General features: G+C 32.0%; 8 protein-coding genes across 13 annotated transcripts in view; 4 read left to right on the plus strand and 4 right to left on the minus strand.

Annotated features, from left to right (window-relative positions):
- The first annotated feature begins 11,926 nt into the window (after nt 1–11,926).
- Nucleotides 11,927–18,691, plus strand: LOC139517348 (protein FAM161A-like). Its single transcript, XM_071308290.1, has 5 exons — nt 11,927–13,644; nt 14,732–14,807; nt 15,424–15,579; nt 16,146–16,245; nt 16,580–18,691. The coding sequence occupies exons 1-5, from the start codon at nt 11,958–11,960 to the stop codon at nt 16,760–16,762; spliced, it is 2,202 nt and encodes a 733-aa protein (XP_071164391.1). The 5' UTR covers nt 11,927–11,957; the 3' UTR covers nt 16,763–18,691.
- A 4,860-nt stretch (nt 18,692–23,551) lies between these two features.
- LOC139517376 (zinc finger protein 143-like) lies at nt 23,552–42,821 on the minus strand. The gene is made up of 8 exons (XM_071308358.1): nt 42,673–42,821; nt 37,962–38,370; nt 37,169–37,340; nt 34,766–34,941; nt 31,468–31,557; nt 30,322–30,489; nt 25,430–25,528; nt 23,552–24,062 (listed from the first exon to the last, which is right to left on the minus strand). The coding sequence occupies exons 2-8, from the start codon at nt 38,323–38,325 to the stop codon at nt 23,836–23,838; spliced, it is 1,296 nt and encodes a 431-aa protein (XP_071164459.1). The 5' UTR covers nt 38,326–38,370; nt 42,673–42,821; the 3' UTR covers nt 23,552–23,835.
- A 119-nt stretch (nt 42,822–42,940) lies between these two features.
- Nucleotides 42,941–52,054, plus strand: LOC139517387 (small ribosomal subunit protein uS10m-like). Its single transcript, XM_071308372.1, has 7 exons — nt 42,941–43,078; nt 44,948–45,015; nt 46,011–46,065; nt 47,829–47,959; nt 48,944–49,046; nt 50,436–50,525; nt 51,863–52,054. The coding sequence occupies exons 1-7, from the start codon at nt 43,061–43,063 to the stop codon at nt 51,977–51,979; spliced, it is 582 nt and encodes a 193-aa protein (XP_071164473.1). The 5' UTR covers nt 42,941–43,060; the 3' UTR covers nt 51,980–52,054.
- Nucleotides 52,055–54,409: 2,355 nt separating this feature from the next.
- On the minus strand, nt 54,410–59,071 carry LOC139517388 (male-enhanced antigen 1-like). Its single transcript, XM_071308373.1, has 4 exons — nt 58,949–59,071; nt 56,355–56,651; nt 55,728–55,809; nt 54,410–54,662 (listed from the first exon to the last, which is right to left on the minus strand). Exons 2-4 carry the CDS (start codon nt 56,646–56,648, stop codon nt 54,529–54,531), a joined length of 510 nt encoding a protein of 169 aa, XP_071164474.1. The 5' UTR covers nt 56,649–56,651; nt 58,949–59,071; the 3' UTR covers nt 54,410–54,528.
- A 1-nt stretch (nt 59,072) lies between these two features.
- Nucleotides 59,073–81,819, plus strand: LOC139517364 (uncharacterized). The gene is made up of 13 exons (XM_071308328.1): nt 59,073–59,147; nt 61,770–61,929; nt 62,678–62,852; nt 63,730–63,847; nt 64,841–65,014; nt 65,609–65,799; nt 67,740–67,913; nt 68,637–68,881; nt 70,862–70,998; nt 73,312–73,497; nt 76,271–76,902; nt 77,385–77,484; nt 78,180–81,819. Exons 2-13 carry the CDS (start codon nt 61,800–61,802, stop codon nt 78,600–78,602), a joined length of 2,685 nt encoding a protein of 894 aa, XP_071164429.1. The 5' UTR covers nt 59,073–59,147; nt 61,770–61,799; the 3' UTR covers nt 78,603–81,819.
- A 9,729-nt stretch (nt 81,820–91,548) lies between these two features.
- LOC139517372 (transmembrane protease serine 6-like) lies at nt 91,549–103,301 on the plus strand. The gene is made up of 12 exons (XM_071308355.1): nt 91,549–92,110; nt 92,361–92,462; nt 93,137–93,193; nt 94,639–94,932; nt 95,705–95,827; nt 96,394–96,525; nt 97,196–97,397; nt 97,941–98,108; nt 99,491–99,582; nt 100,042–100,187; nt 102,016–102,100; nt 103,116–103,301. The coding sequence occupies exons 1-12, from the start codon at nt 92,041–92,043 to the stop codon at nt 103,202–103,204; spliced, it is 1,560 nt and encodes a 519-aa protein (XP_071164456.1). The 5' UTR covers nt 91,549–92,040; the 3' UTR covers nt 103,205–103,301.
- A 3,988-nt stretch (nt 103,302–107,289) lies between these two features.
- LOC139517368 (rhamnose-binding lectin-like) lies at nt 107,290–120,623 on the minus strand. Of its 6 annotated transcripts, XM_071308336.1 has the most exons (10): nt 120,428–120,623; nt 117,739–118,023; nt 116,372–116,653; nt 115,535–115,822; nt 113,519–113,635; nt 111,717–111,830; nt 110,990–111,106; nt 109,702–109,815; nt 108,470–108,583; nt 107,290–107,931 (listed from the first exon to the last, which is right to left on the minus strand). In XM_071308336.1, exons 1-10 carry the CDS (start codon nt 120,486–120,488, stop codon nt 107,561–107,563), a joined length of 1,863 nt encoding a protein of 620 aa, XP_071164437.1. In that variant the 5' UTR covers nt 120,489–120,623; the 3' UTR covers nt 107,290–107,560. The 6 variants fall into 6 exon arrangements, with proteins under 6 accessions (XP_071164437.1, XP_071164439.1, XP_071164442.1 ...); XM_071308338.1 differs by lacking the exon at nt 113,519–113,635 and having other exon boundaries at nt 120,428–120,599; XM_071308341.1 differs by lacking the exon at nt 115,535–115,822 and having other exon boundaries at nt 120,428–120,555.
- Nucleotides 120,624–128,418: 7,795 nt separating this feature from the next.
- The window catches only part of LOC139517375 (uncharacterized), a gene marked incomplete in the record, with an annotated part of 6,100 nt that continues 4,694 nt past the window's right edge, over nt 128,419–129,824 (minus strand). The window contains 1 exon segment of the mRNA XM_071308357.1: nt 128,419–128,906. Coding sequence (XP_071164458.1) covers nt 128,620–128,906 — 287 coding nt within the window.

The raw sequence follows: 129,824 nt of genomic DNA on the forward strand, positions 1-129,824 counted from the left end.
AAGTACTCACCCATATTCAGTTCATTTGGTTTGTAATATTTTTCAAATTACATAAAATTTGCCCTTATAGTCATATACAGGTACATGATAGGTTTTTTTTTCTAAAGGAGAGTTAAAAGTTTAAGTGTTTATATGAGTAACAGCAGAGACATATAATACAATTGTATTATATGTCTCTGGTAACAGTAACAAACGTTTTTAAATATAAAATTTAGATTTTTAATTATTATTCTTACATTTTAATTCCAGTGAGATATAATTTAATCAGAGCCGGCTAAATAGCAAATTTGCTATTTTGCCGGTGCCGGTCAAATAGCAAATTTGCTATTTTGCCGGTGCCGGTCAAATAGCAAATTTGCTATTTTGCCGGTGCTGGTCAAATAGCCACTGCTTTTTTTTTTTTTTTTTTTAGCTCTTCCCCTTTTTAAAAATCCGTTATTTTCTGATTTTCTATTAATTTCAGCTTTTTTTGCGTTTGCTGTTCATTTGAAAAAATAGACAAATATACACAGTGTATGTGTCTCTGTTTGGACATACATTGTACATAATATACTTGATATAACTCGTATTTGCTATTCGCTATCAATACCAAGTTTACCATGTTTACTATCAACACGGCAGTCACTGATAATTATATTAAATTTGCAGTATGCTTTTTGATTTTGTGTTTGAAAAGGATTCTGTTATTTGTATGAGTTCTGCTTCGTATGAGGCGAAAGGAATTCGTCTAGTCAGGACAATTAAGGTTTTGCCCAAAGGAATTTACTTTAAGCAGAGAAATATATAATACAATTGCTAATCTCTCGTATCATATGTCTCTGCTTTAAGTAAATCAACTGAAAACGCTATTAACTGTCCTTTCCTAGATTTAGATATTTCCACACTAAATACGACAAAAGGGACGTTTTTTTCGTTCCCTACTTTTAATTTTCCTTTTTTGGATGATTTTGTTCCTTTTGTACCATATCTTACGGTGTTTATATTTCACAACTCCGATCTCGTTCGGTATATGCCCGTGTCTGTTGTGACCAAGGATTTGTATAGTGACATATACAAATCCTTGTTGTGACATTTAAGGTTTTAAACGGAACGTTTAATCAATACATCACTGGTAAATTACTAAGTCAGGGATTTCGTTACATCTTTTTAGTTCTTCCATAGATATAAATATTTGGTTTTGAAGTTTTGATGGTTGTGTCTTTCCCAAGGCAAGAGCCTGTTATTCAGTGGTTGTCGTTTGTTAATGTGTTTCATATTTGTTTTCCGTTCATTTTATTGTAATAAGGCCGTTAGTTTTTTCGTTTGAATTGTTTTACATTTGTGCTTTCACGGTCTTTTATAGCCGTGACTATGCCGCGTATTGGCTCTGCTCATTGATGAAGGTACTACGATGACCTATATATCTGATAATTTCTGTGTAATTTGGTCTCTTTTGGAGAGTTGTCTTATTGGAAAATTCAAATCATACTTCATCTTCTCTTTATAAAATCATCGTATAAAAGAAGATTTGGTATGATTGCCAATGCGACTACTTTCTGCAAGAGATCAAATTTTGTAATTATTTAGATGTTTGTATTACAAATAACATTGAAATCGACATGGTGTTTTATTATAAATTGGATTTCAATATAATCCAGATCATCCTTCTATTATAAATTGAAATTCCAATACCTATTATATGGTATTCTCATTATAAAATTGTGAATATAACTTTTGAGACATAATTGAAAATGACTGAAATGTTATATGTCATATTTTTGTTCCAATTTGCATCCAACGTAGGTAAAGATAATATTTTCTTGTTTGCTTCGTTGCAAGGAGGTTATATTAGAAGGAGCTCTCTCCTTCTAATATAACCTCCTTGCTTCGTTGGTAGTATGGTTTTGTATCAATATCTTTCCATTGTCTAATCCATATGCCAAACACTATACAATGATGTTGTCTTTTCTTGTTGGTGTCCACTGAGACTTCTATAACAGTAGTCTCAGGTGTCCACGATGAGTTTGAGTGAGTTGATTGGATTCAGTTATATAATCACCAATGTTCATAAGTTTAGCTTGAATCTCCAAGACACTTACTTGCGTTGTTTAATACTGACATATTATATTAGGAATACTTTGCTGGAATTAGCGGTTATGTCGTTATTACTACCAATACTCTTTTTCTTGACACTTTGTTAAGTCAGGAATTTGTTCCACTAACATTTTATATCAGACAGGTTCTGTGAAATTTGTTGCTCATTCTAATTTTAAAGTCTTGTTTTACCATTCTATTTAACAACATGTCCATTTTCGTTTTAGTTGAATATATTTTTATTCCCTCTGTATCCTTCTTTAATAGACATACCAAAAGCTCATAGTTAATCCAGTGTATACTAGGTGTCAAACTGCTAATATAAAAACCCTAGCTATCTCTTCAACCAAATTTTGCAATTTTCACAGCTTTCAAAATAGTTTAAGTGGAACTTCATAGAAACCAGGTATATCCTGAATCATACATATATCACCGTTCTACATATCAATTTTTAACCTAACTTTAAAGTCTTATAAGAAAAAATTGATCTGGGAAACACTGGTACTTCCAAATTAACGGTAAACCCCTGGTTTTCTGGAACTCTGGAATTAGTATACTACGGATCGCATTAACCCTGGTTTTTAATGCAAACTCATATACAAGTAAATTTGGGCCAAAATGCTCTATCCCCCAAATGACGTCATTTGAAAGTTGTCCGATGGGGGATAGAAAATGGTCAGAACTACAATAAATATCATTCAGATAGAAAAAATAAAAAGAAATTAAACCAAACCCCTGAAATTAGTTTGAAGGATTAACAAGCAAAATGAGTACCGTAACACACCAAAAGTTTCATTTTTGTTGGTTATTTTAAGTAAACAATGACATCTAAAGCACTATTTTGTGTCAGAGTAGGGCTACTTTTACTAATTTGGAGGGAGTAATGGGTCATTTTCAAAAAATGTGGAATTTTGAAATTGAAAAAATTATTAAAAGTTACCTCTACAAAAGCAAATCAAAACAAACAGTACTTTAAGAAAAACATATTAAAAGATGCATTTTTTGATCGGTGGAACAATATTTTGTCTATCCTGTTACCATTTTCAAAAGAAATTTTGGGGTATTAAGAAAAGGGTTAGATAAAATGTTAAGCTTGTTTTACGTAGCCAATTAGATGGTTTTCAAGAGAATAAACTTCTATATATATATTCATTCTGTAAAATAATAGATTGTTTTCCAATTTTCCAGGTTGTACTTATATTGTTCGGCATTTTTTCACCCTTTCAAATAAACCCAACATCAAGTAAATCCATCATAAGTTAGTTTACTTTTCTCTTTATTTCATTGGTAACAGGAACGTACGTTTCTGATATATCACTATATAAAAGTCTATCCTGTTACCCTTTTGTCTATCCTGTTACCGATATCAGTATTGCACCTGCAAATGCTTAATTGGCAAGATTAAGACGTTATAACCTTAAGATGAGTTCAAACAATGAAACATTTCACTCGTTTTGCACCTATATGTTAAGATAAAAAATTTAACGACGTTTTTGTCTACGATTGTCTATCATGTTACTGTAACCATAGCAACCATAGTAACAGGATAGACATAACAGGATAGACAAATTTCTTCGTTTTTGATTGCTGTTATGAAATAACTACTCCCTTTGGTGAAATGATTATGGTTTTCTATTGTGAATTTGGTTTCCAACACGTTATTGCAGTTTTTACAAGCATACTGTTGGTGTAATTAATCAAAATTGTTAGTAACAGCATAGACATGAAAAAAGTACACTCTATTTTTTTCGCTAAATGTCTTGAAATTTCTTTTCTCTACACTGTCGTTCAAGAAACGAGGCGTTTTAAATGTAAATATTACTTTGTACTTTATGAACCTCCCGTACGCTGATTGAATTTAGTTTGTAGATAATATGTTACATAGAATGATATAGAAGCTACGATTTTTCTTTAGAGTAATAATAAACGTTCTTAAAAAGTCTTTTTTGCAGATATCAAGGCGATCAGAAAATCGGAAAAAAACATTTGAATTGTGTTTTTCTGACACTGTACGCACACAAATACCCCCAAATCGGCCTTAAATGCAGTTTAATCTTATCAAAATAGATGTTAGGTGTGTTTATTATTAATGTTCTGAATCCCAAATCCGACAAGCTTTCATTTAAACCATTACAACTGAAATTTCCATCAGAAATAAAATCAAAGAGCTGAAAGCTCTGGAAAAAAATGACACCCTGCCTCTAATATTGGGATATTTTTTATGCAAGTCTTGATTTTCACATACCGTAATAAGTTTTACATTGCAACATGTCTCATAAGCATATAATTGATAATCGTATATGTGTATGTGTGTGCGAGAAGTGAAGTGAAGATAACAACTGACTGTTTAGTACAAATTAATAGGTCAAGAGTCAAGACTACCTGAATGATCTACAGTATCCAATGACTTCTGGCTGGTTTGTTTGTGTGCAAATAAATAGGTCAAGACTACTGGAATGATCTTCAATATCCAATGACTACTAGCTGTTCTTTTGTACTAATAAATAGGTCAAGAGTATTTAAATGATTTACAATATCCAATGACTACTGGCTGTTCTTTTGTACATACTAAATGAAGACTACCTGAATGATCTAAAGTATTCCAAGTAATGTGTATTTTTTTTCTTGCAATTACATTTTTCTAAATCAAGAATACAGACTTCTACATGTAGCTAGTATCATTTTCAAACCAAATGATTATGAAGAGCCTGTTGTAACAAGCTCTTATATCCCACTAGTCCTTTAACATATGACTTCGCATTCTTATTCAATTTTTAACTTTTTATACTGATATTTTCATTTCTTTAAAAAAAAAATAATGCGAAGTGTGGCACATGTTAGTAATTTTTTTTTATCAGAACAGTAAATAGAAATAGTCAATAATGCTCCCGAGGTCATATGCTATAGGACTTATTATCCACATACTCATTAAATAAGTTACTAGTGACATAGTTATTTCTGTTACTTGATGCAAATTCTACTTCTGTAGATTTACACAATAGCATAATATTGTTAATATACTAGTTTTATTTCACCTTGAAGATTAGACAAATAGGGATACTCCTTTGATTTTTGATTTCATGTCAGTCGGGTCGCTTTATGTGAAACTTGAAACCACTTCTCTGCCATATTGATATTTTATAACAACTTTGCCCTTGACCCATATAATTGATATTCATTCTTTAACCATGTATCATAGTAAGCTAGTTTTTTTTTTATTTTGCACTAACCCACTATCTTCCATGTCAAATTTCTGTCTCCATTTAAGTTTATGCCAGCGGCGGATCTAGAAATTTTCATTAGTGGGGGCCCGCTGGCTGCCTAAGAGGGGGCCCGCTCCCGTCACGCTTCAGTGATTCCCTATATAATCAACTAAATTTTTTTCTAAATCTGCCTCTGTATGCCATTGAACCATCATGGTATTAAACACAATTCCAAGTAATTATGCTGTTATAGAGGGTCACCATATATTCAACTTGGGTGGCATTCCAGTTATTGAAATTTGTGTCAGATTAGAACAATGAACTAGAGCTTTAGGAATGGATCTTATAATTTAATATGGAGCCATAGAACGCGACCCCTGGCCGGTAACAAAAATAAACAAGCTTGAAAGGATACATGTCAAGCGGCAAAATTTATTACCAGAGATAACAAGCCAAGAGAGGATGGATACGTCTCCAAAATGCTTGCCAGATGGGAACTACAAGATCTCCAGACAAGGATGAATAAGGCGTTGAAGCCAAAGTAAGTATTAATGTAAAAAGTAGTTGAGGGGCTGATCAGGCTATTGAACGTCCCTTGAACCAGACGAATTCCTCAAAAAAGCATGTCCGAAGAGAACTGCAGAGAAATTCAAAGGATACCACGTAACAATCATTGAGGCCCCTCATGGGGGGTCCTAGTAATCACATAATCACCATTTTTTTGCCAATATAATCACATAATCATTAAATATTTGCTTATCTTTAGTAATCAAATAATCATAAACTAAAAATACAGTCCTAGGTAATCAAATAATCATGAAATATTTGGCTTAATAATCAAATAATCATTAAAAAAACGGCCAAGTAATCACATAATCAAAAACCCCATGAGGGCCCTCATTATTGTGGATTTAAGCAAGTGAAGAATAACTCTAACTGTGAGTGTATTGACATTCCACCAAGTAAAACACCGTACAATATTTAAACTCATTCTTTGAAAGACAGTGATCGCGTCGAATCAGCTAGACGACAGTCACATCGTTAACAGTTGTGCACGCATCACTGAAACGTAGAGAGCTTCAAAGCCAGCATCGATATCGTCATTTTATTCACATGTCATACAGATACAGTTTGTTACAGACTCTGTTGCTGTAACTTTGTAAACAAACCTCGAGTCGGGCCGCAGTCTGCCCCGGGACTAGTATTAAATTTTCAGCTCGGACTAATAAATTTTAATTATCGCTAGCCCGACCGGACTATAGTCAGAAATATAACGCCCTTCCTATGATTTTGAACATATTTGAAGTTTAGATTGACAAGTAATGCAGAAAAGATCGTCAAATTAATGTGTACGAACGTAACCGAGATCGATAAATACATTTATCCTGAGAAAGAGAAAGTGGACCAGTCGCAATATTTCTGGTTCTTCGATCTGTATTATAACCAGTAGAAAGTGGACCAATACGAACACATTATATTTTTGTAAAACGAAACGACTATCAAGTTTCCCCCCGATCAATATATATTTAATGTTCTTACAATGTTTTTGTTTTACTTCACATAATCAATATATAACTAATTTCCGATAATTCAAAACTTCGTAAATCTAAATAAAAACCAGTATTTATCCAATGGGTGTCAAGATGATTCCGATTAATACCGATTAATACTTTTTAAATGGTTGTTAAGTTGAAATGGTAAGAAAGGCTGACATTATTTAGGAGAACTATTTTGTCTAACGATAGCTGATCATTGGTGTGTGAAAAGTCCAGAACCATGTCAAAACGGACCTGTTTGTTTATTACGTAGATAAAAGCAAAAGCTTTGATAAATATGAAAAATATAACAAAGGGTACGCTCAAAATACCATTTAATAACCTATGAATATGTCAAAAATGTTTTATTCTGTAAATAATTAAAGTATGTAAACTGTACGCTCAAAATACCATTTAATAACATTTAAGAATTGAATGCTTCTTTTTGTAAATTCATTGGGGTGTAAAAGCGTTGACCGAAGTACATTTTGTATGAAGCGCGGAAGCGCTTCATTCTAAAAATGTGCGCACGGTCAACGCTTTTACAACCCTATGAAGTTACAAAAAGAAGCATTCAATACTTATAATTACATTTTTTAGCTATGATCATGATAACACGAATTTCATATTTTTTTAATTTTATTCACCTGTGCACTTTATTGTGGGACCACGTGTTATCATGAATGAAAAGTTTTATTGAGTGATGCAATTGCTTACGGAATAACACGTGATGTGCAGTTAGCCAATCAGAATAAAGTATTATAATGAAACATACATCTCATGTAATTATATGAATATGTCAAAATGTTTTATTCTGTAAATAAAGTATGTAAACTGGTTCCCGGTTGATTACTACACAATAATGATAATACAAGGAGATTTCAGTTTGTATGTAAAATAGTAAAATACCAAACAAAGCGCGGTAGGCGGAGAAATGTAATGGAAGATAAATACGAACCAAGCGCGGAAGGCAGAGAAATGTAATGGAAGTTCAGGTCAATAGTATCGGAAACATGCCGCTGAAAGCGTCATTTTCCAAAAATTAGCATGGGTGTACTGAAAATTTGACATTTTTTGAAAATGACCCAATTGGTGGTCTGACACCACTGTAATCTGTAATCTGTAATATATATTCTGCCAATGTAGGCACATCTCTTCCGAGTATTCGAGTTCACAAATTAACATGAATAAAAATATCTTCCACCAATATTACTATACACTATTTACATTGTACATCATATTCTTGACGATAAAATTGGGCTTAATGTCAATATACGCAGCATCAACTCATTAAATACTTTAATGACTATAAGAGGGAAGTAGGACAAATCGCCCAACACCAAATCGCCCCACTTTTAAAGAATTGCCCCAAACTGGTTTACCAACTCGCCCCACTTGTAAAAAGGGTTAAATCCCGTTAATTTTTCTCCTACCAACTCGCCCCACTTAATGAAATAATATAAACCCAGATGAATATATAATTTCAGGTCTGCCAACTCGCCCCACATAACTAAAAAAAATTATACACAGAATACAAAAAAAACCCGAAAATTTACAAAATCATTATTATTGATATTGAGTTGGCATGACTCAATTTAATTCATCAGGTATTTTCTATTTTTCATTAGTGGGTCGACATTGGCGTTGCTCAATTCATCAGGATTTTTCTATTTTTCACTGGTTGGGCTAGTTGGCAAAAAAAAAAAAAAAAACAAAAAAAACCCTTGTTGCGTCATCCGATGCTTAGTTAGCATGTGGTTTTAGCAAAGAGCATGTTCCAGCCACATTTTATTATGTATTTGATTAATTTTTTGTATTTGATGACAATGCGATGGAAAATAAGAGAACTAGGAAACCTCCAGCTTATCTAAAGGATTTCACTTTACCTTCTTTTGATATGCAGAACGAGTTTGCATCAGTTTACGAAGTTGGAGATTTAACCTCTGAACACGTGGTTCAACATGAGACTTTTGCACCAAAATCAGATAAAGCAAGTGTTAGCGTTCATCCAAAAATTCTTACGTCTACAAACACGGTGAATGAACTGGATAAAACAATTGAAGAATTAACAATTCAGAACAAAATATTAGAACGGGATCTGTTGTTGGCTGAACAAAACGCACACCTTGTGGCTAAGAAAACTTTCGGTGTCGATAAAAAGACTTCATGTGATAAATCAGATAATGATAGGAATAATTGCCAAGCGAAAATTAAAGGTAAAGATTTTCCATATCTATTGTTCAAAGACAAACAAAAACGTAAAGCAGTTTCGGGTGAAGCAAGGGCCGCTATATAAGGATCGGGTAAAATACGATGTGCCATGGCCACATGAACATGCCCAAACCAAATCATTGAGTTATTCTGATGAAGACTTCGGATTCGTACAGTTAGTTAGAGGTGAACTATTTATTATGCACAACATATTTCAATGCTAAGACAAAAGCATTTAATTAATCTGTTATATCTTGCCGAAAAATATCCTTTTACCGAGATTAAGGATTTTCATGCCGAAGTTTTGCGTTCGGTGGAAAGGGGTCACAAACATTGGTCTCATACGTTTTCAGAAGAACAAGGCCGCACTCTCGTCTCCGCCCTTAAAATGGACCTTAGAGGAAGAACTGAACGATAATAATCGCAATCCAATTTGCTGCTCCTTCCAAGCAGCAACTAGCCATTCTGTGGATCAATTTGGAGACTATTGAGATGACAAATTATTGCATATATCGCTAATATTACAATTTTTTAAAATTTTTATAATACATATTAATGATGATATTGTGAAACCTCCTGCTATGTCAGGTGTGATTGCTTCCCCTGTTGTTGTTTTTTTCAGGTGTGTACTATATTTATGAGTAACAACTCAAATATTTTGATATTATTTTTAAACCCCCTGCAGTGTCAGGTGTAATTGCTTCCACTGTTTTTTTTCCCAGGTGTGTACTATAATTATGAGTAACAACTCGAAATATTATGATATTATTTTTAACCCCCTGCAGTGTCAGGTGTGATTACTTCCCCTGAATATTCAGGTGTGTTCTATATTTTAAGAGAGAGATCATATTCCCTTGCTAATGCGGTCGTGTCTTTGTGTGATAACTCCGAATATCATAATTTTACAAAACTCTTGCAGTGACAGGTGTGATTGCTTCCCCTGTTTTTCAGGTGTGTACTATATGATAAAAGAGATAATATTCCCCTGCAGATGCGGGCGTGTTACTGTGTATGATTATCCCCAAGTTCGTTTAGAATATCTTTGAGGCAGATATGTTTAGTAATATTATTATTTTTTTGTTTTGTTCCTTGCATTATAAGAGAGTTATAAGTTCACCTAGACATAGTAGTGTTTAATAGTGTGATCACTAGTGCCATGATTGTGTAGTGTAGAAGTCCCCCTTTCCCTCCGCTGTATTTACAAGGGTGTCTATTTAGACTGAAATTATCCATATTTTTTTTAATGCCTTTATTATGCATGATGTAGCACTGATTTTGACACTGTTGTCAAAGATAATAATTACATGAATTACACATGAATTACAATGTTGTTGATGACATTTTAGGCAGCAACCATTTGATTTTCTGGGGGGGGGGGGGGGGGGCTATGGTTTTTTTTGGAAAAAAAAGTTTGTTTCCAGTTTTTGGAGAAAAAAATAATTTGTTTTTGATTCTTAGAAAAAAAATTTGTTTGTTTCACCCTCAGCTGCCACTATATGTAATGCTAAAATTGAAAGAAAAAAAATTGTTTTCGACTTGTCGCGAAAAAAATAGATTGTTTTTCGCCGCAGGCAAAAAAAAAAATTTGTCCAGAAAAAAAAACCATAGCCCCCCCCCAGAAAATCAAATGGTTGCTGCCTTAGTTTTACATATTTGTCATTTGCTTGATTAACAAAATTATTATCATGTACAATGTCAAGCTGTATGAAGGGTATCCTTCTTCTATTGAATTGTCAGACTAAACAGGATCATGATTACACACATGTTTTTTTTTTTTCTTTTCTTTTCTTTAGTTGTCAATTGCGTACAATGGGAGGCAACTCTCCTTGTACCTAATTGATAACGCCGTGTACTAGATTTGCCTCCCCTTGTTGCGTCATCCGATGCTTAGTTAGCATGTGGTTTTAGCAAAGAGCATGTTCCAGCCACATTTTATTATGTATTTGATTAATTTTTTTTTTCCTTCCTTATAATTTATATTTAATCTTACCCAGATTGGGTTAAGGTGCTTCATATTGACACTTGTTCATTGTTGCTTATTGATACCATGTTTGGTATAATTGTATATTATTGCATTATTATAATAAAGCACCTTTCGCCAAACACTATTAGTTGTCAATTTGTAAAAGAAAAACCATTATGTATAGGTCAAAGTCCTGTCTTCAACATGGAGCCTAGCTTGGCTCACATCGAACAGCAAGCTATAAAGGGCCCCACAAATGACTAGTGTAAAACCATTAAAACGGGGGGGGGGGGGGGGGGGGGGGGGGGGGGGGGGGGGGAAATGTGTATTGATTTTATTTATAAGTGGGACAGCAACATACATGACATAGATATACAACGGAATTGCATCTTTTTTCATAAGTGGGGCGAGTTGGCATTACTAAATTCATCAGGATTTATCTATTTTTTAGAAGTGGGGCGAGTTGGCAGACCATATATCAGAGGGATGTTTTCCCTTTTCATAAATGAAGCAATATATCCAACCTATTTTCAATGGGATTTTATCCTTTTCATAAGTGGGGCGAGTTGGTAAACAAAAGTGGGGCGATTTTAAAGCCAATGGGGCGAGTTGGTGAAAAAGTGGGGCGAGTATGTGTGGGGCGATTTTCCAGTGGGGCAATTTGTCATGGATTCCGGTCTCTTACTAAGAGACCGTTGTGTTAGTTATGTTTTAAACATTTGTGTTGGGTTTTAGTTGTATTTTTAATGGTTTGACTGGGACCAATCTGAATAGATCCTTTGCTTCTCGACTTAAGGAATCAATAACAAACGAAAAACAAAAATAAAATAGTGATTGACTTTAATTTTTACACTATTTGTTTATTCTGATTATATAGACAAATTTTTATTTTATTTATATTTTTTTTTTATCAAATATAACAAAACATTAAACATTCTGTGCGGACTATTCTGCATAGTTTCGGGTTCCAACATGGCAACAATGGCAACAAGTCACAATTTGTCAGTAATGACAAATTCTTGCATAAAACCTCCGGTAGATCCCCAAACTGGATTATCGTCAACAATGCATGAAAGACCTAAGCCGTCAATGAGCTACTTGTTCGATGAAATGAGTAACGGGTATGTTTATGAACACGACCGACAGCAGTTTTATGAAAACGGTTCGCCCGATCTTGTCGCACCGGAACCCGCCTTGAAAACCATTGCACGCGACTTAAGCAATTGTACTGACGAAGAATTCTATGAAAAACTCACACAGATAAAAAACGAACACAAGAAAACATTGGTACTATGTGAAAAGCTATATAAAGAGAAAGTCAACCACCAAAATCAGACAGAAATTTCTGGCATTGGGCCAAGACCAGTTACAATTACATCAACCTTAAATGGACTTGATTCATCAGCAGTTCATAATTTAGATGTGACTTCAAGAGATTATATTAAAGGTCAAGAAACTATATTAGACAGGTATGCAAGTTCCAAACCTCCACTTCCACTTTCTAAAACTCAACGAATTTCCCGTTCACCATCAGATATACCTGTCTGCAGACCTAGCTCTGCACCTGTTTACAGACGTGGATCACTTACTAAGAGTTTGGAAGATGAAGTGTGGAAGTCAATTTCAGAAAGGAGAGAAAAACAAACAATCGATAATTATGAGGATGAACAACATTTACAAAATAGAAGTTATGGGGAAAATGAAAATCCAGAATTGTCTGGTGCTTTATCACATATTGAAGATATGTGGGAAGAATTTTCAATTGATGAATATTATCCAAGATCCAGACAAAGACCTTCCTCAGCCACAGTAACAAGGGGAGAAAAAGAAGAAAAGGAATGGAGACATAGGATAACAATTCCAAAACCATTTAAAATGACAATAAGAGAAGAAAACAAAGAAAAAACAGTCTCAAAGGCTCAAATTGAATTAGAAGAACAAAGGAAACAACAAGAAGCCGAAGAACGAATTGAATGTTCAAAAAAATTTAAAGCTGCACCTGTACCAGCTCATGTGTATTTACCACTCTTTGATGAAATAATGGAACAGCAAGAGACAAAACGAAGATTCCTTCAGCAGAATTCTCAAGAGTTACTGAAATCTCAGGAAAAACCGTTTAAATTTCATTACAGAGAAAGAAGTAAAGAAAGACAAACAAGAATTCAATCAGCTCCTACTCGAAGAGAAACAAAGTCAAAACACATGTTCAAAGCTAATCCAGTTCCAGATTACTTATATGATAATTCTGTTTATGACAGAATCCTAGAAGAGGAAGAATATAGAAAAATAAGAATGAAAATGCATTCAGAAGAATTACTTAAAAGTTCATCATTGCCTTCTAACATGGAAGCATTGCAAAAAGCCAAGGAACTTAAAGCAAAAGAAAAAGCTATAAAAAGAAAAAAGAAACATTACTCAAAAACTAAAGTAAATCATGAGGTGCCAGATTATGATGAACTTTACTTGCATTTTCAGAAAGAGTTATCGAGACGCAAAAATGAAAGGGATGGTACAGTTGTCAAACCATTCCATCTTCATACAGAAAATATGAGATCAAGTCGCGAAAAAATTATATCTGACATTGCAAACGATGAGAGAACATTGAAAGAGAACAGATGGCCATATAAAAATCCAAGAACTACTCCACGAAGAAGTTTAGGTAATATATTTTTGCTCTACAAATGTACAATTTATTGAATGTAAAGTTGTACAATGCATCTACAATGTAATGGTCCTTCTGCAAATGTTCTAGGATTACATGTATCATGATGTATAGATAAAATTTGTATCTAGATAAGGAATTAAGAAATGTTTGGGTCCAACCCCACTTTTTTCCATGCTCCTGTTTTCAAACTCTTTGCCTAGTGTTGAAAGACAAATGACTATTTTTTTTAATGTCTTGTCCTTAATGCTTAAACACACAGAAAAAAAGTTTGTTTCTGAAAAGGTTAACATACATGTATATATTACAGATGCATTCAAATTCAATCTTAATTGACTACTACTACTAGGATTGTCAGCTCCTTCACCAAATAAAAGTTAAACTCGGACCTCATTGATAAAGTGTTGAAACTGATGTTCAAAAAGATGAGCTGTACTTGACACATACGTAACATGTATGATCTCATTATCGGGTGGAAGTTGGTCAGAAACATTTGTTTTATGATATATATATCATATAGAATCAATCAACTACCAGCACTTACCCTCCTGAAAACTCAAACATATTATAAAAACCAAGAAAAACAAAAATGAAAAATACATGGTCAAAATAGGTTCTGACTAAATACAAGTGCAACATGTGCATGGAGTAATTAGATCATTTTCTTGTGCACACAAGCCTTCTTCTTTGTCTATTTTAAACAACAAAAGGAAAACCTCAGTGAATCTGCCAACAGCATATAATCTCAAATTAAACTTCAACAGGGAAATTAATAACAGAACATACTTTGGCAAGCAGGGTCAGTATGTGCTAGCTAGTACAGGTAAAATGTAGTTAGGTAAAGTACTTACATGTATTTATCTGCTGGTTGGATACATTGTATATGTGCTGATCAAAAAACAAAAAATCAAGAAAATTGTATTATTTCAATCCACAAAGCTAGAGTCAAAACACTTCTTGTAATTTTAATATGAAAACTATTTTCAATGATTTGTAAACAATACTTTAATATAGAAACTCCAGCTGGTGCACGCAAACTCTTTGTGCAATTAATGTCTACATATATATATTTTTATATTTCCAGGCCATCTATCCACTTCTTTGGATTCTATACCAGCAAAGATGACAAATGCTGCAGCACTCAGATCTAGTCAGTCCAAGTATGTATGACATATGTATTTAGACAAATATTAATTATATAATATAAAGCAGAATAGGATACCATAAAATGTTTGTTTACAATCCTTTGAGTCTGAACAACTCATTTATGAATATTTTATTGCCAGATCATATGTGACAAAGAAAACTGAAATCTAATGAGTTATTATGAAGCATTAACCTCATATATTTTTAAATCACCTGTCTAAAAGTCGTGCTCATAGCCTTCTGGTAATTTTTCAAAAATTTCTTCTACCTTTTGCTTATAATTAAACTTTACTGGAATAGTGATTGGAGACCCCTTTATGAATATTATCCTTTTCCAATGATTACATGGTATTGAATCATCTTTGCTTCTGCATAACATTTGGGTAAGCATTAACTACATTTATGTTGTGGCACATTTGTGAGTAAAATGCAAAAGTTTTCTAGACTTCAATGCTATGAGTGAAACATTTACATAACATTCTAGTCCTAGTAACAGGTAAGGGATTTGATCCACTAAATTCAAAATTGATATAAGATAAATGATCAGGTGTCATTTGTAATGGATCCATTTCTTTTTTCAATATGTGAAAAAAATGTAAAAATCTATTGATTTTTATATTATTTTTACAGAAAAAAACTGTCAACAATGACTGAGAAGGAAAGAAGAGAGGTTGATGAAGAGAGACGAAAACGAAACAAAGAGATGAAATATCGAAGATTAATAAATGAAAGAGCATCGACTGAAAATTTATCTGAAACTAATGAACAGAGGTTACGAAGATACAGGTAATTAAAAAAAGCCTTGGCACAAGTCCTTAACAGATATTTTGTTATTTCAAATTGTAATCAAATTTTGTATAACATATAAATACAGTGCTGTGAAAAATATTCAGTCTGTTTAACAAGTTAGTCATGCCCTTAAACAAATTAGAATTAGAGCAAACTAGTAGGTACTACAAATTATATACTTATAGATAAAAACATATAATTTCACTAATAATTTCTTAAATGTGTATATCGCAGTGTTCTCTTCAGAAATTTCTTATATCATCCTGGTAAACAGGAAATTATGAAATACTGTCTTGCTTCTAGAAATTGTAGCATCACATCCATAACACAATCTACAAGAAAATCATTTCAGATAGCATCACATTACTGTGATACTAAAAGGCCCTGGAGAGAACACTGATATTTAATGAATTTATTAACACTGAATCCTTTATAAAAATGTAAAACTAAACATTGTAAACATTTCTGCCATATGATCTAGCACCAAGATTCAATCTCCCATGATATGGTTGCAGAAAATTGTATGTTTTTCACTAAATATTCTTATGTTGTGTAATTTGTAGAGAGGCTGAGAGAGAAAGAATGGAACAATATGAGAAAGAATTACAAAATATGAAGGACAGAATTGACCAAAGACCATTATTGTTTGAACAAGAATCACAGGTAAACAACTTTAAACTAATTATTGTGACTTAATTGTTAGTGTTACTCTCCACCTGTTGCAACTTATTCAAAATTCTGACCAAATTGCAATTTGTTTTTATAAATCCAAACTGATCAACTGGTCAGAAATTTGAACAAACTACTGTAGAATACCACAGCTAAGTAATGAAAGTGCAAGGTGATATATATAAAAATTACAGCTTAGATATATTGTATTGATTCATGGAAATTACAACAATGAAAACATATATAATAAAGTATCATTGCTATGTAAAATATTAATGAATTCTTTATGATCTCCAGCATCATGTAAACATCAATTTGCACTTTTTAGGTCAACGCCAAAAAAACAGCTGAGAAGAAGTTTACTGCCAAACTACAAAGTCATGGACTTAATGAAGACGCCCTGCAGACTAGAAGTTCACGTACGGTTAGTGTCCACGATAGTTATGACAGTTATGATGATGATTTTGATGACACCTATATAAAAACAAAAGAAGTTGAAGTGGAGTCATAGGACAAAGATGCAACAGACTTGACAAAAATTCAAGGACTACATTCAGATGTAACATGCAGTTATATTCAGAGTGAAAAGAACAAGATAAGAGCTGCTGCAATAGATGTAACAGATGTTATTTATTTACATGTAGAGTTAAGCAGTGACAAGACATCTTTTGTTAGTTAGATACTTTAGTAACTTAGATAAGGAACATGTTATATTGAACTGAGTTCAAGTTATAACAGATCGGAAAAAGAGAAAAATAACGAATTTTTTTTAAACTAATGTTTAGTATGGTCATGATGGTAAATAAATGTTGGAGAAATTAAGAATTCCATTCTAATCATGTGCCAACAGCAATATTTCACTTGTAAATGGCAAATGATCATTGTTTCAATTTATCAGATATTGTGAATATAATTTTAAGACTCTTGGTTTAAATTGTTTTTTTGATAAGGTTATTAGTGCAAATAAAATTATGTCTTAATCTCTTGTTTGTTTTTAGAATTGTTTCTAATGAATGGTATTGATTGTGATAGCTAACAGTTGAAATTTTTTTGTAAATGCATTTTCCAAATATAAAAAAAACAGTACTGTAAATGAAAACTGGAATTTATAGGTACATTGTAAATGTTAGTAGGTCATTTCAAATGTTTTATCAGAGATAATGTATAAAGGCTGTTAATCAAAGTCTAAGACAGAAGGAAAGAAGGCATTGTTTTGGCATTATTTTTTTTCATAAGAAAGACTAGTGACAAAATTCAATAGAAATTAGTGATATATAGGACATTATTAATAAATAGATGATTATAGTAGTAGAAATTTGTACCAAAGCTTTTTATATATGTATTTCTACTATAACCAAGTTTCACATTCCATTAGAAAGTAGATCTTGCTACTGTGCAAGAGGTTAATAAAACAGTTTTTGCATTTGGTAAATAACATAGATTCAGGTTTTTGACACATTATTCATTTAAAAAACAATAGAAAAGCACCTGATGTATTTTTTCATTGTAATTTGTTTGTTATGTACATGTCTTGTAAGACAGATGACTCAAATGTTTATTTTCCAGTAAGACAGTTGTAACTAAACTTGGCTTAATACATTGTATCAAAAGTTAATTTTGTATTTGTAAATGTATGCTTGAACATATATTTTTTTATTTAGTCAGAAGCTGATACTCTACTTTTGTCACTTCTTATTTATGATAGCAGTAGTGTACTATGATTTTCTGTTACCTGCATCCGTCCATCTTGTCTTCATTCCAATATTGAGTTCACTATTTAGTTGTGGTCCCTTCTACTTGAAACATAGTACAGTTATTAAAAATATGTTTGATTACAATTTTAATCCAAAATTTGTGGTTTAATACATATTGAAAAGGAATAATGTTTTAAGGGCATGATATCTCTTGGCATATATTCTTGTTTAAAAGATGCTTTTGTTTTGTCTCATACTCTAGGTATGAGAATGGCCAGTATAGATATTCAGGTTTTATGTACACGTGTAAGTACTGTAAAATATCCTTACTATGTCTCAATATGACGAAGAAGATCAGGAACCAAACCACAAATGTTCATATTGTGCTTAACAATTGATAATTGCACATCTGTACGCTAAAACAGATTTTTTTTACACCTCCCACATATTAAACCAGGCAGTATTTAGAGATGATTGGGGAGTCAGTTGTTCTTCTGTGCAACAAGATTTTTCAATGACTGACTAAAACATTTGTTCTACATATATGTCAGATAGAAGTTATTCATTATCCTATAGCAAATACAGTCATTTTCCTTTTGTATCTTCTAGTTTCATTTATTTTCATGTACATTACAATACTTTGTTATTGATAGTAAATCAGTCCTAAGCTAAGGTTATACTGCAATGAATTTGGTTGAAAAGGAAATTTGAGGACTTTGTGAAGAATCTTTCAGAAAAAAAAGAAATCATAATTTATTCCAGCTTTTCAATGATTAAATGATTAAAATTTTGTAGAAACAAAAACAAGTAACAAAATTTGAATTGGAAGACTAATGCTTACTTAAACAAGAGGCTGTCACAACGACAGCAAACCGGATTTATTAATATTTATTTGTGTCCTGGCAATATCACAAGAACCATTACTGATGAATGGTGAAAGTGAAAATCGTCAATATCAAATTTGACCTCCATTTTGTCATCAGTATCAACATCTTAAAATTTGAAAAGCTTAGATTGAATGGTTCATGAGTAAATGCAACAACGTGAATGGAAACGCCATTTCACAATCTTTCAAGAACCATAACTCCTGAACAGTAAAAGTCAAAATCGTCATAATTGAACTTGACTTTTAATTTGCCATCAGTAACAACATATAAAAATTTCAAAAGCTTTGGTTGAATGGTTCATGAGAAAATGCATGGACACGACTGGAAACACCATTTTTCAATCTTTCAAGAACCATAACTCCTGAACGGTAAAAGTCAAAATCGTCATTATTGAACTTGACCTCCATTTTGTCATCAGTAACAACATATTAAAATTTGGGAAGCTTAGGTAGAACAGTTCATGCGTAAATGCACGGACACGACTGGAAACTCCATTTTTCAATCTATCAAGAACCATAACTCCTGAACGGTAAAAGTCAAAATCGCCATTATTGAATTTGACCTCCATTTTGTCATCAGTAACAACATATTAAAATTTGGGAAGCTTAGGTAGAACAGTTCATGCGTAAATGCACGGACACGACTGTAAACTCCATTTTTCAATCTTTCAAGAACCATAACTCCTGAACGGTAAAAGTCAAAATCGCCATTATTTAACTTGACCTTCATTTAGTTGTCAGTAACAACATATTAAAATTTTAAAAGCTTTGGTTGAACGGTTCATGAGTTAATGCACGGACAACATTTGATTCCCGACCGACCGACCGCCCGACCGCCGTACATCCCCAAATCAATAACCGACATTTTTGTCACAAAAATCTGGTTAAAAACTATTTTATGTGCATGTTATTGTTAAGTCCCCCTTCCCCTTTTTTAAAAATTTGAATTTTGTTGATCTTGGAATATTTTATTATTGATATTAAAATTTATTATGTTTATAAATAAGAGTACAGATCAAATGTTGTAACGTAACAACAGTTTTTAATGAAAAAAAAAAGAATTTATGTATTATTTACTTTATCAAACTTTGCATATGGAAGATCATGATTTGAAAAATGTAAGTTGTATGTGTTATTTCTCTTTTTTTAATGTTTTAATTTTCAAACACAGATTCTAACTGTTACTGTCAGTTGTGTTATATGGTATAGGGAACTTTTGTCATCAATGTTATTGTTTTATGTGATACTGTGATATTTCTTGTTAAATCTTGACATTTTAATGTATTCACTCACATTTTATACATTTCAGTAGGCTATCAGTAATATATTTATTAAATAAAATGTAATATTAAAAGAATGTATTGTTAACTTTGTAATTAGCAAGAAACTGTTGACCTGTTTCAGACTCTGTCTTACTCAAATATTTCCACAGCAACCGGATACAAGATTAAACTAAATTTTGTATAGTAAAAAATTTTGTGGTGTATGAGACATATAAATTGCTATTTTCTGATTTTCCAAGCAGATCAGACAATTTTTCCTTCTTTTGTATTGATCCCTCATCATGAACATGATATTATTGTCAAGTCTGTCACTATTGTTGCAGAAAGCTTGACATAATGTTACTGATCTGACAGTGTTAACTAATTTCTTAAAAGCTTTATGATTTAGAAGGTAGAAGATCTGGATGCTTCATACTTTGTATATAGATGCTTTAGGTTACTAAGTTTCAGTCTGTCCCATTTCCATGGTTCAGTGACTACTTGAAAGAAAGTTAAGATTTTTTGTAATTTTAATTTCTGTATTATTATGAGTAATAGGATATCTATATTTGGTATGTGTGTACCTTGCTAGGTCAAATGCCTATTAGAAACTATAAGCAAAAGGTCTACTATATTTGGTGTATGTAATGATTGTAAGGTGTATTTGTCCAACTGGCAGGTTTCATCTGACCTGGACCTCATTTTCATGTTTTAGTGGTCTAAGTTAAGTTTTTTAGATTTGGTCTATTTTTCTAATACTATATGCAATAGGTCCAGGGGCCGATCCAGCCATTTTAAAAAGGGGGGGTTCCTAACCCAGGACAAAGAGGGGGTTCCAATTACACGTCCCCATTCAAATGCATTGATCGTCAAAAAAAAAGGGGTTTTCAACCCCCGGAACCCCCCCTCTGGATCCGCGCCTGAGGTCAACTTAATTTTGTGTATGGAAATATTTCATAATGTACATGTCAGAATCCCAGGTTTTATTTGACCATGACCTCATATTAAGGTTCATTGCTCAGTGATAAGTTTTTGTGTTTTGGTCTTTTTTGCTTAAACAATAAGCATTAGGTCAACCATATTTGTTGTATGGAAGGATCATAAGCATTTAGTATCCGTCTGGCATGGTTCATTTGACCTTGACCTAATTTTCATGGTTCATTGGTCAATGTTTAGTTTTCTTGGTTAAGAGTGTTTCTCGGAAACTATAAGCAATAGGTCAACTATATTTTTTATATTGAATAATTGCAAAGAGTACATGTATCTCTCCTTTGGTTTATCTAACCTTGACCTTATTTTCTTGGATCCTATTAAGTTTTTGTGATAGTTTTAGTAAAGCTTTATATTAAGGACCATCAACATAATATCAAGGGTTAGCAAAGAAGGCGAGACTTTTCTGCGTGTGCACTCTTGTATATCTTTTTAAATATTTTTCTCTGCCACTGCTTTGCTGTAAGAATTTCATAATCTTGCTAGATATGGAATTCAAATTTTTGTTGTGTTGAATAGCCACTTAGTCAAGATAATTGTTATATAATAATTGGTTCTAAGAATTGTGTGAAAATATAATTTGGATGAGGAAAATTAAGTTAAAATGCAGAAATGAAAATTGGATGGACAGAAAGATGGTAAATGATACCACTTAATGCCTTCATTGCCTTTGTAACAGCCTATTAACCTTTAAACTTACTGCAGGTAAAAAAGAATTTCTGAAGAAGACAACTGCAATTGTATCTGACATATGGAATTAGGGTGATGCATTCATGTGGCCTCTATCAAAAACTAATGACAGGGACAAGAAAAAGTCCCAAAAGAATTATTATTTTGATCTTGACATCAAAAGTCAAGGATACATGGCAGCCACATGTCAGACATGATCTCTTGGCAACACATCTTCCTGCAAAGGGCAAGATTGTATGTATACTAAAATAGAATGAACCACAAGAACAAATAAGAGTGCACACACTGAGATGTCTCACCATCTTTAGGTACCATTGATATTATGTTGATACAGTATTATAAAAACCGACTAAAACACAAAAACTTAATTTTTACCACTGAAACATTAAAATGAGGTCTAGGTCAGATAACACCTGGCAGTTGGACATGTACACCTTACAATCATTCCATACACCAAATATAGTAGACCTATTGCATACAGTATCTGATATATGGACTTTACCATGAAAACATAACCATGTTCACTGATCCATGAATAGAAGTTAAAGTCAAGTGCAATTTGTATGATGGCATGAGGACCTTGAAATGTACATACATACCAAATATAATTTTCCTATTACTCATAATAGAGGAATCAGTTTACATGTAGTTGCCCTTTTGCATATCTAACTTTACAAGGAAAACTTAACATTTGTCAATGAACCATGAAAAACAGGTCAAGGTCAGATGAATCCAGCCAGACAGACTGGTCAGGTTGTTGTCTCTTTGACACATTCCTCATTTTCATTCTCAATTTTATGTATAATTTAAATCATTCCACAAACCAAAAATAGTTTACCTATTGGTAAAAGTATTAGAAAAATAGACCAAAAAAACAAAAAACTGAACACTGAGCAATGAACCATAAACACGTCAAGGTCAAATAAAACATGTATGATTGACATGTACATCATGAATAATTGTCATACATCAAATATAGTTGATCTATATCATACAGTATAAGAAAAAGAGAAAACTAACTTAAACCACTGGACCATAAAAATGAGGTCAAGGTCACATAACACGTTCCAGTTGGACATGTACACATTACAATCATTTCATACACCAAATATAGACCTATAACATACAGTATAAGACAAGAGTGCACACGCTGAAATGTCTCGCCTTCTTTACTAATTCATTCATGTTTATGTTGATAGTCCTAAATATAAAGCTTTATTACAACTGTCACATAAACTTAACATTAACCAAGAAAACTGAACATTGACTAATGAACCATAAAAATGATGTCATGGTCAGATGAACCATGCCAGGCAGGCATGTACAGCTAACAATTCTTCCATACAACAAATAAGTACTTAATCACACTTCCCTAATGGTATCAGTGCTGAATATCAATTATAAGAATTTAATTTGCCAAATAATTCTTGCATTGAATATAGCATTATAATTTTTTCACCAACTTGCTCAACAAGGATACAAAAGTGATGACGCCACTAAATGCATGAATGATGCTCATTGAAACCAAAGTTTTTGATGGAAATACAAAGAACTTGAAAGTTGTATTTCGAGACTAAGCCCTGTCAGAGGTGTGTCAAACTGACCTACATATGATGATTTGCCTGTTAGTTTACACTTGGATTATAAGTGAGCCATCTTGAGAATCTTCTGGTACATGAAAAGCGTAAATCCTGAATTCATTTAAATAGGAATGATGTTACATATACTGCGGACCACTAAAAATGTAACTCAACTTTGTTACCACATAAAAGTATAACTTCAGAAAAATACATAACGGTTTTATTTAAAAACAAAATAAATTACATACCATATATACACAACTTCTATGGATAAAATACATGTATTTGCATTCATTTAGATTTCTTTCAATTTGTGTAAATTATTCAGAAAAAAATTACCTCAAAAACTATCATGAGTAAACAAATTATGACTACAATCAGTTAAGATAAAATAGTTTGCACCTTCAAAAGTAACATTTTCAAAATCTTAACTATTTCAGTTAGAAAATCTATTCCATAAGATACAAAAGTAGAATCCTGATTTATGAGTTGCTAATTGTCTTTTGTTCATTTAACATTATATCACAGGTAATTCCTCCATGGCTAAAATCTGAATGTAAAAAATCTGTGTCATATACAGTCTCTTCTGGTGTGTTTGTATGTTGGTAACTGGTTGTCATAGTAACTGGTATTTGTGGAAGGGGAACAACTAAAACATTAGCAGCACATGATGTTTCCTGATGTACTCTTGTCTCCTTGGTAACTAAATCTGGAAAAAAGTATAGTCACTTTATTCAAAGAGCAGGACAACTGTATATATAAAACTGCATAGATTAGTATGTTCTTTGCATTACATAAAGCAATTATTCACCTTTATATGAATCATTATGTCAAAGCATATCAATTATTTATGTCTGTTTGTTTTGTTCAAACATTGTTGTCAATATAATGGAATTTGATGCGACTGTAGTACAAGTGACAGGTTTAGCGCTATAAAACCAGGTTCAATCCACCATTTTCTACATATAAGAAAATGCCTGTATCAAGTCAGGAAAATGATAGTTGTTATCCATTCGTTTGATGTGTTTGAGCTTTTGATTTTACCATTTGATTAGGGACTTTCTGTTTTGAAATTTCCTCGGAGTTTAGTATTTTTTTTATTTTACTTTTTATACATTAATATCAGCTATGGTAACTACATGTATTTGCAAAGAGGGCTGAAAAGCAGAATTGCTCATGAAATTTTCTACTTCAAAAAGTCTTAATTAGTTCAAAAGTTTCCAAACTGGAACAAACATCCGATGTAACCTATAACTAATCATAAAGAACTTCTAGTTTGTATTCAATAACGTATCAATATTTAAATGAATATTTTTTCATTAGACATTCATATCCTAAAACCTTATCACAAAAAATAACAGAAATCTACATAATCACAAATCCTTTAAAAATGCATCTGTTCAAAAACAAGAATACATTGTATATGTCCATAGGACGCCATGCCCTGTTGATATTATCACATTTTAATGTTCAGTGATATAACAATCTGGGTAAACCTTAATTTGGTATATATTTTTAAAAGTTCACATTATAATGAGCATGTTTATTAAATTTTAAGTTGATGTGAGCACACCTACACGGTCAACTAATTCAAATTGAAAATTTAACCTGATGCTGACATAAAACAGAGAAAGAGTGACTAATAGAGGTAGACACAGACAAGAAAACACAATCCCAACTTACTTCCCCTTATATCCTTGACTGGGGATACAAATACTAAACAATAACAAAGATCTGCCATGAAAAGTTGACACAACTTTTATCTCAAAGATTATCAAATTTGCAGCCTTCTGACTGACAGACGAATTTATATAACTTTAATTATACTTATTACGCTGTTGGGGTTTTGCTCAGTGTTCAAGGCCATTAGGTGACCTATAGTTGTATTTTGCTAAAATTTTAGTTCTTTAAAAGTGTTTAAAAATATACATTTAGCTATTTCTCTTCAATTTTTAAATTCTTTTTTATACTATATTATCTTTATGAAGAAGAGGTAAAAAGAAAACAGAAAAAAAATTCCTTTGTACCAAAAAATTATTAAATATTTCATTAAGAGTCAAATGATTTCTTTCTTACCTTCAACAACTAACATTTCATTAGATATATTAGTTGTTTGTTCTGTGGTAACGGTTATCACTTGGTCTGTAATACTGTCTGGAAAGACTACCTGATAATCTGTAACACAAATACAATTAGTCAGTCAAGAAGTTTGTTTCAATGTCAAGAAATATAAATAGCATCAAATGTGAACTCATATCTGTACTGAACACCTTTTCAGATTTATATAATGGTAGTCAAATACAAGTTTTAAACTGATTGTCTGTTTTATTAAAATGTGATAGATATATTTTAAACAAGAATAGGTCCATAGTTAAGGGATGCCACCTTGCACTATCCTTTTCTATGTTCAGTGGTCCATGAAATAGGGGTCAAAACTCTTAATTTGGCATTAAATTAAAGATCATTTCATAGGGATAATGTGTACTAAGTATCAAGTTTATTGGACTTCAACTTCAGCAAAAACTATAACCTGAAGAGGGACAGAGAGATGGAGGAACTAAGGGATGTATTGACCAAACATTATAATGCCCCTAGGTGGAACAAAAAAGTTACAAACTATTGAAAATCATAAAAATAAAAGTAAAGACAAAAATGCACTTTAATCATAATGAATAAAACCAACAAAATCACATATCATAAATCTTGTCATTAGTTCCATAAGAACTCTGTTTATGATTAAATCTGGGACACTTTTACTATGAAGTTATGTAAAAAAAAATATATCATAGAATGGAAAATTGATTAGCACTACAATTATTTTCAAAGGTTATGACATAGGGCTGTGCAGCATATTTTCAACATTTATATGCCACCAGCTCTTAAGGTTTTAAACTTATACTCTAATTGAGTGGGTCTTCCTCTTCATTCAATTTCACTGCTATCCATGTGTTTATACTGGTATCATTCACAAGTTATGTCTCTATGAAATGAAACATAGAGATAATATCTGGGAATTAATACGCAAACTAAAATATCTATGAATATTCTTTTCCCCCCAAAAGATGTACGGTTTGTGTAAAAGCTGTATTTACAAATTGCAACCTTTAGGAACCAACAGCAGTAATACATTTTTGTACATCCAACACCATAACAGTCATCTGGCATAGCATTTTCAACCATAGTCTCATTAATGTACATTATTATTAATCTCCAAAACTCTTAAACATTAAGTCACTGAAGAGTGTATGTCAGTTATATTGATAAAGTTCTGCTTTAGAACAGATGTGTGTTTTTCTGTTTTTTAATAATCTGGTATTGAGGACAAATATTTGAAGTTACTTCTTAATTTGTTGCTTGATATATTAAAAGACACTTTTTAAATGCATCTTGACATGTTTTACTCGTTAAGTCCACGAGGGTATCACCAGCCCAGTAGTCAGCACTTCGGTGTTGACATGAATATCAATTATATGGTCATTTTTATAAATTTCCTGTTTACAAAATTACAAATTTTTCGAAATACTGGGGATTTTCTTATCCGAAACATAAATTACCTGAGCTGTATTTGACAAAACTTTTTGAAATTTTTGGTCCTCAATGCTCTTCAACTTTGTACTTTTATTCTTAGTGTCACTGATGAGTCTTATATAAATTTTTTTAGATGAAACGCATGTTATATTACCCTTTAAGCCTGGTTCCTTTGATAACTATTTACTATAGTAGGGTTGCTGTGTCAGTGATTTCTTTCCTTCTTATATATATAAAATATGTTGATTGTTTTGTTGTGAAGATGTGGTGTTGTTGTTGTAGGCCAGTGCTTAAATTTAAGGAATCTTATCAACATTTAACTCCTTTAATTTTTGTATTATGTTAAGTGGTAGTTTCCATTAAGAAGACAAAACAGTTTTACTTATAAATAAATTTATTTATTCAAATGTCACATTAATATATATATAATTACCAAATTCACAACAATCACATCATTAGATCAAGCACTTAAGTTTAAAAAATCAAAAAGATAAAATGGAAATCAAGCACTAAATTTACAACTATGAAAAGTCTATCTGTGGTAAAAACTAAGAAATTCTTCATGAGCTGATTCCATCAAAAGTGGTAGTCTCTTTGGTATAAGTTGTCGTAGATCTTTGGGAACCTTCTGATTCAACTTGATGCGAAGGTCTTTTGGTCTAGTCTGTTTCTTCTTGTTCAAGAATGTACGCAAATCTTGTACAGATTTGGAACTGTGTCTAGTTGATCTCTTCTTGATGTTTCTTCTGCATGATCTACTGGATCTAGATGAGTAGTTGTCTTGTTGTTGTAGTTGTTCTGCTTGTCTTTGACCCAGTCTAGAGAACACGCTGTCACCACTCTGGGTAGCTGGTGTAAGGGTTGATGTTCCAATCTCTTCCTTGATGTTTGTCTCCTGTTTGATGTTTTGTAGTATTGGCTTTACATCCATGGGTTCTTCTTTAACTGTTACTTGGTTTAAAGTAGTAGTATTGCTAACTGGTTCCTGTTTGATGTTTGTTGTATAGTCCATTGGCTCCTCTTTTGTTGCTTGTGAAGTAGGATCATTACCAAAGTGTAAGATAAGGAATTGACCAGTAGGTGCTGTTCTAGTATGGTAGGTGTGTTTTAGTCCCTCTGGTAGTGAGGTCAGGTAGTCCTGGACAGAAGCTTGTACTGACTGGTAGTGTGACATCTTGATAGGAGCGCTGTTAGAAACTGTTTGATGCTTTTCCAGAAGAACATGGAGTTTTTATCATCAAGTGTTGTAAAAACGCTCAATATGATTGGATAATAAAATGAACATTGTTCATTTTAATTCATTAACATTAATGTTAAAAAACCTTGATTGTCTTACAAATAAACACTGTTGACATTCAGAAACTTAATAAGCTTGGATTCTCTATAAAAATTATTTATTGATTACACAGATCATAAGCTGTGATTATTTCAAAACACACTAATTACTGGTAATTAATTTTATCATTTTATAGTCATTACCAAAATGACTTTCAATGTGCTTAAATAAAATCATAAACATATTGAGCTTATTATGAATTAAATAATTTGAAATTTATATTAAGGAGGCTCGAGGGTATAAAAATTTCAGAAAAAAAATAAACTTTTCTTTTTTCATTACAAATTTAATTTATCACTTTATTAGTTGTTACTTTATCATATGGTTTCGAAAATCATTCAGAAAAATCATTCATTTTGGCCCCAGATGACTTTTAAAATCTATATATCATTGAAAAAGCTCCAAATTATCTCCCTTTGGTGCAAAAATTACATATTTTGGCAATAAAATTGAAATATCTTTTTTAACTCACTTTCATTTTCTATGTTCAGTGGACTGTGAAAATAGGGGGGGGGGATAGATATATTTTAAACAAGAATAGGTCCATAGTTAAGGGATGCCACATTGCACTATCCTTTCTATGTTCAGTGGTCCATGAAATAGGGGTCAAAACTCTAATTTGGCATTAAAATTAATGATTATATCATAGGAAACATGTGTACTAAGTTTCAAGTTGATTGGACTTCAACTTCATCAAAAACTACCTTGACCAAAAACTTTAACATGAAGCAGGACAAACGTACCGACGAATGAACAAACAGACGCACAGACCAGAAAACATAATGCCCATAAATGGGGCATAAAAATTGTTTATACCTGCAAGCCCCCTTAAGTGGAATTTTTTTTTATTGGTATTTTAAAAAGAACAAATTTTCAAAATCAACCATTAAAACTATATTTATCAGTCTAAACTACAGGCATTCTTATGTTTGTAGCAATACAGATAGTGTTTTATCATGTTTATGAACACACATGTCCTGTGTTTGGATAAGAAATACCAAAAGTCAAAATTTTGAACCATGACAATTTTTTTGATTTATGATTTTGAAACACATAATTTTGTTAAACGATTCTTGCAGTTATGAACTAAAATGAATAAATCTTAGGAATTGCAACTGATTTTGTAAGTTTTCAATATTAGTTTTGTAAGGATGTAACTTTTGCATTTCTCTGTTTTTAAGCATCATCCTTATATTGTTGATATATCAAGTCAATACACTATTATTGTCTGTGACCATGATGAACACAAATGTTAATTTGTAAAGTAAATCATCTTTACAAATCTTTTTTTTTTAATCAAAACATTTACATGTAAGGTACATTTTTTTTTATAACTTTGCCCCAAAAACTTTGACTTAGAGTATCAAGTTCTTATGGTTGTAGGATATTACCCCCACCCCTCCCCAGCAGATAAAACACTTGCAGAATTAAGTTACGAAGTAGATAATTAACATCACTAACTACTATCTCTGCAACTGATGCAAATTTTAACAATTATTGTCTCTTTAGTGATGCTCTAGAGCAAACTATTAGTATTATTACAAATATTTAATTCCTCAAGAAACAATGATTTCAACTACACAAAAGTAAAAAAAAAATAATTGTATCACTTGTGCTTTATGAACTATATTATTTCATATAATTGTAAGTTTCTTTATTTGGCATGAGTATGGATAAAACTGAATTGATGTCTGGATTACTTGTCAAAAAATACAATTTATAATTATTTGGTATCATCCTTCAATCTATGAACCTTCTGACAATCTATGCAATTTAACAATGCTGCCAAATTTTATTTTATTTTTTTAACACAGTTACTATTTTGATCTCTGGTAATTGTGGTTACAAAATGCTTAATAGGCTAACAAATTGAGACTTCTGACATCTTTAAGTAGACATGTTTTGGTGTAAGAAATTGCCAGAATAATTTGAGCCATGTAAAATTCATAGCTGTTTCTGCAAAAAAAGGTAAAAAGACAGGTATTGCTGGAAGTTAAAATAGACATGATTGGGCAATAAGTGAGTTTAAGGACATGTTTGAGCAAAGGGAACATGTTTGAAGAGATGGACACATTTGAGAGTGTTACATATATACCCAACAAACCTAAACTATTTTCGGCAAGATCTTCTTCCATCATCACAACATTAAAATCAGTTTCTTTATTTACACCAGAATCATTGATGTTGGATGAATGTTTCTTCATATGTACTCTCATACTTCCACTTTGTGTAAAACTCCTATTGCAAAATTTGCACCTGAAAGGTTTTTCACCTGCAAAGAAAATATTTTGTATTTCAAACCTTAAATCTTAAAACAAAATAAAAAAACACAACTAAACAAATAAACTAAACATCAAATTTATTTCCGTCACTGTGGTATTTTTTCTTTAACATGCATAATAGTCAACTGTAAATATACCAGACCCTGAATATGCTGAATCTAAAATAAGAAGAAAAAAAAAATTATTTCTAGGAAAATCATACTTGGGTGTTCTTGAAGCAAGGAACCCCTAAGATGACAGTGATAAATTGTTCAAGTAATTTCAGGGTACATCTTTCTTTAAAGTTTACAGACTAACAAGTAAGAATGACTTGTTGAAGATGTTAAGACACCTAATTCTGATAGCATAACTTACATTAGCCAAACAGGTCACATGACTGTCATGAGTTTCTAAAACAATGACTGTTAATCTATTCTAATGTTTTTCTCATATATATGTTGTGTACAAGATGTAAGTTTGTACAAATTATAATTTGTACAGGGTTTTTGTACAAGTTATAAGTTTTTTGACACATTCCTTCTTGCAACAGGTGATACAGGTGTATCTTATAAAATGTACCAGTGGAATGTTTTAAATTCAAAATATTATACTTCAACCTAACATTTAGTGCTATTCTCCTTGTCTTCAAACTGGAAATGAGGATACCTGAATGGTTTAAATTCTAATTTTATTTTTTTCCTTATACCATATTCATCTCCATACACAATCTCTGTGTGGTCTTATAATGTTTTTGTATCAATGCTCAGTATTAGACTGTATCATGAAGTTGTGAAAATATGACAGAAATATGTGAAGCAAAAGGCTGTGTGCTTGCATCATCCATTTGTGTTCAGCAGGTCATAAAACACTGATAACTTGTACAAAAAATCTGTACAAATTATAATTTGTACATCATTACAACTTGTACACAACATATATAAGAGCATATTTCTTTAAAAAAAAACACCTGTTGCATTTCATAAAACTACCTGTATGTACTAATGAATGCTTCTTAAGACTTGAATATTCTGCAAACCTCAGGTCACACTTTGGATCTGGACATCCATATGGTTTATCTCCTAAAATGAAAACAATTTTAATCTCTATTTTATTTCAGGGAAAAAATTAAATCTTTGAAAGGAATGTCAAATAAATTTACTACTGAATCAATGTTTATTTTGGCTTTTTGGAGACAAAAATGGTTATGAGGATTTTTAAACCTAAGGGTTGCAGATTTTGTTAAAACAAGAATGTGTCCATAGTACATGGATGCCTCACTCACACTTTCTTTACAGTGGACTCTGCAATTGGGGTAAAAACTCTAATGTAGCATTAAAATTAGAAAGATCATATCATAGGGAACATGTGTACTAAGTATCAAGTTGATTGGACTTCAACTTCACCAAAAACTATCTTGGCTAAAAACTTTAACCTGAAGCAGGACAGACAGATGAAGAGACGGACGAACGGACGAACGCATAAACCGAAAATCATAATGTCCCTAACAAATCTTAAGATAAAGATAATCTGGAGAGAGATTTAACTCTCACAAAAACAGTGCATGCAATGAAAAAGGGGTTTATTTGAAAGAGGTTAAAACAAGAATGTGTCCATAGTACACGAATGCCCCACTCGCACTATCATTTTCTATGTTCAGTGGACCGTGAAATTAGGGTTAAAACTTTAATTTGGAACTAAAATTAGAAAGATCATATCATAGGGAAAAATATAAAACAACACGTTTAATAATTTATTGCGTCCGAAGCGCTTTTCTGGATTTACCTTCATCAGGAACGCTCAAAGCCAAACATTTGAAATCCGAAGATGTATAAGTACCGAAAATCGTTGAAGAGCTATATGTTAAAAATACCTAAAATAAATAGCCAAATTCATCTAAAGCCAACTTTGCCTGAGGGAGTTGAAACCTTAGTTTCATAATAATTTCAAAATTTATAAACGGACAATTTTAGTAAAGTTTGTTTAATCATGTCAGTACCGAAGCACTGACTACTGAGCTGATGATACCCTCGGGGACTGATAGTCCACCAGCAGAGGTATCGACCCAGTGATGTAAAAATATAAAACAACACGTTTAATAATTTATTGCGTCCGAAGCGCTTTTCTGGATTTACCTTCATCAGGTACGCTCAAAGCCAAACATTTGAAATCCGAAGATGTATAAGTACCGAAAATCGTTGAAGAGCTATATGTTAAAAATACCTAAAATAAATAGCCAAATTCATCTAAAGCCAACTTTGCCAGAGGGAGTTGAAACCTTAGTTTCATAATAATTTCAAAATTTATAAACGGACAATTTTAGTAAAGTTTGTTTAATCATGTCAGTACCGAAGCACTGACTACTGAGCTGATGATACCCTCGGGGACTGATAGTCCACCAGCAGAGGTATCGACCCAGTGATGTAAAAATATAAAACAACACGTTTAATAATTTATTGCATCCAAAGCGCTTTTCTGGATTTACCTTCATCAGGAACGCTCAAAGCCAAACATTTGAAATCCGAAGATGTATAAGTACTGAAAATCGTTGAAGAGCTATATGTTAAAAATATCTAAAATAAATAGCCAAATTCATCTAAAGCCAACTTTGCCTGAGGGAGTTGAAACCTTAGTTTCATAATAATTTCAAAATTTATAAACGGACAATTTTAGTAAAGTTTGTTTAATCATGTCAGTACCGAAGCACTGACTACTGAGCTGATGATACCCTCGGGGACTGATAGTCCACCAGCAGAGGTATCGACCCAGTGATGTAAAAATATAAAACAACACGTTTAATAATTTATTGCGTCCGAAGCGCTTTTCTGGATTTACCTTCGAACATGTGTACTAAGTTTCAAGTTGATGTAACTTTAACTTCATCAAAAACTACCTTGACCAAAAATTTTAACATGAACTTCGCACTATCATTTTCCATGTTCAGTGGACCATGAAATTGGAATCAAAACTATAATTTGGCATTAAAATTAGAAAGATCATATCATGGGGAACAAGTGTACTAAGTTTCAAGTTGATTGGACTTCAACTTCTTCAAAAACTACCTTGACCAAAAACTTTAACCTGAAGCGGACGTACCAACGGAGGCACAGACGGACAGACGGATGAACGGAGGCACAGACCAGAAAACATAATGCCCCTCTACTATCGTAGGTGGGGCATAAAAAATCCTACAACAGAGAGACAAGAATTGATTATGTTTTCTAGGCCTGACAGTCAGGCTTATTTGTTCAAATTTACAAAACTGTCAAATTCAATCCTGAAGTCACACTAAAAACAAACTTGTGTAAAAGGTTTTACTGCAAGTGATATATTGAATTTATTACTGATACATGTTTTAGCAAAAGCGTTTCATACTTTGTGGTTTAAACAACAGTTTAAAAATGTGAAATAAGTTTGTGTTTTATAATTTCAATCTTATAACCCAAAAGGCATGGCAATCAGAATTCAGTTACTGATAACCAAAGATTGCAATAATTTCTGACAAAAAAGCATAGAAAATGTCCGATCTTAATAAAATTCAATATATATCTAATTTGCCCAAAGTTTAGAAATTCATTTCAATCATTTGTGTTTTGAATGAGTCAAAATCGAAAAACATGGTGTATCAATATAAAATGAAAGCAAAATGTGTCCATGTGCTACAGATGCTGTAACACCAAAACCATGAATGTGACACCTTCTTAATTCAAAAATGATCTCTTTTTGATGGTAATAAGCATTGCATATAAGTTTCATAATATTTGGTTGAGGCAAAGTAAAATTAAGAGTGAAAATGTCTAATTTGCAAATTTCTTATATTTAGAAAGGGACATAACTAGAGAACTGTAAAAGTGACACCACCCAAATTCAATCATGATTTGTTTTTTGGTAATAAGGATTGTGTATAGGTTTCAGAACATTTGGTTATGGCAAAGTAAGGTACAAAAAACAGCAATTTAAGAGATTTTTCCATAGTTAAAGGGACATAACTCAAGAAAGATGAAAGTTACACCACCCAAAAAATAGGTGGTAATAAGCATTGTGTATAAGTTTGTGTAAATAATTTACAACTCCAATTAATTTAGAAACATCCTTAGACAGATGGATGGAAAATCCTATATCATTATATCATTATACATTCTATAAATGGTAAAAAAAAATAATAATAGAAAGTTATTACTGAAAGTTTGTTTTATCTCTATATTTCCATACATGCAATTTGAATTTCACAGCCTTAGCATAAATGATTTTTTTTTTCTAGATTAAAATTCAATTTGAAAAGTTAGTTACCTGTGTGTGTACGTATATGATTTCTTAGATTCCCTGCAGTAGTAAATGCTTTCCTGCAATGGTCACATTGAAAAGGTTTTTCACCTGTATGTGTACGAGAATGCACTTTTAGTTGCTGAGCTGTAACAAAGGATTTATCACAACCATCTCTTGGGCACTTAAAGTTTCTGGTTTTTCTGAAAATTAAAATTGATATATTCAAATGTGTCTGCAAGATAAAATGTTACAATGAAAACAGACAATTAGTGTTTTATTTCTTACAATCATGAATCCAAGTAAAAAAGTGGGAAAGTGAAAAATTTATAAAAATATAATCATTGATAACTGATGTCTTGTGAAACCTGCAATACAATGAAAGACATGAACATATAAACTAGAGGCTCTAAAGAGCCTGTGTCGCTCACCTTGGTCTATGTGAATATTAAACCAAGGACGCAGATGGATTCATGACAAAATTGTGTTTTGGTGATGGTGATGTGTTTGTACATCTTACTTTACTGAACATTCTTGCTGCTTACAATTATCTCTATCTATAATGAACTTGGCCCAGTAGTTTCCGAGGAGAAAATTTTTGTAAAAGATTACTAAGATTTACGAAAAATGGTTAAAAATTGACTATAAAGAGCAATAACTCCTAAAGGGGTCAACTGACCATTTTGGTCATGTTGACTTATTTGTAGATATTACTTTGCCGACATTTATTGCTTTTTACAGTTTATCTCTATCTATAACAATATTCAAGATAATAACAAAAAACAGCAAAATTTCCTTAAAATTACCAATTCAGGGGCAGCAACCTAACAACGGGTTGTCGGATTCATCTGAAAATTTCAGCGCAGATAGATCTTGACCTGATAAACAATTTTACTTCATGTCAGATTTACTTTAAATGCTTTGGTTTTTGAGTTTTAAGCAAAAAACTGCATTTTACCTATGTGTTCTATTTTTAGCCAAGGCGGCCATCTTGGTTGGTTGGCCGGGTCACGCCACACATTTTGTAAACAAGATACCCCAATGATGATTGTGGCCAAGTTTGGTTTAATTTGGCCCAGTAGTTTCAGAAAAGAAGATTTTTGTAAAAGATTACTAAGATTTACGAAAAATGGTTAAAAATTGACTATAAAGGGCAATAACTCCTAACGGGGTCAACTGACCATTTCGGTCATGTTGACTTATTTGTAAATCTTACTTTGCTGAACATTATTGCTGTTTACAGTTTATCTCTATCTATAATCATATTCAAGATAATAACCAAAAACAGCAAAATTTCCTTAAAATTACCAATTTAGGGGCAGCAACCCAACAACCGGTTGTCCGATTCATCTGAAAATTTCAGGGCAGATAAATCTTGACCTGATCAACAATTTTACCCCCTGTCAGATTTGCTCTAAATGCTTTGGTTTTTGAGTTATAAGCCAAAAATTGCATTTTACCCCTATGTTCTATTTTTAGCCATGGCGGCCATCTTGGTTGGTTAGCCGGGTCACCGGACACATTTTTTAAACTAGATACCCCAATGATGATTGTGGCCAAGTTTGGTAAAATTTGGCCCAGTAGTTTCAGAGGAGAAGATTTTGTAAAAGTTAACGACGACAGACGCAGGACGATGACAGACGCAGGACGACGACAGACGCAGGACGACGACAGACGCAGGACGACTACGGACGACGGACGCCAAGTGATGAGAAAAGCTCACTTGGCCCTTTGGGCCAGGTGAGCTTAAAAGCTGCTTTTCAATTCAGAGTACAAAATGTACCATTTACATTCAGTATTTCAAACAAAAAAGGCTAACCTTATGCAAAAAGGAAATGGTTACTGCATTAGAAAGATTACAGTTTAGGTGAAACTTGATTGTGATGCTTTAATTATTTATTACTCAAAGACATTTTATGTATTTGCTTTAATAACTTTTGGCCTTGAGTGTATTTATGTAGATGATGAAGTTATACAAGAAATGTGCCTTGTGTGCACCAATATGTGTTTTATTTAGTGCTTGGTAATGATAATAAAAACTTGTTTCTGCAGTCTACTTAAGACTTTATTCATTTTAACTTTCAATTCTTTTTATACAAATTTTTATCCACTGAACAATATTTCTCATGGCATAAGATTAAACAAGTATTGACTTTTAACAACAGTATGCAGTAAATTCTATTTTTTTTTACCATCAGAAAGAATTTAGAGGACATCTCATGAATTAGAACATTCCTATTTCCAATTGCATTATTAGTATGCTGCATTTTAAAAATTGAATCAATCTACCTTGTATTCTGTCATTTTATCAACAATTGTTTTAGGTTAATTAATGTGTACAATAATTTTTGAATTTCAGTTTCTAACTTTCAGTGAACTAACAGGTTGCTTATAAAACACAAATCTAGGAATCAAGCATTGGAAACTTACTGATGGGTTAATAAATGGTATTTTAGATGAGCTGGCCACGAAAATATCCTTCCACACCCTTCAAAGTGGCATTCTAATTCTTTCTCCTTCTCATGGATTAACTGATGGTTTTTTAAATAACCTGACGAAGCAAATGATCTACCACAACCCTTAATATCACATATGTGCTGACCTGGAAAATAGTTGAACTAAAATTAACCAAATAACATAAAAATTGTCATGAATCTAATCAGAAAATACAGTATCTGAACAAATTAAATATCAAACATTACTATATTTTTTGTAGTTCATATTTACGCAGTCTCTTTTGTAAGTATTTAACCTGTGTCAACTTTGAATCTTAAAATAATACAAGCATGGTTTGATTTTAAGTTGTATATGCTGAAGATTGTTTAAGATAAATAATAATGGATTGATATGATTCATTTTACCTCATCATTATCATACTGATAAAAGATGTCTGCCATCAGATTATTTATTGATACTATATTATGAATGATAATATTCTAAATGCTTAAGATTTGATAAAAGTTTGTTTTTTTATCATTTTCAGAGTGTTCTATATTGCATGTTGATTTCATTGCTGTTAAATTATATATCTTGATGAATATCCTTAAATTCAAGATTTTTTTTATTCTTGAAGAAATGTTTTTTAACTTTCATTTGAGGATATTTTTGTTTTTGTTTCTAACAGTGCATCTTTAATTTTGTAACAGTTTTGATTAATAATATATGAAAGGCTGAATTTAAAACTAAGCAATCAAATATCATATACTATTTATTCATATCTTACGCTCATCAATTAGTTTAACATTCACAAAATCTTTCCTTCCATTGATGATGGGTTCAAGTTTCGCAGCTGGTCGCTGATCAGAAACATCTACAGAAAACATTCTCATTATATCATGTTGTGTTTGCTGAACCAGATTTGCTTGAGCAAGGGCATAGATATTTGATAAGCTGTTTGGCTCACAATGAAACATAAGCTTGTTTGTATCAAGTTTCTGCTTCCCATTTTGAAATATCAGTACAGGCGACTTCAGAGACAATGATGTAGAATACTCCTTCATGTCCTCTGAGGACTTTCTTTCAAATGTTTGCTTGGTTATAGTTGAACCTTCACTGGGTGTGATGTCTGATAAATCTGGACAACTCATTTTCTATACATGGTTATAAAGCTTAATTAATCACATCCTTTCAGCCTAAAAAAGAGGAGAAACTAATATTAACAAGAAGGTGTAAAGGTTTATAATTCAAGGATTCAACATTCAAATTGTTGAAATTATTGTAAATAAAAAAGTTCCAAAGAACATTGATAGAGATCAAGGTGTTAAAAAAAACAATGCATAAATCTCAGACAATCAGTTCATTTCAAATGAATGGTTCCTTCAGAACAGATGGATAATGTTACGGAAAACTAGCGGAAACATGAGGCATTTATTTTATATAAACCATTGTTTTATGCATTAATAATATGTCAACTCATAGTTGTATACATGTACATGATGAAGAAATATGTTCTACTATGTATATTAGTATATTAGAGGATGTTAAGTACCTTTGGATGTATTTATTTTGTTGGTGGGTTTATCATGTTATTAGAGGATGTTTTGTACCTTTGAATGTATTTATTTTGTTGGTGGGTTTATCATGTAATTAGAGGATGTTTTGTACCTTTGGATGTATTTATTTTGTTGGTGGGTTTATCATGTTATTAGAGGATGTTTTGTACCTTTGGATGTATTATTTTGTTGGTGGGTTTATCATGTTATTAGAGGATGTTTTGTACCTTTGGATGTATTTATTTTGTTGGTGGGTTTATCATGTTTATAATATTGTGTCATTGAGGTGTACCCTCATGTCTCCTTTACTCATCATGAACATATGCATGCATGATCAAAATTGCATTCAGGTAAAGAAATTGTTTAATTGGTCTCTTGATTGAAGAATATAATTGTGATTCATTTTTCTAATGTTAACCTTTCTCAACATGCTCAATGCTTTGATTATTTGAAGCCTTAGCTTTTGCACCAAAAAAGAATAACATATTAAAGTTCTATCTGATCCTGTCAGCCTTCATATTTGAAAATATTACTAGTATATTATTATGTTTTGATATGGTTTATACAGTTGTGCAATAATATTTCATTATTTAATTAAAATGTGGGTGTTTTATTTTAAGACTTTTGTCTTAGAAAAATTGATATCATGGACTTTTATAATGTACATGATAACAAAATGTTCCTTTCTTGATTTTAATATTGGCTTATATTAAAGAATGTCTTCATAAATACAATTTTAAAAGGGTTTCTCATGAGAATACAAATATATAAACCTTTCCTAGCAGAGGAAAATAAGTGCCAAACATTTACTAGCAATGGACTTATTTTCCTAGGAAAATTTATCCAGGGAATTACATTCCAAGTAAAATTGTGGTCACAGACTTGATACCTAGGAAGAAAAGTCTGGCAGACAAACATTTATAACTGGACTGAATTTACGGTTACAAAACCAATACATATGTCTTGCATTCAGTAACTTTTGTCACAAGCAAGGATTTGTATAGTAAGTCTTTCTATACTATCATCCCTGGTCTTGCTATACAAATCCTTGTCACAGTCAAGAAGATACCCAGGGGAGGATCCAGGTTTTTAGGTTAGGGGGGGTGCAAATTTAAAATATTGCCGAGCGGAATGAGGCGAAAAATTTTGGGAGGTGCAATGTAGATATCTTGCCAAAGCGTGACAAGAAGTATTTTGTGGTTAAATTACAATGAATTAGCGAAAAATAATAGTTTCAAGCTATAACTGCCTCAATCATCCCCTGACAATCTACAATCACCAGAATTAACAATAAAGTTTTGAGCTTCTATTCATTGAGAATACTTCTATATATATATTTACTAGAAAACAGGACTGAACACAAGTAAAATAGAGATAATCCTGAGCAAACAAGCTGACCCTCTATATAAAATAAAATCAAGCGAATTTTATGTCAATGGTTGCTGGATTACTGGTGTTGCATTACTATTAGTCAATCAAATATATTCGGGGGGTTGGGGTCTTGACCGTTTAGTTTAAACAGGTTTATTTAAAGTGGATTGGGAAACAAGTTATTACAACTTATATCAATATTAATTCCTTTCCACTTTGCGGGTGCGAGTGTTGTCTTGCAGTGGCATACTAGCCTGCTCTTTTTTGAAATCTACTGTAAGGGTTTTACGTGCAAGAGATAGTGCTCTCTCTTAATACAGGTCAGCCATTTATCGTCCCCTTCCGACGGACTATCATCGTTTCGCAAAATCATACTTGCAAATGGAGTGACTGTCAAGGGAGAGCCAAAAATTCCATCACTGAAATTTTCTACCCAGAACTGTTATCGATGCACCAACCTCATGCCTTGGCAAAATTTATAGGTTACAAGTGAGAAACATACACTCAGGGGTACTACTTGTACAAGTTATTTTTAATTACTTGAAGAATTAATATTAATATACTTATATAAGCAAATTTGTAGGATACTTATACAAGCGAATTTTATTTACTTGTATAGGTAGAAAAAAATATTGGCTGAGTTATCTCCCTCAGACATTCAGATTTTTTTACTTGTAGAAGTAAAAAAGTCATCCTATCTTCTTTTATTGAATTCTTATGATTTCTTGGCTCTAATAGAATTTTAAATTATCTGCCCTTTGCAGATGTCTTTACTAATCATTTAAGTGTAATTTCATGGACAATGAAAATCCCATTTGTCTGTTATCTTCAGAACACTGCTCATTTACAAGCCCCCAAGGAGCAATTTTTGAAGGCCTTGCGCAAATACTTAAGATCTTTGCACAGTCAGTTTCTTAGTTGAATTAATGAGATGAAACATTGAACATGTTGAACTCTAATAAAAAAAAATGAGCAAACCTGGGAAAAATCATTAAAGGCATGTAAATTTACATCTCAAAACTTGAGGACTTTTGTGGGATTGTAAGAAAAATTTACTTATACAATTCAATTTTTGAGAAAATTAAGGGGAGATTATTCAAACATTATTTATTTACTTATATGTGACGTGTACATTTTTGTTTACTTCTTCAAGTAAATAAAAATAACTTAAAATTGAGAATGGAAATGGGGAATGTGTCAAAGAGACAACAACCCGACCAAATAAAAAACAACAGCAGAGGGTCACCAACAGGTCTTCAATGTAGCGAGAAATTCCCGCACCTGGAGGCGTCCTTCAGCTGGCCCCTAAACAAATATATACTAGTCCAGTGATAATGAACGCCATACTAATTTCCAAATTGTACACAAGAAACTAAAATTAAAATAATACAAGACTAACAAAGGCCAGAGGCTCCTGACTTGGGACAGGCGCAAAAATGCGGCGGGGTTAAACATGTTTGTGAGATCTCAACCTATACCTTGTACAAGTTGTATCCCTGACTGACATATATTGAATAATGATACAAATTAATAAACTAAGCTTTCGCTTGAACCAGTATTTCTATCTTTCATTGAGAAAAAAATATAACCAAGACTGTTTTCTTGGCAGTGCCATGATGAAATAACAAACTCAAACGCGAGCTTTCACCTACTTCGTGGGAAACACAACTACAATGTAACAATTGTTTTACATGACTGCTAAAATCCTATGATATTTGTCATCAAACGCTGCTGTACCGCGTTTTACACCTCCTTTGAAGTATATTATATTTAAAGAACTTAAACAAACCATAGGTTTGGTGATTAGTAATCACCTTGATTATGTTAAACTTACTGTTTTATATACTTCTTAAACTTTAAATATTAAAACGGATGGATTGCGACAACATTAATTTTCGTCATCTCAACAAATACTTTTTTATGCTGAGGACAACCCATGCTTTGCAAATTGTAAGAGGCGCACGCCCGCCACGTCCCCACCTTAATCCGCCCCTGATACCAATAATATTGCTTGTAAAAGTGTGCCATGATAAATGGTCTGTAATTAATAAAAAAAAATCTGATACAATCATCATTGATTTGCTTGAAACAATAAAACTATATGTGCTATACTCATGATACTAGTACATTTGTAGATGTAATGATGTATAGCATGTATAGTAGTCTCACTGACTCTCAGATCAGATCATAATGAGTAACTGTCACAGGCACTTGTTTCTATCCATAGGAAGGTCGACTATCCATATAAATAGAACTTTTGGACATGGTTTAGTGAATTGAGAGTAGATTACCGTGAAGAGGAACACTGTGGGGATTATGAAATTAGTTTAGTGTTAAAGGAAAATATTCACTGAATAGATTCATATAAGGTAGGGATTTTTAGCATTAAGTTGAAGGGTAGAAAAAGCGTCCCAAGCGGAGACTGTCGTGACCTAAAAAAAATTTCGTTAGCCACCTTCTTCTATTTATATGGATAGTCGACCTTCGTATGGATAGAAACAAGTGCCTGTGGTAACTGTGCATGTAAAAAAACATAAAAAAAACATGAGAAAGAAAGAAGCAAATTGATACATGTTATGTCCTACTGTTGGAGTGTGTCTATAAGATTCTGTACTGTTAATTAAAATGTTGGATTTCCTATTGTTATCATGTTCAAAAGACAAAAAAATCAGTCTTCACACACAGTTACACGGAACAAGTGTCAGGTCCGGTTTCGACTTGCATATTACTTTTTGCTAATTGTTTTCGCATTTTATTTTTGCTCGTATTACTGTTTATGCATTTTAATAACAAAATATAAGATACGGTTAAATCTTCTTTATATCAAACTGATATCAGTTTGAACCATAGACGACGTTTTCGTAATGTTCGTTTTTTCAAGAGTTGTCTTTCCTGACACAGAAACGATAGTGCTTTTGTTGACATTCAGAATTCAGAATACAATATCTTGGCAAGAACAATGAGTGTTCTTGCAAGAGTAAGTTTCAAAACTATCGATCTGTATTAAATTTTAAGTTCAAAAGAATATCCATCGCAGGTGTCCAACCCTCCCCAAACCTGACTGAGAGTGAGACTCTCAGTGTCAGTGCTCTGCCAGTGGCAGTGGTGTAACACTAACAACACAACAGTCAACATTTCAAATTTCAAATATTTTATTGGACAAAGCACATATGATACAATGCGTATTCCAAGATACAAACACATTAAACGTGACAATTTATGCAAATACAACATAACAAAACAATAATTTAAACTATAAAAGTCAGTTGAAAAGGCCTTATGCCTAACTCCTCAGATCCATTCAGATCAATGTCTGCAAAATATTACATTCGATTTCAGAAATTAATGCTTCTTTTTGTAAATTCATTTGGGTGTAAAAGCTTTGACGGAAGTACATTTTGTATGTAGGGCGGAAGCGCTTTATTCTTAAAATGTGTGCATAGTCAATGCTTTTACAACGTTACAACAAATTACAAAAAGAAGCATGCAATTCTCTTATAATTACATTTTTTCGCTATGAACATGAAAACACAATTTATAGTGAGAAATGGAAATTTGATAGAACAAATTTTAGTTACGTGTTTTTCACAATGTAAAAGAAAATTCTTTTGATTTTCAATTTGACCAGAGTTACATATAAAGCAGTATCTCTCATTTCTGGGAATGTTTAGATGTCTACCTCTTTCAATGATCAGTATATGAGCATTTATACAGATCTTACATATTGCAGCTCTGTCACTTCTGTTCTTAAAGATATCAGCATAGGGTGGTCTTTTACCCATTATGTAGACGCTATTGAAAAAGTCTTAACTTCTTTGAATCAACTATGTTTGTATTTTGAACTTCTAGACATGAAGTTAAATATTAGCCAAATTTGAAGATAAACAGAATCTGACCATATGACCAAGCGATTCTTATCTTCACTCAGTTGATGTTCTATCTACAATGATAATCTGCAGGTATATCAACAGCAATAACGACCCATTGAAAGTGAAAAAGTCATGCTGCCATTTCCCCTGTGCCTTCGTGTGTTTTGAGGGTCTATGCATGAGTTGAAAAGTTAAAATAATAAAACTTTTCATAGTGTAAAAATCAAAAATCATAACATAATTTCTAATGCTTTAATCATGTTAATAGTTTATTTCAAACAAAAAGCAACACAGCTTATACTTTCTAGGTTTTCAGAAAATCATGTACTGTACATAAAAATTATAACAGAGCATTTTAAATACACACAGAGGAAGACTGCTAGATTGACAAAAATGATTAACATAAAAGTTCTATAAATAGTTCAGAAGATCCTCCAAAAAATCTGAGACATATTTTCAATAATTTCTTAATTAAAGACAACATGTTTTGCATTCTATGTTCACAATAACTCAGACTTATTATTAAAACTGATCAGTAGGGTTGACTTGGGAATAGGATTAATAATGGTCACATGGAAAGTAACACACATGTTGAATGGTTGTTTGCCTGTCTATTCTGAATGTAGGAATACACCGCCTTAAATGGAATAGGATGTTTTAAAAAATCTTAATGCCTCAAGGCTTGTGCCTATTCATGTTGTTGAATATAACTGCCACACACTATGCACATAAAAAAGCCTGGGATTACAGAGCATGTCATTTTCATAGCTTAAATGTAGTGACTTCAAATCAAATATTTTTCATTCTACAGAACATGCAGAAGGATTAAAGAAAGTTCATATAACTTCACTGGTTTCCGCCAGTCACTGTTCAATGCAGTGACTAATTGTACTAATATACTATTGGTAACTTACTCAATAAAAGGATGAAGATCAGTTTGTATGATTTATTTATTTGTTTTGTCCTGTTTATTGCAGGTGTTTTCCATTTTACAGAAAACATCAAGGCACACTGTTTGTCCAAAGTGTTCCAAATTTTTACAAAGGTTTGTTGTTCTAAGTATATTGTTTAAGATTAACATATTTTACATGTATTGCATAACCTATATAGGATAAAGCTATTTTTGACATTTGATAATTATTGGTTAATATCAACACATGGTAGAGTGAAACACACACTACATTGCATTACTAGCTTGAAATAGGTATCCATATATTATTGTAAATTCAGAAATAATTGTGTGCGTTTATTATTGTGATTATTTCATTTAAGGCTAAAATGCGATATTGAGAAAAATCCTGTTTAATTCATATAAAAATTCACTATGTGAGTTTGAATTATTGGATCATAACGTTAACCCTGTCACATTTTTCACAATAATAAAAACATGGCAATAATTTGTGAATTTACAGTAGTTGGACTGCAGGAACAATTCTGTGTATTTATTTTTTTGTAGATGAAGGAATCTGTAAATACCAAATGTAGCTTTTATGTTAGAATGATGCATTGCAATATATAGCAAATCCAATAGTTTGAAATGTTTGTGTTTAAATCCTTTTGTTAAAAAAGTATTCACTATAAAAAAGAGTGCTAAATGTTAAACATTTCACAAGACGAACTGCATAAGGCATTTGTGACACATAAGTATAGAACTATCGTGACTATTTATAGTAGTTTTTATTGATACAAATGTAATATTACACTTCAGTTATGACAACTAATACTTTCACCATGATCTCACCCATGGTCAATAGTCAATAGATACATGTTTTTTTTATACTAATTGACTCCCTAAGTGGAACATTGAAAATGTTTTAAAAAAAACATATATGTTTGAACTGTGTCAAAAACAGGCATAGAGACCACATAAACAGTACAAGTTCCTTTCAGTATACAGTTTCAATACAGTTATATTTGTTTGCAATTTATTTCTTTGTATTCCATGTCAAATATTAGAATATATAACAAAAATAGTATTGACTTACTTATTATAATGTTACATAATTGTCCATATATTTGTATACTTTCCCTCCTTTTTAGATGTAACTACAGAGTCACATCCTTATCCTCAGGGAAATGGGAACCAGATGGTTTAGTATGTATACTATTATCTTTTTATCTTTACTTGTTTTTTCTCTGTAGATTTTACATAGTTGATCAATTATTTATATAATTTATTCTATGATACTTTAGTGCTTTTAACTGGTCTGGTTGTTTCTGTATTATCAAGAATTCCTAACTAATACAGGCATGACAGGAGCAGTCAGTTTACAACACTTATATATAAAATAATTCTAAATCTTCATGTGATCTAATTAAAGATACTAACTGTTGTCGTTGCACAAGATAGTATGTTAATTTCTCTTTTCTTACAATGCATATTTGGTCACTTGAGGATATTTCTGATTTCTCTACTAAATACTATAAACTTCAATTTATAAAAAAAAAGATGTGGTATGATTGCCAATGAGACAACTCTTCACAAGAGACCAAATGACACAGAAATTAACAACTATAGGTCACCATATGGCCTACAACAATGAGCAAAGCCCATATTGCATAGTCAGCTATAAAAGACCCTGTAATGACAATGTAAAACAATTCAAACAAGAAAACTAACAGCCTAATTTATATACCAAAAAAGAACGAAAAACAAATTGGGACAGGCACATACATATCAAATGTGGCAGAGTTAAACATGCTAGCAGGATCCCAACCCTCCCCTAGCCTGGGACAGTGGTGTAACAGTACAACATAAGAACGAACTATAAAAATCAGTTGAAAAAGGCTTAACTCATCAGATGTATACAAATACAAATACTACACAAAGTGGACGTGGCTGAGTACTTGTATATTCCAACAACAAAAAGACACTAAGTACAGATCTGAGAGTACCTGCAGTTACTGACATCTAGTTCAAAGCCACTAACAACTAATAAAAAAATCATGCATCTAAGACAAAATTTAGACAACCATTATTCATTTAGTTAGTATCAAAGGTTTCGCAATGGTTATTGTCAACTTCTGCATTCTCAAAGTTTTCTATATGTTTTATGAAGAAAAAAACGCAATAATGAAAATATCAATAAGAGAAGCTGTTTTTTTTCAAATCTCAACAAAACCAGTTCTAAGTTTAAAATTCTTCATGAAAAAGATATGATATATACATGTAGGAAAAAATGTGTATTTTAATATCAGAAGTTAATTGCTGCATTTATTATTTGAACAAAAAGGCAAGTTTGATTATTGTGATTTTAGAAAAAAAAAGCCTCATGTAGATATATTTATTAATAGCCTCATGTAGATATATTTATTTGATTTCTTATTATTGCAATATGTACTCAAGTAGTCACATTAATAAAACCTTGCAATAATTTCTGAATTTACATTTTAAAAGTCAGTAAAGGTATATTGTACATTATTCTTTGAAGCTTTCTATAAAATATAAAAGAAAGGCAGGTGCTGTAACCATGGTTCAGTAAAAATACATTAAGAAAATAAACTACACAAAATTATAAAGCTTTGTATTAATTAAGTTCAGAAATGTCTCTGTGTCAATAGATTATTTAAGGTGGTACCAAACACCTTGACTAAAATTAATTCGGCTTGTTTAATTTTCATAAAATTACTTTGACCCTTTGACAAAAATATCAAAATTTCAAAAAACTTTAGCCAGACGCTTTATCAGAAAAAAAATGGTTGGATATATATAGCAATTTGACAAACACTAATTTTGATCATTGAGAAGCTTCATATTTTCTTAACAATAGAACTTGATTAAAATGTTCAGCTGATTTTACAGAGTTATCTCCCTGTACTGTTATGTACCACCTTAATTTAATTTTGATTATTTTGTAGAATCAACCACCAGAAATACCAGAATATGATGAACTAAATATACAAATTAAAGGATATGATTTTCCTGTTTTAGAAAGCTATACCACATATGTTAATAAATTAGCAAACACATTAGGTATAGAAACTAACAGGTAAGTAGGTAATAGTTATGAAGGGGGACGATTCATTCAAGACACATTAGGTATAGAAACTAACAGGTAAGTAGGTAATAGTTATGAAGGGGGACAATTCATTCAAGACACATTAGGTATAGAAACTAACAGGTAAGTAGGTAATAGTTATGAAGGGGGACGATTCATTCAAGACACATTAGGTATAGAAACTAACAGGTAAGTAGGTAATAGTTATGAAGGGGGACGATTCATTCAAGACACATTAGGTATAGAAACTAACAGGTAAGTAGGTAATAGTTATGAAGGGGGACGATTCATTCAAGACACATTAGGTATAGAAACTAACAGGTAAGTAGGTAATAGTTATGAAGGGGGACGTTCATTCAAGACACATTAGGTATAGAAACTAACAGGTAAGTAGGTAATAGTTATGAAGGGGGACGATTCATTCAAGACACATTAGGTATAGAAACTAACAGGTAAGTAGGTAATAGTTATGAAGGGGGACGATTCATTCAAGACACAAAACATGCTTACTATGCTTACAGGCACTTGACATAACCTGAAGAAATGAATCAACCTTTTTATTGCCATTCTTCATCTCCAAGTCACAGTGAGGCCTAGGTTTGACCACCATTTTTAATTTAAATACTTGATATGAATTTGCTAAACCTTTACTTATATCCATGTACATGATGTACATATGTATTTTTCATGCAAGTTGAGAGATATTTTTCAGTATATATTCAAAATATTGGTAGTCACAAAAGCAGAAAACATTGGAAGAATTTTTTTCCCTATTAATTTGGTTTGATGTCCATAAAATTGAACTTATTAGAGAGGCTTGTATTTCCTTTTCACTGGGAAAATTCTAGATATAAGGTATAGTTATTTACCCAGTAGAATGAGTATTATTTGAAATTTAAATAAATAATCTTTAAAATGTCAATTAATTGTCTATAAAGGTCATCATCATTAACTATAAGCCATTCTTTTTTGTAGCTATCCAGTACCAGGAAAGGCATCAAAAGTAGAATTGTTTTATCCTGAGTCCGAAAAAGTAGAACACACTTATAATTTAACTAAATATGAACGAGTCATACAAGTAAGCATAAATTATTATAAGAAGTCATTTGCATATAGACCTTAACTAAATATATAATTGTGACTTGGATGGAGAGTTGTCTCATTGGCACTCATACATACCTGCAAACTTTCACGATTTAGGCGTGTACTACACAATTTTGACCCTCTGTCCCGATTACACGATCGTGATCGTGAAAATAGCCAAAAAGCACGATTTTAGTAAAATTTGCACGAAAAATATTTTTGTTCCCGATTTTGAACTTTTGAAAGTTTTCCCAAGGGAGACAAATCGTGTCTGACAAATTTCATCCAATCAAAATTTAGTGATCATGCATTCACCAGTTGATTAATGTCGGCATAGTAAACAATCAAAGAATCGAAATTTTGAGTTGGTTTTTTTTAGCTTGGGTGCTAAATTTATAAAAATTGGAATCATGATGGGCGAGTTATCACTTGCAAAATAGTTCTGTCACCGCCTAAGAAAAAAATGCGTGTTGCTTCGTGCAAATACTTAGAGAAATGGGAGAATGATGTCAAGTACAGGGGCTGGTTGTCTAAATCAACGTTAGGATTGTCACATGCCTTTTGTAAAGTTTGCAACAGAGACTTTAAAGTTGACCACGGTGGCCTTAATGATGTCTCCAAACATTCTAGTACTGCTTGTGATATTGATCTATATAAAATATGAGGGTTTGGATGGGGTTAAATGATTAAAGAATATAATGCCCTTAAAAAATGAAGATAAGGGAATAACGGGCAAAATAAAAATGAAAATTGGAGAAATGCGTGGTCAAATTTTTTGAAGATTAGAGAAAAAAGGGGTGAAAATTAAATGTTTACAGAACAACAGACCCCCCCCCCCCCCCCCCCCCCATTCCAGACCCTCATATATTGTTTTTTGTTTTGTTATTAAATTATTAAAATTATTACTTTTTTTTTTTATTTCTTGACAATGTATCAGACAAACATGAAGTCATCTTACTGGTGTTTATCTCAACAAAAAGAATACAACAATCAAACAATTTAAAAAAAGATAGGTTATAATAGCATCTTCAACTATCACCCCCCAAAAAAGAAGTATGTCAGATACTTTTAGGAGCCAAATCATCACACGAAAAAATGCCGCAAAAAATTCTACCCTCAAAAATGGTGCCGCGCACAAAAACCCCCATGGCCATTTTCAAAAGTTGGCAGGTATGCTCATACCACATCTTCCTATACTTTTATAATTGTGACTTGGATAGAGAGTTGTCTCATTGGCACTCATACCACATCTTCCTATATCTACATACATACAGAATAAAGTTTGCATTTTTAGGTTGAGAAGATTTATTTAGCCATTATAAAATCATTTAGCTGTCAACATCACAATAAAACAGTTTTAAGACTGTCTTTAAATTTATTTCAGATAGAAAATGTACCTTCAACATTATTACCAATATTTATAGATGCCATGAAATTAAATGCAGCACCTGGCATAGAAGTTACTATTAAAAAGGTAAGTTTCATCATTTGTGTTATAGTATGTGTGTTGGAATATAAAACCGCCAATTACCAAGATTAAGTCCTTTTGATATTTGGGTCTACATGTTTTCCCTACATAGATGGTAGAGTGACAAGTAACTTATCTTTTTTTGTGCTTCCTGTTCAATGAGGATGTGAACATTATAGAATAAGTAATATGAGATTCAATTTATACCTGATACATAAATAGCTTCTAAAATAATTTAAAAAATGTTACTATTTTTATGTAAGTTAAAAATTAATATCATACAAACTTTAGCTAAAACCTCTTATATAATAGAACACTTGTCAGTTTTGGCCACTATGACTTATATTGAAAGCCAGAATGTTTTTTGATTAGTGTTGCAGTGAGGTTTAGACATAAGACATCCTTGTTGATAAATCTAACCTGACAGGTGATCAAATTTGTATTAGTCAAAACAATAAATTTTTTAATTTACTACTCATTTTTATGGAACTTAAATTGAACGATAACAAAGAGAATAGATTTCTCAAAGTCGAAGTATGCCAGCTTTTTCTTGCTTAAATTTCAAGTTAGGAGTTAAAACAATATTTGATTGAAATATTTTGGATTTTTTTTTAGCTCAGCTGGCCCAAAATTTGTCAGATTATCCCAGTTGTCAACCAATGTACCAAGGCCACCAAGGTTTAAATTTATAGAAATGTTCAAAATGTCAAAAACTTCTTTCATCCTATTTTAACCAAAGTTATGAGATGACGCCTTACAGGAGTTAATATCCTTAAGAATTGTTTGTGATTTTGGCTATTATCTTAAAAAGTATAACAAATGAAGCTAAATTATGAGGAAAGATAGTAGTTTAATGTCCAGTGGCAAATTAATGATTATAATATAGTTCTTATAGCAAAAACAGTTACACAAACCATTATTTTCCATAAAGGGCAATTACTCCTATAATATGTCAACCATCAATGTCAACTCCATATAGGAGTTATTGCCCATTTATGGAAAACATTTTGTTTCCTTGTTTGTGTTTTTTCAGAAATCTTTGTAGATACAGGGAAACTGTTAATTACAGACAAGACCTACAAAGAGGTTAATATGGCCCACAAAGTACACATATGAAGCAGGCCCCACTCTACAAATTACACTCTACTAATTATTGGAAGACTTTGTAGAAAGGGTTTTTGAGTAAAACAAGTAATGGAAAATGACCCTACTTTTTTTAATTTTTATACCTGTTACTTCACAACGGTTGGATGATTGCAGGATAAAATACAAAACAAACATTTTATAAAAAGTGAGATTTTTACATTTGTATAACTAGCTTTAATTTTGGTCATTATTTTCAGCCTGATCTTGTTGAAGAGGATGATCTTTACATACCAGATGAAGAAATGTTGGCAATGAGAGCCAGAGTGGTAGAGCTTGAAGAGAGAAGACAAGATTTAAAGAAAGGAAAAATATAAATTACATTGTATGTTTCTATTTGAAATATGTTTGTACCTCTGTATCAAAATTTTGTGGAATAAATATTAATATTATTGTATTTTTTATCTAATCATTTTTAAAGGTCTAGTCTGTATCACAGATACTTTAAGCAGTAGTTCAGCTATATTTGGCATATGCAATGATTGTAAAATGTACATAAAATTGAGAATGGAAATGGGGAATGTGTAACAACCCAACCAAAGAGCAGAAAACAGATGAAGGCCACCAATTGGTTTTCAACACATTGAGAAAATCTTGCACCAAGAGACAGGCTTCAGTTGGCCTCTAAATAAAATTGTATACTAGTTCAGTGAAATATATGTCATACTAAACTCTAAAACAGATAATTGAACTAAAATTAAAAATCATACAAGACTTACAAAGGCTGGATGCTCTCGACTTGGGACCTTTGCTAAAATGTGCCGGGTTGAACATGATTGTTTGGCAGTTTATATGACCTTGACCTCATTTTCATGGTTCATTGTTCGAGGTTCAGTTTTGTGTTAAGTCTGTTTCTCAGATAAGTTAAGCAATATGTGAACTATATTTGGTGTTTGGAATAATTGCATGGTGTACATGTTTGTTTGGCAGATTTCAGAGTCAGTGTCACAGACTATAGGTAAACTATGTTAATTAGTTGAAATGATGGTATGTATGTGTCTGTCTGACCTTAATCTAATTTTCATTGTTCATTGGTCAAAATTATGTTTTTGTTTTGTCAAAGCTGAACTCTGTGCACTTACATGTTACAAGTCATCAGTGCCTAGAAGCTGACCAAATATCGAATCATTCTGTACAATCATTCCTAAGTAGTGGGTTTTATTCAAGATATTTAAGAGTTCAAAGTATGGAAACAAAAAGAAGGAAAACTGCTCGTGCTAAATATGAAAGAAGTCATTCTGTTAATTGGTTCCGGAGAAAAGAGTGATGCAAATATTTTATTGACAATCAGACAGATGGATATTTTTATACGTCTAGTAAGGTTCACCTGACTTTAACCCATTTTCATGGTTTATTGGTCACCATTTTGTTTTAAGGCTTTGTTCTTTTTCTAAGGTACTGGAATATTTCAACTACATTCTGTGCATTGAAAATTTTAAGGGTGTATGTCTGACCTCCAACCTTGGCGCCTTTTTCTTGTTTTATGGTCAACCATCAGTTTTTGTGGTTGGTAGATATAGGAAGATGTGGTATGAATGCCAATGAGACAACTCTCTATCCAAGTCACAATTTATAAAAGAAAACCATTATAGTTCAAGGTAGGGTCTTCAACATGGAGCATAAGCTCATACCCAACAGCAAGCTATAAAGGGCCTCAAAAATTACTAGTGTAAAACCATTCAAACAAGAAAACCAAAGGTCTTATCTATAAAAAAATGAGAAACACTTTTGAACCACACAAATAAATGACAACCACTGAACATCAGATTCCTGGGTATGTTTCTCAGATACTACACTTTTGTGTAAGCAATAGTTCAATTTTTTGTTGTATTGATTGTTAAGTTTACATTTTTGTCTGGTAAATTTTATGTTTATGTAATTCATGCAGTGGAAAACCTAGTGTAAGTAAATGGAAAATGTGTCCCCATGGTCACCGATGATGCCCCCGCTTGCATACAACATTATAAGGGACATAACTTAAGAACGATAAAAGTGATGCCACCCAAATTTGTACTAGATCTGAGTTTTGTGATAAAATTAGTATTTTGTATAGGTTTCATAATGTTTGGTTGGGCTAACTGAAGTTAAAGATTGGAAACTTAAAATTTGCAATATTTCAATTTATAAAGGGGCATAACTCGATAATGATTAAAGTGACACCACCAAAATTCAACTTAATCTGTGTTTTGTGGTAATAAGCATTGTGAATAAAATTCATAACATTTGGTTGAGGAAACTTAAGTTATAGAGAACAGAAACAAAAAAATTTGCATTTTTTCCTGTTTATAAAGGGGCATAACTCTAGAATTGTTGAAGTGAAGTCACCAAAATTTAAAACTGTGTTTTGTGGTAATAAGCATTGTGTATCAGTTTCATAACATTTGGTTGAGGCAAACTCAAGTTGGGAAAAACTTAATGCCCCCTCCACTACGGTGGGGGCATAAAAACATTACCTTCCCTGTAAACACTGAAAACTCAATCTTGTCAATGCTAGATCTGTTTGAGCAAGGACACTATTAATTATCAGAGTTATTTTTGTAAAAATTTTATTTTTGAATTACCATGTGATAGCTACAGCATATGAGGCTGGCTAATTTAAGTCGATAATTCTCTTCAGGACAGAAAAGAGACATAAAATAAAACAACTAGTAGCAGAATAATGGATGGTACAAATTGGTTATAAGAGATACAATGTAGCATGGTTCTTACAGACAAGATGAGGCTAAGAACAAGAAAAATACAATCAATAAAATCTAGCATATTTAATACCAAGATCACATTCACACATAACATTCATTGCACATACACCATTATACAACACACAAGTATTGCATAAAATACACAAAATAAATATAAAAATATAATGCTATGATTTTTTGTCTTGCATTTTTGCTATTTTGTCTTTCCATTGGTCATCAGGTATATCTTTGGCCCAGTCAGGAATGTTACACAAAGGGAGTTGTATTTTCTTCATTACAGTTTTGATCTTTTCTGCATTTTCTGAAATAAAGTAAATTGTTGTAAATGAAATAAAGAAGTGTTTTTATCTAAAAAATAAAGATTTTTGTGGAATTTGACTGATGTTGTCACTTTTTCCCACTGCTTTTTGACGATATGGAGTGTGCCATCAAAAGCATAACATGTAAGTACATGACCAAGATATTGCTGCATTGTGTAGTACTATAAGAGAGAAGTATTGGAGAAAAATATTGATATTTCACCAGTAGTTGAATAGTTAAACATGGGCATAAACACAAAAATATTCTAGATAGAAGTGGTATGAGTGCCAATGAGACAACTCTCCTGGACTCCATCCAAGTCACAATTTATAAAAGTAAACCATTATAGGTCAAGGAGAAACATGTATGCAATGAGCTAAGTTTACAAATTTAAAACTCCATTCTACCCAATCAAAAAAAAATTAAATATCATGTTTCCCCTGATATCAAGCCTCATGCAATGATTGATGAAAAAGGCTTTTCTAGAAATGTGTGTTACGTGAGTATAAATCACATCATAGTGCAAAAAAACATGCAATGCATGTTGTGAAAAATTGAGAACTGCTAATTCTGATTTATAATGAGCATGGCTTAATACTTCCAACAGAAAATACTGTTAAACTGGAACTGTTCAGTTTGATTGGGTAAATGATTTTCAATTTTGAGTTATGATAGTATTTTTGTTGGATAAGGATACCTCAAAAAAAGATCACTTCACCAGTATTCTGCTCAATAGCATTGAAAACTTCAATTAATGATTTTATATAAATGTGTTATCCCTTTTTCTATAAAATTGGATCATCACTATTTTTTTCATTTAATACCATATAGCGGGTGTAAATTTTCGCTTATTTTCACGGATAGAACAATATCGCCAAAATAAATTCCGCCAGTATAAAAGTGTACATGCAAAGGTATTGATGAAAGTTTTAAATCCGTCAAAATAATAACTGCCAAAATATTTCATATACCTTATTCAAAGTAAATTGCGAAATTTTACACCCGTGAAAATACCAGCTAAACGGTAATTAATATGTGATATATAATGAACATCAGAGAAAATTACCTTCATCAAAGTGAATTCTGTCTTCTTCCCCTTTCTGATTCCAAAGTAAAGTCTGTGGGTCTGATTTAGGAAGTTCAGGCACCTTAAAAGAAAGATAATAAAATTTTGTAATATGCTTTTGTATCAGGCTTTGTGAATTAGCTCACACATTTGCATTGTGTCATTCTCAAACAAAACAATAAAATCAACCAAAAGGATAACAAATAATCATAAACCAAGTATTGTATTCATTGATTGTAGAAATCTGTGTGTAAAACAAAACCAAGAGTTTAAACTTCTCTATTCTAGCTGATTTTGTAAATTACCTGTGTTTTTATCAATTGAACAAACTGGACACATGTATAATAATTGGTTCTTCAGGAAAACATCAGAAGCCTTTACTAGATAGAAGAGTTAAATTTGCTCTTTTTGAAAACATCTTTAATCATAAAAAGGCAACCAAGCTATGATAAATAAACAATGATAACGCTTAGTTTAGACTGAAAGTCAGTTCTGAATAAAATTTAATGTATTTTGTGCTGGCTTCTCAACACTTAAATTGGTGATTAACCTTTACTCATGAACTCCATGAAAATAAGTACAGTGTTACAGTATCATCAAACAATAACAGCTTGTTATTTTCACTACCTGCATATAGGAAGGAGGTCCTCCTCCTGCTTGAACATGGACACCACTGTTTCTCATTGCCTCGTCTATCTGAGAAATGCTTATTTCATCATTAGATTCATCGTCTATTGATCCTTCATCTTCATCTATCTCTTGGGGCAACATTTGATATCCTTGGAAACCATCTTCAGAGTCATCATCTTCACTATCTGAGTTAATAGCGTCTATGAAGACATCTGGAACTGGTATGTCATCTAAAACTTCTGTGTCTGCCGGTTTGGCATTGTGTTCCCCTTCTTCAGGAACAGGGGCCATCAGCTTAAAGAAAATATCAAATAGTTAATCAGTCGGTCAATTTTAAAATGATAAAAACAAGCATTCTGAGAGTATTGCAAGGCAATACATGTACATAGTCCCCTACCTGGTAAAAATTCATAATACTGGAACAAAATGCAACTTGTCTAAAACTTGTCATGGCATAAACAAACAAAAAAAGGTCAAGTCAATATCTTCAAGCATGACTAAAAACAGTAAGGAAAACTGATTACATGAGTGAATTTTTCAAGCTCAAGGACCTTAACTCTGCAAAAAATTATCATACCAAAACAATATTTTAAACTTGATCTGTAACTTGTCATGATAAAACATATACCTATTACCAATCAATATCTTCAAGCATGATGAAAAAAAGTGTGAAAAACAATTTCACATTAATAGATATGAATAATAGTTCTCTAAAATTAGATATGATGTTATACAACATATATCTATTTTCAAGTTATAATCAAATATAATATATAGTTCCAAATATTTTTTCTTTCATTTGTCAAACTAATATAGATTTGTAACTTATCTATAAAATGTCAACAACTTTTATAGATTAAATCTACACAAATATATATACCTTAATAAAAATAGATTATCATCTTATTAAAGGATTTCACTTCACGAAAAAATTATATACATGAATATAGCATTCAGAAAATTAGTTAATGCAAAATAACAAACAAACCTGCCACAAAATTCTTATTTAACAAACTTAGATTGTCTTTTAAAAATCTTTAAAAAAATGAGTTATCTTCCTTTGTACAGAAATATGGTTTTACATAGTACTCTTACAATTGACCTCAACTCTTGACTTAATCATTAGACCGGAACAAAATTGGAACTTGATCTATAACTTGTCATGATAAAACTATATACATTTGACCAAATATTAATTTAATCAATATTTTTAAGAACGAAGAAAATAAATGTGGAAAACTGATTTGCCAGACTGACGAATAGACAGACAGATGGACAGACACACAGAGTGCAAACCTAAAGTCCCCTTCCACTTCAACGATGGGGGACTAATAATAAGGCACATATAAGGTGGATAAAAACTTTGATATTCACTGAGATATTGCTTGGCGTAAAACTGTATTATACAGATAAGATGAGATATTTTTATTCCAATTAAAGGGCCCATGAAGAGCAAAGTAATTTATTACGATCATGATTTTTATAATTGTTACATGTTTGTGTATTTATAGATTATCGATGGTCATCTCTACTTTATTGATTTTCTTACTTGAGCTGGTTATTTGATAGTACAACAAATGTAGTAGAGGGAGTTAAAGATTGTGGTCTGAACAAGGAAACAAAGTGAAATTAAAATCTAGATCATATGCTGTCATTATAAATGAAAATCTGATTATAATAATTTGATGAACTTTAGATTAAACATATTTATCTATAGTGGAAAATGGTGGATTGGGAAACAAGTTATTACAACGTATATTAATCCATTTCCACTTGATGGACTTTATTACATACCACACTTATTCAATATCCGGGGCGACTTTGAATTGGTCCTGGTTTACTTTTAATCAAATGCAGGACAAGCATGAGAAATAGGGCTCTTCACGGTTAGTTCAGCCATATTGGATAGGGGGCAGATTTTCATAATAGAGGTAAAAATGGTGTGAAAAATACAGGAAAACATCATTAAAACAGAGCTGTTGCTTGGAAACATGCAAAAGATTTCCCATACTTTCATACTATTTCCACCTCTTTCCAAAAAATCTGCCCCCTATCCAATATGGCTGAACTAACCGTGAAGAGCCCTATTAAGAGTACTGACAGGAAACACGAAAAATGAATAAGGGGAAACACCACGAAACACACACATTGAACCCATCATGAGAAAAGAAGAAAAGGTATCAAAACACATGAAATAAAAAGGCAGAAAACAATGCGTGAAAAAATAACCCTCATAGTCAAACGCTGTTCATGAGTCGTAATTATTCGGCTATCCTCATACATAATTATCTACATTCAAAGTACATTAGTATATATAATTTGTGTACATTCAAAGTACATTAGCTACTAGTATAATTTGTCTGAGCCCAATTGATTTTAAAAGTAGTTCTTTAAATTCTCAGAGCATATGTCTTCTGTTCAAAACAATTTATACTTGACTTGACCTAGGTCTAATATCAATGTAATGGTAAAAAAAATTGCTGCAAGCTCCTGGCAGCCTCTGGTCAAACTTGAAAATATATACATGATATATAACTTCATTCATTTCAAAACAGAAAAATAGTCAGGTCTCTTTTCAGGCAGTTTTATACCTTGAAATAAATCGCAGGCAAATATAAAATCAATTGTGTAAATGATTCGCTGGAACTTTAATCTTTGTTGTTTTCATGACGTTTATCTCAGACATCATTTCATTTCCGTCTTTGACTTTAAATTAGATTTTCAATATTACTTCCGGGATGGATATTTACATTATTTACATGTTTCTAGGCAGGCACATTTATCTAAAAAGTATTCTACACTGCTAAATAACTAATTATTTAACTTTAAATTTCAAGAAACTTTAAAAATATAAAACATCATTACACAAACTCTTACTAATGCAGTGATGCAACCTTTTCACAAATCTATCGAACTTTTATTAAGAAAAAATACACTTCATTCATTTACAGCATCTCATATGATAATGGCAAGTGCTATTAAACTGATGAAACCCTGAAGTTTGTTGCTGCATGTTTTTTTTTCTTTTTCTTATCATCATAACTTTCAGTAATCATATTCAAATTTGCAGAAAAATTGAATATCGGACTTTACCACAGTTATAGTCTAAAATTGAGAAAGGAAATGGGGAATGTGTCAAAGAGACAACAACCTGACCACAGAGCTGACAACAGCAAAAGGCCACCATATGGTCTTTAATGCAGCCAGAAACTCACACACCCGGAAGAGTCCTTCATCTGGCCCCTTAACAAATGTGTTACTACACGGAGTTCAGTGATAATGAACGTCATACTAAACTCCAAATTATACACAAGAAACTAAAATTAAAAATCATACAAGAGTAACAATGGCCAGAGGCTCCTGACTTGGGACAGGTGCTAATATGTGGCGGGTTAAACATGTTTTATGATATCTCAACCCTCCCCCAAAACATGTACCTCTACCCAATGTATAAAAAACAAACGCACAACACAATACACATAGTAGAAGGATGGTAGGAGGGGTCTTGATCCGGAAATCCTGGGCTTAAAAACACCAGATCCCAAAATCCCGGGCTTAAAAACACGAAATCCTGAGGTCCTGAAATTCGAAAAAAAGAATCCCCGGATCCTGGAAGGGTCAATCCCGAAATCCCGAGCTTAAAAATACCCGATCCCGGAGTCCCGATAAAGGACCTATCCCCCCTCATTATAAGTAAAACGAAGTTTAAGAGAAGTCCGAGTCTGATGTCAGACTAGGTAACAAAAGAAAAGAAACTAATGACAATAATACATAAATTAACAAAGAACTACTAGCTGTTACTGACATGCCAGCTCCAGACCTCAATTAAACTGACTGAAAGATTATGTCTTCATCATATGAATATCAAGAACAATCCCTCCCGTTAGGGGTTTAGTATTATACCATCATAAAATATATGAGAAGAACATAACCTGTGTCATGCCAACAACTGGTTTTAGAATAAATATGTTTAATTCCGATGCAAAAACCATATAAGTGAATCAATATTAAAGCTAAAATATGCAATCTTAATGACCTGATATTGTAACTATATATATATCCCTCTAAATAAGTCTGTTTAAAGGTTTTGTTAGCTTTTGAGGTGAATACTGACATTTTTGTGCTTTGTAAAGAATATTATCATAAAAGATTGAGTGCTGAACTCTTACCCTTCTATAGCACCTGAGAACACTAAGGGTTTTAGTCTCTAGTTTTCTATATAAGAAATAAGGAAATGTGGTATGATTGCAAACAAGACGACTATCAACCAAAGTACCTGCTTAGTGTAATCAAGGACTATACAAATCCTTGGTGTAATCAGATACACATTTGCATCTTTGTAATCTACCAGCAGCATTACATACAAACTTATAATCATAATTATGTTCTACGCAAAATCCAGAAAAAACAAAACTGAAAAAAAATTCTGTTCAGTGTTGCAGTCTACAAAACACATTTTTATAGTTTTTATAATGTTGTGCTGTAACACCACTGTCCCAGGTTTAAAGAGAGGGTTGAGGACTCACACACACACACATGTATTATCCCACCACAATATTTATGTGCCTATCAGGAGACTGTAGTTTAGTGGTGGTTGTTAGTTTTTTGTAAATGGTTTTGTTATAAATCTGGTCGATATTTTTCTCAAGTGAATTGTCTTATATTTTTTATCATCCATGTCAGGTTTTTTTTTATAGTTGACTATAGTAATAATACAGTATGTTTTTTTCTCATTGTTAAAGGCTGTATGGTTGCCAAAAATTCCTTACATTCACTTTATTTAAACTTTGGTTGATAGTTGTCTTGTTGGTAATCACACCACCTTTCCTTATTTTTTATATAGAAAAATAAAGACACTCATTGGTGGTATCCAATGACGGTCCCAAATAATCCCTTAAGGTATACCATTTATGTTCTCAATATATATGTATATCAAATTTCTTGAAAATGATAAATGTGTCTGTATTCCAAATACTTTACTTTATTGTTAAATCATAAAGAGACATTAAACATTAAGATTTGATTTATATTAAATTCAACAGTAAGGGCTGTAGGCCTGATATATTCTAATATATGATCTAATTCAGTGCACCTGTAATCCTCAGGTACATGATTTGTTCTTCTGCTGGTACATTGTTTTCACGACTTAAATACTTATTAGCTTCTCACATACGCTGATGCATTTTCTTTACTCAAATGAACCCCAATATGCTCATAAAAAATTCGAATTGTCTTGTATTTAAATACAGATTTATTTATTTTGTGTTCCACTTTTCATAACTGTTTCCAAAGTAATACAAGCATGACAAGTAAACCATAATAAACATCAATACAATTAGTAAAATACTTTTACTGCAGTACTGTTAATGTTATCCTGGCTAACAATTAATATAAATAACATTTTTATTGTAGTGACCTGATAGTAATGTATGATAGTACATCATGTCAATAAGGATTGAAGACACAATAACTGTACATACTCCACTGGGGGAGTATCAGATCCAGTTATGTTATGGGGACATCTCAAAACAAGAGGAAAAAATGGATATTGTTATGGTATCAGCATTCCCAGGTAAATTCACTGTACTTTTCAATTTAAAAAAAATTAGCTGTCCAGAAGATATGAAATCCTTTGTGTTAAGTTTATTATGTCATCAAAAGGTAATGTTTGGTGAACACCAAAGTTAGACATGTTAGACAGAAACCTAATAAAAAAAAAAAATCCAAACACATGAACTTCAACAATAAATCATGCACACCATATGTTAAGTTCTTTAGCCTTAAAGGAATATACTATTAAAACATTTTTTATATAAAAAAAATTAAAACTTATCCATATACGACTTAAGTTATTGATTAGTGAATAGAACTAGTTTGAAATCAATCCATTTGAACCTACAATGTATACAAAAAAAAGACACTTGCTATGAATGAATGAATGAATGAATAAATAAGACTGCAACCTGAATTGACAGACATAATATAATTTATATACAAATGTTATGATCAATGATATGTTCAGCCAGCCTTATAGGCTTAGGAAGCACTGTTACTACGTATGATGGTGTCAACAGTTTAAAAAAAATATATAATTTAGTTTCTGCAACATGTAAGTTTGTGCAACATCTCATTGTATTCAGATATTTTTTTTTGATACTTCTATACAACTTTTTTAAGTCTTCAAAAAACAAACAAACATGTTTTAGTCTATTATTGTCAGAAATGTCTTGATTTACAAATTCCATTTCTATCTTGTTATTTTAACCACATGATACTGACCACATAAGCATATATATGTATCTACTATATTATTAAAACAGGTGACTATGCTGCAGTTGGTGGAACCCTGATTGGTGCTTTGAAGAAGAATTTAGGCATTAGTGTACTCAACCTATCAAGGGATAAACTTATGGATTTACGAACACATTTTTCTTGTTGGATGTCTAAAGACTTGGATTCTAATTTACCATTTAAAAAACTTCTATGCTTTGAAAGGTATTTTTGTGTATTTGTACAAAATATTTAAAGAAATAAGATTATAGGAAAAAAAATTAAAAACCAAGACATCAATTAAAAATATGATATTAGTGTTTGTAGACATATTTCAATCTTCTAAATTATAAAACTGTTATAAATAAATAAATGTATGTAAAGTTGTAAACTTTATTTCATTCCGATCAAAGATTTTGCAAGTAAACAGTTTTTTACAATGATAATCAAAGTAGTTTCATATTAATCAAAATATTAGAGTGAATAAATGAGTTAAGTGTCACAATAATATGTATACATGTAACAAGTTTTTAAACTATGATTATTTTTGTAAAATTCAGATGCAAGTTTGACAAAAATATTCTGACAGGTGTTAAACATGTACTAAGGTGAAATTCACAAAATCAAGAATTTAAAATTGATACTATAAGTTGGAAGAGCATTAGTTAAGATACAAAATAAGCTAAAAATATTGATAGGTCTTGGAGCTCGTTTTCAAGATATTTATTTTGAAATTTTGAGTGAAAACGCTGACTCCGTTTTTATCTTTTATTTGCATTGGTATTATTGGGGTCTCAAATAAAAAGAAAAGAAATCAAGAATCTGCTTAAATTTTTGCAAATGACCTTTTATGAGCTATTAAGTCTTATATGAAAAGACAAATGGGTGCTATTGGGCAAAATATTTTACCTTGTATGGTAAGGTAAAAAACCAAGGAGTCTGAAAATCTGACACAAATTCCAAAACCTCACCTAAGTACATCTGTAAACCTTAAAAACCAGTCATCAAAACAGGCCATTGAACAGCAAAGCAATATCATTTTTTTAGGCATCAAAAATAAGAAGGTTTTTTTCTATACATTTTCTATTATATGATTTCACAGATCAAGAGCTAAAGGTTGCATGATTGATCAAATCAGAGATATGTTCAGAGCCCTGGTTCCTGCTTGTGGGAGTCAGGAGACAACTCTGATAACATCTTTACTGGGAACTGGAAACCAGGTAAAATAACTTCACTTTCATCATATTGACAGAGCTAAGGTCCTGTCAATAGCCCAAAATTTAAAGCTTGTCTGCTTTTATTCTCACAAGGTTCATAATTCAGCTAAGCCCAAGTTTGCTGATGATTGAAGATTAGAATATTTTTTATGATAGTTAATTACACTCAGTATATTAAAAAAAAAGTATTTACAAGTTAAATAATGAAATTCTGTTACAAAACAGAAAACAATATATTTTTTTTCTGTGGTATATGTATTGACATTGTAGTCAATGCAGTTATGAGTGAGATTTATATGTAACACAAAAGCATTCTAAATTCAAACAGTCACATTCCTTGAAACACTTTCTGTTACTCAATACTGATATTATACAATTATATCCTTTGTATGAGGTTGATACAAGGATATAATGACCTGAAAGAAGTACATTGACTGAGGACGAAGTCTGAGGTCAATATACTTATTTTGGTCGATATATCCTGTATTGACCTCATACATAGGCTATAACTGTTATTCTTATAAATTACAACCATATTTGTATCAAAATTGTCATTTGATTTTGTTGGAAATTTATAGATATCATATTGTCTCCTAGACAATAACAACATACTAGTTGTTATTTCATTTAATTTTTTATGTTTGTTTTGTAACATTTTATGTATTTGAAGATTTCTTTTCTTCAAATAATTCATCATAGATATTTTTTAATAAAACTTTTCACAATATCATGAAATTCATTATGTGACATCACAAAGTATATCGGTTTTAGATATATTCTAAAAATAATTGTGAAATATGCTTTTTGCTATTTGCTGTTTTCTGTCTACCTTCGAAAATATAGTTTAACATGTGACTATCCCTGAACGAATCAAATAAGTTAAAATATACGAATTAATAATATATCCAGATATATAAAGGATATCAAATGTCATAAAATGATTAGTAAAGTTTTTACATGTTTATACCAATTTGCATAAAATTTATGTTTGTACAGGGATTTTCAGAATCTAAAGTTCTAAGTTGTATGGTTGAGGCAGCAGCTAACTGGATGCAAGCTGGTTTACCCTTGAAATGCATTAAAATTGTCATTTATGGTGATAATGATTCCAATTTGAATAGTTTATTCTCCTCAATGAAAAAGAAAATAACATCAAAGACTGGAAAAAAGGTAAGAGGTGATAGAGTTTTAGAATTCAATATGAGTATTAAGTATTGAGCGTTGAGGGGAATTAAGTAAAGATCACAAGACAACTAAAAATGACCTCTAGAGATTCACAGATGAGCTTTATTTCCATATTTCAGCCTTTAAATTGTCCCATTGCCTAAACAAGTTGTGACTGAACTCAACAGAAAAAATCTATCATTAACATTGTTTTTCTGAATGTACAGATACATTGGCAAAGATAAATGTAGACAACTACCAATCTCATAAAGTTTATATAATGATAGGCTGAGGTAAAAAAAAACCATGTGCTCCTATTTCATATTTTGCAGTCCTAGATTTTATTAAGAATTATGTCATTTGTTTATTACCCAAGGCCTATTTATGATGTGATAGTAATCCTCTCATCTACATGTTGATTGTAATAACCTCAGTTATTTTATTTGCTATATCAACTATTTAAAATGGTTAAATTTACATTTTTATTATTGCGTCTCTATTAAACCAGGATAAAAATTCAAATTAATTTTGTAAACAATTTATATATGTAATAAAAACAAAAAAATATGATTGACTTCATATGTATCAGGTTATTTACAGGTAGGTGGTAAAGAACTTACTTATGACATCTACATCACATATGAACAAAGAGACCAAAACTGGGTTTCTATGGTAACAAAAGCACTGCATGCTAGAGATAAAAATCTGAAATTGTATACTGAGATCCAGAAGTTTGATGAAGAGAAGATTTGGCAGGACAATGTCTTTAAAACTATGTCATGCAGTCGAAAGTAAGAATACATAACTTAAGATTTGGCAGAATAATGTCTTTAAAACTATGTCATGCAGTCCAAAGTAAGCATACATAACTTAAGATTTGGCAGGGCAATCTCTTTAAAATTATTTCATGCAGTCCAAAGTATGCATACATAACTTAAGATTTGGCAGGACAATGTCTTTAAAACTATGCATGCAGTTGAAAGTAAGCATACATAACTTAAAATTTGGCAGAATAATGTCTTTAAAACTATGTCATGCAGTCCAAAGTAAGCATACATAACTTAAGATTTGGCAGGACAATGTCTTTAAAACTATGTCATGCAGTCCAAAGTACGCATACATAACTTAAGATTTGGCAGGACAATGTTTTTAAAACTATGCATGCAGTTGAAAGGAAGCATACATAACTTAAAATTTGGCAGAATAATGTCTTTAAAACTATGTCATGCAGTCCAAAGTAAGCATACATAACTTAAGATTTGGCAGGACAATGTCTTTAAAACTATGTCATGCAGTCCAAAGTACGCATACATAACTTAAGATTTGGCAGGACAATGTTTTTAAAACTATGCATGCAGTTGAAAGTAAGCATACATAACTTAAGATTTGGCAGGATAATGTCTTTAAAACTATGTCATGCAGTCCAAAGTAAGCATACATAACTTAAGATTTGTCAGGACAATGTCTTTAAAACTATGTCATGCAGTCCAAAGTAAGCATACATAACTTAAGATTTGGCAGGACAATGTCTTTAAAACTATGTCATGCAGTCCAAAGTAAGCATACACAACTTAAGATTTGGCAGGATAATGTCTTTAAAACTATGTCATGCAGTCCAAAGTAAGCATACATAACTTAAGATTTGGCAGGACAATGTCTTTAAAACTATGTCATGCAGTCCAAAATAAGCATACATAACTTAAAATTTGGCAGGATAATGTCTTTAAAACTATGTCATGCAGCCCAAAGTAAGCATACATAACTTAAGATTTGGCAGGATAATGTTTTTAAAACTATGTCATGCAGTTGAAAGTAAGCATATAAAACTTAAGAAGTGTTTACTTTAAACCATACTTCTTTGATTATTTAACAGTCAACTTTTTTATGCCCCATCTAGAATAGTTGAGGGGCATTATTTTTTCTGGTCTGTGAGTCTGTTCATCCATCTGTCCATTTGTTTGTTCGTTCATCTGTCTGTTCCTCTTCAGGTTAAAGTATTTGGTCAAGGTAGTTTTTGATGAAGTTGAAGTCCAATCAACTTGAAACTTAGTACACATTTTCCCTTTGGTATGATCTTTCTAATTTAAATGCCAAATTAGATTTCTGACCCAATTATCACGGTCCACTGAACATAGAAAATGACAGTGCGAGTGAGGCATTTGTGTACTGTGGATAAATTTTTGTTTATATAAGATTTTGTATAGATATACAGATCTATTTTGCCTCACTGGTAGACTTACTAGCTCCTCTGACCCATATAGGGCTAGTATGAGCTATTGCCATCACTTGTGCCTGTGGTTAGTGGTCGTTTGTGAACATTAACAAAGATCTTCTCAACTAATGGACAAATTTCAACAAAACTTAGCCACAAATATCATTGGGGTATTCAGCTTATAAATTCTGTCCCATGATCCTGTCTGTCTACCAACATTGCCACTAAAGCTAAAATAGAGCATAAGTATAAAATGCCAAGATTTGTCTATTAATTAGAAAACCTTTATAAAAAATGAAAATCTGACAGGCAGAAATGTTTGTCTTGTCAAAATCTACTTTCTGTCCATTTTTATCAAGATATCAGATGATTCCCTTTCAGAAGTTGCAGCCCTTTAATGACAATAAACAAGTTAGTTATTAAACATTAGTTTTTAGATAAGAATGTATTATATGAATCAATATTATAATCAGCAAGTTATTTGATAGAACTTACTATTTGCTTTTTCATACATTTTAGAGTTATTGCAATACTGACACCATCATTTGTCAATAATAAAGACTGTCTTGACCAGTTCAACATGGCCATGTGTTGTAACAGATTAAAGAATTCACAAGTTTTGTTTCCATTTCTGTTATCATCTGTAGAATCTATGCCAGTTTATATGCAATTAGTCCAGTATTTTGACTGTAGGTAAGAAATCTGTATCTTCTTATGTAATTTGGTACAACATTGGATCAAATGTTTTCCATCAAATTACTGAATAAAAATGTCCCTTTTTATAAAACTTTTGTTTGGACTGAAAGTCTTTTCTGAGTGTATTCCATTTGATTGTAAAATTGATATGACTCTTTTTAAGAGATTTTGGTATTACTGGTACTATGGTATGTGGAAGAAGGTAGTTTTGATGTAATTTCACTGCTATCCAACTTTTGTATATTACTAAATTCTTTTTAAAGACCAGTCAGTTGCAACTTTATATGGGTATCATATGATTGAATGATATAGACATTGTAGTTATTTTCAAAAATTGATAAGGTATTTGAAAACCTAATACTAGCACATGCATTGATGCACTTGTGTCTGAAAAAAATTCCCAAACACCTTAATATTACACAAGATACCTAACTCACATTTTTAAGAAATGAAATTCAGTAGTAAACTTCCTTTATATATTTTAAAGCAGCTTTTGTCCATCAAACTGAAAAAAAATATTGATTTGAGAGAGAATTATACCTAGTGATCATATTTATATACTATGTACATCCGACCGTGCAAGGGCTGTACATGTATAGACAGTCAAGATCGTTAAAAAGTTTCATTTGTTGATGTGTACAAAGGTACAAGTGGTTTGAAAATAACAACAAAAAAAAACATTGATAAGTTCTTAGAGATATCTTATATTTTACTTGATAGAGTGAGAAAAGAAGGAGATGTTATTGACATAAAGATAGATACAGCTTGTTCCCTTGTGATGAACCCTACCTCATCTAACCCTGTAAATCCACTGGATGCTAATGGAGATGCAGAAAAATTCAATTATGATGTGTTCATTTCATATTCACACAGACAACCTAAACAAGCAGAAAAATTACTACATGACATGACCGTGGCTAATTCTGATCTTAAGATTTTCTTTGATAGAAGTGAACTTACTATGGGTAAGATTTTAATATTTGAATTTCAATTATTAGTAAATGCATGGAATGTTTTATTAATCAAAATACTACAGAGTACTGTAGATTCATTATTAAATTTATTGGACATCAATTTTTGTGGATTTCCTGGGTATAGGTCACCTCTAAATTAAATTTTCTATAGGCTTAAAAACAGACTGAAGCAAAACAACAAAATCTACAAAAATACTCTTTTTCTCAGTCCATGAAAATTGGTATCAAGGAAAATAAATGATCAGAGTATAGCCTTTTTGCCTGTTACTTTATCAGAGAATAGCTTAAGATTTAATTGATAAGTATCATTAGTCCAAGTTTTGTTATGTTCATGAGTGATCTTTCAACATTTGGATTATTTCCAAATGCAAAATTAATTTGTAATAAATTTAATCAATCATTCTTTCGAAGAGACAACAAACCGACCAAAGAACAGAAAACATCCCAAGGCAACCAATGGGTCTTTAACATGGTGAGAAAATTCCTCACTCGGAGACGCAAATGTTCAATTAAAATGGACTTCAAACAAAATTCTGAAACATATAAATGAACTAAATGTGCATTTATTATTTCAAATGTGTTACAACAAAAACTTGAGATTATTTATTTGATTTCAGTAAACACTGCAAGCATATAATGTGATTAGATTTTAAATGTTAGTCTTTATTGTTGCAAAAACCATCCTGTTGCAATTTGTGAAATAATGCATACATTACAAAAATTTCTGAATTTTATTGATAAAATGGAGGTGATAACTTCTAAACTTTCAGTAATGTGTCTTATTCAATGTAATTGTCAATTGTGTATACAAAAAGTAAAATCACAAAAATACTGAACTCAGAGGAAAATCAATTCGGAAAGTCCATAATCACATGGCAAAATCAAATAACAAAACGCATGCCTTACTGTAATCATTTTCATGGAGATTGTTATTATTTTTAAGCAGTAGAATATTGAAAGATGTAAAGAAGACCTACTGTATAGTGGGTTATTTTCGGGGGGTGTAAAGGAGTAAGTTCGGTAAGTGCCATATTTGGCCCCAATTATAAAGTTCATGGTTACAAGACAATAATTGTTTTAAGTTGCCTTAAAGACATGTGAGAAAGTTAAACAGAGCTGTTTTTTTCAAAGTTTAATTCTAACACGTTGATTTTGACATCCCAAAAAGGTCGAGATAAGAGATTTGGTGAAATTTGACAAAATCAACTGGATTTCAACCAAATAAAGGACCATGAAACATAGAGCGCAGGCGTCGACAAGCTTAATATTCAAATAAGACATGTTAAATGTCTTCACAAACATTATTTTAAAAGATCTTTGTTATCGACGTATGCGCTCTATGTTTCCTGTCAAAAATTATCTTTAGAAATTTACCCATTTTCATTGATTTTTTTGTGAAAAATCATTATGAGTACGACTTGTGACGTCATAATGAAACGCAGAAACGGAAAATTTTCAACAAAATGGCTTATCTCCTATCTAGTCAATGTATTAGCTATAATTTATCGTGATATTGGTAAATAAATCCGAATTTGAAATTTACGCTAAAAAAGGTGGCCATTTTAGGACCTTATCGAACATACTCCTTTTCACTTATTTTAGCGGATAGAACAAAATCGCCAAAATAAATTCCGCCTTTTTAAAAGTGCACATGAAAAGGTATAAATAAAAACATTGAATTCGCCAAAATAATAACCGCCAAAATATTTCATATACCTTATTCAATGAAAATCGCGAAATTTTACACCCGTGAAAATAACCCGCTATACAGTATTTGTCATTTGCTGTTATATAATCTACATTTTCTTTTATTCTTACATGTTTATAAAGTATCATTTTCTCAATGAAAAAGCAAGGATAAAAGGTAATGTTGTGCAGTTATTTTTGGCCATGTCTTGTAATACAAATTTTTCATTCAATGTACATTTACTAGTTTTATCAAGGTTAACTTTTCACATTTTGATTTGACAGGAAACATGTGGCAGACCTCTTTGTATGAGTCATTAGACAATGCTGAATGTATCATAGCTTTGGTATCCCCAGCATATTTTTCTTCTACTGTGTGTCAAGAAGAGTACAATATAGCTCTGGCAAGACATTTAGCTTATGTAAGTAGAGCCTGCTTAGTGTAGATATAACTATCTAGAAAATATTTTGTAGATATTTTGAGTAGCCATTCAAATACCTATTCATAATTTACAAATAAACTTTAACCTACCAATTTGATATCAATGCAGTGGCGGATCCAGGGGGAGGGTTCCAGGGTTCCATATAGTTGGAACCCCCCCCCCTTTTTAAAATGGCTGGATCTGCCCCTACAATACATATTTTACAGATACATTTGTGCAATGGAGTTTCTATCTCGCCTGCGACTTAAATCATAGAAAGCCAGACATGTGATTGCTTTGATAGATTTGTTTATTGACCTTGTCTATTAGCAATTTTTAAGGTTAAGTTTAATGCTTAAGTTAGTTTGATAGAATCTACTTGTGATATATCAAAGATATTTTGTATGAAGCTGCATAACTATCAGTACATATCAATTTGACTACTTTTTTTAGGCCTGGTCCAGTGATTTTGAATTAATTGGCTATTTACAATTTTAAGTTTTGTGGCTGTTAAGTCAGTTTGATAAGAACTAAATTTAATAGATAAATGATATTTGTATAAAGTTGCATTACTATCAGTACATAATAGTTTGATGCTCTACTCCCTATGACATGGTCCAGTGACTTTAAATTTATTAACACTGTTGCTTTTTATCAGATTGTGGTTTTTTTTTCTGAATTTCATGCCAACAGGCGAGACATATCTCTGTGTCAACAATAATTAATTTGCCAAGTTAAATATCAGAACATATGTAGCAAACATTTTTGGGGTTACCAATTAATTATCAGTACCATACATATTTTAAACATATTTCCGAAGTTTCAAATTAAAAAACAGTACATATTTTTCAAACAGTTTTAACCTCTGATCTTTGTTAGTCTTGTATGTTTTTTAAATTTTGGTCCATTTATATGTTTTGGAGTTTAGTGATGTTCAATTTCACTGAACTAATAATACAGTATTGTTTAGGGGCCAGATGAAATCTGCATTTGTGAACAGTGGCCTTGGGCAGTCTTTGGTCAGGTTGTCTCTTTGACACCATTCCTTGTTTCCATTCTCAATTTTATTAAAGTGAACAATTGAATATAGGTACATATTTTACATATTTGGTTTTGAGTTACTTATCATGTTTAAAGTTAACAGATATTTATATTTTACATGTTGTATTTACTTTTCTGTTTTATAAACATGGAACTTTGATAGTTAAAGGATGTTGTTCATTATCCTAATGTCATGCATACAGGTTACAATAAACCATTAGATTTTATGGGGCAGCCATTTTATGAACATAACATGGTATTCAGAATTAAGAGCATGGCTAATCCTGAAAACCTAGGGAACCTATATATTTTAGACCAAAAAGATACTGTCTAAATTATTTTTCTTTAATCCTAGCAAGTTTTCATTATACCCCACGCAACGAAGTTGCGGAGGGTATAATGTTTTTGACCCGTCCGTCCGTCCGTCAGTCCGTCCGTCTGTCAGTCCGTCCGTCCGTCCGTCCGTCAGTCCGTCAGTCCTGTTTCTTGTCATCGCAACTCCTCTCAAACCACACAACAGAATTTCACGAAACCTTTTCAGATGAAAAGGACATACTATGTAGTTGTGCATATCGACAGGAAATTGCGATTCAATTTTTTTTATAAGAGTTACGCCCCTTTGAACGTATTTGCTTAATGTACTACTGCAACAGTTTGTCATCGCAACTCCTCTGAAACTACACAACAGAATTTCACGAAACCTTTTTAGATAATAAGGACATACAATGTAGATGTGCATATCGACAGGAAATTACGATTCAATTTTTTTTCTAGGAGTTACCCCCCTTTGAACTTATTTACTTTATTGTACTACTGCAACAGTTTGTCATCGCAACTCCTCTGAAACCACACAACAGAATTTCATGAAATTTTGTAGATAATAAGGACATACTATGTTGATGTGCATATTGACAGGAAATTATTATTCAATATTTTTTCTTATACAATTTTTTTTTCTTACACTTATTTAATTTCTCCAATGACAATGTGGGGACGTGGGGTATGTGAGCGTGCTCACTAAGGTTCTTTAATTAAAAAAAATCAACCGTCTCAAAAAAGTTATCATTGTCACCTATGGGGAAACTAATTGTTTATTGCAATCTGCAAATCAACATTTTCTTTTTAACTCACCTGACCTGATATAAGCAAGATACTTTTTTATTTGTTAGAGAAACAGATAGTCCTTGACAATTCAAAAGTAACTGTCAGAACAAATTGTGTTACATAATTATGAGGACTTTGTTAATTCTGACATTTTATTCTTATATTTAGCCTTCAGGGGTGCTTTTTATACCTGTTTTGGTGGAGCCAATGGAAACCATACCAAGTCATTTCAGTAGAATACCTATTATTGATGGTGTTGGTGAAAAATTTGAAAAAGTCGTCATTTGCTTGATAAAAGATGTTTCTGAATGGCGTTCAAACCAGACAAAAATACCATATATACAAAATCCAGTGGTCAGTATTTCATTTTGTTGAGTATGTGATTCTGTTGTTCTGATATTCACCTATACACCATGATTGCCTACTTTTGGATAAACTTACAAATGAAATATTTCCATTGCAACCACCATTTGTCTTCCTTCCTTTGTTCAATAAATTGAATAACTTCTTAAATGAAAAATGAATCAAATATTTTTATGATAAATTGGTTAGAAATGATTTCCCGTTATCATTTATTAATAATGATGACTATTTTTTGTATGGGCGGAAAATTATTTAGGGGGATCAAAATTGTTAAGGTTTACTTTTTAGCTCTCCTGGCCTAAAAGGCCAAGTGAGCTTTTCTCATCACTTGTCATCCGTCGTCGTCGTCGTTAACTTTTACAAAAACCTTCTCCTCTGAAATTACTGGGCCAAATTTAACCAAATTTGACCCGGCCAACCAACCAATATGGTTGCCATGGCTAAAAATAGAACATAGGGGTAAAATGTTGATTTTGGCTTATAACTCTGAAACCGAAGCATTTAGAGCAAATCTGACATGGGATATAAAGTAAAATCACAAAAATACTGAACTCAGAGGAAAATCAATTCGGAAAGTCCATAATCACAGGGCAAAATCAAAGAACTGTCATATTCCTGACTTGGTACAGGCATTTTCAAATGTAGAAAATGGTGGATTGAACCTGGTTTTATAGCTAGCTAAACCTCTCACTTGTATGACAGTCGCATCAAATTCCATTATATTGTCACCGATGCGTGAACAAAACAAACAGACATAATAGGTAAAAATGTCAAAAATAGGGGTACAGCAGTCAACATTGTGTTATCATCTTAATCACTATAAAAACAACAAATGTAACGAAGAAGCACAAAAAGGCATACATCAAATTAACATCCTCATTTTGATTATATTATACGATTATATTTGTCTATGTAATATGCACCCATCAAGGAAGGAGGGTTTTGAGTACTAGTGTAAAATTGGGCGTTTGAAATTCGCACAGGTAGACATGAAATAATTTTGTCGTTCAAAGTATGACGGGATGCATAAATACAGTCACGCAAAATAGATATAACAAACACTGACTTAACAGTTAAAGTAATAATAATAAATAAAATAATAGTGTGGTTCAAAGTATGACGGGATAAATAAGTACAGAGTCACGTCAAATGTATATCACAAAAAAAGTTGGTTAACAGTAAAAGTAATATTAATAAATAAAATAATTTTGTCATTCAAAGTATGACAAGATACATAGGTACAGAGTCACATCATAAAATAATTTTGTCGTTCAAAGTATGATGGGATACATAAGCACAGAGTTACGTCAAAAGGATATCTCAAAAAACAGACAACAGTAAAAGTAATATTAATAAAGACAAACAAAAGAATAATATAACACGTAATTAAGATGATGAACAACGTCAGTACGCAAAATCTATACTTCAAGACCATCGTGTATTATTTGTGAAGTTGATATGGAATATTTATCAGCAAGTTCTGGGTACCTTCCGATGAACTTTTTTAGAAAAAGGATGAGACGTTCTTTGACATACCCCTGGTTCATCAACTTTCTGCTCAGACACTGGTGACGTTTTACAAAGTCTGAGTAGGAGCTGCAAGCTCTTTAATACCGAATAAGTTGGGAAATGTATATTCCATATGCAGGTGAAGTTGGTATGTTGCTACTAAGGTGGGGGAAATTGATAATTTCAAAATCAAAATCGTCTCGTTTGTCATAGATTCTGGTACTAAGATGACTGTGTATGTCAAATTCGAGGTATAAGTCTAAAAATGAGGCGGATGAAGCCATGTCTGTTGTCTCTTTAATTTCTAGTTCTGGTGGATATATTAATGGAACCCAAATTTTGTCCTGCATTTTTTTTTAGCTGTAATCTCTGTCCTGCCTTTTTATTTTTCACTCTGTTCGGTCCTGCTTTTTTTTTTTTTAGTTTATCCTGACTTTTTTTTACCTTAATTGTAGTCCTGACTTTTTTTTTGCAAGTGTCTCATCCTGCCTTTTTTTTAACTCAAAACTCCTGTCCTGCCTATTTTTTTCAAATTTCATCCTAGTCCCCCTATGAATTGGACAACTGGTTGTTGGGTTGCTGCCCCTGAATTGGTATTTTTTTTTATTTTGATTAAAATAGTCAGTTGACCCCTCAAGGAGTTATTGCCCTTTACAGTCATTTTTTTTTACAATTTTCTTAAATTTTGTAAATTTTAACAAAATATTTTCCTCTGTAACTAATTGGCCAAGTTCATTATAGATAGAGATAATTATCAGTAGCAAGAATGTTCAGTAAAGTAAGATCTACAAACACATAACCATCACCAAAACACAATTTTGTCATTAATCCATCTGTGTCTTTTGTTTAATATGCACATAGACCAAGGTGAGTGACACAGGCTCTTAAGAGCCTCTAGATTGTGAGTATTTTCATTATTTGTATATATTATTTTGTTTATATAAAATAAAGAAATCTTATGTGTTTCTCCAATGACAAAAGCAGGTGTAGGCTGTGTAGTAGCCCTCCACTACGTCTGTCCTATAGAACTTAGCTCCTATGAAGGGGGTAATAATATAATTTGTCTGCAGCGTGATAATGTGAGTTGTAGCGTGATAAAGTAAGTTGTAGCGTGAACACATTTTTAAGATAATCCAGCTACTTTTTTTTTTTTTTTTTGAAAACTCAATTATACACTGATGTTTAGGTACTGACCCACTATTTGTCTTATTTACCTGTATTTTTATAGATTTTTTTTGTTTTATTATTTTGGCAGGATCGTTACAGTTTTCAAAGTATTGAGGATGAAAGGAAGATGATGATTCAAAACCATTACAATTTAGATTTAAAAATGAAAAATTTAGTTCCTTTGAAAAAGTTAGATACTATAAAACCATCTCCTAAGGGGGAAATAGATGTTGCAATTAGTTTTGCAAGAGACACTATTGCCTTTGCTGGAACATTAAACGATATATTTGGTAAAGAAAATGAAAAGCTACAGATTTCCTTTCTAAATGAAAATACACAGGGTAACTTAAAAGATTTAGATTCAGCTAAACAAGTAATTATAATCTTGTCAAAAGAATATATTCAGTCTACTCATCATATGCAAGAACTACATTTGGCCTTATGTAGACAAAGAGAGTCTAAGAACAAAGTGGTAGTCAGAATCTTTGCAGAAGAGGGTCTACCTGAGAAGCCTATGTTTATACATTTGTTACCATTTGATACAGTTGTAACTGACAAGATATGGAAAAAATATCACAAAATGTCAGTGAACGAATGTGACATGAGGCACAAAACAGTGATGTCACACAAGCAAGGCATGATGGGATCATTTATGATTCTTTATGGGACGTATTATGCCTTACAAAAAACAGCATTTGAAGTGATGAAAAGCCTATCAAGGTAGGTTCTATTAAGTTTTTATCAAACATTACTTTCATATTTGATAGTTTATTGTAATTTGGCCAATGGCCAGCACAATTTAATTTAAGATTAAGCATAGACACAGACACCTCCACACACACACAAACAAGAACTGTGGAAGGTCCAAGATATTTGGTAATCAGTAGTATTAGCTTTGGTACATCTCATTTCCATCAAGATTATCTGGCCCTGAACCCTCTGTCGCGGTCAATTGAGAGAAACTTTGCATAGTTTACATGTGAGTAGGTCAGTTTATGCAGAACCATTTCAGACCTTAAAAAAAAGTAAAAAAAGTTTTCAAACAATTAAACTACACAGTAATGTAATTTTAATTAAAGACTCAGTATGTATCTTATTAATGGAATCAAGCTTTTTAATGTATTTGGTTTTTAAAATTCTTATTAAAAAAATGTTTTTACCATCAATTGTTATTAATCTGCTATCAATGTACTTTTTTTCAGTACAAAAGAGAAAAGTGTCCATGTACCACCTATTATTTGTAACATGGTCGAGGCTAAACTAAAGGATAACAAGTATCCTCCTACTGTAAAGATGTCAGAGGTAAGGAACATATATTATCTTGTGGTTTGTTAATGTGGTTCATAAGTGTTTCTTGTTTCTCATATTTTATATAGATTAGGCTGTTGGTTTTCCTGTTTGAATTGTTTTACACTAGATATTTTGGGGCCCTTTATATTTTAGGGCCCTTTATAGCTTGCTGTTTGGTGTGAGCCAAGACTGTTTTGAAGGCAATACATTAACCTATAATTGTTACTTTTTACACATTTGAATAGATAGTTGTCTCAAAGGCACTCATACCACATCTTCTTATTTTTAATTATAGAAAATTCTTATCTGTCCTATGCTTGAATAAGCAGGGAATGACTTACGTTTTTTTCAATAAAGTCAAACATAATTCGAGGACATTTTTAGGTAGAATTCAAACTGGTTCAATTTTACAAAAACTTTGTTCTTATTGTATATATTTCTTAATGAATGGTAAATTATTGCACAGCATCTTGTTTCAACTCTGAAATGAATTTTTTTGTTTTGTATTTCCTTTGATGAAATACTACTAGAGGAGTAGATAAATACCCAACAAAACTAGTATTTTTTCAGACTATTTCTTTCTTAAGTATAATCCCTTTCAAAATTATCCTAGGCTTGTGAACAAATACATTTCAAACTTCAGATAAGTTGCAAATTTAAAGTTACTTGTTAGAAATATTAAAATTCTATGATAAATATTTTTTTAGTGTATGATAGACATCTTTTCTGACAACCAAAAAATACAGATTCCACCTGTTAAAGAAAAAGAAAGTACAACAGAACCTGATGACGTATCTTATTCTCCGAATTCAAAATCCATGCCAAATATTGTTAAAAAGACAGATCAAAAGGCTACTGTTGTAAAGTGGGCTGATGAAGAAAGCACAAAGCTTCAGAAAGCAGCTGAAATACAGATTTCATCTGTTAAAGGAAAGGAAAATACAGGAGAGCCATCTGAAGACCTGCATGTTGTTAAGTGGGCTGATGAGCATCAAGAGGAAAACACAAGCCTTCAGAAAACAGCAAAAATAGAGGCTGCTATCATTAGAACTTTAGAGAAAGAAATGAATGAAAAGATCAGTTCAGATCACAAAACAGTCACCAAGTCTAGTTCATGTAGTTTACTTTAGTTTAGGTTCTGAAGCAGCTTAGTCAGTTAATCTAATATCTATTTAAAATCTATTAATGGAGGAAATGTAATATTAACATATACAGTGAAAAATTAAGGGTTTATGGAGTGAAAACTTTTAATACATCATCTAGGCTGGACCTTCCAAAAAAAATAAGGAAAAGATGGAAAAGTAAGAAGCATATTTTTTTTTTAAATATTTTTATTTTTAAATGTGAATTTACCTAAGTGCACCTGGTTACTAAATACAAGAAGATCACTTTCATTGGGGCTCTCAATTTTGTGTACATTAATAAATAATGTAACTGTCGATAATATTTACAAATCTTTTACATATCAACACCTTTATAGTCCACAATTGAAGTATCATTTAACTTTCAACAAAAACAGACATCAGCAATTTAATTACTTTAAATCAAGTTCCTTGCTACTGACAATCTTATTTATTTAATTTTATTGAAAGAGGCAATGGTCATTTTGAGCTCATTTTGTAATATGTTCTTGGAGTAGTCTCATCCAAAACAAAATATACCTTACTGTATGGCCAGGCGGATTTGTGCTATAGTATCGGATAATAACATTCGAGATGTATGTTTGAAGGAATTAAAAGGCTATTTGACACAACATTTATACCCAGAGGGTCTAATCGAAAGTGGAATACGAAAATCAAAACTACTGACACTTCAAGAATTACGAACCCCTAAAGTAAAAGACATGGATAAAAACTGAAAGAAAATACCGGTCATCAGTACACATGACCCGTATCTACCGAACGTTTTTAATGCAATAAAATCAAACCTTCTGATTCTACATGAAAGTGAAACTATCAAAAAATTGATAACGGAAGGAAACTTGATATACAGACGAAGACCACCTAAAACTTAAAGAAACACTTAACCAGAGCTTGATTCGAACCGAAGGTTAGTGACTTTGAAATAAAGTCTTGCAGGGATTCAAGATGCGGTGTTTGCGGTCAAGATATAAAATATTTGGAAAAGGGCAAAATAAAAACATTTAAAGATGGCAGAAAATTTCATGTGAACGCTTATATGACTTGTTAGACAACATACCTTATTTACTGCGTCACATGTCCTGGTTGTCATGAAAAATTATATTGGACCGACCGGGAATTGTCTCTGTGAACAGGTGCAAGTTCATAAAGAACAAATAAAACACCCACAATACAGAAACTCGCCAATTAGTGCCCATCTTGACACTTGTGGTAAAAAACATTTTCAAATAATACCTATTTTTAAATGTAGCCGGGATGTAGCCTATCGAAAGGAGATGGAACTTTATTTCATCAGAACGTTCCGATCAAAATTAAATCCCGAGAACTTTTAATTACAAACAATGCCGGAAAGTCACAAACCTCCTTAACAATGTCGCCCATAACAACGCTATATCAGTTATCCTGAAGAGTCCCAATGGAAGGTAGAAATCGATTGAACTGGAACTGTTAACTTATTTTACTAATTATTTTATGAATATATATATATCTGCGCATGTGAAAATTATTTTTTACGCCTATATATATATATATAAATAATGTCTATATTTTTATGAATTTTAAAATCAATTCTGTGATGTATTTAATTTTTATAATTTATATTCTTTTTATATGTGATCTACATGATGACTTTATACATATTTTACTTCTATTCCTAGTTTTTAGAAAATGTTTTCATTTGATATGTTTTGGTATTTGAAAGGTCATGAATTAAATAGACTCTTTCAGTATGGCAACAACATTTTAAATTACCTGGAACAAAAGACTAATATGAGCTATTTCAATCACTACGCAGTTGGCACTGTCTGTGCATAATATACCTAAGATTATTTTATTTCTAAGAAAGTTACAGATTACAAATTTATTCTAGTTGACATACTTCACGACCTTATAACAGCCCTCAAACTAGCACATTTTAATTCTACATTGCTGGCCCTCTTTAAAGATATTTTGAATGTAATTTTATGCTTGTATATGCAGTTCTGTCAACTTTTCATGAAGAAAAAAACAATAGATCAATGAAAATGCAGAATACGCATGAAAATGTTTAAATGACATTAAGTCTTATGCTAAATGCATGAGACTTGGCAGTGCTGGTATATGTTGTCAAAATCGTACATAAATTTTGTCTAGCTTATACATGTAGTAGTTGACATGTCTTAATGTACATTTATTGGAGAATCTAAAAAGATGTTCTTTTTGTGACATTGTCTCATTTGATCACAAGGACTTGTGGATAAAAACTGGGAAGACTACAAGCATATGAATTAAAGAAAAAATAAATAAATAAACAGACATAAAGATCACTATATACTTATGGTAAACTTCTTCTTTTAAAACATACAGTTATAATTTCTAAAAATATGAATTAGTTCATTTGAAAGTTGAGTTTTGTGGTCCTTTCTTTTGAACTACTTATATTGGAATAAAATGTCTAATGCTTTTAGAAGATATTTTTTATCTTCAAATAACACTGTAAGTTATGCCATTACACTTTGAGAGTAGCCATTTAATATAAAATAAGGAGATGGTGTAGAATTGCCAATGAGACAACTATCCACCAGAGTTCAAATGATGTGCATTTAAGCAACTGTATGTCACCAAACAGCCATCAATAAAGATCTGAAGTCTAACTGTATACTAAGCTATAAAAGGCCCAAACATGACAAAATATAAAAAATGAAACAAAAAAACCCAACAGAAAACAATAAACAAACAAAAAATTGGCTTACAGCAACCAAAGTCAACTACTGGATTACAGGGACCTGACTCTGGACAGGCTCACATAGAATGTTGCTGGTTAAACATGTTTATGAGTGCTCAACCATCCCCTAATCAGGGACACTTTAAACAGCATACCACCAGAACAAAAAGAAAAAATTATTTGAAAATGGCTTGACACACCAGTTTGATACAAAGTTCAAAAAAGCAACATGATAAAAAAAGACACAGAAAACTCACTGTTAATAAAAGATTATTCAAAACCAAAGTTTGTACTATGCACCTTTTTTCATTCAAAAAATGTGTTGCTTTTCCTGAATATATTATATCTATTATGTTTATTTATTTATTGTGACATTTAATTGTTATTTATTTGTTATTTATGATGTTAGTCAATCACATTTGAATCATATTTAAAAATTGTTGATCTTTTTGTATATTGTTATATATATCCACTTTTTAGATAAAAATTAAATGTTTTTTTTTCCCTTCTGCATGTTTAGTCTGCCTTTTTTATCCATTATTTTCCTTGTTTTAAGATCGGATGAAAGTTATCTCCCATATCCAACTTAGGACTGACTTTGTTAAACCTTATCTGAGTTCTAAACTACAGATACAGTACATGACCGAAGTATTGGTCACCTGCATTTTTTTGCTATATATTTCATATAAATACACATTTTTCCAAAAAATATTTTAAATGCATTTATGGTTGGATTTTTATCAACAAGGTGTTGTTAAAAGTCCATTAATTGTCTAAAGAATATTTGTTTATTTGGTCATAGTTGTGTCTTCATGTGTTTTTATTTTCTCTTGATGTGAACACATACAATAATTTTTTACAATTTAATTTGGCTGAATTTATTAGTACAGCATATTTCTGAACAGAAAAAAATATTGGTGTTTATCAAGTGAGAAAATGAAAAATATCTTTAACATAAATACAAGCAAATAAACAAATAAACCTGTGACAGGTTTGCTTCTGTTGGTACCAAAATGTGTAAAATCATACCAAAAGTGACCCCAAGATTATATTTTTTTAATTTGGTTTTTATATGAATAATATATTGAAAATCTCAATCTCAAGTGACAAATGGCCACACTCTGTATGTTATACGTAGTAACAGATTTCACATGAACACTTATTACTTTTGACCTGTCAACCAATGCTGTACATCAGTCAGGAAATTACTACCAGGGGTAGTATAATTTTTTTCTGCACTTTGTTTGTTCAAATACTACTTATCATATGGTGAGGAAAGACAGAAAGGGAGGTGGCTACCCAAATTGTGCAATCAACTCCTCTTACTGTTTTAAACAAGATCCTTGAAATTTGAAAGAAAGATTGCACACATATTGAATAATTCAACCAGACTGTACAACAGGAAATAGAGCACTTCAAACAACAATACAAAATTCTTTCAAAATCATGATGACCGTTGAACAACTCAATTTGTTCATGAATCAACCATAATTTAAATCCGATTATTACCATTGAACTGTCCAAGTAAAATAATGCAATTAGATGGTATATTGGCAATTCATACTATGAGGTAAAGTATGCAGAAATTAACACAAATTTAATGACCAAAAAAAAATCAAAAATAAACAAAAGCAAAATTGGACAACATAAAATATAATACAAATGGCAATGGAAATGGGGAACGTGTCAATGAGACATAAACCTGATCAAAGAGCAGAAAACAGCTAAAGAATGCCACTGGATTTCAACACAGCAAGAAAATATCAGTCACCCAGAATTGGGCATCCCATTGCTTCAATACAAAAAATAGATCCTATTGCTGAATACAAAAAATAGAAAACATTTAATAAAAAAAGACTAACATCCATTCACTTGATTATGATCAAGGAATATACCAACAACTGACATCACAAGGTGTTGAACTAATTAGCACCAAACCAGTTATACTGACATTAAGCTTGTGTATCAAAAGTATCAGTTTTATGACCCAGTTTATTTCATTTTTTGTCAAGCCTACGACTTGTGTCGCAGAAAGCTTGACATAGGGATAGTGATCCAGCGACGGCGGCGGTGTTAGCTAACTTCTTAAAAAGCTTTATATTTAAGAAGGTGGGAGACCTGGATGCTTCATACTTTGTATATAGATGCCTCATGATAGGAAGTTTCCGTCAGTCACATGTCAAATGTCCTTGACCTCATTTTCATGGTTCAGTGACTACATGAAAAAAAGTTAAGATTTTTTGTAATGTTAATTTCTCTCTTATTATAAGTAGTAGGATAACTATATTTGGTATGTGCATACCTTGCAAGGTCCTCATGCCCATCAGACAGTTTTCACTTGACCTCGACCTCATTTCATATTTGATCAGTGATTAAGTTTAAGTTTTGGTGGTCAAGTCCATATCTCAGATACTATAGGCAATATGTCTAGTATATTCGGTGTATGGAAGGACTGTAAGGTGTACATGTCTAACTGGTAGGTGTCATGACTGTCATCTGACCTTGACATCATTTTCATGGTTCAGTGGTTATAGTTAAGTTTTTGTGTTTTTGGTTTTTTTTTTCTAATACTATATGCAATTGATCAACTTTATTTGGTGTATTGAAATATTTCATGATCTATATGTCAGTAGCACAGGTTTTATTTGACCTTGACCTCATTTTCACGGCTCATTGCTCAGTGTTAAGTTATTGTGTTTTGGTCTGTTTTGCTTAAACTATAAGCAATAGGTCATTTATATGTTGTATGGAAGAATTGTTAGCTGTACACGTCTGCCTGGCATGGTTCATCTGCCCTTGGCCTCATTTTCATGTTTCATTTATCAATGTTCAGTTGTTTTGGTTAATGTTAAGTTTATGTGACAGTTGTAATGAAGCTTTATATTTAGGACTATCAACATAATATCAATGATTAGTAAAGAAGGCGAGACATTTCAGCGTGTGCACTCTTGTTACATAAACAACCTATTAAACTGTCGTTCTATTCTGTAAAAAAACCTTTCTGTAATGATTTTTCAATGATTTCCCCCCTCCTATTTACATTTTATATTCACATATATAAAAATGTTCAATAAAGTCAATTGTAAAATGAAATAAATTACACTTGATAACATAAAACGAAAACAATATTTAGATTATCAAAGTAATTTTTATACAAGAAAGGGCTGTAAAAAATCAACATATTTTGTGTATATCTCGTTATATCTATTATTTTTTGAAATCATGAAATGCATATGACCTTTTTCGCATCTGACGCCTGTAAAGAGGGGGGGGGGCAAGGGGTTTAACTGTTATGCTGTTATGGGGCATTTTAATTCTTTGTTATCTGTTATTTTGAAAATATATTTGCTGTTAGCTGTTATTGTCTGATTCTTTGTTAACTGTTATTGGGCTTTTAGTTTTTTGTTATCTGTTATTGTGATAAAATATTTGCTGTTAACTGTTATTGAAAATTGGAATGTTAGCATTTTTTTTGACAGTCAATATTCGGTATAAATTGAAGATCATTGGCCATTGGGGTCTACCACTACTAATATGTTTGTCCCGTATTCATAGAAGGATTCCATTATGCCCGCGTCACACTGTCCCGATTTTTATATACGATGGACACCCGAATGCGAAAATTGTAAGTTCTTACGAAGTTGGTCCCGATCTCGTTAAAATACCAAAAAGTGACCGAAGCAAGTACGATGAATAACGAAGTCTATACGATGGTGCCGAAATTATATACGATAGCAAAAAATGGACATACGAAGGTTAACCGAAGACGGGTATTTAAGCTTCATATCTCAGCCGAAGCCTACACGATGGATCACGAAGGCTACACGATGGATTACGAAGGCTACACGATGGATTACGATGATGGCGCGATGACCATACGATGTCTAAAAGACGTCGTGTACAGCTTACGATGCATTTGAATAAACTCATCATAGATACCAGGACTAAATTTTGTATATACGCCAAACGCGCGTTTCGTCTACAAAAGACTCATCAGTGACGCTCGAATCCAAAAAAGATAAATGGCCAAATAAAGTTGAAGAGCATTGAGGACCAAAATTCCTAAGAGTTTGGCCAAATCCAGCTAAGGTAATCTATGCCTGAGGTAGAAAAGCCTTAGTATTTCAAAAATTATATGCCGAAGGGATCACGCGTTTTAAATTGTTTGATCGATATTGAATATATATTATATTGTACATTTACTTTCTGGTTTAATCATAAGACGGAAGACCGTGGGTTTGAAGGGTAAAACTTGACTCTGAGTCTCTGCATATAATGCCAGCAGAATCAGGGAGAAGGAGAATATCTTAAGCGCTATTGACATTAAAGTTCAAAGGTCAAGGTCACAGTGGCAGATGTAATACAAGGCAATATCACCCTTGTGGACACTCTAAAACCAATATGCTTCAAGAGATTTTAACCACATTTGGTATATTGATCCTCCTTGTAATGATCTGACATTTTTTACGTTCAAGGCCAAAGGTCAAGGTCATGCAGATGGACTTGTTTTTTCTCCTTGAAATAGCATAATACACAGGAAATTGGTTGCTCATTTTTTTACATGCTGGTTCTAAAGACAATATTAAAGATATTTCCAGTTACTGAATGTTATGTTTGATTTCTAAAAAAAATAGTTTATGTATCAAATATGCATATTCAATTTACCATTGTCTGCATGTGTCAAATACATATATAGTGTCCATATTTGTCCCCAATATGTTACATACGAGGGGATGCCACGCTCGTCATTGCCATGTTTGAACTGTAAAATGTGTGCACTAGTCTGAATAATCACCCATAATTATGCCCATGTTTACTGATCTATCTTAAAGGTAAGGTAATGGGTTCGTTGGTCCCTTTTATTCAAAAAGAGCTCTTTCCAGGAGAATATCATAATAATATAGACATTTAAGGAAAGATGTGGGGAAAGCAACAAATGCGGCAAAATATGACATATAGAAAACAAAATGGTTATGGAGTAAACATTCGTGTGACAACAACTCAGACGATACATAAAAAATCAGAATAATGAAGAAAAAGTTGATTTCCCTTTATACGTGTACCTGCAGTGTTGGTGTACGAGGCGCGTTTATGATTTTCATTATGTTACTTGATATGAAAAATTGACAAAAAATAATATTTTACTTGTAAAAGTAAATCCTGAGCCTGTAATAGCTGCTCTTCTTGTTCCATTTGAATTAATAGAAACAACGCTGTCGCCTTTCTTGTTCTCATAGAATCATATGATATGAGCTCCATGTTTTGTAAACGTCTTTCTTAACTGTCGTATTAGACAGACCAGTTCATATCGCGCATGGCACTTTAAATGTATTTTAGCGCGAAAATTAACTTAATTACATTTAGCTGGATTTATTGCCGTCGTAGTTCCATCTTGTCGCCTTCGTACTTTTATTCGATGCCAACACGACGGGATTACGAGGTCTTCACGAAGTCGTGTTGCCATCGTAAGACCTTCGGGTAGCTTCGTGATTCATTCGTGTAGACATCGTCATGTCAAAACTGCCCGATGGAAACGATGGAAACACGAATGCAATACGATGTTCAAAGAAACATTCCCGGTGACATTACGATGGTGGGGATGGTGATACGAACTCAATACGAACCCTCAACATCGGACGCACCTTCGGGGATTTTTTAACATGTTAAAAAATTTAGAACCCTTCCCGAAGTTGTCCCCGAAGGCTAGAAAAAGTGGCCGATGGTTAAAGATGGTTAAAGATGGCACTACGAATAGCCCGATCTGGATACGATCAGTCCCGATTTTGAAAATTTCCATAATCGTGTTGCAATCGGCGTAAAAATCGGGACAGTGTGACGCGGGCATTAACATATACCCATCACAGAAGTGAGGTCCAGGACAATTCAAGTATATCTTATGATTATCCTTTGTAATAAATTCCATTTTTTTATGAATGTGTATTTAGAATTATCTGATTTTAATTTTTGTATGAGAATAATGTTCCTTGTTTTCCGTACGAACATATTAAATTAAAACAATTCTTAATATGACAAAAAGGAAAACATATGGCCAGGAATATCTGACAAGGATCTCAATTAAGGACTAGGTCCTAACAATCACTTAACCTTTTATATAATATGGTACATAGACTCAGCTCTGTGATTCTTTTCAAAGCAGAACCAAATGCATTGTACAATGAAAGTTCCAACCATGAACTTGTGTCCGAAGCTGCACATAACCCATTACAAACAAAGATTTATTTCGTTTCAAGCCATTGTTTCCCTACTAAACTATGTATTCTAATTACTAGTACACTTGGTACAATCAAAAACCTCAGCTGATAAAAAAAATTGTTCAAATAAGGCCTTTGAAAATAGTGGAATAAATTGCTTTTAGAGTGTCAAAATTCGTTCTAAGTACTTGATAAATTGCATGCTTATAATTGGTGCTTTTGATTTTTCTACCCTATATACCACTTTGCCTCATATAGTTTTATTAAGAAAAATTCACACACCTCATTAAATGGTCATTTAGAAAAAGTCAGAATATTCAAACTCTTTAAAAATTAGGTCACTTTATTTAGTAGCAACAAAGGGAGCTTCAGTCAATATTTATATAAACAATACACCAACGTTTCATGAGAACTGCTGAAAACATTTTTGTGTTTATGTCTGAAAACTGGAAAATCACCCCTTTTTAATTAATAAAACCCGTTAACTCGGAAACGTAAAATCTAAAATTTATAAAAATTGATTGATTGATTGATTGATTGATTGATTGATTTTTGGTTGCTTAACGTCCAGTGGCAAATAGTTCATGCATATTCAGGACGAGAACAAGTTCACAATAAATACAATAGGTAGGCTGACTCCTTGCTTTGTGAAAGCATTTTTGAGATATTATCAGAAAACTGAAAAAAAAACACCAATTTTATTGTGAATAAAAACCCAATACCAAGAAACTTAAAATCTAAAATTTATAAAAAAAAACAACAAAAAGAAACAAAAAGGGAGCTCACGTCAATAGATATAAAACAAAGTTTAATGCAAAATTAATGGTTAAAGAGTTTTTGAATTAATGTCCGACATGTTGACAACAGACGGACAACAGTATACCATAATACTTTCCGTAAACGAGCGTATAAAAAATATTATAATATATTGAGTAGTAATTTAAACACATTCTAGATACATAAATTAATACTAAAAACATAGTCATAAAAAAATGGAATGCATTACAAAGGATTATATCCGTAATAAGAAATACTGATTTGTCAAAGACCGAATTATTTTAATATTTCATTTACTGTTATCTGTTTTTGTCCATTTTAATTCCTTGTTATCTGTTATGAGCCAAATCAATTTGCTGTTTTGCTGTTATTGGGACCCCCCTTGCCCCCCCTCTGTAAAATCTGCTGTACATCTACGACTATAACTATTAATTCCATCTATACATGTACCACCATTAATACAAGGAGTCAATTCACAATCGTCGATATCTGAAAAATATATTGACAACTGTAGGCGAACGAAAACGACATACCGAAGTCTTATTGCATTGATTTCAACCAATAAAGGAGCAATATGTAGGCTTGTGTCAGTGTTGTGCTTTGGAATTTTAAGTTTCGATCTTCCAATCTACATCGTTTTGTCGAAAAAGAAACGATGCACTATGTTCTCTGTATTTTGAAATAATTTTGACATTTACTTCATAGTTATTCCTTGCAACTAGAAAAACTTGGTATGAATTATAGATTTGGTTGAAAACTATGCATTAAATGCATAAATAAAATGTAAATTGAAAAAAAAGTACGGGATTTTTTTTTTTTTTTTTTATGAAATATTGATTTATTCAAAACACGAATGTTTATTACTACCCAAAACATTGATTATCTCTTAGCTATTGTTTTGCAAACATCAATATACAAAAAGACAATTTACCAATAAAGAATTTTGAAATCTACAAGTTACAAATTGACAATTAACAAATGAAGAATGTTGAATTTTTATACAAATTGAAAGATACAAGTTACAAATCGACAATTTACGAATGAAGCATTATGAAATTGCACAGTTACAAGTAACAAACTGACAATTTACCGATTAAGAATGTTGAAACTACAAAGGTGCAAGTTACAAATTGACAATTTATGAATTAAGCATTATGAATTACACAGTAACAAGATAAAAATTAACAATTTACGAATTAACAATTTAGAAATTGCACAGTTACAAGTTACGAATTGACAAGTTACGAATTAAGAAAATTTCATTTTTCACGGACACAATCCAGTCCCCCTATTTATCGATTGATGCTACTAGAACATGAACCTAAGATCCTAGGACTGGGTTCTTATCGCCAATTTTTATATGATCATTTGTTAGAACTCATGATTTTCTACATACTTCTGACATACTCCTCGAGTAGAACCCACCACGTACATCGTACAGGGGTTGATACGAAGTAATGATAAATTCAACATAAATTATACAAGTATTTTTCTATTTAAGAAGGGTATGAAAGTGGCCATGTTTTTTCACGTAGTCTTATATTGTCTAGTATATAGTTGAGGAATATGACAGTCATTACCCATGTTGCCTGTGAACCGTTCCCTATTACATTGTATTATTAACATTGTCGTAGTGAAAGTAAATTTGGCATTTCCCCTGATGGTTTAGTCACTGGAATTAAATTCAACATTGTGCCTTCATTGAATAAGCCCGTCAAGATCGAATATCAAACCCTGATATTCTAAATGGTTTCACTTTGTAAGAATACAGGACTTTGAATTATTTGTAGCTGGTTACAAACTATTTACCGAGCGGAGCGCGATGTAAAGAATGCCACATGCTCCTTATTAAAACTGGTACTGCTGTGAACTGATTGAACAGTGTTAATTTTTGAGGAATTAATAATTTGTATATCGCTGCAGATGATTGCTTCACTGTTACTTTATTGTAATAACGGTACTAGATAGTAATGTGAACGTTCAAAGATGTTCCTCACACATGTCAGTTACAGAAATTTCTTTAAAGCTCGTTAACCTTGTACTTTTCATTTTGTTTTACTTTATGTACAGATAGCATTTGTTCGTAAGAAGTTTTCGTTAAGATTTAGAGAGTCGGGTTTAATTTCCAATACAAAAATAATGATGTCGTATGATTGCCATGAGGCCACTATCATAAACTTGAAACCAAAATAAATATAGGATGTAAACAACTATATATATCATTGCATGACCTTCAGCTATCATCAAAATCTAAAGTGGATACTTATGTAAGCTAGAAACAAGAATGTGTCCAAAGTACACAGATGCCCCATCCGCACTGTCATTTTCTATATTCAGTGGACCGTGAAAATGGGATAAAATCTCTTATTTGGCATTAACATTAGAAGGACGATAGCATAGGGAATATGTTTACAAAGTATCAAGTTGATTGGACTTCAACTTCATCAAAAACTACCTCGACCAAAAACTTTTGCCCATAGATGAGGCATAAAATGTGAAACACGTCAAAAAAGAAAAATAACTGCCTGATTTATGCTAAAAACAATAATCGACGGGCTCTCGACTTGGTACAGGTTCATAAAGAACGTGGAGGGCTGTGAACGCTCTATCCCAATTAATGAATAAACTGGAAAAAGAGTTAAAAAGGGTTAACTCATCAGAAGACACAAAGCACAAACAAAACTATAACAAAAGAAAACATGATGAATGTGTCCATAGTATATGGATGTCCGACTCGCACTATCTTTTTCTATGTTCAGTGGACCGTGAAATTGGGTTCAAAACTCTTAATTTGGCATTAGAATTAGAAAGATCATATAATAGGGAACAAGTGTCTTAAGCTTCTAGTTGATTGGATTAACTTCAGAAAAAAAAACTACCTTGACCGAAACTTTAACCTAAAGTGGGAAAGACGGACGGACGAACGGACTCACGTTAAAAAAAGTTAATGCTGTGAGTACTCTTAGATCGGTACCTTTATGTAACCGATCTAAGAGTACTCACAGTATTTGATAGCTAGTTCAACTCACAAATAAAGCATGTTTTCCCAGACTAAAAAATCAATCAGTACAAAAACTTTACAGTAAAATTGTACAGTTTTACAGTCGCTACGTTTTACATTATATTACACAGCTGAAAAAAAATGAAAACAAATTTTGACATACTGTGTTCTTAGTACATTTCGCTTAACCTATCAATAGTTGTTAATATACCTATATCTCCCTAGGATTAGGTCATTTTAGTCAATTATAAACATATATAAATGTCACTGACTTCACTCAATAAATTAATCCTCTTTTATAAATTCAAAATTGTGGAAAAGTATTTATAATACACATGTTTTTGATGATATGTTTATCGCCAATGAGTTGTGAAAATAGGTGTGCACAAAATTTGAATTTTAATTATTTTTCTCGCCATTTTAAAGATGGTCTATCCCATTTTGCTCGATACTGCCGAGAAAAGGCAATAATAACTAAATATTGCTAAAAAATTTGTAATGAATTTTAAAAACTTGTAGTCCAGTTGGGTCAAGCGAAAATAATAGGAGATATTAGTGGTTTACCCCACCTTTTTGTAAATATAGTGTTGAAACATCATAGAATCACGTTTTAATAACAAATCAAATATGCCATTGAAAATACAGAAACTTATTAAACTTAATAATTGAATGACGCACAATTTATGGAGTATATAAGTCGTATGTATTAGAAGGTTTTCGCAGACATTCAGAAAAATGGACCTACGAATCCTGGTTTTCTTACTAGCATCATGTATTGCAATAGTCCCTGCTGCTCAACTGAAAGGTAAATTGTTCCTCAAACTTTAATTCTTAAGGATTAGTTTTAACATTTTCTTACATTATGTTTATTTGATAAAGAACACCATCAATAAAGAAATAATTTTATTGTCGGCTAGTTTAATTGCATATTTAGATAGACATGACTACTGCAGCTAGACATGATCACATTTCTTTTTCAACAAAACTCAATATAGATTTTAGACATATCAATATATAGAAAATGACTTTAAGAAACAAGTTGTTTTATTTTACAGAGGAAATTTGGGATCCTTTACCTAAAGCACTAGGACCCGATGGTGACGAAAAAATGCTTTCAGATATTGGTAATTTACTGTACAGACATACTGAAAGAAAATGTAAGTCTTTCATATTACATATCCTTCTTACATTGGTTGTCTTAGATGTATTGAATTTACATAGACTGATTCAGAAAACATATCCGTCATACATTGGTTGTCTTAGATGTATTGAATTTACATAGACTGATTCAGAAAACATATCCGTCATACATTGGTTGTCTTAGATGTATTGAATTTACATAGACTGATTCAGAAAACATATCCGTCATACATTGGTTGTCTTAGATGTATTGAATTTACATAGACTGATTCAGAATACATATCCGTCATACATTGGTAATCTTAAATGTATTGAATTAACATAGATTCAGAAAACATATCCAGTGATTGTCTTAGATGTATTGAATTAACATAGAATTAATAATTTAACATTTGATTATTTTATAGCGAAATCCAATGCCAAAACTGGCACATTTACTGATAAAAGTTTCGATTGCTATATGTAAATTTTATAAAGATGTTTTGCTCCTGCTTGTAATATGGTGTGATATTTCTACACTAAAAGTTAATCTTATGCACACCAAAACAGAAGACTGGTACCACTCACTGAAGATTTTACTGGTAAAACTGTAGTAGAATTTCCTATTGTAACGAGTTTAGAAGATTTTTATCATTTTGTGAATTTGGTTTTGTTAGCAGATCAATGATTGTCTCTGTTTATATCTTTACAGGGAATTCTGTAGCAAACGGAAAACAGGATAACATAGAAGAACGATCTACCGGGCCTTGTATGTATATTATTAACACATGTGTTGAAATCCCATATGTATGTAAAAGTATATAATTGTGTTGAACTTCTTTTTAAAAAAAGACATGTGCATTAATGAGGAAATAATCGTAAAACGATTATTTTATTTTTTAATTCATTATTTTGTCTACTGCAAATGTGATATTTTAACCAAGAGATTTTTAATTTTTATTTATAATTATAATTATAATTTGTGTTTTGACTTTGTACACATTGTAATTTGTACAAAAAGTACAAAATTTGACCTAAATTCACTTAAAACTTGTACAATAATGTATGGGATGGATCTTGTTATAAAAAAGCATTGATACAGTAGCACTAAAGAAATGTTATTCCAAGACAACACAATAATCCCTTGTTTACAAAATACAGAAACAGTTCTGTATCATTGCTTGAGCATGTGAGTGAATTATGGCATCGAGAATTGCACAATATATCTTGCTATTTACATTCCTATTTGCCCTCCCCCTTTACCCCCTTTGCATTCACATGAACGAAAACCCTAACCACCAGTTTTTGAAAGCTTTTTATCTGCTTCGTGTAGCGAAAGTCAAAGCGCAGAAGGTCAATTTTTTTTAATTCTATCAGAATTGTGAATTGTCACGGGGACCAATTTCTATTGGGCTTTAAGAACTAATTGGCATGCATGTACCAATTACAGTTGCTGTCTCTGGGTATGTTTGCATTTTGTTAATAAGGTTTATTATTGGCTATATAAATGTGTGTATCATTTTTTTATAACACAATCCATACTATAAATTATTGTACAAGTTATAAGTAAATTTTAGTCAAAGTTTGTACAAATTGTAATTTGTATAGGCACTTTTTGTACAAATTACAATTTGTACAAAGTCAAAATACAAATTATAATTTGTACATTTCTTTTGTACAAATTATAATTTGTACAATATTTTTGTACAAATTATAATTTGTACAATTTTTTGTACAAATTATAATTTGTACAAAATGATAACTTGTACACAACATATATACTAAACAACTATTTACAGTACGAATTTCTAGGTCACGGCACAGGATCCCGTACGCTCTGAATCTTAAAAAGAACAAAACGGTAACACAAATTTCACACTCATCTGACCCATTCTAACGTTTACAACATTTTTTTTTTAAATAATGCGAATGTATTAAGATATTTTGTATGAGCGCTTCTTCAAGTATAAAAAAAAACTAAATTTTTATATGGAACGGACCGTCTAGAACAGGCGATACTAAACAGTTTTTAAGAATGGTTCAAATGTAAGATTGTAATACACAGAGATGTTACAAATATTTCGGCACATCAAGTCAATGTCTCTATCAATTGTGACACATATCATATTTACACATTAACAAAAGAGCATTTTTATTAAAGCTATATATTTATTCTTATCTGAACTCTTATGATATTTTTCGTATTGTTTTTAGATCGGCATTACTTATGCAATAATGATAATAGATTCGTGTACTGTGACTTTTCTAAGAACTTGAAAATGAATGTCCTGATAGGCCATTGGGGGCGAACAAGTCATACCATATGTCATCATGGCAATATCGACCAAAACGGTTGCACCAAAGACGTTACTTTCAAAATAAAAGAAGTATGCGATGGCCGTTCTTGGTGCAGAGTGACGGCAAGCAATGCATTTTTTGACAATCATGATCCATGCGGTGGAAACCCAAATTATCTCAATTTCACCTACGAATGTATACCGCCAAAAGGTAAGCAATTTGTTATTCTGTATTTAAGGAGATGTTAGGTAAGCATTGTTGAAACAGCTTTCTACGAATGAAAACGCACACACATCAAAGATAAACATAGTCTTTAACAATAGACAATCAAGAATTTTTTTCATTTTAGGTTGCTAACAGTAGCCTTGTTGTTTGTCAGTATGGGACAAACTTCATGTTGGACTATTCTCAGGGCCAGAAAAAAGCTGGCATTTCATATAATTTAACGGTCAGCTATGTTGATGATGTCCTCTAACTTACTTAATGTTTGGTGACTATGTTGATCGCATTGAATATGTCTAAAATAGTTTTAGCAAATATTAACATCATAGCAATACTGAGATGTCATTGCATTCGAATTTTGAAAACACCGACATTCTTGTTAGTTTTGGATAAAATCTAAAATTAGCAATACTGAGATGTCATTGCCTTAGAATTTAAAAAAACACCGACATTCTTGTTAGTGTCGGATAAAATGTTAATTATTAAACATACTTTATATTTTAACGATATTTCTTCCCATTTGCAAAACTATTATTTTTTCGTTCCTTTGTAAAAAAAAATATAATTTATTCCTGTATGTTATTTCTGCTTGTTTAATAGTTTTGAATATATGTCTCATTTAGAGTTTTTGTATACCTGACATTTGTTACATGCAAGTTATTCATGTAATCGAATGTCCCCAGAAATAAGGGGATAATTTTTCCACATTAATATCAATTAAAGAAAAAAGAGATTCAAACATATTACAATTCTTTTTTAGAAACATGTAGACATAATTCATTTAAATGTACCAACAGCAAGAATTGCATCCCCATGACAAAAACATGTGATGGCATACATAATGATTGTGGAAATGGCGACATCAGTGACGAGGAACATTGTGGTATGTATAATTAACGGTGAAAAAAAATTATTAAAGGGTAATTGCGTTGGTGGATAACTTGTTCCCCGAGTTTAAACTATTTGTGTAAATATTTTCATATTTCAGGAGGTAGATGACCTAGATATTTCAAAATTATCTTGTATGTCACTGAGATACATATTTTGAGAAGGTGTTGCTCGCAGCTGATTCCCTATTTGTTACAAATCGATCTGCATCGCTTTGTTTAATCTTCATTTGATCACCCAACTTTTTAAAGTGAATTGTTCAGTTTCGCGTCATTACATTAGGTTCCGTAGAGTTATCAGATGTAAAAAAAAACACCAATTATTTGTTATTGTTCCTAAAATTTATGTAATGACATGTATGTAAAATGTTTTCGTCCAAATAAATAAATATCATTTCTTTCTTTTTATGGAGCCGTAATAAGTCATTCACATAGATTAAGATCAACTTAAATTAGCATCGTTGATCAATTCAGAACTTAATTGTTTCAATTCTCACCACTTTATAAAACTTGAAGTATCGTGTAGTTTTCAATTATATTTATAAAACATATTCTTTTTTAGATGTTATAAAAGACACAACAACAACAACAACCACGCCCACGACAACTACTACCACGCCCACAACAACAACTACCACGCCTACAACAACAACCACGCCTACAACAACAACAACCACGCCTACAACCACTACGAGTAAGTATAGAGTGAACGGTTTGATGGTAAAAAAACTATCCCAAATAAGTCATTTCAATCGCATATTAATCTAAGCTGTACATACCAATACTCGACTGGTATTATGATGATACCAAAATCGGCACTGTTATGTACGTCTGGATTTTAACATGGCATTTTTCATGACAGATACTTGATCAGTCCTAGGTTAGAATTTCATCCCGGAAAAAGGGTCAAGGGCTGACTTTTGAATTTGACAGTCATTTTATACATGTACGTGTACGAATCTTATTAAAAAAATGAAAGTTCCTGATCCTCTAATGATCTTGTTTAATATTGAATACATGTATGTGATACGAATCAGAATATTCATTTATTACAAGTTATTTTATCATTATACAGCAATGGGAATACACGGATGATTTTACCTGTATTCATATTTCAAATGCATATCTTTTATGTGATTACTTTTGAATAATCCTAAAACTGTAGTGAAACAATCATAATGAAATATATTTTTTCAGATGAAATTGAGAAAAAATTACATTTTATCATTAAAAAAATAATAAGCCTAGTCTCTTTAAAATATTTCCAAATATTTCAGTTGAACAATTTGTTTATTTACAGATGACGAGTCTGATATATATCTGTATTTGTGTAACGTTATTTGTTTTTATCACTGTCTTTCCAGAAAAACCTTCTGCCACTTGTGGTGTGCCTGTTCATCCTGCTGTGATAGATAGAAGTCTTGTTTCGCGTATTGTAAACGGAACAGAAGCTGTACAACACAGTTGGCCATGGCAAATACAGTTACGACTTTCTGGCGAACACAAATGTGGAGCTTCTATTATTGATGAAAATTGGGTTGTAACAGCTTCTCATTGTTTCTTTTTGTAAGTGGGGTTTCAAAATCAGTTGCAATTCATGCAACCCTTAACCAACACAACGATGCTTTCCTACATCTGTTTTTTTTTAAACATTTATCTTCACAATATCGGCATTTATTGAAGAGAAACATACTTGTTTAATCTTTACCTAGTTTGTATATTTTCATATGTGCCCACTGAAAGACAATATTGTTTCAACTAATATAGAGATAGAATTTCAAATTCATATTGCCGGAAATGATAATACATATTCTTTATATTACATGTAACTCAGTATGACTATTAGACAAATTGAAAAAAAAGTGATTTAGCTGTTTTGAAACCAAGTCTTTCACTCTAATTCACATTGCTTTTTTTGTAGTCAGTTCTGAGTTGTTCAAAATACTAGTGCATTACAAAAAAAAGTATGATACCGTTTACAATTTGCGCTAAGTGCATGGAATAATCCTTGCCATACATTACTAGTTTAAACCTTTACGTAACAGCTTGATATTTCAGCGTCAGACATTTTTTCAAATTTATTTGGTCTATATTTGTTATTTTGAAAAGTGATGAAGACATTACTCACTGGAAAGCATATGCTGGAAAACATAACAAAGATGGTGTCGATCCAACACAAGAAGCACGAAATATAACAAAACGAATTAAATATACCATTACTGGTAATAATCCCTTAGATGGCGATATATCTCTACTGAAACTCGACAGCCCACTAAGGTAAGCAGTAATTTCATAATAACCTCTACATACATATAGATGTATATTTAGTATCATTTTTGTCTGAGGGGAAGTCTTGCACATACACATGAGACAGACCCACAAAAGTTAGAGCGTCAAATACTACGAACAGCATGCAAAAGAAAAGCTACAGAAAATATATCCGAAAGACCAGCTAAAATCATATGTTGGGAGCTATTCCATCATGAAGAGGAACATCTACAAAAAATGACTTAATGTGCATAAGACAGTCTATGTACAGAGAGAGAAGATAACTGTTCCCTGCCCAACCAAAAAGTTCAGTATAATTTCAAAAAATTTAAGTGAGGTATAGTGATCACAAATAAAGAAGAAGAGTTTGTTTTAGTAAATGATATTGACAGTGGCATTGTTATTCTCGGTTGTGAAGCTAACTTGAAATTTCTTTGTATGCGGGGCAGAAGATGTTTTTGCATACAATACATGGATTCAGGAATGGACATTTAATTTATATTCCACTTTTAGATTGCCTTTTGCCTTCTAAATCAGGAAACTGTAATAGAAAAAAAAATCTGTGTTTAAGGAATGTTTTTCTTTAAATTGGCGCAATCGTATATTTTATTTTTGGTGCAATTGATACCATGTAATTTTTGAACCGGTGGCGCAAACGTAGCATTAGAGAAAAAAAGTTGTGGCGCAAAAGGACGCATTTTTGGCGCAAACGGATCTCTCCCAAATAATTATACTGTTTAAGGCCCTAGGCGCATGCCTAATTGTATTTTCAGCGAAGTTGTAGGAAAGGGAGTAGCATTAAAGTCGACACCCGTAAAGCATAAATACGATAATGGTGGATCATCCGTAAAAATGTGATTTGGATATACTGATTATAAAATCTCCGAAACTGGTCGAATTCCCGGATCCCGAAAGGATCAATCCCGAAATCCCAAGTTTAAAAACACCCGATCCCGAAAAAGGTCCTGCTCCCTCTTGTGGTATTTAAGTACTACTAATGCTTTATTTTAGTTTGTCCTCTAATAATCACTGAAATGATTTAAAAATTCGATTTGATTAATGATACGCAAAGGAATTTCCCAATTTTACCAATAACGCTAGATAATAATCAATTCTTTGTTATTTGCGGCACTTTTTTGATCGCTTTATGTGCCTCTTTTGGGTAAAAGAATAATGATAATATTAATACGAAGGAGAAAAAGTCTCCACATGAACAAGAGCAACAACATTAATAGGACTTAATAAAATCGATGATAATAAGAAGAACTGAGCAAAAACTTTCGTTTGTGGTAGATATATCCACCGAAAACAAAACAAAATCAAACAATAGATAAAAGAAATATGATAGGAACTTATATTTACCTGAATAACTGAAATGATTTCCATTACAGCTTCACTGAGGCAGTCATGCCAGTGTGTCTTCCATCAAGAGAACCACGAGTCAGTGATACTTGCTGTGTAACAGGATGGGGAGATGTGAAAGGTAACTTAACCAATAGTAAAGACAATTGTGCATATGTTTCTATTTCAAAAAGGCTCAAAAAGCTTCAGAAATATCACGCTTGCAATATCATGTATATACACTTCAACTAATCTTGATTAAATTTAGAACACAATGCTGTAATAAACAGCAAAGTTTGAACAAAATACGAATAGGGATTTCTTAAAATAAAATAACCACTTTATCAAACAACAATCCCCACTAAATCCTATCTAAATAAACAATTTACACTGTCGACGCACCAGTCTAATTCTGTTTGACTTTACTGCGATTCTGTAATGCTCTTTTTCTATGTTAGTATATTCATGGTAAATTTGCAAGTTTTAAACAAAATAGAAGCAAGTATTAGTCAACAGATACACATATTATTAACTGTTTATGATTTTATAAACAGTTCCAAAACACTATATATACATATCAAAACTGCTTTTTTATAAATAGGGACAGGATTTCCAGACAAGTTAAAACAGACAGAAATGCCATTTGTTAGCAAAGAAAATTGTTCAAAAGTTGCGGATTTAAAGCCTCTTTTGACGAACAACATGATATGTGCAGGATTCCCCGAGGGTGGTAGAGATGCATGTCAGGTACATTTGTAAATCACTTTGACTGGATACTTTAAATACTCGGTGTTCACTTTATATTATGTCAAATAGGTGCATGCCTTCATATTGTAACGTTAAACATGTAGTTATCAGAGATTTGAAATTAAAAAAAAAGAGTATCCTTGTGTCTATTGGATAAGATATATATATTTATATATTCCGGGGATTCCGTATATCGTCAGATTATCGGAATTCCAATGGGGACTAACTGTGCACCACTTATTGCGGACCTGTTTTTGTATTGTTATGAGTTACAATTTATGACAAAAATAAGAAAAGACCCATCGAAACAACATCTGATAAACAAATTTAATAATACTTTTAGATATTTGGATGATATTTTGGCTCTCAATAATGACGACTTCAGTATGTATATTAATGAAATTTATCCTGTTGAACTTACTTTAAATAAAGCTAATACTAACAATGACCACTGCCCTTTTCTCGATCTTGATATCTATATCACTAATGGAAAGCTGAATACTAAAATTTATGATAAAAGGGATGATTTTTCATTTCCTATCGTTAATTATCCGTTTTTAGATGGTGACGTTCCCTTGTCACCATCTTACGGTGTTTATATATCTCAACTTGTACGATTCGCTCGTGTATGTAACAATGTTTTAGATTTTAACGAGAGAAATTTATGTATTACTGAAAAATTATTACACCAGGGTTTTCGATATCACAAACTAGTCAAAACATTTACTAAATTTTATCATCGGTATAAAGACATCATTCGTAAATATAGCTCAACATGCAGACTTCTAATACGTTCAGGTATTTCACATCCAATTTTTTATGGTAATATTCTTTATAAAGCACAAAGGTGTCAGTATTCACCTCAGAAACTAACAAAACCTTTGAATAGACTTATTAAGAAGGGATATAATTACGATACTGTTGTCAAGTCATTAAAGATTGCATATTTTGGCGTTAATATTGAGTCACTGATAAGGTCTTTGCATCGGAACTAAACACATTATTTTTTTTAAAAACAGTTGTTGGCATGACACGGGTTATGTTCTTCTCATATATGTTATGATGGTATGATACTAAACCCCTAACGGGAAGGATTGTGCCTGATGTTCATATGATGAAATCATAATCTTTCAGTCAGTTTGATTGAAGTCTGGAGCTGGCATGTCAGTTAACTGCTAGTAGTCTGTTGTTATTTATGTATTATTGTCATTTTGTTTATTTTCTTTGGTTACATCTTCTGACATCAGACTCGGATTTCTCTTGAACTGAATTTTAATGTGCGTATTGTGATGCGTTTACTTTACTACATTGGTTAGAGGTATAGGGGGAGGGTTGAGATCTCACAAACATGTTTAACCCCGCCGCATTTTTGCGCCTGTCCCAAGTCAGGAGCCTCTGGCCTTTGTTAGTCTTGTATTATTTTAATTTTAGTTTCTTGTGTACAATTTGGAAATTAGTATGGCGTTCATTATCACTGGACTAGTATATATTTGTTTAGGGGCCAGCTGAAGGACGCCTCCGGGTGCGGGAATTTCTCGCTACATTGAAGACCTGTTGGTGACCCTCTGCTGTTGTTTTTTATTTGGTCGGGTTGTTGTCTCTTTGACACATTCCCCATTTCCATTCTCAATTTTATTAGTTGCACGATTAGCTAGCATAATTAATATAAAAGGGTTAACTTTTGAATTGTATAAAGAAAACGTAGTTTTCAGATTGTATATGTCTAATAAATCGTCGTTTGTTTCATTGTTTTTAACATGGTTGCTATTTTCAAAGAAAAGGAATAGTAAAAATGTAAGTTAACATGTTATTCCTAAATATATTGCAGGGAGATAGTGGAGGTCCCTTTGTTTGTCAGATTGGGAATCACTGGGAGTTACACGGAATAGTGTCATGGGGACTTGGATGTGCTGGTAAGTTAAAACTGTTATCATTCCATCTTAATCTGACATCATTTATAATGAAGCATGTACATGTCTCAAAATTTACATAAGATTATTTCAATGTTACTATTAATCACTTGTCTTGTATATGGTAAAAGAGAGACGAAAGATACCAATGGGACAGTCAAACTCATAAATCGAAAATTTATTAATTTGCGTAAAACTAAGCCCATCAGCAGTGGAAGTAAAATAAACGTTTAGTACCGATTATATTTCAATGCTGTGTAACTTTCATCAGGTACGACAGATACATAATATACAAATGTAATGTTATTACTTTCATCAGGTACGACAGATACCTAATATAAAAATGTACTGTTATTAATTTCATCAGGTACGACAGATACCTAATATATAAATGTACTATTATTACTTTCATTAGGTACGACATATACCTAATATACAAATGTAGTATTATTACTTTCATTAGGTACGACATATACCTAATATACAAATGTACTGTTATTAATTTCATCAGGTACGACAGATACCTAATATACAAATGTACTATTATTACTTTCATTAGGTACGACATATACCTAATATACAAATGTACTATTATTACTTTCATTAGGTACGACATATACCTAATAATTAATTATACAAATGTACTGTTATTAATTTCATCAGGTACGACAGATACCTAATATATAAATGTACTGTTATTACTTTCATCAGGTACGACAGATACCTAATATACAAATGTACTGTTATTACTTTCATCAGGTAAAACAGATACCTAATATACAAATGTACTGTTATTTGAAAAGACATGTAAGATAAAAGGTTGTATCAACGGCTGTGGTTTTTTTCATGAGAACTTGTTCTTTTGTATTTTATATTTAAGTGACACCCTTTAAAATCTATTATAATGTTATTCAGTGTAATATACTATTACAATTGGTATTACAATTTTATAAATATCAGCAATCGATGGGTTAAGTTTATAGATTATGTGAAATACCTATTTTGTTCTTTTATTCAGAACCGAACATGCCTGGAGTTTACACAAATGTTCACACGTTTGTTAAGTGGATACAAGCAGAAATTGATGCAGATAAAATAAGCACATGAGAACAATCTGATTTTGTTTAATCTGAAACAATCTGGAACTAAAGTATTGTCAAATGTTTTCATATTTATTTATAGAATAAAATAGTATTGCATCTTGTCCTCGTTTAGGTTTACAATTTTGGAAACCAGCCACATGTACTTTTTTCATACGACATTTCCACCTCAAAAAAACTATATTCAAATGTCAATTCCAGATCAAACTTGATGTTCTAAAAACCATTTTATCAATAACTGCGTTTTCTTTCCGATGGTATACGTTGTATATAGCTTTATCCTGGTACCTTTGATAACTATTTAGAATACCCTTTTATCTGGTAATAGGTTTTCCCTTGATCAGTTAAAAACCGCAAACAAAATTTATTTAGTTTGGGAAACAGACTACTCTTTTCACCAACTTTTGTCATATGAGTAAGACTTTACTTACAGTCTTTTGATTGGTGATAACAAGCTAACACTATCCATCAACTTCCAGCTGCACAGATAATTCCTCTAACAATATTTAAAACTTATGACTATCACACATCCTATTGATTGCCATTTGCGAGGAAGCCACCGAAGAAAGATTTTTGATGGCAATATTGAATTAATATATTAGAATAACAAATATTAGTTTTAATATAAATTATTTTCCCTGATAGACAGATGCTGTTTACTGGAAGCCACTGAAACATACGTTTTTATTTGTAAAATTGAGTTCATCCCTTTGAAAGTTTTACGAATGCCAGTATAAGTTGGTTGACCGTCATCGGATATATATTTCGCAGATGATTATGATTGTACACAAAATGTATTACAACTTCAAGTGAATGAGCTGTGTTCACAATCCAATCATCTTTCTTGATTAATACATTCCTGAATGAGACTTTCATAAAAAGTAAAATCACAAAAATACTGAACTTAGAGGAAAATCTAATCGGAAAGTCCATAATCACATGGCAAAATCAAATGACAAAACACATCAATAACAAATGGACAAGAACTGTCATATTCCTTACTTGGTATAGGCATTTTCAAATGTAGAAAATGGTGGATTAAACCTCGTTTTATAGCGCTAAAGTTTGTACTTGAAATTAGAAACATTTTACTTGCATGTGGAGCATAATATCGGCATATACTATTGCGATACCTCTGTGTAGCGTTTAATAGATTATTAATTTTCTTTTCGTCGCTTTTTATAGTTTTGTTGTCGGTTTTTCTTTGTATTATATTTGTTTATCGCCTTTTTGGCTTATCCTTCCCTTTCTTCATCTTATAGTGGAGGCTGAACTCCTTAACCATCTGATTAAGCTTAATTCACCCTATTTCTATGAACCGTTCTTGTAATTTAATCTTTTGTGGTCTGTATATTTTATAAAATGATTTCTTTTCCTTTTTTCTCCTTTCAGCAATAGTGTTATCTGTCTTTGAAAATTCGATTTTTATTGTTCCCATAGTATTCATCTGTTTTCTTAAAAAAAAAAAGATATAGATATATTGTGTACCTTTTCTTTGCTGTAGTTTTTTAAACAAGTTTCACTAGGATCTTTCATATATGCTGCCTTTTCAGAAGTATTTACTTACTTATGAATACGGTGTCGTCTGATACGGCAGGTGTCCCCTCATCACCAGACATGATAAATATTTCAAACATGACTCATTCAGATCAGCGTACTAGTGACAATAGCAATGTTTCACATATACAGCCATGTTCAGTTCTCCTTAAATCATTTTGGATTTTGATGACTCAGAACAACACTGTCGCATTTCGAAATGTGAGACCAAAGGCTGCAAAACTTGTGAAACTTTAATAACAGATGCTGTATTCACTAGCAATTTAACCAAGAAGTCATATCTTCCCAGAAGTTACGATGATCTGAATTGTAAATCGATAAATGTCGTCTACGGATTAGAGTGCAACCTTTGTGGTGAAAGGAAAGGAAGGCTAAACAAACGTATGTGCGGTCATAGATCAGGCATTAACCTCAATGCAAACGACATTCTTTACCAGCATTTCAATCAGCCCGATCATTCCATCGTTTCTATGACAGTTAGCATTAACGAAAAATATACCATAGCTCTAACAATCCTAATCTTGCAACGCCTCTCCGTAGACAAAAAGAGGACAAATGGATTAGACAATTGGAAACTGCAACAACATATGTTTGCAATGACAAAATTGATGTAGCTCGGTGAATTTGATGAATATTTTCAACTCTACCCCTCGACGTAGATGCAGTCATGGTCATCGTCATTATACATCACCTACTTTGCATGATGTCTCTATTAATGACTTGCTGCAATTTATACAAAAGCCGTTAGGTATTTATCACATTCGCACGAAACTTTATTCATTACCCCTTTCAAAACTTCATTCTCTGTTCACTTTATGTTTTGAAACCACTGTTACAAATCCTCATTCAAACCAATACAAACTTATAGCTATAATTTCAAGCCAGTCCGCATTGGAAAAGATGAAAAAGAGAATACTAGTAGATCTTTCCTTAATCTTTCTTTTGCCAAAAAAGGTTTCGATGGCGTCTACTTAGGCAATATACTTCATCATAAATTAGTTCAATCGAAAATACCTCCTTATTTCAAAGACCAGTCTGTACCAATCATTTTTTATACCTATACCAAACCTATTGCAACTAAAATATTCAATTACAAACACGTTTTGTAGGATCTCAATATTGACGACTTCAAGTCTAAATCTCCTGATTGTACTTGTGCTAGTTCTCAATTCAAATATAATCCGGCTGGCTACGTTATTACAGGTGACCTCAACATTGTTAATAACACTTCACTACAAAATGTGTTTTTGAAAGGTCCGAGATATCGTGAGCCTAAATCCATCAATCGGAAATACAACTTTAAAATTTTGAGGGATTCAATCGAGGATTATGCCAGGCAATGGGCTAAGCGCGAGAAGGAAGACGTATACACTTTTCCGAATGGATTAAGGCAGTGGGGTCGTTGATACAAATCAGAATTACATGGCGTTGGCTAAAAATGAAAAAGACAAACAGACAAACAATAGTACACATGACACAACATAGAAAACTAAAGAATAAGCAACACGAACCCCACCAAAAACTAGGGATTGATTTCAGGTGATCCGGAAGGGTATAAAGGTCCTGCTCCACATGTGAGACCTGTCGTGTTGCCTATGTGATAACAAATCCGGTAAAAAGTCTGATTTGGTAGGTCACATACATGAAAGGGAAGGGGGTTGTAGTTACGACGTAAGGAACATATCCGATATCATTTGTGAAACGGTTATTCCATAACGGTCAACCAACTCTTGATGGCGTTCGTAAAAATTACGAAGGGATGATTTCAACTTAATCATTTGGAACTCTTGGTTTAATAGCTTCCATGTGAGCAGCAACCCTCTATCAAGAAAATCATGACAAGAAATGCAAGCACAGGAATATCGTATCAATTGGGAGATATATACCCCGTATACAGGTGCTGCTGGAATGTTGCTACTTAGAAATGGGAAGTTCACAATGGAAAAGCTGAAATCATCTCTTTTGTCGTAAAGTTTTGTTTTCAACCGACCCTCATTGTCAATTTCTAGATGTAAGTCAAGATATGAGGCCGACTGTATCTGTAGTATCCGTTATCTCTAGTTTGATGGGATAGATGCGTTCAACATAGTCACCAAATTTTGTATTATTTAGTGAAAGAACATCATCTATATAGCGGAAGGTAGAGTTAAAGGATATTGCCAACTTCTTATCTTTCTTCATAAGAAGTTCCTGTATAAGTCAGCCTCATAATAATAAAGAAACAAGTCAACAAGAAGAGGGGCACAATTTGTTTGCATTGGAATGCCGACAGTCTGTTGAAAAACACGTCCTCCGAACGTAACAAATATAATATAATATAGATCTATGCTAGATTCTGGTATCATTTCGGGGGAATAGAGTGTTGGATGTTGATGTGGTCTGTTGTACCAATATTTTGGATGATAAATGTTGTACCAATATTTTGGATGATAAATGTTGTCCTTTTATGTATTATTATATGTTCTAATATGTACAAAAGAACCACAGACAAATATCTCAATTATTGTTTCCTGTATTGTAATTAAACATTCTATATAATCATTTAGTTTTTTTATTTAATTATCCCACACAAGTGTTATTTTCCTGTGCAAAATATAAAAACTCTGCACACTTTATATTCTTGAGTTTCTATTTTAGTTACTTACTTCGTTTTCCAAAAGAGCAAATTTCTTTTTAACATTTTATAGTTAAAAGGTAAAAGTAATTTGTAAGAATAAATGCTTTAACATAACGGAAAAATAAGGACTTATATTTCCCAAGGAATTTAAAGTAAAACAGGTTTTATCACTACAAAGATGTTAGCTGATCACTTACAAACATATGTAAGTGTAACATAAGGTATAGTTCCTGGACAAGCATTATTTGCAGCAGCTGACCATTGCTGTTGGAATACTTCTCCATCACAAGTTTGTTGGTTATTAGATATGTTAGCCATTTCTTTTGTAATATCTGTTTCACAGCTTGATGCTTTTCTTGGCGTATCCGGACAGATATGTGTAGTGGCGCGTCCATATTTGGCATCTGTTATCAAAATACGGGTCGAATTCGGACACCCAAATGTTTTCTTACTTCCTTGGCATAATGTTATCCTTTTTCCACCTTTATCAAATTCTTTGCGCAAATTTTTAATCGCATTTACATTATTGTTTGTAATTCCGTGTCCGATACCAGGGATCCCTGCAAGACAATTGTAAATTTAAGATGAAAACTATTAGCCATAATTTTTATACGATATTTCCCTTCCCTCCAATTTGTTAAAGAATACTTCTTCTATCTTTTATGAATAAATTCAAAAAGACAAGAAATACAAATGTTGATATTTTGTTTTATCTGGGTTGTATTTGTATGGATATATATATACAAAAAAAAACCAACTAAAAATAGAGTTCTATGGTTTTTCAAATATGGATCACTGCAAAACTATACCAAATCTCTTCTATTAAGATATACAATTAATACATAAAGCTATTTGATAGTAAACTTTTATTGTTTGGTGCTCTGCATCATCAAGTCATAAAAAAAACATGTATCGGTATATGTCATTTACAGTCTGTTACTCAGAGGATGAAATAAATTACACTTGATAACATAAAACGAAAACAATATTTAGAATATCAAAGTAATTTCTATACAAAAAAAGGCTGTAAAAAAACAACATATTTTGTGTTTATCTCGTAATATCTATTATTTTTTGAAATCATGAAATGTATATGACCTTTTTCGCATCTGACGCCTGTAAAATCTGCTGTACATCTACAACTATAACTATTAATTCCATCTATACATGTACCACCATTCATACAAGGAGTCAATTCACAATCGTCGATATCTGAAAATATATTGACAACCGTAGGCGAACGAAAATGACATACCGAAGTCTTATTGCATTGATTTCAACCAATGAAAGAGCAATATGTAGGCTTGTGTCAGTGTTGTTCTTTTGGAATTTTAAGTTTCGATCTTCCTATTTACATCGTTTTGTCGAAAAAGAAACGATGCACTATGTTCTCTGTATTTTGAAATAATTTTGACATTTACTTCATAGTTATTCCTTGCAACTAGAAAAACTTGGTATGAATTATAGATTTGGTTGAAACTATGCATTAAATGCATGAATAAGATGTAAATTGAAAAAAAAGTACGGGATTTTTTTTAATATAAAATATTGATTTATTCAAATCACGAAGGTTTATTTCTACCCATAACATTGATTATCTCTTAGCTATTGTTTTGCACAATTTTTGGAAATTCGTACTTCATTTTGTTCCAACTGTTTTGAATCAAGCGTCACCGAAAAGTTTTGTTGGAGACGAATCGCGCGTCAGTCGTACCAAATTATTAGCCTGGTATCTTTGGCTAGTCTCACCTTATTTGGAAGTTTGGAATGATCACTGAATAATTTGACTGCATCCCAATGAAGTGAATCACGCAAAGCGATTTGATGCATACAATTAGTGTTATTTTGATTACTGCAAATTCAGATAATATTACGTGCATTTGTTATTGCAATTTTGTCATTTTAGATTAAAAGCGGTTTTAGTTTTTGCGATATTGATAAAAATTCTGTTTAATGATTATCAAAAAAATCATAATGCGAGTTATAACCACATTGGTTTTTTTTGCAATAATAAAAGCATTGCAATAATTCTGAATTTGTTATTGATTTTCTTTGCAGTTTGCAGAGAAAACAACATGGCAACCACTGATAGCCTTTTATTCTCATATTTTATACACTCTACGGATTTCATGAATTACCATTACTGTAAAATCATTTTTGTCGAAATGATTTTCTAGGTTTTTTAAAGTTTCCAGTTTACTATACGTAAAGACTGGAAAATTCATCATAGAGAACTTTATAATCCCGAGCAAATCATAAAGAAGGATAACATGCATATCTCGGGAAAGATTACGTTATGAATATAATTTAGTATACTTGAAAGATGTGACCTTTTTGGCATCTGACGCCTGTAAAACCTGCTGTACATATACAACTGTAACTACCAATTCCATCTTTACAACTACCACCATGCATGCAAGGATTGAACTCACACTCGTTTATGTCTGTAAAAATAGATGTACATTAAAGCATTTTGAGCAGGATCTGCTTACCCTTTCGTAGCAACTGAGATCACCCCCAGTTTTTGGTGGGGTTCGTGTTGCTAAATCTTTCTATGTTGTGTCTTGTGTACTATTGCCTTTCTGTTTGTCTTTATCTTTTTTAGCCATCGCGTTGTCAGAGTATTTTTTTTATCTATGAGTTTGAATATCCCTATAGTATCTATTGCCCCTTCTTTTATCAGTTAAACACACTGTTCACGTTAAGTAAAGTGTTTTCAGGTTTAAAGTTATTCCGTTTGGGTTTTAATCATTAAGGTAATTTGGTTCTGGAATTTATGCTATACGGAATTCTTTACACACAAAGAGTGTTTGGATCATAGTTCCTTTGAAAGTTTTACGTTTCAGTTCATGATGTGAACGACGATAGAGCGTTTTACATAAGCTTCTCAATGTCCTGACTATCATATATACTAGTATGTGAGGGGATGTCAGGAACACATATTCGAAAAGTGGCGTTTTAAAAAATGTTCTCAGATAAATAGTGAGACTCATAGACATCTCTCGTTTATATCGTTTTTATATTCTATGGAGGTTATTAATCATTGATAATGTATGATCGTGTTATACTACAGCTTCACTTAGTCAGGATTTGTACAGATTCCGTTGTCTGTTTCTGTCCCCTTTCGAACGGACTTTTTAACCACAACTGCACATCTACTTGTGAATGCTAACTCTCATAGTATTACCAGTCTCTGATATCTTTATGCACTTATTTTTTTCTTCATCGGAATGCTTTCTAACAGAAAGAAAATATGAACGTTTATAATATCTTTACACTTAAGAAAAGAGTATGGTGTATGAATCTGCGATCTCTCTTAGCAGCTTTATAAAACGTAAAAAAAGGTTGTTGATCTGTAAAACTTCCGATTGTGATATATTCCCTTACGTAAGGGTTTATACTGAGTTTGGAATCAGAATATAGGATTTCCTCAGGATTTTTCCCTCTGGGAATGTATATCAAAAACGGATACACGAGTTTTGAATATAGGTGAACTGCTGTTGCCTCTTATTTATAAGATGTTTCTGCTACTTTTAAACACAAACAAAAATTAGCCTAAACCAAATTAAGGATAACATTTTGATTACATGTGAATTCATATATGTATACATATTATACCTGTTTGGCAAACATTTCCAGTGAATCCAGTCCTACAAACACACAAATATCGTGTACCATGGTTTATACAAGTACCTCCATGTTGACACCGTGATGCAGTACATGCGTTGGTATCGTCTGCAATTGCATTTAGTAACATTTTTTATACAACATATGTTTATGTTTATAAAATGATTGTAATTGTTATACTTTTCATTAGGAAGATTACCAGATAATTCACACTTCACGTTATATAAGGAAAGATAAGATGTAGAAATCGTGGAAAAGTTTATCTATTAGAGTATTATATTGTCAAAAGCAGGAAAATATAAAAAAAGGCTACAAAAACTCAGGTTGAAAGGATGTAATGTACGAAATACTTCAAAGGGAACTTTCATAACTTATCAATTTTTTGTCTGTTAGTGAGAGAAGCAAAATCTATATGTAAATATATTCGAGCGCTACTGATGATTATTTTGTAGAAACAACGCGCGTCTGGCGAACCAAATTAGAAGCCTGGTTTCACATATACTACTGTAACAGTTTAATTTGATCACTAAATACTAAGTCTGTTGCATCCTTCACGTAAACATATTTTTATTTAACGTCAGTTTCCAACCTTCTACACAGTTGTACACAATTGATATTTTTAAATAGCCGAAAAAAATGACACAGAGTATAAAAAATATATATTATGTATAACATATGAATATTATCATATGATGTAATTATAATTAAAAGATGTGACCTTTTTCGCATCTGACACCCGTAAAACCTGGTAAACATGTACAACTGTAACTACCAATTCCATCTATACATCTTCCACCATGCATACAAGGAGAAGAATCACACTCGTTTATATCTGAAAAATGTACAAATCACTTTAATCGAAACAAGCGGTTTTTGAATTAACACATTATTCAGTGATATGCATTGTTCTCACGTTACTTATTAGAGTGAACATTTTTCAGGTTTGTAGTTTTTGTTAAAAGACGGTGGGAAAAACTAGCATTTTATTCTGGGTGTGTTTTTTTTTTTTTAAATTCCTATTTGTTTTAATGAATCCGACGCGCTTTCCTAGCTTTACCTTCATCAATAAAAATAAAAGCCGAATATTTGAAAGGGATGTATAAGAACCGAAACAGTTGAAGAGCTACATAACCAAAAAGGACCTTCAAAAATAGCCAAATCCATCTAAGCTTAACTTTGACTCGAATTGAAACCTTTGTTCTATTATAATTTGTTAATTTATAAACGGACAATTTCATAAGGTTTTGTTATAAATTATGACAGCATAAAAGTACTGACAACTACAATGATGAAAATCTCAGGGACTGATAGCCCACCAGCAAATATATCGACCCAGCGCTATAAAATATGAAAATACGTAATCACATTCATCCTCGAATATTTTTAAGCCAAGGATGTATAAGAACCGAAACAGTACATGAGCTGTAAAATAATAATAAAAAAGAACACAAAAACGCCAAATCAGTCTAAATTCAACTTTGTCTGAGGAAGTTAAAATCTTTTAACTTTTTTAATTTCAAAATTAATAAAAGGAAATATTAAAACTCATAGATGATCACTGGACACTGGAATACACGTCTGTAACATTCCATTTCTATCTTTATTCCAAGGAAGCAATTACGTATTGATAATGGATGATAGTTTAATATTAAATCTTGACGTAGTCGGGATGTCTGTTTTTTTTTGTCCTGTTTCAAACGCACTTTACCTTGTAACTATAACTTCCCCTAAACTAGGTACTGCAAAATTTCAAAAAGCGTTTCAGACACTTGAAATGTTTGACTTATTGTTTTCATTTGTTTCAGGTTATAAACAGAACATTTTATCATATCTATACAAATGAGGGAAGATTCTGCTGTATGCAACTATGATTTTTCGTAGAAACCTTGTAATTTAAAAGATGCTGGAAACACCAGAAGACACCTTAGATCTGTGCATTTAGTGATCGTATTCTATGTCAGATCATAACAACTATTACCGATTTAAATAATGAAGACTACAGTCACTCAGGATATTTCGAATGATTTGTATATTGGAAAGGGATTTATAAGTTTTGAACATAAACTGTAACTATTTTGATTCGAAAGTGAGTGGTCAGTCTTTTGTAGACAAAAAGAGCCTGGTATTTGGATGAATTTCTGTAAAGTTGTTAACTGTTCAGTCTTGTAAAATGATTTTAAAAAAAAACCCATTTTGTTTATAAAAGAGGGACGAAAGATACTAGAGGGACAGTCAAACTCAAAGATCGAAAATAAACTGGCTAATAAATAAAAAGACAAACAGACAAATAATAGTACACAAGACACAATAGAAAACTAAAGACTTAGCAACACGAACCCTACTATAACCTGGGGTGATCTCAGTTGCTCCGGAAACGTAAGCAGATTTTGCTCCACATTTGACACTCGCTGTGTTGCTCATGTTATTACAAACCAGGTAGATAGTGTTATTTGGTAGGTCACTTTCGTGAAAAAGAATTGAGGTAAACTATTTGATGACATTTCATTAATTTATGCATACCTGTTTGACAAAAACTTCCACTGAAACCAGTCTTACAAGCACACGTAGAACTTTTATCATTGTTTATACATTTTCCTCCATGTTTACATCTTGATGGAGTACATGAGTTCTTATGGTCTGTAATTGCATAAAGAAATCAATTATATAAATAAATAAGTCAATTATAAGTTTTTTCAGCAGTTTTTCATTGGAAAAAGTAGTGCAACTATTAATAATCTAAATTTCTGGTTCCTTTTGTTAGTTAGGATGCACAAACGAGAAAAAAATATTTTCTTAAATCTGCCAAAATAAATATAAATTAAGATTAACAGTAAAGGCACCAATCCGTTTTTTTTTTGGTACTAATTGTTTTAGAAAATATTCAGAACAAGAAACGATCACACACAAACTTATACATACACAAACATAGAATGCTTGATGTAATAAAAGCAGATAGATAGCTGTAAAATATTAGTGCAACAGGCTAATTGTATTTGTGTTTGATAACAAGAAGGGTGAAGCCGAACAGTATTGTTACACTAAATTGACAAAGTTATCTGCCTTTGTATGGCAATTGTATTGTTTACGGTTTATGTATTTGTTACAAAAGTAAATACAATAATACAAAATGTGTTTTTCTTCTTTTAGACGAAAAGTCCTTTAAACAAAGTTGCCATACATAAAAATATCTTCTAAAAGTCTTCTAAATGGTAGTAGCAATCTGGAGCAATCTTTGTGGTCAATTACACTTGCTGTGCCTACCGACATGTATAGCGCATTAATAAATATATATATATATATGCATAGATCATTCTTTTCAATAACAAGTACGTTAAAAGTTCGAAATATTGGCAAAAATTAACCACATTATACAATACTGAAAAGTGAAATAACAAAAATACCGAACTCAGTGCAAACGGAAAGTCCCTATCATATTGTAAAATCAAAAGCTCAAAAACATGAAACAACAAGAAAACAACTGTCATATTTCTGACTTGGTACATGCATCAGGTGGATTGAACCTTGTTTTATAGCTTGTTCAAACCTCCCACTTGTATGACAGTCGCATAAAATTCCTCACATTGACAACAATATGTGAACAAAACAAACAGACCCAAAAGGTAAAAATAATCAATAATAAGGGTACTGCAGTCAACTTTGTTTTATAATCGTAATCACTATCAAACAAAGAAATATGTCAACAAAGAAGAAAAAATTGAAAATGAGACAACTCTCCACAAGAGACAATATGAAACAGAAATAATAAGTAACTGTACGACCTTCAACAATGAGCAACGCCCATACCGCATTGTCAGCTATAAAGGCCCCGAAATATCAAAGTTAAAAATATTCAAACGAAAAAACTAACGGCCTAAATAATAAGTCTTTTGTTGGAACATATGATATTTGCTTTTTGTTTATTGTTTTGTATTTTAATCAGTTTGTTTTCTTCGTTTGAATTGTTTTTACCGGTTGTTTTGATGCCCTTTGATCTCAATAGAATACTATTTGGTGTAAGACAACGCTCCGCATTAAAGGTCATATATATCATAACCTAAAGTTTCATACATTAATGACATTAGGTCTTGGCTAGGGAGTTATTGGCAATCATATGATGCTACTACAAATCTGTTCTGTTAGGTTGCTGTCTAGTTGACGTATATGAATTATTTAACAGAAATAACAAACCATATTGTAGAATTATTCAGTTAGAAAGTAAAAAAGAAGACCTGTGGTGGCACCCCAGCTATTTTGATTAGATTGCTTTTTAAAATTTTACTTATTAAGTTAAACTCTTCCAACCACGACCAAAAATGTCCCTGATTGTGATCATTTGTTTTCTCTCTTCCTGTTCTTGTGTAATAAACCCCTTAATATGGACTAACATTCTCGTCATGATGCTAAATTGCCTCAAAACTTTAAATCCGATATACATTTATGATATCAGTTGGTGACTTATAAAAAGTAATAACGAACCTTTTCAAACATTTTTGTAATTTTTGTAATAGATAAATGCTAGATGAATGAAATAATTACCTTGACATGAATACTGCAAGGATAAGTACTTTGAAGTTTGGGGGCATGGATCACCAAATGTGCGATTAGATGCTGCTAATGTGCATTCCCTTTCACCATTACACCAATGCGATATAGCTACAAATACGTCTGGCATTGAGCATGAAATCTGTTGCGCACGACTATCTGAACAAGTCACAGAGTTGGATCTTCCATAGAATGCATGATGTATATATAGTTGTTGGTCATCCTGACATCGGATATTTTTGGTAAAGCCTTCGCAAATTAACACCTTTTCGCCCGGCAGATCTGTAATGCAGGGGATAAGCACTTTAACATCATGTAAACGCGCAGATGATGATGTATATCTTAAAGTTATAATTATTAGAGTTTTGGATTTGCAATTGCGCATTTGATAAAAGGGATCATCTATCCATAATTTTGTCAATTACAAAACATTGTATTGTAATATTATTGAAATGTAGTATAGACGCTACAAAAGAAATATTTTACAGACCTTGAGTACATACAATATAAAAAGTAGACGAACCGAAAGACCAGGGGGGAGAACTTTAACTTGAAACCATGCCATACATCAGCCAACAAAATTTTAAATCGATCTAAGAATCTTAGTTGTCTCAATACAATTCGAAAACAACTTGTTGATATTCGAAAAAATTTTCATATTGTTTAGGCAATTACTATTTTCGATGACTGAACGGTTATCACCATTTTGCAGAATTTGGGCTGTTTTTTTTTTTTATGTCATTGACGATTTATCAATATCTGCTTTTATGCATAGTTTTATCTGTAAGAAAAGAAGATCGGTAACACTGCTTTAAAAAGAAACCAACTTACCTATGCATTTGTAATCAATTGAAAGATATTTCGAAGTTCCTGCGCATGGATCACCGAATATATTAGCGTCTGCTGTAACGTCACATGACTCTTTTCCCTGACATACTCCTTCTATTCCTTGTTTAACTCCTTTTGCACTACACGATACACTTTGACTGTGTCCATCAGAGCAAGTTACTGCATTGCTTCGTCCATAAAATGCTCTTACGATTTCAATTTGTTGACGAGGACACCTTAGTGAATGTTTGTATCCTCCGCAAATAATAAGACTCCTTGGAATTGCTGCAATAATGAATTAAACTAAAATGCATAACAATCTAGGTGTTCAAATCTTATTCATATAAAAACCTTAATTAAATCGGCTGTCATATCAATTTAAAACAGAACAACTATTTTTGATTTGCACAAAACTAGAAAGATTTTTTATACCAAACTTAAAGTCTCTGTTCAGAAATGCCAGAAGTTCAAATATCACCAGATTTGTTAGAAGCTATCTTTTAAAATGAAAGAAAAATAAATCTATTTTTTGGAAATGAGCAAATAGCATGTAAGGAAATAATGTAAATCCAAAAAAGTTCAAAATTTGACTAAGACAATTTATCTTACTCTTCACAAATTGTCACATAATATGATACTAGTATAAAAAGTGTACACAATACAAAGGTACTAGATTTATTAATACCAGGGTAATGGCAAATTGACATTAACTTTACCAAAACCAGGGTGATCTTCATTGATGAAAATAAGCTGTAGCTGCTTCACTAATTACATTCATCGTGTTGCTTATTGCTTGTGGCTTATGGAAAAAAAATCGACCATTGTGTGTTCGGTTATTATAATAATCAATGAATGTTCAAAAATTGTCAACTAAGGTATGACAGCGTCAATAGCTTTTTTCAATTTTATATTTAAATTATGAAATACTTCATTATAAGGTAGTAGAACTATAAATTGTTGGTTCATTATGTAAAATATCAACTCACAATAGCAGGTGCTCATATTATTTGAATGGCAAATCTTACTTTACATTGTCAGTAACTACATAATGTAATTGTACATGAGGTAAGACTCACAAACATTGTTAGCTTAAGACCTCCCCCTTCCAGTTTTGTTATGAAGGTCAGACAAAGTTAACCTAAGATGTATATAGCTATTTTTTGGTATGAATTTTTAGTCCCGAAGCTCTACAACTGTTTCGGTACTTACACATTCTCAGCTTTTAAATATTCGACTATGAGAGTTCCTGATGAAGGTAAATCCGGAAAAGCGCTTTTAAAAAAATTATTCAACGAGTTTTTTTTCATTTTTTTTTTCAACAGGTTTAAAATTTACGTTTATTCTAATAAATGTTTGTGACCAATACTTACTCTCACACTGATAATCTACTTGAAGATATTTGGAAGTTTTATGGCATTGATCTCCAAAAACAGACGTCTTTGCTGTTAATTCACAAGACTCCTTTCCATAACACATGCTTAACACTTTTGCAAATACACCGCTGGTAGTACATGAATCCGAATTACTCGTGGAATTGGTACAGGCTACCTCATTTGCACGACCAAAAAAAGCGTAATTTATTTTGATTTGTTTGCCAGGACATTTTATTACTTTCTGGAAATTTTCACATATGACAATACTCGTTTCCTTCACAACTAAAAGGAAGAAAATAAAACAGAAAAGTATGAATGATATTTAATAGTACAGTGTCATCGTACAAGCAGTCTATTTATGTGAATTCGCGAACATTTGCACTCTATTTCTACAGTGTGATCATGATTTATACAAACATATGTTGAAAGGTGATGCAAATATTAACACCCTTCACATCGTTTAACGACACAAAGTTTACTGTATGAAGTGTCATATTCAAGTGAAGATATTAGATAAGGTAATCATCTTTTTCATTAAAATACGGATTATTTACCATTTGCATATAAAGAAATGTTGTATTGTCTTGAGGTATTTCTGTATCGTTAAATACAACATGCAAAGTATAATTAAAACGAACAATATTGGACAGCTGTTAAACACACCAACAGCTATGTTTTTTTTTTTATTAAAAAAACAAAGTTAAAGGTCAATGAATCCCCATGTTCTTCTTTCTTAGCAATTACGACCTACATCACTTAATACGATTAAATTACACAAATACTTAAAATACAAAAAACGTGAGTTTTACCTCTTACATGTAGTTCGTTTTATCCAGATAATTGAACGAACAATCTATATTTTTTTACGTTAATACCTAGCATGACAAAACTAATCTTCTCTTTATTGAAAATCACTTTGATGACATTGTATTGTACAACTAATTTTAACGCAACAGACTGCGACAAATATTGTCCTTTAAGTGATGCATGTGTAATTACTGTGGTAATTGTATTGTTTGCTGTTTATGCAACATATTACACATTCTGTCACGTAGTCTTGTCATTTCAGCAATATTTTGTAACATTGTCCTAAAGCGGGAGGTTTAGCTAGCCAATAAACCAGGTTCAATCCACCAGTTTTCTTAAAATGTCCACTACCAAGTCAGGAATATGGCAGTTACTATCTTATAGTTTGTTTCTATAAATGTTGGCGTTTGTTTTATTGCATTTTAGTGTTCCTGATGCTTCTTTGTATTTCTCTTATACTGTAAATCAGATACGCGTATAGTTTATTTTGTGTTTAGTCCTTACTAGATCCAAGTTTTACAAATTCGCAAAATTACAATTTAATTCGCGTTATTTTTCTACTCGCGAAAAACGCGAAAAATCATTTGGTTTACAATAGTTGATGTGTTTCCCTCGGTTTTAAATTGTAACTCGGATTTGTTTTTTCTCTATTGATTTATGATTTTTGAGCACTGGTATAATACTGTTGCCTTTATTTATTTTTTTATAATATTTTTTTCTTTAGCAGTCGAAGTAGATTTTTCTTTAGTAAGATGCATATATGAAATCACTAAAACAATTAGTAATCATAAAAACAGAAAATTACAAATGCAACTGTCGAAAATGCAGATCTGGTTATTATTATTTGCCCTTATAAGAAGATTTAAGCATTTGGATATGTGTACTACACTTTCCATTTTATGATATAATATATGATGAATTGACTACTCGACGTTACTTGAGCGAAAAGTCAGAACACAGAAAAGTATAATGATACAGAAATATGTTTATAATAGCACACATAATATTCACGCAAGCATCATACAGATAAAAGACCAAAACTTATGACTGGAAACGCAATTAGAATATTTCAGGTAACTTGAAGACATGTAGCCGTTACCTAAGATTATAGCGGAAACAAGTGACGAAAAATGATCGCTCTTCAAAATGAATTTCGTTAAATGTTGAGCACACTATGAACATTGTAACCACCGATTATAAGATAACAAGAACACGTTCGTGTAAATCTTCACGCTGATAAACAAACGCGGAAAAGGACGGCTTCTATTCTTCTGTACTTTTGTCTTTAATTGGTTTAAAATGTTAATATACAAATATATACTACCAATAATTAATCTCATTTTAGTGAATAAATGTATATTAAAACATGACAGTAGTCCCGTATGTGTTTGCATCTATGTATAAACAAATCTTAACAAGAGAAACTAGACAAAATATAATGATGTTAATATTTCTCATATATATGTGCCAATTATAATGACCTTCTTGACCAAGTGAAAATATTGTCATATTTTAGTTGACTTGTTCCTTTGCATTCAGGAGCATCGTGTGAAGAATGGTAAGAACTAACCATTATCGTTTTGTCTTCACTTTTTGCTATATGCTGTAGAAAACTAAATTATTTAGAATTTATTGACTGCTTCAAATATAAAATAATGATATAATAGAGTCTTATCCATAACTTTAACTTTCAATATTAGGGTCAATTGAGAACAAAGCTTTACCACAAAATATATGGTTTCAGCTTTTTAATAGTAAACTTTCCATTTCTATGTACCGATATTCAAACAGCACTTGCCTATGAAGTATACATAAAAATAATTTAAAAAAAAATAATCAAATGAACTTTTACATCAAATGGTTAAGTATAAAAACATACCTTGGCTCTTTACAGTATCAAATACAAAGAATAACACTATAATAACATATTTCGCATCCATTATAGGATAAAGTTTAACTAAATGAATAATAAAATATCTATTAACAAAAACAAATACATTTATATTATATGCAGTACATCGTCACATGTTTAATGGAATTCAATTACATGTGATTAGCAGCAATATTCATATAATGCTTATTTAATATATATCGATTTCGATTTCTAAATAGCTGGAAGAATATAGTAACACTTCAACCGGTTGTAGGATTTAAGAAAAAACAACCAATCATTTAAATGAGGTATTTCCTGTAAACAAAAGCTGTCTGAAGAAAAAGAGACAAGTGGATAAGTAAATATATTCATATATTATAAGGTATATTGAACGTGACATACAGTTGTGTAAATAAGCGAATTGAAACGTCACAATTAATGTGCAGAAGCCATATTTTTGACTTACGACTATTATTGTTTGTAGGTCATTTAAATGAACACAAACAAGGCGGAAAATGATGAGATTGACATTTTAACTTGGCAACATTACGGATCATATACTGCTTCACTTAAAAACATACAAAAAGTAAAATATAAAAATATTGAACTTCGAGGAAAATTCAGAACGGAATGTCCTTGATCAATGCAACAGAAGTAAAAGGATCCACTGATGACCTTCAGCTGTTTCTGCCCTTTGGTCGTGTTGTTGTCTCTTAGACACATTTCCCATTTCCATTCTCGATTTTATTAATTGATTGATAGTTGTGTGCTTATAGTCCCATGGTAAATATTACATTTATATTTCGGAAGAAATAACAAATAACAATAAGTTAAATAGATGGGCTCTTTAAAGTTAGTATAGTGTATCAAGATAGAATAGAACACAATCGACGATAATCAGTGAATTGTAGTCTCCTGATTGACTAGGAACATTAACATTCAGACAGCAGAGAGGTTACACATGTTTGTGGGCGCTTCAACTTGTCCCTAGCATGGGTGTAACAGTAAAACATGAGAAACCATAAATTGCATATGCCTGACTTATAAAATCGGAACACTTTCATAAAAAAACCAACCAAATATGATAAAAGCCAAAAAGACACAAACCATCAATCTTGTATGTGTAATAAAGACGTCATTTAAAGCCGGAGAAAAGCATTATTTGATGCATTGCTAAAATATATGTACATACTATCGACTATAATTTTTTCTAAATGTATATAAATGAAAAAAATTATGTTCTGATTTGTCAAAACAAAAATCAATGTTAATACAGATAAACATTTATTGAATGGTGTGAATTGATATTTTACTATTATTTCAGATGGATCTCTTCGGAATTTACGGGCTTTATAAACAAAATTACTATACAAATTATGACATCCCATTTTCAAGAATAGCTCCACCGTACAGCCAGACTTCAACACCAAATCTTCAACTAAATGCAATAATTTAGCAAAATCCAAAAGCAATTTAACGAAATCCCGGACCCAGGAAGCCTGTAAAATAGTGTATGCCGTTGATCGCTGCCTGATATATGTGTTTAATTAAGCTTGAATTAAACTCCTTTTACTGGGAAATCTTATAGCATAAGTAGTGTTTTGTAATAATTGTTGAATGTCGTATGGTTACTAAAGTTTCATAGTTTTTGAAAGATAGCTGTCTCATTGGCAATCATATCATATCTCCTTATTTCTCAGACAGTGAATGAGTTTTATGGGACATTATGACAATCACTACTACAAATAATAACATATTGTTGTATTTGCATGAAATGAGAAAATGTCTGTGAAAAGATATTAAATACTACCTCTTCCATATACCTTACTGGGGTTAATACATGATCTTTAGTAAACATACCAGCAGCCACTTTCATATTAAATGAAAAGATATGACATTATTGAACATAAACCATATAACAATAAGAAGAATTGGTATGATTTGCAATGAGACAACAGATCATCAAAGTTCAAAGGACGTGAATGTAAGCTATCAAAGTCACCGTATATATTTTTGTAAATTATTACTTAATTTTTTATATGGGTTGGTTTCGAACATAACAATACTACTAAAGAGACGATATCATTTTTTTTCAATTGTGAGTTGTCTGTGTAGCAAATCCATTATTGCATTTTCTCCAATGTTTGACTTTGAGCGTTCCTGATGAAGGTAAAACCAGAAAATCACATCGGAAGCATGAAATTATTAAACGTGTTGTTTTTTATTTTTCTCCCAGTTGAAATACCATTCAAGTTCTTTCATATGGTTTGACAAGTCTAGTAGACAGCAATTCAGTGTTGACACGAAATATCATTGTTATTGTCATAATTATATACATTTATCATATATTTAGATTAAATACAGCAATTTTGTATATTTAATGAAAGTTATTTTTCCAGACTGTATCACCTACCCTGAAACGCATACCCCATATCGCATAGCTAAATCTGTATCGCATACCCCATATTGCATAGCTAAACCCGTATCGCATACCGGGCATGACGTGAATTATCGATTAAACTCAAAGTTTGACCTTTCACGCTCAGTTGCTGTATTTCCTGGCATGAAACGAAATTTAATTTCATTTCGTATGAATTTCTGCACTGTACTTACTAGAGAAAATGGGTAGCAATTTTCAGTTTGGAAAATAATCTCTCTCCACTAAGTTTTGTGCTTAGTAGTTCATATATCCTTTCAATCGAAGGTTTGTCCACGAAAAGAGGAGTCTTATTATCCTAAATGGTAAAATTAGCGAGTCCTTACTTTTATATGTTTTTCGGGCAAGTATATTTATTTTTCAGGTGGAACTAGGCAAGATTATTTATTTTCATCAGTAAATGGGGAGCTGAATATAAATTTCTAAAATCTACAAGGCCCCACCTCAGAATCAGATGATTGTCCCCTTACATATCATGAATCGATTATGTTAAAAATTTAAATATATGATAATCAGATCAATACATGACAAAATCCATCTCGCATGCTGTATCCACTCGATCAATATCAGCCCTCGGAAACTTCGGCCCTCGGGACTGATATTGGTTTGTCGTTGTGATACAGCATGCGATACAAATTTCGCCATGTATTATTCTATATGTATCAACTGTTTGTTGAAAATACTTAAAGATTTCATATGACAGGATAATCATATCTGAATTGGGCATTAAACTTTTGGATCATCAGTGCTCTTCAACTTCAAACTTGATTTAGCCTTTTGACTTCTTTTTTCTTGTGTAACTGATGAGTATTTTACTCATGATATGACAATTCTTGTCCATTCGTTTTTGATGTGCTTTGTTATTTTATTTTGCCATGTGATTATGGACTTTCCTATTAGATTTTCCTCTAAGTTCAGTATTTTTGTGATTTTACTTTTTACAGACGTCTGGCATGCAAAATAAAAGCCTGCTATTCCAAACGGAAAGTTGAAGTAATTTCTTCGAAAGTTTAACAGAAACCTTCATGATTTGGTAGACATTTTCACTGTTTTATGATTTGCATGATGGATGGAAACATGGGGACTCTTCCTCTGAACACTAATTTGTTATCGCCCCACTTTGCTGTTGCGATTGCCTAATTGTTCGTGACTTTGGTAATTTACTGAATGTTTCAGCTATTGTTTCTCAAGATTTCTTTTAGAAGAATGAGCTTTGCTCATTAACTTTATAGTATTCGTTTGTTTTACTATGAGGAATCAAAAATATCCTTCTATAATTTCATATACTTCACTCCAGATAAGAATGAGTAACTAATATAATGTTAGATAAAGGCAACAGTAGTATACCGCTGTTCGAAAGTCATTAATCAATTGAGAGAAGACAAATCTGGGTTACAAACTAAAACTAAGGTAAACACATCTACTATAAGAGGAAAACAACGCAACAACAGGAACATTGAAGTGCAACAAAAAACTAAAGGACAATGCAACACAAACAGACACGAACTATAAGATAACAATTGCCATCTTCATGACTTGGTACAGGACATTTTAAACAAATCCTACTTTGTAAAGGATCGCACTGATTCAAACATTTTTTTTCTCTAAAACTGACATTATAAAGATGCTTTTATCGATTGACAACATAGTTATTACGTTTGGATGACGTGTTTTGCAACAAATTGTCGGTATTCCAATGGGAACAAATTTTGTACTACGGAGTATATGTATCCAAATTGATATGATATTCCCGCGCTTGTATTTCCTATCATGATGTTTTGATAGAGGTTTGCTGCTCACAAGGAAGCTATAAAACCAAGAGTTTCAAATGGTGAAGTTGAAATCATTCTTCGTAAATTTTACAGACGCCATCACGATTGGTCGACCGTTATGGAAAAAAAAACGTTTTACAGATGATATCGGATATGTTTCTTACGTCGTAACTATAATCCCCTTCCATTTTCATGAATGTGACCTACCAAATAAGATTTTTTACTGGGTTTGTAATAACATGAGTAACACGACGGTTGCCACATTTGGAGAAGGATCTGTTTACCCTCCGGAGCACCTGAGATGACCCCTAGTTCTTGGTGGGGTTCGTGTTGCTCAGTATTAGTTTTCTATGTTGTTTCTTGTGTACTTTGTCTATTTGTCTTTTTTTTTTTAAGCCATGGCGTTGTCAGTTTATTTTCAATTCATGAGTTTGAATGTCCCTCAATGACATGTATCTTTCGTCCTTCTTTTAATCAAAATGGGGGGTTGCGCTTTTATAGCAATGCTAAATATAACAATAAAATGACAACATTACATGACAGGACTTTAGTACAAATAAAGGCAAGAACATCCCGGAAAAAGAGAAATACACAAATAAACATTACAATAAGTCATTTTGGCATGCTAATAATTATCAAAGGTATCATGCTTATTAATTAATACGTGCGTTTTGTCAACATAAGACCAACCAGTGACGCTCAGATCAACAGAGTAAAGAATGGACGAAACATTACAATGCTAAATTTTCACTTTCTCCTTAAGATTAAGGATATTCGTTATGCCCGCGTCACACGGTGCCGATTTTTATAAACGATGCGAAAATTGTAAGTTCGTACGAAGTTGGTCCCGATCTCGTTAAAATACCAAAAAGTGACCGAAACAAGTACGATGAATAACGAAGTCTATACGATGGTGCCGAAATTATATACGATAGAAAAAGATGGACATACGAAGGTTAACCGAAGACGGGTATTTAAGCTTCATATCTCAGCCGAAGCCTACACGATGGATCACGAAGGCTACACGATGGATTACGAAGGCTACACGATGGACTACGATGATGGCGCGATGGCCATACGATGTCTAAAAGATACGAACAGAATTTCGACAACATATCGTTTCTGTACAAGTATGCCATGCATGGCGGGAAATCGATCTTTTTGTCTAATTCTTATAAAACTTAGTTTATTATCCCCTCTCCTACTACATGTAAGTTGCGTGTAGATAAAATTGTTATGGACACTCTAGAACCAAAATGCTCAAAACTTGGTATGGTGTTACTCGTTAAGAATATATTAAGCGCTATTGACTTTAAAGTTCAAAGGTCAAGGTCATAGTGGCAGTTGTAATACAAGGCAATATCACCCTTGTGGACACTCTAAAACCAATATGCTTCAAAGATTTTAACCACATTTGGTATATTGTTCCTCCTTGTAATGATCTGACATTTTTAACGTTCAAGGCCAAAGGTCAAGGTCATGCAGATGGAAATTGAAAATTGTAATAACATAATACACAGGAAATTGGTTGCTCATTTTTTTACCTGCTGGTTCGAAAGACAATATTAAAGGTTTTTCCAGTTACTGAATGCTTTGGTTGATTTCTAAAAAGAGTTTATGTATCAAATATGCATATTCAATTTACCATTTTCTGCATGTGTCATATCCACATATAGTGTCCATATATGTCCCCAATATGTTACATACGAGGGGATGCCACGCTCGGCATTGCCTTGTTTGAACTGTAAAATGTGTGCACTAGTCTGAATAATCACCCATAATTATGCCCATGTTTACTGATCTATCTTAAAGGTAAGGTAATGGGTTCGTTGATCCCTTTTATTCAAAAAGAGCTTTTTCCAGGAGAATATCATAATAATATAGACAAAAGGAAGGATGTGGGGAAAGCAACAAATGCGGCAAAATATGACATATAAAAAACAAGTAAACATTCATGCGACAACAAATCAGACGATACATAAAAAATCAGAATAATGAAGAAAAAGTTGGTTTCCCTATATACGTATACCTGCAGTGTTGGTGTACGAGGCGCGTTTATGATTTTCATTATGTTACTTGATATGAAAAATTGACAAAAAATAATATTCTACTTGTAAAAGTAAATCCTGAGCCTGTAATAGCTGCTCTTCTTGTTCCATTTGAATTAATAGAACAACGCTTTCGCCTTTCTTGTTCTCATAGAATCATATGATATGAGCTCCATGTTTTGTGAAAGTCTTTTTAACTGTAGTATTAGACTGACCAGTGCATATCGCGCATGGCACTTCAAATGTGTTTTAGCGCGAAAATTAACTTACATTTAGCTGGATTTATTGCCGTCGTAGTTCCATCTTGTCGCCTTCGTACTTTTATTCGATGGCAACACGACGGGATTACAAGGACTTCACGAAGTCGTGTTGCCATCGTAAGATCTTCGGGTATCTTCGTGATTCATTCGTGTAGACATCGTAATGTCAAAACTGTCCGATGGAAACGATGGAAACACGAATGCAATGTGGTTAAAATCTTTTGAAGCATATTGGTTTTAGAGTGTCCACAAGGGTGATATTGCCTTGTATTACAACTGCCACTATGACCTTGACCTTTGAACTTTAAAGTCAATAGCGCTTAATATATTCTTAACGAGTAACACCATACCAAGTTTTGAGCATTTTGGTTCTAGAGTGTCCATAACAATTTTATCTACACGCAACTTACATGTAGTAGGCGAGGGGATAATAAACTAAGTTTTATAAGAATTAGACAAAAAGATCGATTTCCCGCAATGCATGGCATACTTGTACAGAAACGATATGTTGTCGAAATTCTGTTCGAATCTTTTAGACATCTTAATCCATCGTGTAGCCTTTGTAATCCATCGTGTAGCCTTTGTAATCCATCGTGTAGCCTTTGTAATCCATCGTGTAGCCTTCGTGATCCATCGTGTAGGCTTCGGCTGAGATATGAAGCTTAAATACCCGTCTTCGGTTAACCTTCGTATGTCCATCTTTTGCTATCGTATATAATTTCGGCACCATCGTATAGACTTCGTTATTCATCGTACTTGCTTCGGTCACTTTTTGGTATTTTAACGAGATCGGGACCAACTTCGTACGAACTTACAATTTTCGCATTCGGGTGTCCATCGTATATAAAAATCGGCACAGTGTGACGCGGGCATTAACAACGCATACTTGTGTACTCTTATTTTGATTTTTTAAAGGAACAAACAAAAAGGATAAAATTGCAATAACAAAATAAAAAAAAAATTAATTAAATCCATGAAAGACAAACAACATCATGGCTAAATAAAAAAGGACAAATGCGACAACCAATAGCCGACGAAACATCATATAGAAAAAGAAAGACAAAGCAAGATAAATTCCATAAAACGAGGTTATTTATGGGTTCAATGAGTGGAACATCCGTCGTCATTGGTGATAATGATATTCAGTAACAGTCAACCAAGTAATGACAGTGAGCGTCTGTAAAATTTACTTTCCAGTAAATAATTTACTTATCACGAATATTCCTTGGTTTGAATATGCAGGTACTTCTGAAAGGTTTTGCTATATATAATAGTTTATAATGTTCAGAATAGGAAACGGGAAAATTTTTACAAAACAGGACTCCTCAAACAAATGTTTTACAAATTTATTTAGCAACAACCACAAACTGAACCAATCTTTGTTATAATAATCTTGTTTTATTTTCATATAGAATGTCCGTAAATAGGCAGACGTATTGGGATCGATTGGTGAATATAAGAGTCATAACAATTTCAAAACTTGATTAAAATCATTTTTAATATAATATGGTATATTCTAAGAACAATTTAAAATGTACTATTCCTCTTATTGATCTTGATGTCTCTTTAACTTTTCATATTGTTAACGTACAAATCAATATATAATATTGAAAAATAGATAAACCTTTCATAATTGAGTCGGAGAAGACAAACAGTCAAAGAACTTATTTTTACAACAGATTTAATTACGCTTTATACAGCTGTATCGTATCCTGAAATATTTAGTTGTGCCCATACAAGGATCTTTGGCTGGTGCATAAATACTGCATGCTTGTTTTCCATTACAACTCTTTTTAACATCCGGAAGAATATTTACTGGACCACATGATGTTGTTCCTATGTTTCCCATTGGACATGTTCTCACACTATTTCTTCCATATGTTGCTTGTTTCACATCGATGACTGCGTTCTTCGTTTTGTCACATTTTAACGTGGGGTCGTCGTCTATGCATATATGAATATTCATCACTACAAAAACAATGCCATAAATATAATTTGTAGCTAAAAGGTCTATGGATCCTGTTTAACTAAACTAAGGTGAATGCATAATTTTTGGGATGAAGGTGTCATCAACAATCCTTTGAAAACCAATAATTTTTTTGGACCAAATAAACTGAACAGAAAATTTAAAAAATGTTTGTATCGGTACTAAATTATATACCTCATAAGGAGCGAGACTCCGTGAGTCGACGGGGTAACCGTCTTTTGCTTTGCATGCATAACTTGTCACTCTCAATCAAAAAGTCGTATTCGAGTAAAGAACACAACCCGTAAAATAACAGATTATACGACTTCAATGGTATTTAAAGATAGAATACAACGATAACACATTCCTAGGGAGTTGAGACACACGCAACACGTCGTGTCTATTGAACAACTCGTGATGGTGATCATACAACTAATATAGGGTCGATGTCAGCCGACTATTGGATTTTTTTATGTATACCCATGTAAACGATGTACGTAAAGTGTGAACATTTCTGATGTGCAGATTAATGGAATACTGTTGCATCAACAAATTCACCAACTGATTAATGGGCTTTAAAACAAAAAGGTCAGCTCTATTCATTAACATTTATTTAAAATCTTTAACTGGATTTTTTTTTATCAAATGATTTCCTTTTCGATAAGTATAAATGTAAGCTATATTTTACAATTTACTAATGAATTTCAACTTGAAGAGTCTATGGATACAAAATTTCATAACATTCTAAACTTACAAATTCTTAAGCCTTATTTTTCATTCCTGTCGATAATAGAAAAGCACAATAATTAAAGGTTACACAGAGTTATACTCAATCTTAAATGATTTTGACCCTTCAAATAATTGAGTTTTCATAATCGGATAAAGGAGACGAAAATATGCTCATATTTTCTGTCAATTAT

Source organism: Mytilus edulis, chromosome 3 (genome assembly GCF_963676685.1).
Source record: "Mytilus edulis chromosome 3, xbMytEdul2.2, whole genome shotgun sequence".
Classification (NCBI taxonomy): Eukaryota; Metazoa; Mollusca; class Bivalvia; order Mytilida; family Mytilidae; genus Mytilus; species Mytilus edulis.

Excerpts from the sequence above, each read along its gene's own strand:
- LOC139517368 (XM_071308336.1), bottom strand. The coding sequence starts at position 120,488 with ATGGATGCGAAATATGTTATTATAGTGTTATTCTTTGTATTTGATACT. Across the intron at positions 115,823-116,371 it reads AATTGATTACAAATGCATAG|ATCTGCCGGGCGAAAAGGTG; the intron begins GTAAGTTGGTTT and ends CCTGCATTACAG. Across the intron at positions 107,932-108,469 it reads AGGCGTCAGATGCGAAAAAG|GGATCCCTGGTATCGGACAC; the intron begins GTCATATACATT and ends ATTGTCTTGCAG.
- LOC139517387 (XM_071308372.1), top strand. Across the intron at positions 45,016-46,010 it reads TGTTCCAAATTTTTACAAAG|ATGTAACTACAGAGTCACAT; the intron begins GTTTGTTGTTCT and ends CCTCCTTTTTAG. Across the intron at positions 50,526-51,862 it reads TAGAAGTTACTATTAAAAAG|CCTGATCTTGTTGAAGAGGA; the intron begins GTAAGTTTCATC and ends CATTATTTTCAG.
- LOC139517348 (XM_071308290.1), top strand. The coding sequence starts at position 11,958 with ATGGCAACAATGGCAACAAGTCACAATTTGTCAGTAATGACAAATTCT. Across the intron at positions 15,580-16,145 it reads CAGAGGTTACGAAGATACAG|AGAGGCTGAGAGAGAAAGAA; the intron begins GTAATTAAAAAA and ends TGTAATTTGTAG. Across the intron at positions 16,246-16,579 it reads TGTTTGAACAAGAATCACAG|GTCAACGCCAAAAAAACAGC; the intron begins GTAAACAACTTT and ends TGCACTTTTTAG.
- LOC139517372 (XM_071308355.1), top strand. The coding sequence starts at position 92,041 with ATGGACCTACGAATCCTGGTTTTCTTACTAGCATCATGTATTGCAATA. Across the intron at positions 94,933-95,704 it reads CGAATGTATACCGCCAAAAG|AAACATGTAGACATAATTCA; the intron begins GTAAGCAATTTG and ends ATTCTTTTTTAG. Across the intron at positions 96,526-97,195 it reads CACGCCTACAACCACTACGA|AAAAACCTTCTGCCACTTGT; the intron begins GTAAGTATAGAG and ends CTGTCTTTCCAG.
- LOC139517388 (XM_071308373.1), bottom strand. The coding sequence starts at position 56,648 with ATGGCCCCTGTTCCTGAAGAAGGGGAACACAATGCCAAACCGGCAGAC. Across the intron at positions 55,810-56,354 it reads GACCTCCTTCCTATATGCAG|GTGCCTGAACTTCCTAAATC; the intron begins GTAGTGAAAATA and ends CTTTCTTTTAAG. Across the intron at positions 54,663-55,727 it reads CAGAATTCACTTTGATGAAG|AAAATGCAGAAAAGATCAAA; the intron begins GTAATTTTCTCT and ends ACTTTATTTCAG.
- LOC139517364 (XM_071308328.1), top strand. The coding sequence starts at position 61,800 with ATGTCAATAAGGATTGAAGACACAATAACTGTACATACTCCACTGGGG. Across the intron at positions 61,930-62,677 it reads TATGGTATCAGCATTCCCAG|GTGACTATGCTGCAGTTGGT; the intron begins GTAAATTCACTG and ends TTATTAAAACAG. Across the intron at positions 76,903-77,384 it reads GTGATGAAAAGCCTATCAAG|TACAAAAGAGAAAAGTGTCC; the intron begins GTAGGTTCTATT and ends ACTTTTTTTCAG.
- LOC139517376 (XM_071308358.1), bottom strand. The coding sequence starts at position 38,325 with ATGAGTTGTCCAGATTTATCAGACATCACACCCAGTGAAGGTTCAACT. Across the intron at positions 34,942-37,168 it reads TACCATTTATTAACCCATCA|AAAAACCAGAAACTTTAAGT; the intron begins GTAAGTTTCCAA and ends TTTAATTTTCAG. Across the intron at positions 31,558-34,765 it reads TCATATACGTACACACACAG|GAGATAAACCATATGGATGT; the intron begins GTAACTAACTTT and ends TTTTCATTTTAG.